The sequence below is a fragment of the Equus asinus genome, chromosome 9, assembly GCF_041296235.1.
Source record: "Equus asinus isolate D_3611 breed Donkey chromosome 9, EquAss-T2T_v2, whole genome shotgun sequence".
NCBI lineage: Eukaryota > Metazoa > Chordata > Mammalia > Perissodactyla > Equidae > Equus > Equus asinus.
In genome coordinates this window covers 68,005,045-68,149,223 of record NC_091798.1, presented here as the reverse complement: position 1 = coordinate 68,149,223, position 144,179 = coordinate 68,005,045, and the positions used below count along the sequence as shown (strand labels likewise).

Here is a 144,179-nt window from a genome sequence, read left to right as displayed (position 1 = left end):
AAAAAGAACAGAGTACCAGTGAACAGTCTAATATACACATAACTGGAGTTCCCAAAGAAGAGAGAGAGGGATGAGAAAGAAAAATATTTGAAAAATAGAGGTTGAAATTTACCAAATTTGCGGAAAAAAAAGTAAATGTACAGATTCAAGGTCAATGAACCCATCACAAGAAATATGAAAACACTAAACCAAAGCACATAGTAATTAAAATGCTTAAAATCAGAAATAAGGGCACATCTTAAATGTATGCACAGGGAGGGAAAAGCTGCATACGCAGTAACAAAGGTAATGATGACAGCAACTTTTTCATTAGTAATAATGCAAACAAAAAGAGTGTAGTGTAACATCTTCAAACTATTGAAAAACAGCAACAACAAAACAAAACAAAAAACTATCAAGCTAGAACTCTATACCATGCTTAAATACTTTTCAAAAGTGAGACAGTCAGACAAAGCTTGCAGAAGAAAACTCCACGCTAATATCTCTCAGGAACTTAGATAAAAAAATCCTCAACAAAATATTAGTAAGTCAAATTTTAAAAATATGTAAATTAATTAATTTTACAGCAAGGAAAATTGGGATTTACTCCGAATATGTGAGACTGGTTCAACATTCAGCAATTAATGTACAATATCAATATAATCCATAATAGCAATAAGCTAAAAGAGAAAATGATCAGTTGACATAATAATATGATCAGTTGACACAAAAAAAGCATTGGACAAAATCCAATGCCATTTATGATAAAAACTCAGCATAATAGGAATAGAGAACCTCTTCTATCTGATAAAAAACATCTCCATTAAATCTCTACAGCCACATCACATTTAATGGCAAAACGATGAATGTTTTCTCTTAAGACTGAGAACAAGGCAAAGATATCCTCTTTTACTACTCTTTTCCAACATAGTACTGGAATTTCTAACCTGAACAATAAGGCAAGAAGAAGAAATAAAAGGCATTCAGATAGGAAAGGAAGATGACATAATTTGCAGTTGTCTATATAGAAAATTCTCGGAAATATATATCTATTCCAAGAATTAATAAGAGAGTTTAGAAAAGTCACAGGATACAAGATCATCACAGAGAAGAAAATTGTATTACTGCATACAATCACGTGGATACAACACAATATCATTTAAAATTTCTTCAAAGAAAATGACCTTGAGGCTATTAGACCTGATTGAAAATGTTCATTACAAACAGATATGCACTATAAGAAAGTTTAAAAGATGCCCTTCAGGTAGAAGGAAAATAACACCAGATGAAAATATGGGTACACACAAAACCATGAAGAGCACCAGAATAGAAACCGCATTGTAAATATCTGACTGTTAAAAAAATTTATATAAATCTCTTTAAAAGATAACTGCCTATTTAAATGAATATAACACTGCATTGTGAGGGTTTACAACATGTATAAGTAAAATATATGAAAGAATACTGGAAAGACAGTAAGTCGAGAAATGGGAGTATTTTAAGGTTTCTATACTTTATATGCTGTGGCATAATACCACATGAGGGTAAATAGTAGTGTTAAGGTTGTATAATAAAAACTGTAAAGTAACCACTAAAATAACAAAACAAATAGCTATGGTTAGCAAGCTGTAGAAAAGGAAAACAAGCTTATATAAAAAAAAGCTCACCTAATAAAAAGGCAGGAAAAGAGGAAAAATGTAACACAACATAGAAGGGACAAATAAAAAACAAATAGCAAGATGATAGATTCAAGACTGCCCAGATTAATAATCACATTAAAAATAAATGGCCAAAACCTTCCAATTAAGAGGCAGAGTGTGTCAGTTTAGGTACAAAAGCAAGACTCATCTATATGTTGTTTACAGGAATCTACTTTAAATATCAAGACACAAATAAGTTTAAAGTAAGAGGATGGAAAATTGATATACAATAAAAAAGCCAGAAAGGGTATATTCATACATACACACAAATACAAAGTAGGTATCATACAAAGTAGATTTTGGAGTAAAGAATATTACAAAGGATAAAGAAGATCATTCCATAGTGAGAAAGGGATGAATTCACCCACAGGATGTACAATTCTAAATATGCAACTAATCATAGGATTTCAGAATACATGAAAAAAAAGTCAGATAGAACTGTAAGAAGTAGTAGACAAATTTGTAATGATACATGAATAAATCAAAACCCCTATCTTATCAATTCATGGAACAAGTAGTCAGAAAGTCAGGAAGGATATACAAGATTACCAACACTATTAACCAACATGACCCACCTGACATTTATTCAACATCCCAAACAACAGCATTTTTTCAAGGGCACAGGGAACATTTATGAAGGTAGGCCACATTCCATGGCATATTAAATGTGTGGGGTGCCACTAGAGCAGTTTTTAGGAGGAATACTACACCAATAAATGCCTTTATTAGAAATAAACTCAGCTTTTACATTAAGAAACTCGGGGCTGGCCCCATGGCTGAGAGGTTCGAGTCTACTTGCTCCACTTCGGCAGTCCAAGTTTGCCAGTTCAGATCCAGGGCACAGACCTACACAGCTCATCAGCCACGCTGCTGAGGCATGCCACATACAAAGTGGAGGAAGGGTGGTACAGATGTTAGCTCCGAGCAAATCTTCCTCACCAAAAAAAAGAAGAAGAAGAAGAAGAAGTAAAGAAAGAAACCAGAAAGTGACAAGAAAATTAAATTGAGAATAGTGGAAGAAAGAAAATATGAAAAATCAGAGTCAATTTTAATGCAGTAGAAAAAGGAAAAATGATAGAGAAAAACCAATGAACTAAAAGGTGGAACTTTGAGAAAATCAACAAATTGATAAAATTTGGGCCAACTAGCTGGGCAAATACTGGTTGTGGGCCAAATTTGGCCCTCAGTCTGTTTTTGTACGGCCTGTGTGCTCTGAGTTTTTTTTTGAAGGGTTGTTAAAAAACAAAAACAAGGATTTTCCTCCCTTTTTAAGGTTGAATGAATAATATTCCATTGGACGGATGTACCACAATTTAACTATTCATCTGTCGATGGACTTTAGATTTTTTCCACCTCTTGGCTGTTGCAGACAATGCTGAAATGGACATAGGAGTGCTAATATCTCTTCGAGATCCTGTTTTCAATTATTTTGGATAAAGACTCAGATGTGGGATTGCTGGATCATGCGATAATTCTACTTTTAATCTTTTGAGGAACTGCTATACTGTTTTCCATAATGGCTGCAGCATTTTATGTTTCCACAAATAGTGCACAAGTGTTTCAATTTCTCCACATCCTGGCCAGCTTTCGTTACTTTCTATTTTTTTGACAATGGCAATTTTAACAGGAGTAAGGTGAGGTCTCATTGTGGTTTTGAGTTGCATTTCCCTGATGATTAGTGATGTGGAGCATCTTTTCTTATATCTGTTGGGAATGTGTATGTCTTCTTTGGAAGAATGCCTATTCAAATTATTTGCCCCTTTTTGAACCATTTTTTTTTTTCTTTATTTCTGCCATATGCTACAACATGGATGAATCTTGAGAATGTTACATTAAGTAAAATAAGCCAGTCACAAAAAGACAAATACTGCATGATTCCAATTACAGGAGGAAGCTAACGTGGTCAAACTCATAGAAGTGGCAAGTAAAATGGTGGTTTGTAGGGGCTGAGAAGAGTGGCAATGAAGAGTTGCTATTCGATGGGCATAGAGTATTAGTCATGAATGATAAAAAAGTACTAGATATCTTCTGTACAACAATGTGCATATACTAATAATACTATACTGTAGACTCAAAAGTTTTTTAAGAGGGAAGATTTCATGCTAGGTGTTTTTTACCACAATAAAGAAAAGCAGCAACAAAGACTTGATGTGGGCCATGGCCTAAAACATTCACTATCTGATTCTTTACAGAAAAACATTTGCCAACACTTGCTCTAGTCAGACTCATCAGGAAAAAGTGAGAGAGGACAAATATTAACACAATGAGGAATGAGGATGTTGACATCACTCTACAGGCACAGATATTAAAAGGACAATAACGGAGTATTGTGAACAATGTAATGCTAATAAATTTGACAATTTACATGAAATGGGCACATTCCTTGAAATAAACCACCAAAGTTCACTCAACAGTACATAGATCACCTGAATAGCACTATGTAATTTAAAGAAATTGAATTTTTAGTTAGAAACTAACCCCAAAAAGAACTGCAGGCTCAAATGGATTCACTGGTAATTTTTAACAAACATTTAAGAAAATAATACCAATTCTGCCCAAGCTCTTTCAGAAGATTGAAGAATTCTCTGAAGCCAACATTATCCTGATATTAAAATCATGCAAACACATTCCAGAAGAAAAGAAAAAAAGCATTACAAAATATCCCTCGTGACTTTAGACACAAAAATCCTAAACAAATGTTCAAATCCAACAATATCTCACAAGGGTAAAACATCATGACCTAGTTGAGTTTATCTCGGTATTTTAGAGGTGGTTTAACATTATAAAAATAAGTTAATGTAACTCATCACATTAATAGACAAAAATATTTTAAAAACCATATTATCATCCCAATAGACCCAGAGAAATCATTTGACAAAGTCCAATAATCATTCCTGATAAAACTCTCAGCAAACTAGGAATAGAAGGAAACTTCGTTAACCTGATAATGTCATTATGAAAAAGTACAGCTGATATTGTACTTAATTATGGAACACTGAATGCTTTCCACCTAAAATCAGGATTAAGACATGAGCATCCACTCTCACTACTTGTATTTAACATTGTCCTAGGAGTTCAAGATAGAGCCAAAAAAAATTAAAAAGCAAGAAAAATAAATAAAAGACCTACATATTGGAAGGGAAAAAGTGAAATTGTCTTTGCGTACAGATGAAATGATCACCTATGCAGAAAATCTGGTAAAGTCTAGAAAAAAGCAACCAGAACTAGTAAGTGAATTTAGCTAGATTTCAAGATAGGAACTTTTATTTCTATATACTAACAAAGAAAAATTTAATATAATTTTAAAGAAATCAATGCCATTAGTAATAGCAACAAAAGTATGAAATATTTAGGGATAGATATGACAAAAGGTATCCAAAACCTGTTCTGTTCACAGAAAATTATGAAACATTGCTGAGGAATTAAAAACCTAAACAAATGGGAAGATATAGCTGGTTTATGAATCTGAAGACTCAATATCTTTAAGACATCAATTCCCCAAAGTTGATATATAGATTCTATAAAATCCCAGTAGTTTTTTTTAAAAAAGAAATTGCCAAGTAAAAATTCATATAGAAATACAAAAGACTGACAAAAGCCAAAACAACTTTAAAAAATAAGAACAAACTGGGAGGACTAATAATATCTGACTTTAAGACTTAGTATGGAGCTACATTATAAAGGTTTACTTACTATGTAATTTATTCTAAAGTTTTATATTGTCATTAAGGGAATCAAATTATAAATGTAGACTCCAGAAATAAACCCATATATATATGACATATATTGACAACTGTCAGAATACGATTTTCAAGAAAGTTGGCAAGGCAATTCAGTGTAAAATGGATGATCTTTCAACAAATCATACTGAAACAATGGAATATCCACATACAAATAATGAACTTAAATTGCTGTTGACACCATATACAAACATTTACTCGAAATAAATCAAAGATGCAAATGTAAATCCATATTATTCTAGAAGTTTGGGTTAGGCAAACCCTTCTTAGATGTGATCCTAAAACCAGAATCCATAAAAAAAAATGATGAATTGTAACTTGTTAAAATTAAAAAATTCTCCTTGAAAGACATTTTTAGATATGATTTTAAAACCAACAGCCATTAAAAAATGATCAATTGTAACGTATCAAAACTTAGAAATTCTTTGCAAGACACTGTTAAATGAAGGAAAAGCCACGGCACAAACTGGGAGAAAAATATTTGCTAAGTATGTATCTGATAATGGATTTATATCTAAAATATATCATGTCAAAATCTAATAAGAACATTCACAACCGAATAAGAAATGAGCAAAAGATTAGAACAGACACTTCGCTAAAGAAGATAAACAGATGAAAAGAACACATGAAAAGATGCTCCACTTCACTAGACCCTAGGAAAATGCATAGCAACATGGCAATGGAGTACAATTGCACACGTTAGAGGGGCTACAATTAAATAGCTGACAATAAAAATGTTGACAAAGATGTGGAGAAACTGGAACTCTCAGATTTTTCTGGTAGAAATGTAAAATATTATTACTACTTTGGAAAACAGTGAGGCAGTTTCTAAAAATGTTAAGCATACATCTACCGTATAACCCAGCCACTCTAATCCTAGGTGTTTAATTAACACCATAGAAAAAAAGGAATGATGTTGGAAAGGCTTGTACAGGAATGTTCTTACTAGCTTTATCTGTAATATAGCTAAAAACTTGAAACAGCCCAAATATTTATCAACAGGAGACTAGATAAACGAATTGTGACATATCCAAACAACGGAACCCTATTCAACAATATAAAGGAACAAACAATACATAAAACAACACGGAAAAGTTCTTGAAATAATTATGTTTAGTGAAAGAAGCCAGAGCCCCCCAAAATATATGAATTTGTACCTTTTGAGTATCTTTTATATTTTTGTCTAATTCCATTTATATAGAATTTCAGAAAATATGAACTAATCTATAGTAACTGAAAGCACATCAGTGGTTGCCTGGGACAGCAGCAGAGAGGCAGAGGGGGCCAAGGGAGAGGAATTATAATGCAACCTAAAGAAGCTTTTGGATGTGATGAATATGTTCACTATCTTGCCTGTGATGGATTCAGAGGTGGCTAAATATGTCAATGCATGAGAAAGCGCATACTTTATGTATGTGCAGTTATTTTATGTCAATTACACATCAATGCAAACATTCAATTAGGGCTCAAGAGCCACCCCTTCCCTAAGTTCCACAGGGAAAACAAAGAGTAAAGGAGGATTTCACAATTTTGCATTCTTACTCCACATCTTACCCTTTTAACCACTGAACTATATCCCTAGGCTCCAGCACAGTCATGGGAAAAAATAATGATGAGTATTTTTTGGCACCCTTTAAGCCATGGGTCCTAGCAAATCACTCTTGAAAGGTAGAAAGCTCAGATCTGAAGCGAACACTTGCTTCCTACAGCCCTTTTCATTTATCATTGTCCACTCACAGGAGGCAGCGAGGGATGGGCAGAGCATTATGTTGACGGCTACAAGTACTTTCTTCTCAAAACACATCCCTATGGTTCTGTGACTGGAGCAAAAATGAAAAGGCAATTGCTGTGACACTTATTTTTCTCTCTCAGGATATCCAGACAAGAAAACAGGTTCTGTCCATCTTGGAGATTGTCTAGACATACTTGTACTACAGTTCACTCTAAAGGCTAGAGAAAAAATAATAATAATAGAAGTTTCATGTTTGTCGTTGTTTCTACTGCTTCCAGGATTTCAGTGAGTCAATTAGGCAGCCTGAAGGCTTCTGAGATTTATTTAAGTGTGGAGTACATGGCATTATCTGTCCTTTGAACCTCTAATGAGGAGGTTTTAGCACATGAGATCTAATTTATAACAAGGACCTACACCCCGGATAATGAAACACAGCCTATTAAGAGCTTACATAAACAAGGGCTACATGCAATGCCAAAACAAATCATTCTGACATGTTTTAAAAATACAAGGGGTTTCTTCAAATATCATCAGGAATAAGTCATTTGGTGTTTCAGGTTCACACATCAGTGCAGTTGCTGTCACTATGAAAAATTGGACTTTTTGTTTACTTAAAATTTGAAATGCCATGATTTGGTACTTGAAAAATGAGGCGGGAAAAATGAAGGTCCTCCTGTTTGTGAAAAATGGAGATTTTATTAGAGCCAAGTAGGGAGGAGGAGAGAATGCTCATCTGCACTGGTAAAACAGTGTTTACACGGGAAGAAGTAGAACAATGGGCAGGTCACGGGGGACAAGGAGCAGAGTCACTCAGGGAGCTGATGACAACAGGAGCCAAGAATAGAGGCTGGACCCAGAGCTGAACCACCTCCTGGGCTCTTTACACACGTAATGAATAAATGCATCGTGAAGACTCATATTTCATAGCAGCATGAGACTCCCCAGTTAGAATGCATCTGTTAATAATAAAAATTTCCCTTCTGGAATGAGAGTTTAATAGTTTTTGTTCATGCTTTAAATAGGAGATCACAGCAATAAATCAGCATTATGATTTTAGTAGGTAGTAACATATGAAATATAATATATTATTTCTGGCATTTAATTTGGTCAAAATTAAGTTAAAATATTCACCCAAAGGGACAGATTGATAAAGTAATAATTATAAGCATACAATCCTAAGAAATTTTGTACTTTGTGCATTCTGGAAGTACTGTTAAATTTAACATACATATTATCTTTGTGGTCGTAATGAGAAAATGTTGAATTATTTTATTCAACTTCAGAAGCCAAGTGTCTGTTTCAAATAAAATTTATCCAAATAAAGTTTACACACTTACTGTATTTTACAACACATTTTCATCTGTTCCCTTGGTGAATTTCATTAGTTATAAACATATGAGAATAATTATTCGGTAATTTTTTTAAAGATAAACACCCACATTTATGGTTTAGATGGGTCATTTTCATTTTAGATTTGGATATTAATTCAATTAAATTATTCCCACCGCCTTCCTCTTATCTACCTATAACACACACATACAAAGACACACACACACTCATACTCAGGAGTGTTAAAATTATCACAGGCAATTCACTTGATAAAAATGCGTTTGAATACAGACGATGTACACATAAATATGCACTGACAAAACACAAATATATAGAAAGATAATTTTAAAAGCTTTTAGAAAGCAAGCTCTATATCTGACATCTTTTATCTGCACCCCATACTTACTGCAATAAATGGCAAAAAGTAGATTCTTAGTAAGTATTCATTGAATTAATGAGAGTAAATTAGTGAAAGAGTGAATAAAATAACTGGGCACCATTAAAGATAATGTTGGCACACAGCCTGGTGTGCCTGGCTCGTAACTCTCATGGATTCCTCCAGGACTGCACACGTAGAACACTCTCTTTTCGGAGAGGAATATGCAACTGATATACCGAGTCACAGCTTAGGCATACCTAACTCCACGCATCCTTGTTAGCTCTAGGTTTCTGAGAAGTACTCTTTACTAGGTTGAGAAATTGTATTTATATGCTGATGTTATTGTGGGGTTTTGTTGACATTAATAGCTATGGAATTTTACTAAATTCTTTGTGGGACGTAAAGTGATGCTTCATGGCGCTTTCCACTAATCCACCTTACCGGGGAACTACATTAACAGTTTTTTTCTTGAGGAACCACTATACTCCCTGATGTAAAGTCTTTGTTCATCGTATATTGTCTGGTCACTATATGTTTATTACATTGCTTATTTGTTTTGCAGATTTTGACTTATGATTATTTTATTTTCTAAGGAGAAAGTCTGATGAAGCAAAATATATGTAGTTTTATAAAACTGTACCAAGACCAATATTTAAAATGGTTAAAGCATACCGCTAAACGAAATATTTTCTCATTTACTAAGGACAAACTACATAAACTTCTAGGAGAAAGTCATGTCGTGGCTTAAATATTTTGTACCAATCAAATTTACATGCTATTACTTGTGGAATGTTAATATAGTTCCATTTGACTAAATAAATTAAATAAATGCCACACAGCTCTAATTACTATAGTTTTAGAATATGTCTTACCATATGGTGGTGTAAGCCCTCCAGCACTGTCTTTTTCTTAAAGATTCCCTTGACTATTCTGGAGTCTTTGTGTGGCCATGTGAAGTTTATAATCTCATAAACAATTACTGCAAAAGAAAAATAAAGGGATTATGTTGAAATTGCATGTTATATATGCTATATTAATGTGAAGAGAATTGCCATCTTTATAATAGGAAGTCTGAGAATTCATGAACATATATTCCTCCATTTATTTAGGTTTCCTTTAATTTTCCCGAGCAAGTCTGTTTTAGTTTTCACGTGGAGGACTTATAACTTTTCTGTTTGATTTATTCAAATATATTTGATGTTTGTCAACACAATTTTGAACAATATTGTCTACTATGCAAACACTAAACACAGACAAGTTGGTTCCATATGCCAACATCAGGCAAAGCTGACTTGAAGACTAGAAGCGTTATTAAAATTAGGGACATTTGTCAGTGATACAAGGGTAAAACCAGAGTATCATATAACAATCCTAAAATTGTGAACACTCAACATATGCAAAAATATTAATGAAATGAGAAAGAGAGAGGAAAAGAGAAAGAGAGAGAAACTTGAGTTTGACTTGAGCAGTTATCCAAAGAGCTAAAACTGGTTTGCATAGTTTTTTTCTTTTCCTTCTTTCCTTCTTTTTCTCTTTCTTCCTTCCTTGCTTCTTTTCTTCCTCCCTCCCTCCCTCCCTCCCTTTCTATCTCTTTCTCTCAGTGTGTCTCTTTCTTTCTATCTTAACTTTTCAAACTCTGAACTGATTTTTGGCTTTTGAGATTTTTTTATTTTCTTGTCCAGTCAACACTTCATTTTAATTTATGTTTTTAATTTTGTTTTTTCTGTGTGTGTGTGTGAGGAAGATTGGCCCTGAGCTAACATCTGTTGCCAATCTCCCTCTATTTCGTATATGGGATGCCACCACAACATGGCTTGATGAGTGGTGTGTAGATCGGTGACTGGGATCTGAGTCAGTGAACACTGAGCCACCAAGGCGGAGCATGGGAACTTAACCACTATGCCCACAGCTGGGCTGGCTTCACATTTTTGTAAATATTTTCATCCAATATTTTAGTTTTAGAAGGAGGGTTTTCTCAGTGTATCTGACATCTATAATGACAGAAGACATAGGTGGAGCTTTTTCACTTCAGTGAAGTGAGAATCTAAAAAGTCAGAGAAGTCTAGGTCGTATGCTTACATGATAACTGTAAGGAAAGCTGGAGAAGTGACTTTCTGGGTTCTCTTCATGAATTTGTCATTATAAGGTGAAAAATTTCTGAACAATAGGAGTGGTAAACAAATAGTGTTCCTTCTAAGCCAGGTATTTTAGATGGATTACAAATTGTGGGATTATCAGAAAAAAATATAGTTTAATATTAACATAAAATTTTGTAACTGTAGCTTTTAATGGGTTCATAGTATGGGTAAACTGGATTATGCTTTGTCATTAAGAAAAGAAACTTCCTTTTAAGAAGTCCATCTCTAAACCAAAATCCATATGTGATCTTTCAGGCAGAACTGTAGGCAATCACGAGGCTTTTCCTGGCAGGCCTCATGAAGGGGAGCTGCTCTCACCTCACCAGACTAGGAGTACACTCAGCATATGCAATTTTCCAAGGGAGCTGCAGCCGCCAAGGACTCAGCGCTCCTAGGCTAGCCATGCTCACGTGCACATCTATATTCCTACCCTGGGAACCTCCTACTGGAGGTCTCTTTTTTGGCTGAGACTTTGCAAAGATCTCTTTTTTGGGGGGCTGACCCCGTGGCTGAGTGGTTAAGTTCTCGCACTCCACTGCAGGCGGCTCAATGTTTCGTTGGTTCGAATCCTGGGCGTGGACATGGCACTGCTCATCAAACCACGTTGAGGCGGCGTCCCACATGCCACAACTAGAAGGACCCACAGTGAAGAATATACAACTATGTACCAGGGGTCTTTGGGGAGAAAAAGGAAAAAAATAAAAATCTTTAAAAAAAAAAAGATCTCTTTTTTGGGGGACTTCAACTGAGGTATTTTCCTTTGCATCTTCACTCATGTCATCCAGTCATTGGACTATATCATTCCTTGGGGGAAGATGGAACACTGGCAAGTTGGCAGCTTTCTCTTTTGCCTCTTGCCTGCACTGTCTCAGTAAGTAAATAAAGGCTTGATTGTCACTTTCAGTTGAGTTCATTGTGCTAAATGACCACCGATGCAACAGGCAGCTCTACAGTTTTGCTTACAAACACTTTCATTGAACTATTGTTAATACATTTCTTAATGATAATGTGACTTATACTGCTTATTTTAACATTACATGCCATCAGTAATATAAATTCTTCAGCAGAATAATGCTACACAAAACATTATTAAATGTTTTGTTTAAATGAACTAATGAATGTTGTATACTTAATATATCATATTCTATGATTATTACTATGCAGAATGTTGCCAAAAGAATGAATTTGGTCACAGGCATAAATAAAAATAAAATAATTTATAACCAAAATATGTTCTAAGACACAAACAGCAATTCTCAAAATTGATAATATATTGATGCATTACACTTGAAACTGCTAAACAAGGTCATTGAACAATCATTGAGAAAAATGGGTGAAACAGTTATCGTTTTTCCCCCATTGTTGAGAAAGTGGCAGGGGTATAATTTAGGGTGTTTATACAATTTTTTATTTGTATCCATCATCTACCAGTCTAGCACTGTAACATTGAGTACTCAATAGAATCTTTTTTTTTTTTTTCCTGAGGAAGTTGGGCCCTGAGCTAAAATTTGTGCCCATCTTCCTCTATTTTATATGTGGGACGCCTGCCACAGCATGGCTTGCAAAGCGGTGCCATGTCTGCACCCAGGATCCAAACCAGTGAACCCTGGGCCAATGAAGGGGAATGCGCACACAGAACTCCTGTGCCACCGGGCTGGCCCCCATTAGAATCTTTAATTAACAAAATATACTCCTTAACAATATATAAAGTACAAAATAGTTTACCATAATATTAAATATGTTCTTAAATATAAATTTAATATTAAATATAAATTTAAGCACATATTTAAGAAGGGCATCATGTTTTGAAAACAAATTCAAAAAGCCAGATTACTAGCAAAGGATTAAATGTCATTGACTCTAATACTGATTTGATGAGATTCATTTCCCAACTAATGAGAAATGTGATTGTGGTAGAGCTAGTAATTAATAACAAATGTCCCATGGTTACATTTTAGGTGTGAGAAATCATAGAACTACTAGAAAACTCTCAAGCTCTTTTTACTCAGATTGAAGAGGAGTTAAATCATTTCAATGATGAACATCTTTCTTTTTCACATACTGTTATGACACGTGACGTGACAAATCTGATGAAAATATTTTGTGTCAAGTGACAGCATTACTGTAAGTTATAATTTTCTTTTAAATATACTTTCTTTGTAGTTGCAGAGTCCTTCTTTAGAATTATTATGTGTATTCTTTTGTTTCAGCAAATAGCCTTACCCTGGGGCTTATGTCATTGGTTTCCTTGTTAACTTATTTTGTATTGCAAATCTCATGTTAGCTGTGAATCCAGGTACATTCTTTCCCCGTAGGTGCTACGGGCTTTGTAAAACACGTTATAATTTAGATTGCTTAACATATTTTGAATGCTTTCAATTTTAAACTTCCAACAGAACAAGAAATATATTTCATTTGTTTACACTCATTTTATGAAAACAAGCCTACAGCCTTTAAATAGCATTCTCAAATTTAGACAATTTGTCATTAGAACTTGTATTATTACTGTCAGTACAACAGGGTTGTGTTTAGAAGAGATAGTTTTCCCAACCGTCAGATGATACCCAAACTAAGGAATCCCCTTTGCTCCAGCTCTAAATAGCTCTACTGCCAGATTAAACCACTAGTGTGATTCATTTGGGCTGTATCAACGATTCTCGTTTATTCCTTTAGCATGTTGGAAACTAAGCATTTGGGAATTTGCCACAACAGCAGCGTGCATCTGCTTGAATTTTTTGTTGTTTCTTTAAACAGAAGCAATTGGAAATCATCAGTTTAAAATAAAATTTTGACCAAATTAGAGAAGAGTCCAAATTAATAATATCATTTCCTTTAATCATTGTCCTCTTTGAGAAGCCTAGTTTGGAGTCTTTAGTTCTATAAACTGCACAGATTGCCATTTTGTCATTAATTATCTTTGTAGAACATTAGTCTATTTCATATAGTATTTAGTCAGTAAGATACTTCAAGGAATGTTTGGAAAGTGTATTAAAACATATCACAGAGGAGGGTAAATTATGTAAAATCAAAAGCAATTTAGTAAATACGATTTTATCAGTTTTGATGAATTATTACATTTTATTAATATTTAATATTTTTAAAGTTATGTGAATGACCTGAAGTTTGAAAGATTCTAACAGAGCAAATTGATAGCTGGGGTTTAAGTAATCTAAAATAATATTTGAAATTTAATGTAGACAAATTATTAGATTTAGTATTTTTTCTAGAGTTCAAATAAACTTATTTTTGTAGAGTTTACTTATATAAGTAGGATATTCAAATACATGTAAATGCAGTTATGGTTTATCTTTCCTTTAAGATTCTCCAAAATAGGGGCTGGGCCGGTGGCATAGTGGTTAAGTTCAAGTGCTCCGCTTTGGCAGCCCAGGGTTCGCCATTTTAGATCTTGGGCGTAGACCTACACACCGCTCATCAAGCCATGCTGTGGTGGCATCCCACATAGAAGAACTAGAAGGCCTGGATATACAACTATGCTGGGGCTTTGGAGAGGGAAAAAAAATGTAACAAGATCTTTTAAAAAGAAAATATTCTCCAAAGTATAAATAAATTAGGAACATCAACTAAGATCCAGAAAGCCATTTATTTGTGCTATTTTATAGAGATTTGACCTAAATTTATCATCTTTGTTTTTTCCAGTCTACCTACTTCAAGAATTTTAAATTATCTAAATTATTTACTGTCTATATTTAACATGTTTAAATTCCTCTTCTGAGTTTTAGAGTTTCTCTGCGCTGAAATTATCTTGCCAAATAAGTGCTTTGCTTCAATGCTGTTTGATCCTTACTTCTTGAGCTCTGAAATTATTTAGCAGAAATCAGCTTGGCCAGAAGATAGTCCCTTTAAGAAAAATAAAATTAGTCATCAATAAGATCTTAGAAAATGTGAATCTGGCCAGAAAAATTTGGTGAACAATGAGAAAATTTAAAATACTAAAAGATTGTCGTGTACTTTTCTCATTTATGTTTGATTTGCTGTCTATATTTTAAGCTTCAATTTTCATGAAGGAGAGGAAGGAAGTCCAATTAGGCTCCCTTAATGTGTCCTTTCCAAACTTAAATATAAACATTATATAAAATATAAGGGATAATAATAATAAATAATAATTAATAAATAATATTTGAATAAAATATATATGTATTAATATGAATTAAACTATATATAATCACTACTGAAAAATGTGAAGAAAATTTTAAGTTCTGAAGGAAGTCAAAACAAAATATAAATTTAGATTATCATAATGTAAATGATAAGTCTATGCCATTTCTGAAATTGATATAGATGAGTAGTTGGCATACAAAGTGGAGACTAAGAAGTAAATTTATTTATTTATTTACTTATTCTCCTTACTATTTCCTTATTCTCATGTTCTCTGCAAAGAATGACAATTCCCCTTAAAAATCAACTTTATTTTAAATTTCATAAATAACTATTCCTTATCCATAGATTTTATTGTGCATAAATAGTGTGAAAGTATAAATATCATTTTGAATAAAAACTTCTTCTTTCCTAGAAAATAAAGAAAACAAATTTACATTTTATAAAAACACGGTTGAAAGATTTTCATCATTCAAAATTTCAAAGTGATTTTAAATGGTCTGTAACATCAGACTTATGAAATCTAATGTTATTTCAATGTTAAAATGTCTAATAGCTCAGAAATATCTTATTAGTGAAGTATACAACTACTTGTAAAGGTAGATCATTATCTTCACTAGTTAAACAAATATTAGCACCATAAAGAAAATGAAGTACCTTGTAAATAATTGGCTTTAAGGTGTTTACTCAGATATTGTTGCTACACAGATGGCTAGTGCCACACTTTTGAATAGATGTACAGGTTAATGAATTGACCTTAAATTGTAAACTACCATTCAAGTGTGAATGAAGAAGTTTGCTTTTGTTTCAAACACCCCTTATATGCCACTTCAGTTTCTCTTGCTCTCACCTATCTCCAGCTTTGGCCACTCTTTTGGTTCAGTAACCACTGTAAGGGCCAACTCTGTAACTGCAGGTAAGCACAGCACAACCGCACCTTGCCTGGGTGCTAGGGTGCGTCCCTCCATGGGGTCACGTCCTAAAGCTTTCTTTTTGACACAGAAGCTTGTGACTTCTTAGGACCTAGTCAGAGCCCATGCTTGTGGAAGAAAATAAGTGCTGTGGAGTTAACACCTTGTGGAAGCAAACATCCCCTGGTTTAGACCAGGAAAGTTCATGGTTGAATGCTTTCTCTTCCTTCTTCCTTCCCTGCCTCGCCACGGACTTCCTTGGGACCAGAAATTCTGTAACCTCTCAGAAGAGTCCCCTGAGAGCACATGATCATTTTTGCTTGGTTCCAAGTGGTAGCAGCTTAGTACCACATAATCTTATTGACTTCCTTCTTCCTTGTTTCATTCCTTCTCTCTTATTTCTGCTTCCCTGATATTCTACCTCATAATAAACTAATAGCCCCTAAGTTTATGCCTCAGTTCTGATTCCTGGTGGAATCAAATCAATTAAGTTTTCAAAGTCAGTTTTCCATTCAAACATTCTCTTTCAAGGAACAATATTCCCAGGGTAGAAAACCTACAGTTCACTGTTTTGCCATGATGTTACATCTTCTAAGCAACATCAATGCTATTAAAACCAATACAACCAGTATCTCAGAATCAATTATCGTTGAAAATTCAGACTTCAACTGCAAACAGATTTCTGTTTCTATATATTTATAAGTCTAAGGAGTGTTCACTTTGGCATCACTTTAACGCTAGACATTTAATTAAACATTTGGAACAAAAACTCATCCCCCTACCTCATCAAATGGAAGAATTAAATATTTTCAAACAACAATTGCATGAAATCTTCAAGAGGAAATTATTTGGAAATCACATTTTTGAAATGGCAGTGACACTAAATAAGTTTAAAGAAGCTTCTTAAGATTAAATTAGTAAGTATACTCAGCATTATAATACATAATGGCATTTAATCTTTAAAACTGTTGATACTTGGGCAAATAAACTTTAAAAAACAGTGTTAGCCATCATTGGTAAATTTTATAATAAATCATTTGCGTATAAAATATTCAGCATATGTTGGGCTTTGCAAACTGGCAACTGCTCAAAGTAAAAATTGCCAAATGTTTTAGGGTTATTTCCTTTAATTAATACCGAAATTGGTATTTGATGTTTGTGTATGCCTAGAAACCTGCAGAAATAAATGCAAACTCATTTCATTTCAAAGAAATGTTCTGTTGTCTCTGTGGAGTTCTGGAATTTAAATGCAAACCTCTGAGGTTAAACAACTATGTTTCTGATTATAGAGCTTTACCATGTCATGTGTGCACACATTTAAAAAAATAATCAATAGAAAGCTCTTTCTTTGTTGTCAAATGAGAAACAGTAAATTAATTTTGCCTTTGAATTATGTGGAATTGAATTATACAAGAAAATCTTGGCAATATTCCTTCTTTTAATTAATGTTTTGTCAGATCATCAATCTTACTTTCTCCCTGTGTGTTAATACTCAATTTGTGTAGTATTTACTTAAGCGCACATCTCTTTCCTAAAGAAGAATTCTTATCTAGTTCGTTAAGATGTCTCTAAGCAGCATAACAAAAGCATTGGGGATAATTTCCTACAATGTTTAACTATAAAATGAAGTGCCCAGTTCTCCATATTGAAATTCAGAGTGCTTTTTAATGAGTTAGGTTAGAAGACTACATATACGTTTTGCAGGTAAATAGAATCTGCAGCACAAGAAAGCCGGTTGTTTGGAAGTATAATAATCTTAATATGATAAAAGTGTATTTAATAGTAGCTTTACACCTCTGAGGCAATATTATTTTTCCTTTAGAAATATAGACTGAGATGATTATTTCTCAATTTAATCACAAAATTGAGAAAAACAATGCGTTTTACCCTCTGGTCGTTGGCTTTGCCCATTTCAGAAGCTTTATGCTGAAGATATTAGAAGGTGCAATTACCTCATGGATCAGTGACTACTAAGCTGATATGCCATTGATTTTCTAACTCGTGAGACGAGGCAGAGCACAGCTGAAGTGGATCAAAATGTCTCAGCCCTGTTAGAAGGTCTTTTTCCCATGTCTCTGCTGCATCTATGCAGGGAGGAATCAATCAGGGAGGAAAGATTTGGGTAATATTTAGTCTACACTAAGCAGAGAGAAGAAATTTCATTTTAAGAGTGAATTTTTATCTAAAATTGTATTATAATTCTTTTTACTGAATTACCTAGGTTGTTAGTAAATGATTTTGACCAAGACTTAGGTATAGGCTGGCTGCAAATAAAAATGAATGAACTGAGCAGAAAATAGATTCTTGATCTCTTAGTGAAAAATCAGAAATTCAATGATTTAAGCATCACAAATTTCAAACTGACATAGTATTTGAATAGCCCCATTGTGCATGCTAATCCTTAGAAGAGATTTAATCCATCACTTTTAAGTGCTAACACACACACACGAAGAATGGTAAAATGCAGATAACTCGAAAGAGAAATAAATTTATATTGATCTTTAAATAGATCACAATAAAGGTAGGAATTATGGTCAATGTTGTGGAAGGAATCACTAATACGGGCTCAATCCAGAACTGAACAGACTCTCCAAGTTTCATTTTTAGACAAACTGAAGTAGCTTTCAGATCTGTGCTTTTTTGGCTTTGAGAGTTTGTTGGTAAATCATTCAGTTTTTTAAATCTGTCACATACACAAAAACCTTTTTGGAAGCGTCCAGTAGTAGTAAGTTTAATGACTGACTATATCATTGACACATATTTATTATTCCTATATTAATATTATTGATAGAATACCACAAAAATAGTTAAAACCAAAGGCAAAGTTTGTCTGAGGAAGAAAGAAAGAAAAAAAGGAAGGAAGAAATAAAGGAGGAAGGAAGGAAAGGAGGGAAGAAAGAAAGACATCATCATAAATGTGTATTCATTTTTATCTTATGAAAATAGTTTTTTGGGAGATTTCTCTTAACAAGGACCGTACCTATTGAAAAACCCTTCATAATGCCCCACACAGCACAACCAACCTTTTCAGCACTTCTGACAGAGGGAACAGCGTTAAGTTACAGCCATCCCTTTTAAACAGAAGAAAAGGGTAACATTTGATTCCATATTTGAGAAGTAGTATGTCACAGCGGGAAAGAGAAAAAACTAGAGCCAGACCACGCGGGTTTGAATCCCAGTTCAACCACTTGCTAATCCTATGACCTTTGCAAGTTACTCAATCTTTTTGTGTATCTTTTGTGCCCCTGTAAAATAAGGATAATATTAATTTTCTATATAGTCCTTGCAGTGTGAGTTGTAGTGCTCCCAGAACAATGTCTGGTATGCAGCAGGCGCTATATAAGTATTAGCAAATAGTATTTTCATTATTTTTAATGAAATAACAATAACACAAACAGAAACTCTGTGAACCAGGTATTGCCTGCTTGAAAACATTTTTCTTTCCCCAGATTCTGAGACACAAAGAAATTTTCTTTGTTGTTATCATCTTATGTTGTCTTCATCCTCATATGCACTGCTTCCTCCTCTCCAGCTCTCCTCCAAATTTACCTGTAATCCGTCTCTTGGTTTGGGCCATTTCTGAATTTACCTTCCTCAGTTACAAACTCGTGACCTTCAAAGGGCCTCAGGGGCCCTTATGATATGATGCCGTAGTTTGTGTCCACCAGTCCCTCTGGCATTGTCTGCTTAAGCTGGTAGCCTCACATATGATGGCCTTTGCTAAAGTCAGAGTTTACTAACTGCCTGAATGCAGCCAGCAAAGAATTCCCTCTAACTGTGCAAGCATCTTGATAGACTGATATTGCTCAGAATCACCTTAGAGGAATGCTTCTAGATTCCACACTCTGGACTGGAAAACATCCCTCGTCCACCCCCTACCCCCTCCAAGAGAGGTACCTGACACAGAGTAAGGACTTAATAAACACTTTTAAACAAATTAGGAGGGATAAAGTTGAGATTATGTTTTATATCCTATCTTTGAATTAGTAATATATTTAGATGAGACTATTTTAGGGTGACTTCAATTCAAAATTATAAAGATCAATAAAAGTTTAAGTAACAAAATGCATACGCTTTAATATCTGGAAAACTTGGCTCTCTAAATAATAATTTCTTCAAGGATTTTAAATAACCAAATATGCTGGGTTAATATTAAGCCTGATATTATTTTTCTGGTTTAGAAAAGTAATGATTTCTGTGTTTCTCCACACATGATTGAAGCTAAAGCTTAATTGACAAATTTGATTTAACATTTTCTTTCCAGTTTTTGAGACTCTCGGGAAGTATTTTTGTGTCAGAGTTGAATGATCAGTGAATTATCCTCTGTTTTATCAGTTTTAAGAGAGAGAGCTGGCAATGGTGCTTAAAACATATTGGAATACAAAAATAACTGTACATGTTGGAGAACAAAATATTATGAGACAAAACAGCAAAGTCTTTATTTGTATATGTAACTGGTCACTAATTCCTGCCATCTTGTCTTGCATATGTTTGAGAATCTATGGCTTTCTCCCACTACATTTATTTTCTTGTTACACCTCCTTGTCTGTGAGAGAACTGCAATTTCAACCAAATACAAATATGGCTGAAAACTAGATTTTCATGCTAGTGTATTATGAGAAGGTAAAATAAATGTGCTACAAAGACACTGTTAGAATAGGGAATTTTCACTAATCTATGTCTTGCCCAGAAAAGTGCCAACAACTACTTTTTTTAGAAGCTGATATAAAATTGACCTTTCATAAGTGAAATGAGCAAAAAATCAATAAAACTTGCATCCACTGCATTTTTAGTTTAAAATTGCCTATTCCTTTCATTTTCATTTATTCTCTAAAAATGTAATAGGTTATTCACACACTTTCTAAGATAGCCTTTATAATGTAATGCTAATTCACTGAAGTCATTCAATATGGCATAGCAGTGCAATTATAATAATGGCAATAATTTGTACATCTATACTCCATTGTGCTTGAGAGGCTAAGATGTACTCATCTGTCCAGACTTTTCCATGGAGTGAGCATGACGGTTCACTGAAATTCTTCAGGGGCACATCTGCTCTAGCGTGGTGGCTAAGTCGGCACGTGCAGAGGAGTCATGTAATGAGATACATGAAGCCCACTTTCCTCTCTCTGCTGGAAAATCTATAGGGGAAATATGCACTTATATCAAAATATGTGACACACAGGAATACAATTAGCTTTACATGAAACTCTAGCCCTGAAAATAGAGTGCATTATTTGAAAATAGCAAAACAAAGAAACAACAGAAAATTTTTATTTCCCTACACATTTAATGAGTGTTTGGGGATTATTTTGAAGTCGTAATACCAAAAGTAAATTAACTGCTCTCACCTGATAAAATGTTCTATTAAGAGTGGTTTAAGGATGTGTACATTTGTTTCTCAGTGGAATGAGGATTAGAATTCTGAAACTCTGTTAAGTATATACTACTGTTGACCAAATAAGTAAATATATCTTAGATCATGTGAGTTGGGTTTCTTATTATTGGGGAAAGAAGGAATAATGAAAGGAGGAGGGCTAGAATGAGTGATGTAATACTGCATTTAATGGAAGTATCAATGTGAACTTATGGTTTTAAAATAGATATACAGGCAGATAGATTCAGAAACAAATACAGATACCTGCGTATACATGGGTTAATATACATACATATGTTTCCAAGCTCCATTTGTTGAGAGGGCCTATAAGTTACACCTTTGTAACAATGGGAACTCTCAGAACATACATGTTGCATTCTTGATACTATTCCCCAATAAAAGGCACCTGGATCTTTGGAGAAATGGTTTATTCCAAGACGAGAGCAGAGGAAACATAAGAGATCTTGGAGCCTTTTGTGAAGCTAGAAAATGCTCAGAAAATGATAGGAGCAGGTCAAAAGGGCAGAGGAACCATTGCAAAAGAGCTCCCAATAGCCAAAGTTGGAAAACTGGAAGGAACAAAATAACAAAGGTATTGAAAAAAACCCCATAGAATAAAATATAAATTCATGAGTCCATACTGATATAAACAAATTATTAAATGAAGAAAGAAAGAAATGGGGAGAAGAAAAACAGTTCTTCATTATAAAGAATTCCGATTAATAAATGTAAAAGAAATGAAAGAAAAAGAAAATAATCATTAGAACACCATGATGATAATTGTTGCAGGCAAGACTCACTGATGGATACTAAAATAGTGGGTAGAAGTGAAACAGGGTATTTGCATGGTTTCAAAATACCTCTCACAATACATTTATTAATGAAAAAGGGGGAAAGTAGTAACTTTACAGTCAAATATCTGGCAGATACCACCTTATTCAAGTGATCAAGGTTAAAATCACCAGTAAAAAGATGTATTAACATCACACACTCCCAGAAATGATGCAATAGTAGAGGGACATCACTTCTGTGGCAGCCTCACCAATGAATACATAATCTTAATCTAATCATAAGAAAATGTTAGACAACTCCCTCATACCCCCACCTCCAAGCCCCTCATGACCATGGTTCACTCTCTGTTTCTGCAAGTTCACTGTTTTTAGATTGCACGTATAAGTGATGTCATACAGTATTTGTCCTTCTCTGTTAGAAGATGAATAAGTTCTGGAGAATGAATGCATGCATTTTGGTTACAGTCAATAATACTGTACTATATACCTCAAAGTTGCTCAGAGACTAGATCTTAAATGCCCTCACCATAAAGAAAATGATAATTATGTGACGTGATAGAAGGGTTAGCAAATGATATTGTGGTAATCATATTGCAAGACATAACTGTATTGAATCAACACGTTGTACACCTTGAACTTACGCAATGTTATATGTCAACTGTATCTCAATAAAAAAGAAATATATTAGACAAACACGAGTTAACGGATAGTCTGAAAAAGAATTGACCAATACTCGTCAGAAGTGTCAAGGCCACTAAAGAAAGGAACGAAAGACTGAGAAACGGTCACAGATTGAAGGAGACTGACGATAGCAACTAAGTGAAATAGGAGCTCATGGGGTGGGATCCTGGAACAGCAACATCAAAAAGATATTAATGATATATCAGGAGAAACCCTAATTAAGTCTTTAATTTAGATAATAAAGTTGTATGAATGTTAATTTCTTAGTTTGGATAATTGTACTATTGTTATCCACACCCTGGCATAAGAATAATCTGGTAAAATGAAGACAGGAACACTCTGCACTATTTGTGCAATTTTTCTGTAAGTATAAAATTGCATTAAGATAAAAAAAGAGATAAAAATAGTGGAGGTTCATGTCAACTCCAATAAGTGTTACTTCAATATTTAATCTCTTATTAAGATTGCAATAACCTAAAAGGGCAATCTGAGACCTCATTTGCAGATATTAAATTTCATTTAGGCAAGAGCTCAATTTTGGGGTGTCATGGGGTAACTCTATAATAAAAGGTAAGCCAGAAGGAACGAGGGAGAAGAGATTGAAAGAGGGAAAGTATTTTTTTTTTTACATCTTACTACTGAAGGAAGGGAACTCTGAATATATCATGTATAATTGTATATTATTTGTAGGTTTAAGGATTGAAGCAGGCTATAATAAATAATGCTATCTTTGTTGCTGTAAGAAACAATTTGAAAACTTGCTATCTCTCTTGAATATGTAATTTCATTTTTACTAATTAAATGGATTCCTTATAAATTGTGATTGAGCTTTTCATAGCAAATCTTAAGCATCCTTGATAACCTTCTTGAAATTAAAGTAAGTTATTTATATATCGTTCTTCATATGATAATTCCTTTCTAAACATTAAATTATTTATATATACATCGCTAAAGAGCAAAAATAAAAACATTAAGGGAGAAATGTTAAAACATCTCTGCAGGGTCATAGGAAAGGTGGTGTTCTAGTTCCAAAAGAGAATAAAACTTCCCTTTGCCCTTTAGCTTCTTCTGCTTTCTCCTTACCATGTTATTTTTCAATAGTGGGTTATGTGATGACATATATTTCATCACTGTATTCCCATTATTTTGAAATATTGATAATTAATAATAATTATTACCACAAAGCAGATGATTTTTTTGTGGCAGGTCTAATGCAATCTGTCTATGAACTGTGGAATTACAACCAAATTATTTTCTTCAGCAATGCATTTTTAGATATGAAGGCATGGAGATTTCATTATGGAGAAATGAATGTGAGATATTTCATCTCCTTAACTATAACATTCAATTACTGCAGGTCTCTACTAAAAGCCTTTATTCACAATGAAAGAAAAAGTGGGTCAATATAATATTCAAATAAGATTAATGGATATGTGATTTTAAAGTACTTTGAAAATATAAATTGCTCTTCAAATATCAAATATTAGAACATATATTATACTTTTCTACATGTAGAATTTTATAACAAAAATGTGCTAATATTTTGATAGAATAGGAAAAAATTGTTTCAATGTGAAAAGGTCGTATAGTGAAGGTAGTAAGAGAGAGTGAGCACTAGATAAACAAAATGATAATTTGCACACAAAAGAGTCCTCATTTAACATTAAATTTACATGATGACAGACTAGCCCTAATTTAACATTAAATTTTACGATGTTTAAGAAAATTCTGAAAATTATTTGGCCAAAGCTGCAGATTTTAGACCTATTTGCAGTGTAATAAAACATCTAGCTTTACAAATCAGTATACAGAGGTAGCATGATGTGGCACACAGTTCAGGGAAATTCACTCAATATCCTTGCAGCCCTATGTCCCAGGTGTCTTCTGCTGTAGAAGTCGGAATGGTGTTGCCACTATTTCTCAATCTGCATTTCAGTTAGGAATGGTGGTGTGATATAGACCTGACACCAGTGCAAATAAGCTGGTGTTCTTGTCTCTTTCTCTCTTCCTGCTACCTGGGAAGTGGGTATGATGCCTAGATATTCAGCAGCTACGTTGTGAACATGAGGACAAAGGCCTTACCTACAGAGAATACAACAGAATTAAAAGCATCATTGAGCTGCCACAAATCCTGGAATGTGATGTTACTGATGTTGGAGAAAAAAAAAAAAAGCCTTGATTGTTTAAGTCAATGGAATATGTTTTCCCATTCCTTGCATGTGATTGCAATTCTACGTGACACACGTGGCCTTGGGGGAGAGAGAGCCCGTGTCTGATTCATCCTTGCTTCACAGTCCCTGGCCCAGAGGAGATATGCAGACATTGCTAAAGACAGGATGCTGGCAATAGAGAGACAATGGGATTTCATAGCATAAAGACAGAGCATCAACAGAAAAACAGGGAATGTGCAAGAGAAAACTCATTTAGGCAGCAGGTATTAAGCAAGCTCGTTAAGAAGTGAAATTGCAGCAAATAGTTCTCCGGATTCCAGGGCAAGACACTAATCACTATGGAACAGGGTACCATAGTACAGGGCCCTTGCAGAAGGAACAGAATACTAGGCATTTTACCCATTTAGAATTTAAGCACAGGAAAAAATCAGACATTCATTCATTGCTTCACTCACTCAACATTTATTTGGCACTATATTATTAGCACCACACTACAGGAAGGGCCAGCAGCGTAAGGCCAGTGAACCTGTTTCAGTAAGCAAAGTTTTATTGGAACACAACCATGTTCATTCATTTACTTATTGCCTATGGCTGCTTTGATGCTACAACAGCAGAGCTGAGAAGTTGTGAGGGAGATCGTGTGGCCCATAAAGCCGAAAATACGTACTATCTGTCCCTTTACAAACACAGTTTGTCAGCACTGAGCTAGAGGTCAGGACTGAAAAAAAAAATGAAGGAATGATTCCATCCCTCAAGAAGCTTAGGTACAGAGATATGGGCAGAAACACCAACAAACAATTTCTCTGTAGTTATTAATGTTAGGATAGATATATGCAAGAGTGCTATGAAGTCACAGGCAAAAAGTAACAAAGGATGCCTGGAGGACAAGTCTCCTGACCTAAGGGGAGAATAATAATACCAAAAAAAGGTAGAAAGTGGGTTTCTTGGGGAGAGAGAACATGAGCAAACAGGCATAAAAAAGATAAAGTGAATGGAAATGATACGCATTTTGTATTTGAGGGTGGAAATTGTGAATCATGAAATATGAGCAGATGAAGATGGAGGCAGAAACAGGGCCTGTGCCCAACAGAGCCCTACATACTCATGGCTCGAAACTTGGAATTTATCCTGAAGTTCATTCGCAGACCAGTCAAGGATTTGACAAAAATTCTGGCTGCAAAGTGAGTGAATTTGATTGTTTGTTTGTTTTTTGGATGGAGGGTTGGAGTCAAGATAAGAAATAGAGAAAGGAACTGCAGAAATGGGATAGTTTATGGCTGAATTTTGTTGCTTATACATCTTCCCATTCACATTCTTATTCATCTTTGTATTCCCAACATCCAACACTGCATTGTGTACAGTAGGGGCACAATGATTTTGTTTAATTGAATTAATAAAGAAACAACATTAGATATTATGTAAAATAGGAAGCACTGAGAAAAATGGTTTTAAATAGCTTTGTTTAGTAGAAAGAAAGCAGCATGAACTGAGGCAATAGTGTGGGGCTACGGCTGTCAGAAAGAAAGATATAAAGTTCAACTTTTAAGCCTCATTCTTAGTAATAGAGGCCAACGTATAACTCATTGGTGGTACTTTTCTACCTGAGTCTGAAAACACAATGTAAGGATTGTTTTGATACCCCTGCAAAAAAAAATTTATTGTTACCAAAATCCATAATAGGAAATATTGACACAACATGAAGTGAGATCTTTTTCCCCAAGTCACACATGTAGAAGTGGAAACCTGGAATGTGAACTCTTCTTTATTACTCTAGGTATCCAAATCATGCTTCTTACTATTTAGTGAAGCAAATTGAATTGTAAGGAAGAATCAGTTAAACTAACATCATATCCTCAGAAGATTTACGCTTGCCGTAAAAAAGATATAATGAAAATAGAAAGAAAAAAAGCAGCTTTTCCCAGCATCATTTATTGAGGAGACTGCTTTACTCATTGTGTGTTCTTGGCATCTTTGTCGAAGATCAATTGACCATAAACACGTGGTTTTATTTCTAGGCTCTCTTTTCTGTTCCACCGGTCTATATGTCTATTTTTATGCCATTTATTTTTATTATTATAGCTTTTTAGTATGTTTTGAAATCAGGTAGTATGATGCCTCCAACTTGGTATTTTTTTGCTCAAGATTGCTTTGGCTGTTTGGGATCTTTTGTGGCTCCATATGAATTTTAGGATTTTTGTTTTATTTCTGTGAAAAAAAGCCATTGAAATTTGGATAGGGATTGCACTTAATCTGTAGATCACTTTGGGTAATACAGACATTTTAACAATATTAATTCTTCCAATCCATGAACATGGGATATTTTTCCACTTATTTGTATCTTCTCCAATTACCTTTTAAAAAGTTTTATAGTGTTCAGTGTACAGATCTTTCAACTTCTTGGTTAAATTCCTTCCTAAGAGTTTTACGTATTTTTTGATGTTACTATAAATGGGATTATTTTCTTAATTTCTTTTTTGGGGAATTCGCTGTTAGTGTATAGAAATGCAACTGCTTTTTGTATGTTGATTTTGTATTCTGAATTTGTGGATTAATTTTAACAGATATTTTTACTTTTTCCTTTCCTATTTGGGTAGCTTTTATTTCTTTTTCCCTTGCCTAATTGCTATGGCTAGGACTTCCAGTACTAAGTTGAATAGACGTGGTAAGAGTGGGCATCCTTTTCTTATTCATTTTCTTAGAGGAAGGACATTTAACTTTTCACCATTGAGTATGATGTTAGCTGTGGGCTTGTCATATATGGCCTTTATTATGTTGAGGTACATCTTTTCTATACCTTATTTGTTGAGAGCTTTTATCATGAAAGAAATTGAATTCATGAAAGAATTGAATTTTATCAAATGCTTTTTCTACATATATTGAGATGATCATATGATTTTTATCCTTCATTTTGGTAATATGGTGTATCACATTTATTGATTTGCATATGTTGAAACATCCTTGCATCCCAGGGATAAATCCTACTTGACCATGGTATATGATACCTTTAATGTGCTGTTGAATTCTGTTTGCTAGTATTTTTTGAGAATTTTTGCATCTATGCTCATTAGGGATATTGGCCTATAATTTTCTTTTCTTATAGTGTCCCTATCTGGTTTTGGTATGAGGATAGCCCTGACCTCACAAAATGAATTCGGAAATACTCCTTCCTTCTTAATTTTTTTGGTAGAGTTCGAGAAAGATTAATATTAATTCTCCTTTAAATGTTTGGTAGAATTCACCAGTGAAGCCAACTGTTCTGGGCTTTTATCTGTTGAGAGGTTTTTGATTACCAATTCAATCTCCTTACTCATTACAGATCTCTCAGATTTTCTATATCTTCATGATATAGACTGGTAAGTTGTATATTTTTAGAAATGTATCCATTTCTTCTAGAATATCCAATTTGTTGGCATAATTTGTCCACTGTAGTCTCTTGTCATTCTCTGTATTTCTGTGGTATAAGTCGTAATGTCTCTTTTTTATTTCTAATTTTATTTATTTGAGTCTTCTTTCCTTTTTCCTTAGTCTAGCTAAAAGTTTCTCAATTTTGCTTATCTTTTTGAAAAGCCAATTCTTGTTTAACTGCTCTTTTCTACTGTTTTTCTAGGTTCTATTTCATTTACTTCTGCTCTGATCTGTATTATTTCCTTCCTTCTACTAACTTGGGCTTAATTTGTTCTTCTTTTTCCCAGTTTCTGGGGATGTGAAATTAGGTTGCTTATTTGGGGTCTTTCTTTTCCTTAATGTAGGCATTTATCACTGTAAACTTCCCTCTTAGAACTGCTTTTGCTGCATCCCATAAGTTTTGGTATGTTTGTTTCTATTTTCATTTGTCTCAAGATATTTTCAGATTTCCCTTTTGAGTTCTTCTTCACCCCATTACTTGTTTAGAAGTGTGTTGTTTAATTTCCACATATTTATGAATTTTCCAATCTTCCTTCTGTTACTGATTTTCCACATGCATAAGGATAAAATTGGACCTGTATTTCACTCTCTACATAAAAGTCAACTCAAAATGGATTAAAGACTTAAGCATAAGACCTGAAGCCATAAAACTATTAGAAGAAAACTTACATAAAAAGCTTCTTGGCATTGATCTGGGCAATGATTTTTTGGATATGACCCCAAAAAGCACAGGCAACGAAAGCAAAAATAGACAGATGAGATTGTATGAAACTAAAAAGCTTTTCTACAGCGGAGGAAACAATCAATGGCTTGAATAGAAAACATTAGGAGTGGGACAAGATGTTTGCAAACCATTCATCTGATAAGTGATTAATACCCAAAATATGTAAGCAATCGAATAACTGAATAGCAAGAAAACAAATAACCTAATTATAAATGGACAAAGAACCTAAATAGACATTTCTCAAAAGGAGACATACAAAGGGCCAATAGCTATATGAAAAGGTGCTCAATATCAGCCATCATCAGGAAAATGCAAATCAAAACCACAATATCACCTACCTGTTAGAATGGTTGTTATCAAAAAGACAAAAGGTAGCAAGTGTTGGCTAAGAGATAGGTAAAAGAGAACCCTTGTATACTGCTGGTGGGAATGTAAGTTAGTACAGATATTATGGAAAACAGTGTGGGAACTCCTTAAAAAATTAGAAATAGAACTACCATATGACCCAGCAATCCCACTTCTGGTTATATATTTGAAGGAAACAAAATCAGTATCTCAAAAAAATATCTGTACTCTCATGTTCATTGCAGAGTTATTCACAATAGCCAAGATATGGAAACAACCTAAGTGTCTCTGGATGTATGAATGGATAAAGTTGATGTGATATATATATATATATATAGGAATATTATTCAGCCATGAGCAAGAAGGAAATTCTGCCATTTATGACAACGTGGATGAACCTGGAGGACATTATGCTAAATAAAATAAGCCAGACAGAGAAAGACAAATACTTTATGCTCTCATTTCCATGTAGAATTAAAAAAAAATTGAGTTCATAGAAGTAGATAGTAGAACAGTGGTTAACCAGTAGCTGGGAGCCTGGGGGAAATGGAGATATATTAGTAAAAGATGTACAAATTTGTAGTTATGGGGGATGAATAAGTCTAGATGTCTAATCTGCAGCCATGATGACTTTACTTAAGAATACTGTACCAAACACTGGAAATATTCGAAGAGAGTAGATTTCAAGTCCACTCATCACACACACAAAAAATGGTAATTATGTGATGAGGATACGTTAATTAGCTTAACTGTAGTAATCATTTAACTTTGTATATGTATATGAGATTACTATGTTGCACACCTTATATACATATACACCGTTTTCAGTAAAAAAGAACAAAGAAAACAAGGAGCTCTTCTAATTGAAAAAATAATGCATTGTACTTGGAAATTTTAAATGTATTTGCCCAAAGTCCTGATTCCACACTACTAAAAAATGAATGAACAAATGATAAGCCTGATCTTGAACACTTGTCATAAGCTAGCAAACCTGCTTTTAGATACTAAAGTTTTTCTATGCCATAGATTTTCAAATAAATGCAAATTTTATAAGAATCAAATACTGGAGTGATGAAAGAGGAGGTTCTAAGAGAAAAGAGTGTCTTTTGTATTTAGAGACAGCTTAGTACTACCTGTAATATGTAGGAGGAAAAAATTCAACAATGAAAGAATTTGAAAGCAAAAGTTACAAATGCAAATAAATATGTCAAAGTCTCAGGAAAATGACACTATAAAATCACTACCCAACTGTAGACTAAGAGAAAGGTTACTTATTCATATTTCCAAATGCCAATTTCCTTAGGCGAGAAATGCCATTGACAGCTTGTCTATTCTTCTACCAATTTATAAGTCTTTTGATCAAAATGGCATATTCATTTTGGTTACCTGGGTTGGTACTTTAATATAGTAGCTAAAGTAATAGAAAATTAAGTTGGGTTAGACAAAGAATTGAGGATGCCTGTACAAAACATTTTTCAATAATAATCTTGGTTGAAAGAACTGTGTAAAGTTACTCAAATGTCAGAATTGATTATTGGTTTAGCATGAAAGAGATACAGACAACTGATCCAAAATGCACAATATATTTGAGGTGTGGAATTTCTACACATGGATCTCTTTAAGGCAATGATGTTTTGTTAGGCCTGATAAAAATCACAGGAGTCTGAGCATCACAAAGAACACTTTTACAAATATTATTTGTCATTCTACTCTTACAAAACAGGGTTACTATGTTAATAGCACAGAATTAATTAGAGACACAGAATCTTAGATGATGGATGTTTTATACCTGTGTTTGTGAACGTTTAGTGAAAGTACAATTATTCTCATAATTTAAGATTTTTACATTTGTTTTCTTTTGGAGAACTATATGATTCATTTTAGGTGTTCTAAGGAAGGACCATTTTAACTGAAAATGCTCTCTTTAAGAAAAAAAGGAAGCAACAATATAAATTGAATCAGTTTTAGATTCTGACTACATATTGGGAAATAAAAAATATTTTGTGGTCCCCTGGAACTGCCCTAGCGCATGTACAACTCCAGTCCTTTGAATTGAGTGGTTTTATTATTATTATTATTTGCTCTAAGTTTTTGTAGTTTTTCTTATTACTTTTCTTTGTGTAGATGTCCCTACACTCCTCTTAAAAATATTAAAAGCCTAAAATTAAATGGGGAGAAAAAATGAGAGAGAATATCCAGGGGAAGGGGAAAGGAGAACCAAGACAACATTTACCCCTAGTTGGGGCTTCCCCAGACCTCAGTTTATATTCCTAACTCTGGACCCTTACTCTCTCCAACTCATCCTATATGCCACTGTCAGTCTACTGTTTCATAAGCTCTTCTTTAGCCAAAGGGGTCTTGCCTAGTAATTATTTTCCAAGGACTATCCAAATAAATACAAAAATAGATAAATTGTGGGATAATCCTTTTAACATTATATACATAAGCTAGAAGGAAGGAAGAACAGGATGGGAAGAAGGATGCAAGGGAAGGAGGGATGGAGGAAAGAAGTGGAGAGAAAGAGAAGGAATGAAGGAAAGAGAAAGGAGATGAAGAAAAGGTAAAAAAAAAGCCATTGATAGTTGCTAACATTGGGAAACTTGACCAACGTTGGCGTAATATATAACGCTACTTGGCAATTGAGTAGTGTTTTCAAAAGAAAAATTGTTATTTCAAAAATGTTATATGTGAAAATTCCCACAATATGATTCACACAGACACACACACACACACATACACACACACACAATGTGATCCCACTGTTATTATAAATAGATAAAAATAAAACGCTATTAGGAAGCAGTACCTATTAATGTGAACATAGGCTATTTATTTCTGATGTGACTATGAATGATTTTTATCTTACCACTTGTATTACTCATATTTTTCACAATTTTTGCAATTAATATGCATATTAGTCATTTTCACAATAAAAATTCAAATGCAATAAAAGAACTTTTTAAAATTTGACACTCTTCTACAGATCTAAACTTATCCTCCATTCTGTCCAGAGCTCTATTCTTCCTACAACGTAATTTAGACGGAAAGTAATCCGGCAATACACCATGATTATTCCTTCATCTACATCTTTGAAGAAGTGAAATCCATAGAATTCCCTTTTTCTTGCAAATTTTACCCACTTATCTTTTCCATCCTTCTTTATGATAACTTCATTGACTACTACAGCTTTCTCCATTTCTCTCTCCCCTGTCAGTATCAGTATTAGACTCCATAGAATGTCTACTTTACTTACTTTAAGCCAAGAAAGAGATAGGAGTATTTATTTCAGTTTCCCTCCAGTGCTAGAAAATGTGTGAACACCTTGTGGTCACTTAAATGTCTCACTAACTTGCTATTTCATTTCCCTTTCTTTCTTGAGAAATGAATCATCCAGGTCCTCCTAAACTCAAGGCTTAAATACCAATAATCACGTATCAAGGGGCTTAGGGTTGTAATTATTAACAAACTGTCATACTGTATTTTCTTCAATCTTCATGCTCCCTTTTATGAAAGTAATTTGCTCTTATAACCAGGTACAAGCAGTAATTTAAGACCAAGATCTTAAATGGATCACCACTGCAGTCACAGAATACCCAGGGCAAATTTGCCCTTTGGGATATTGAAAAAAAGTAAACTTTATAAATTTCACCAAAGTCTATATTTTTCAGACCACCTGCTGTTGATAAGCCTGTCAGGTGATTGTGTCACAAGTTTGATGACCACTATTTTGTTTAAATATCTTAGTGGTGGGTCTTATATTCTCAAAGGTAAGTCTGCCAGTCTAACTGCTTGCTTCATTTTACCTCTGTCTTCACAATAGACTCATAGAGATGCCTGAAATTATTTAGTTTATCTATATGCAAATATACGTGGCCAATCTTCCTGGTCTGTTACAACAGAGAAAGTAATCGCAATGATGCAGTGATTTTACTCACTCAAAACTTTGGCTTATAACAAATAGGCATTGTTTTTTTATCTAAAAAATTCTGAATACTTCTTGAATCTGAGTCTGATGAAAATTTATAAACACCGAGGGTGAACCAGCAGTCAGTTTATATAAAATGAATAACATATAAGTGCATTATGTCAGTCAAAAACCAAATATGTTACTTTTTAATCAACATCAACTGCATTTAATATTAGCTAAAAATATTTGTATCTTAATTGTTTGTCCTTGTTCTGGCACTGAAAACCTCACAAAGTATTATCAATACAGAAAGAGAAGACAAAGTGTGCTTATACTGTATTCAAGTACCACTGTGTTATGTTTTACTTGAAAGAGGGATTAAGGTAAGAATGAGTCTGATGCTAAACTAAGTAGTCTCAGCAATTATAGGTGGTTAGTCTTGCTGTGATAACTGTTAGTTTTTCACGTTCCTACTTCTAGATAAAAAGTCGAGGCTGAGGAGATGCTATCTATCCTGGGACTGCATCTTCCAGTCCTACCTGGTTCCTACCTCCTTTGAATGTAGGTAGGACTATGTGGCTATTTCTTTTGAAAAGCATGGGAGTGGAAGTGACGTAGAGCACCAAAGCACGATTTCAGTTAAAAGGAGGTCCTAATGAATGATAAGAGAATACAGTGCAAGGATACTGGATCGTTGATTCACCGTGTGGAGAAAGCTGCCTGCCAAACAAGGAAACCCGTATTGGACTACTGCGAGAGGGAAACATAAGCCTCCGGTATACAAATCTCCTGAAATGTTCCGGTTTGCTTTATGCAGCAGCTAGCATATTAAAAAAAAAATCACATACTTACTTAAACCACTGCAATTTCCATAAAGTTCAATAAAGCACAAAATTAATTTAGAAAATTCTGAAAAATTATTGAATAAACTGCACAGAGTATAGATAAACTGAGAAAAGAAGTATGTCCATCTTAAATTCAGAAATAAATAGTGAAACAATAGAGGCATTCACATAACCATCAAGCATCGTAATTCATATTATCTGTATATTACATAACATTATTCTGGAAATACAAACTATTCAGTAATAGAAAATAGAATTATAGAATTCAATCATTATAAGGAGACAGACATATCATTCTATCTTTGATACAATTGAATAACAATAAAAAAAAGAGAAATGATCACATTACAAAGATAATAGGATATACTGAATATTCAGTAAGTTGACCAGACACAACAAATATTAAAAAGTTAACAGCATTACTATTAAAGCAAAAATAAATAAAAACAGAAATTAAATCAATATTGTTTCATGGAATGTTATTAATAGTGAATGTAGACAACCTACATGAAAATAATCATAAAATTACACAACTTTTTGCAAAGTATCCTGAAAGTCACAAGTTCACACTGAAGACAAATCATAAGATTTGAGACAAATGAATGAAAATGTCCAATAGTGTGTATGGGATAATATATATGGTTGCTATATTTTATTTTAATTAATAGACAATTTATTAATTTAATTAATGAGAGAATACTATTTATTGCATGACTATAATAATTCTTTTATAAATTATGGGATATTATAATATGATTTGGAATAAATTTTTTTGCATATATTTGTATGTAAGATTTGCTCATGGAATTATTTCCTATGTCAGGAATCTGTGTCAGGTTTTAGTCATTAAATATCCTTTATAAAATAAAGAGTGTATGTAATTTAAAGTAATATAATAAAATGTTATTTAAGTTTAAAGTAATTCACTAATTTATATGTGTCTGGATGTTCTTCGAGATCGTTTTTCTTCTTTTATTTCTTTTCCTTAAATAATTGGCTATTGACAAGTTAAAATGTTTTCATTTACATTTTACAAGTATTTCACAAGCTATTAGATTTGTATGAGTATAGTATTCTCTCATACTGTGTTAATCTGTATACTGATTGTTATTTCTTTTTATACCTGGTGGTTTGTTCTGATAATGGGATAACCACAAATGTATGCCACAATTTGCTTATCCAATCATCAATTGATGATCATTGTTTCCATATTTTGGCTATTGTGAATAATACTGCTGTAAATATTCCTGTACAAGTTTCAGTGTGAACATATGTTTTCATTTCTCTTGGGTATTAATCTTGGAGTGGAATTGCTGTGTGATATGTTATTTCTATGTTTAACTTTTGGAGAAACCACCAAAATGTTTTCCACAGAGGCTGTTCCATTTTACATTCCCACCAGGAATGTACTGGGATTGCTATTTCTCCACATCCTTGCCCATGCTTGTCATGTTCTGCTTTTTGTTTAAAGCCACCACAGAGGGTGAAAAGTGATATCTCATTGTGGTTTTGATGTGCATTTCCATAATGACCTATGATCTTAAACATTTTTTTCCTGTGCTTATTGGCCATTTGTAGATCTTTTTTAGAAAATATCTGTCCAGGTCTTACACACATTTTTCAGTAGGGTTGTCTTTCTGTTGACGAGTTGTAAGAGTTTTTTATATATTCTGAATACTAAACTTTTGTCAGATACACAATTTGAAAATAGTTTCTCCCATTCTGTCAGTTATCTTTTCACTTTCTTCATAATGTCCTTTGATGTACAAAAATTTTACTTTTTATGAAATTCAATTTATATATTTTTTTCTTTGGTTTCTTATGGTTTTGGTGTCAAATCTAACAATCCATTGCCAAAATCTAGGTCATAAAGATTTATCCCTATCTTTTCTTCTAATAGTTTTATAATTTTAGCTGTTATATTCACAATGTTGATTAATTTTGAGTTAATTTTTTTAATATGGGGTGAGATAGAGATCCAATTTTTTCTTTTGCATGTGATTACTCAGTTGTCCCAGCACCAATTTTTTGGAAGAGACAATTCCTTCCCCAATGGATAGTCTTCACTCTCTTGTTGAAAATCAATTGACCATAGATGTCTGAATTTGTTTTTTGACTCTCGCTTTTATTCTACTAGTCTTTATGTATGCTTACACCAATACCACACTGCTTTGATTTCAGTAGCTTTTCAGTAAACTTTGAAATCAAGAAGCGTAAGTCATTTGTTTTTCATGTCAATATTGCTTTCTTTACCCAAGACCTCTTGCAGTTTCTTATGAATGTTGTTTTTAATCTTTATTTCCTTTTCAGTTTTTCATTGATAGTGTCTAGAAAAACAATTGACCCTGCAACTTTGCTGAATTTGATTATTAGCTCTAGCAGTTTGCGTGTATGCTTGGGTGTGTGTTGGTTGTAGGGGGAGGTAGTTTAGCATGCTCTGTATATAAACTCATGTTATCTGAGAGTAAAAATAGCTGTCTTTCTCTCTTTCCAATGTGGACCCTGTTTATTTCTTTTACTTGACTATTTTTTCTCGGTAGACTTCCAATATGATGTGGAATAGCAGTAGTGAAAGTGGTCATCTTCTTCTTGTTCCTGATCTTAGGAAGGAAAGTTTTCAGTCTTTCACAATTGAGAGTGACATTAGCTGTGACTTTTTGATAAATGCTCTGTATCATGTTAAGGAAGCTCCCTCTATTCCTAGTTTGTTGAATGCTTTTTATAATGAAACTGTGTTGAATTTGCTTGAATCCTTTTTCTCCATCTGTTGAGATGGTCATATGATTTTCCCCTTTGTTCTTTTAATGTGGTGTGCTGCATTGATTGTTTTCTTATATTGAACTACCCTTGCGTTCCTGAGATAAATTGTACTTGTTCAGGATGTACCATTCTTTCAATGTACTGTTGAATTTGATTTGCTATTATTTTGTTGAAGACTGTTGTATCTATATTAATATATATTGATTATAGTTTTTTTCTTGTGGTATCTTGTGTATCAGAGTAGTACGGGCCTTGTAGAATGTGTTTGGAGTCTTACCTCCTCTTCTCTTTTGGAAGAGTTTGAGTAGCATTGGTGTTAATTCATTTTTATGGTTTGGTAGACTTCACCACTCAGTGAAGCCATCTGGTCCCGGGCTTGCCTTTGTTGGGAGATTTTTGATTACTTAATTTGTTTACTTGTTATAGATGTCTTTAGATTTTTTCATTTGAGTCAGATTTGGTAATTTACGTGTTTCTAGGAATTTTTATATTTCATCTAGATTATCTAATTTCTTTGACATACAATTTGTCATAGTTTTTTCAAGATCAATACTAATGAACTTGTATTTATTTCTGATTTAGTTACTGTGTATTCTCTCTTTTTTGCTTCAGTCTAAGGGTTTATCAATTTTGTTTATCTTTTCCAAAAACCAACATTTGGTTTTATTAATTCTTTCTATTGTTTTTCTATTCTCTATTTTATTTATCTCTACTCTAACCTTTATTATCTCCTTCCTTCTACTTGCTTTGGGTTTAGTTTGCCACTTTTTTTCTAGTTCCTTAAGGTATAAAATTAAGTTATTGATTTGAGATATTTCTTTCTTTTTAATGTAGGCATTTACAGCTACACTTTTCTCTCTGAGCACTGCTTTCATTGCATCCCAAAAGTTTTGGTGTGTTGTGGTTTTGTTGTCATTCATCTCCAAGTACTTTCTAATTTCTCTAGTGATTTCTTCTCTGACTCATTGATTTTAAGACTATCTTGTTTAATTTCCACATATTTTCCAATTTTCCTTCTATTGTTGATTTCTTTCATTCCATTGTGATCATAAAACATACTTTATATGCCTTCAATCTTTTAAAATATAATGAGAATTTTACATGGCCTAACATATGATCTATTCTGAAAAATGTTGCATGCACCCTTGAGATGAATATATTTTTTTCTCTTATTGTATGAAGTGTTCTGTATATCTGTTAAGTATAGTTGGTTTATAGTGTTGATGAGGTCCCTATTTCCTTTTGATGTTCTGTCTTGATCTTCTTTTCTTTATTGAAAGTGTGGTATTGAAATCTACAACTATTATTGAAGAATTGTCTATTTCTTCCTTCAGTTCTGTCAATGCTTCATTCAGTGTCCATAACGAGGTTTTATTGGAACACAGTCATACTTATTTAGTGTACTCTCTATGGTTACATTTGTACTGCAATGGTCGACTTGAGTAGTTGAGACATGAAACAAATGGCTCTCGAAGTTAAAATATTCACTCTCCGGGCCTTTACTAAACAGGTTTATTGAAAAAGAATGGCAGAACCCCCACAAAGACAAGAATTGACGTAAGATTTTTCACACAATTGAAAAATTGAAAATTCCTGTTGAATTATATATTTGGAGTTGTTCATGAAAAAGTCCAGACATTTAACATAAGAAAGTGCTCTTTGGCTTTATTAGAGATCATTTCAAGCGCAAGAATATAAAGTCATGTTATCATCAATGAGAGAAAGTTGGTAAAAAAAGGAGGAAACCTATTATGACCGAGAATTGATCCCATGATTGCATAAATGCTTACAATCAAAAATCAGAGTTTATGGCAACTATTTTAACAAAGTAAAGTAGCCTTAAAAACCGTCAAAAGTTGTAAAAATTGCTAAATCCAAACACTCTTTCTTGACAATGTGTGTTAATACACTAAAGCCACAAGAGAACTTTCTTAACTGATAATAGCAATTTTCTAAATTCTATCCATTCATCATATTTAGTAGTGAAACAGATAGAAATTGAGATTTATTGAATTACTTATAAATATTGAATAGAAAAATATTTATAAAAATCATAGATAGTAAAATAATACAGGGTAAACCAAAAAGAGGTTTAAAAGTTGAAATAAAAAGATACCAAATTTTTATTATTCAGTGATTAAATAAATAAACCAAAAATCCAAAAAATTTCAAGCAAACTAAACAATATGACTCCTACACAGGATTCAATAGCATTACATATGCTAGAAACATAAAGTAGCAAAGTTAATTTTAAAAATCCCATTTTAAATACCAATATAAATTGAAAATTACTTAGGAAACGTGTACAATATTCATTGAGAAAATTATAAAACTTTCATTAAGGACGTAAAAGAAGGCATTGAGAAATGAAAACATAAGCCATATTCAAAGATGGAGAATTATAAATAATAGGGAGATATAAATTAATCCTAAATTTGTCTATAAATTATATGCAAGTCCTATCAAAAATCATGGTTTTCATGAAAATCTTGATTTGGCAGAGTGACCTGAAGTTCATTGAATGACTACGAGAGACACACCATGTGGAATGGACAGGTATGCAGGAATGAGACAGAATCTATTTCAGTGCTACGGAGGAAGACTTCCTTTGGCCAACGAACAAATGATAGGGCACAATTCTCTAAAAAAACCTAAATTACTCTGATAGGAGAGATTCTTTTCTAGATGATATGGTGTTTGTTAAACTCCACTTTGGTTGATATGTTTGTGGTATAAATATTAGTAAAGAGCAAGTGGTTTGACTGGTATGACTTGGGTCCTGGGAAATTCAAAAGAAGGGTCCATGACATGGTTGCTCAGTTCTTCTGAGAACATCTGAAAATGACTCAACCACACCCCAAAAGAACAGCAGAATGCCTATAGACTAATTCCTAACTATTTGGTAAATTAAATTTCAGATTCCTAGAAAATTGTAAATCCAAAATTCTTTATGTACTATTTCAATTTTTAAAGAGCCAAACATTAGACCAGGTGAAGAAGACAAATCTTGGTAAGAGGTTTTGCTGGTGAAATTGCAGACTTATACACATGTGCTTATCAAGTATGATTCCATCTTCTCCTAAGATTTCATCTCCACCTTTCCCACGACAGGCAAAGCTTGTTATGATTACGGTTAGACCCAAGTTTCCTCTGTGCCTTTGCTTTTGTTCTCATCCTGAGTTGTTGCTATATTGACAACTATATAGACAATCAAAATTAACTAAATAGATTCTCTGGATTATCAAATAGATATAGAACATTACAAATAGAAATGCATGAATGGATGTCTGGTTATTAGGTATAGACAATATCAGTTTTTATCTTGGGATTTACCTGCTCCCTAGTAAGCAGTAGTCACTGACAATTCTACATATATGCTTCTTTTTCAAGTGTTCTCAACTTCCTTAGCTCTAGGGGGAGAGGGGGTCAAAACATTATATGTTCTCCAATTTGTATTTTAATCAAAAAGATGGAGTAAAATTTACGATTTATTCTTAGCCATTATTTATTTGCCAACACTTCCCTTCATTGCAAAATATAATACAATTTCGTCTTTAAAAAGAAACATATGCAAGAGATAACATCAGGGTGGGGCGATGTCTTTAGGGTGATAAGAATTTCATGCCTAGGTTTATTCTATTCTTTAATTATGCTCACTCAGGGAACAAAGTTATGTAATGCTTGATGTTAATTTCAGACCAAAAGTTAGTATTGGACATTTCAACTATAAGCAATCACTATAAGGATGAATTGACATATTTAAATTTACAATGGAATAAATCAAATTTGTAATATCTGTCTAAAATCATTTTAGCAATATAATTTAAGAAGAAAATTACTTACAATTTGAGCTTTAGATAAAAACTAGGTATTTTGAGTGATAGAATAATCTTATCTAATTATTTGATTATGATAACTTTATCGTTGATTATACCTCTTATCTATGTCAGTAAGAAAAGCAAGAATATAATCCTCCAAATCAACATTTTTGTGACTTCTCTAACATACACTTTTAAATCACATATTTTTCTCAGTAATATGTATGCAAACCTCCATCTTTCTTCATACCTGCTCTCATTTCAGCTACTTAAATTGCTAATTACTTGGAATCAAGTAAAAGAAATAATCTTCCCTTTTTTCCTTTCAGAATTTCCTCAGGATAAAGATATTTCTAAAGCCCCTTGATGTATTTTTTTTAATGATTTCTAAGTTTAATTTTCAACAGACTATAATGTTATAATTCAAGATAAAAATATTGCTAATAAATTGATTATTCTTCATAATCTTAGTACTTGGTAATTTCCTTACATATAAATAGCCAAAATTAATTAAATTAATTAATGTTTTGTTCAACCATTTTAACATTCCTAAAATGTCTACTAACTAATTTAATAGGAATATTTATGTTTCATATGTTACTTTCTGCCCTCAAGAAAAAAATAAAATATTTATGTACTTTTTATTTATTATGTCAGCAACCTAATCATGCATAGTATACCATCCTCAACCTTCCTATGAAAATAACTATAAAAATATTTTTTATAAAAAGAAAAAACTGTCTTTGCAAGTGAAAACCAAAACCCATGTGTGGAGACTTCTCACTAATTGCACCATCGAGGCAGAAGCCCTTTCTTAAGCCGTCTAGCACTCTCCTCCCTCTGACACAAAATTGAAAAACTATCTTAAAGGAACATTTTACATCATATTACCTGTCAGTATTTAGATATAAGATTTTAAAGACTGTGTCTCGGTTATTGGAACTATGGTTTAAGTGAAAAAATTATTCCTACTTCTGCCCCCCTGCACATGATCAGCTCCCCTGGCTCTCCAACCATTCTGAGGATGTAACACTAAGTCCCATACATGACAATGGGAGAGAGAGATACTCTGAAGTTCTTTTATACTGACCCCTAATACTGGCAAGACGGATAATTTTTTGAACAGCATGTGGTTGAGAAAAGAACTTCCAACTCCATCAGATTCTCTAGGCAAGTGTTTGTAGCAGAACAATATACAATTTCTGGGGGCAAGCTCATTAGAATAATTGTTGGGGGCTGGCTCTGTGGCTGAATGGTTAAGTTCATGCACTCTGCTTCGGAGGCCTGGATTCACCCCCAGTTCAGATCCCGGGTGTGGGCCTCGGCACTACTCATCAAGCCATGCTGTGGCAGCATCCAACACAGAAGAACTAGAACAACTTATAAGTAGGATATACAACTATGTACTGGGGCTTTGGATATTACATATTTAACAATGAAATGTACAAGCATAGGTTCAGAAGAAGCAATTTATGAGTACTCATATTTACACATAGGTGGTGGAAGGGGTTGAAGAGATGTCAATAGGATACTTAGATCAATGCACACAATTCTGAGAGTGACATCAGCATCATGGCAGCATGAAGTTTCCTGGTAATCTCTCCCCTTCAACATACAATGAAAAAACATTCATACTCCAACAGAGGACATCCAAACACAGCAAAAATAACGTTGGAGAGACACACACAGCCATAGGACAGAGGACAGAGAGGCTGTAGCCACTCTTGGAGGAGGTGGAATAGGGTAAGAGAAAACTTTGCTTCCTCCCCTAAGGACTGTGGTCCAGGGCTGCAGGCGGCCTCTGAGAGGGAAGGGATGGGGGAAGGAAAATCATTCACAGGAATGTCAAGGACTCCTGAGGGCTCTTGCAGACAAGAGGGAAGCCCTCTACTTAGGTGAAAGCTTTCATGGGGGGTGACCTTATCAAGCCAACACCCCAGGAGAGCAGATAGCAAGACCAGAGGAAGAAAACTGCGAGAGCATGCAGGAGAAAGGGCCCATCCTCCTACCCACTCAGCATGCCTCCAACACCTGGGATCTTGGCTGAAGGCAGATGTCTCAGAATACGTGGCACTTGACACTCACTCAGTGGCAATAGGTGGTAACTGTGACCAAACAACACCAGGATGTGTAAAAACAGAGCCACCCCCTCTAGCAATATCAAGAATTATATCAAATCTCCAAACCAGAGAGAAATGACAAGTACCCAGAATTCAGTCCAGAGGACACAGACATCTCTAATCTAAATGACAATGAATTCAAAATAGATATCATAAAAAAACTCAGTGAGGTAAAAGAGAATGTAGAGAAACAATTCAATGAGTTCAGGAGCTGCTTCACAAAAGAGATGGAAACTATAAAGAAGAATCCATCAGAATATTAGAGATGAAAGACACAATGGAAGAAATAAAATAAAATACAGAATCCCTGAACGCTTGAGTGGACATCATAGAGGATTGTATCAGCATAATCAAAGATAGACATGTTGAAATGCTCCAGACAGAGCAGGAGAGAGAAATAAGACAAAAAGAAATGAAGAAAGTCTCTGAGAAATATCCAACTCAATTAGGAAATGCAAAGTAAGAATGATAGGTATTCATGAAGGAGAAGAGAAGGAAAATGGAGCAGAGACTGTTCAAAGAAATAATAGCAGAGAACTTCCCAAACCTAGGGAAAGAAAAGGAAATCCATGTGGAAGAAGCTTCCAGATCTCCTAGATTTGTCAGTGTAAAAAGACCTACTACAAGGCATATAGTAGTAAAACTGGCAAAACTGAATGACAAAGAAAGAATACTAAAGGAAGAAAGTGGAAGGAAATAAACTACAAAGGAACCCCTATCAGGCTTTCAGCAGATTTCTCTGCAGAAACCCTACATGCTAGGAGAGAACGGAATGACATATTCAAATCTTTGAAAGACAAAAATTTTCAGCCAAGAATACTCTATCCAGCAAAAATATCCTTCAGATATGATGGAGAAATAAATACTTTCCAAGACAAACAAAAGCTAAGGTATGGAGTGAGGAGATAAATAGGTAGACAGAATCAGAAAGGATAGAAAATGCTCAAGTATAGCATTAAAGATAAAGGGAAGGAAAACACCAAAAACATAGATAATCTTGTCATTTTAACCACAAACTCACAACACAAGATAGAATAAGATATGAGAAAAACAACGTAGGAGGGGAGGAGGAAAGAGATTGAATTGGTTTAAAATAATGAAAACGATGGCAAAATGGCAGCATTAAGCCTTCATATATTGATAATCACCCCAAATGTAAATAGCTTAAATTCTCCACTAGAAAGACTCAGAGTGGCGAGACGGAATGAAAAACAAGACCCAACAATATGCTGCCCCCAGGAAACATATCTCAGCTCCAATGACAAATGCAGGCTCAGAGTGAAGGGATGGAAGAATATGATACTCCAAGCTAATGGCAAACAAAAGGAAGCAGGGGTTACATTACTTAGCAAAGTAGACTTCAAGATAAGATAGGTAAATAGACAAAGAGGGGCAGTTTATAATGATCAATGGAACACTCCATCAAGAAGAAATAACACTTATACATATCTATGCACCCAACAGAGGAGCACCAAAGTTCATAAATCAACTATTAGCAAACCTAAAAGAAGAAATTAATAATAACATGATAATAGTGGGGGATCTCAACACCCCACTCACATCAATGTATAGGTGATCCAGACGAAAAATCAAAAAGGAAACTGAAATTAAATGAAAAGCTACTCAGTTGGACTTAATAGACATATAAAGAACATTCCATCCAAAAACAGTAGTGTAGACATTCTTCTCAAGTGCACATGGAACATTTACAAGGACAGACCATATGCTGAGAAACAAGGCAAGCCTCAATAAATTTAAGAAAATTGAAATAATAAGCATCTTTTCTGATCATAATGCTATAAAGCTAGAAATTAATTACAAGAAAAAGCTGAGAAAGGGACAAAGATGTGGAGACTAAACATCATGCTATTGAACAAGCAATGGATCATTAAAGAAATTAACAGAGAAATAAAAAATATCTGGAAACAAATGAAAATGAAAACATACTCTACCAACTTATACGGGATGCAGCAAAAGCAGTATTAAGAAGGAAATTCACTATAATACAGGCTCACCTTAACAAACCAGAAAAATCTCAAATAAGCAATCTCCAATTATACCTAATTGAAATAGAAAAAGAAAAACAGAGCCCAAAATCAGAAGAAGGAGAGAGATAATGAAAATCAGAGCAGAAATAAATGCTAATGAAACAAAAAAGGCAATAGAAAGGATCAATGAAACAAAGAATTGGTTCTTTGGGAAGATAGGCAAAATTGACAAACTCCCTGCCAGACCTACAAAGAAAAAAGGAGAGAGAGCTCAAATACACAAAATTAGAAATGAAAGAGGATAAATAACAATGGATACCACAGAAATACAAGGGATTATAAGAGAATACTATGAAAGCTATATGCCAACAACATAGATAACCTAAAGGAAATGGATAAATTCTTAGACTCTCACAACCTCCCAAAGCTGAATCAAGAAGAAACAGATTATCTGAATAGACCAATCACAAAGAAAGAGATTGATGATAACAGTAATCAAAAGCATCTTAAGAAGAAAAGCCCAGGACCAGACAGCTTCCCTGGAGAATTCTGCCAAACTTTCAGAGAGGATTTAATATCTATCCTTCTCAAGCTCCTCCAAAAATTAGGGAAGATGGAACACTTCCTAACGGATTCTACAAGGCCAACAACACTCTAATACCAAAGCCTGACAAAGACAACACAAAAAAGGAAAACTATAGGCCAATATTGATGATGAACATTGATGCAAAAATCCTCAACAAAATTTTGGCAACCCGAATTCAGCGATAAATCAAAAGCATCATAAATCATGATCAAGTGGGATTTATACCAGGAACACAGGAATGGTTCATCATCTGCAGATCAATCAATTTGATACACCACATCAAAAAATTGAGGAATAAAAACTACATGATCATCTCAATAGATGCAGAGAAAGAATTTGACAAGATCCAAAGCCATTTATGACAAAAACTCTTAACAAAATGGGGATAGAAGGAAATTACCTCAATAATAATGGCCATATATGACAAACCTACAGCCAACATCATACTCAATGGGGAAAAACTGAACCCCATCCTTCTGAGAACAGGAACAAGACAAGGATGACCACTATCACTACTCTTATTCAACATAGCACTGGGGGTTTTGGCCAGAGCAATTAGGCAAGAGAAAGGAATAAAAGGAATCCAAACAGGCAGTGAAGAAGTGAAACTCTTGCTGTTTGCAGATAACATGACCTTATATATAGAACACCCTAAAGAATCCATTGGAAAACTATTAGAAATAATTAACCACAGTAAAGTTGCCAGGTACAAAATCAACTTACAAAAATCAGTTGCAGTTGTATACTAAATTAACACACTTAGAGAAAGAGAACTCAAGAATACAATTCCAGTTACAATTGCAACAAAAAGAATAAAACACCTAGGAATAAATTTAACTAAGGAGGTGAAGGACTTATACAATGAAAACTATAAGACAATATGAAAGAAATAGATAATGACACAAAGAGATGGAAAGAGATTCCATGCACATGGGTTGGAAGGATAAACATAGTTAAAATGTCCATACTACCCAAAGCAATTTACAGATTCAGCGCAATCCCAATCAAAATCCCAATGACATTCTTCACAGAAACAGAACAAAGAATCCTAAAATTCATATGGGGCAACCAAAGACCCTGAACTGCAAAACCAATACTGAGAAAAATGAACAAAGCTAGAGGCATCACAATCCCTGACTTCAAAACATACTACAAAGCTACAGTAATCAAAACAGCATGGTGCTGGTACAAAACAGGAGCACAGATCAATGGAACAGAATTGAAAGCCCAGAAATAAAACCACACATCTATGGACAGCTAATCTTCGACAAAGGAGCTGAGGGCATACAATGGAGAAAAGAAAGTCTTTTCAACAAATGGTGCTGGGAAAACTGGAAAGCCACATGTAAAAGAATGAAATTGATCATTCTTTTCCACCATTCCCCAAAATAAACTCAAAATGGATCAAAGACCTAAAGGTAAGACCTGAAACCGTAAGGCTTCTAGAAGAAAATGTAGGCAGTACACTCTTTGACATCAGTATTAAAAGGATCTTTTTGGACACCATGTCTTCTCAGACAAGGGAAACATAGAAAGAATAAACAAATGGGACTTCATCAGACTAAAGAGCTTCTTCAAGGCAAAAGACAACAAGATTGAAACAAAAAAAACAACGCACTAACTGGGAAAAAATATTTTCAAGTCATACATCTGACAAAGGGTTAATATTCATAATATATAAAGAACTCACATAACTCAACAACAAAAAATCAAACAACCCAATCAAAAAATGGGCAGGAGACACGAACAGACATTTCTCCAAAGAAAATATACCGATGGCCAATAGGCACATGAAACGATGTTCATCATCACTGAACATCAGGGAAATGCAAATCAAAAGTATACTAAGATATCACCTTACACACATTAGAATGGCAAAAATAACCAAAACAAATACTAACAAATGTTGGAGAGGTTGTGGAGAAAAAGGAACCCTCATACACTGCTGGTGGGAATGCAAATTGGTGCAGCCACTATGGAAAACAATATGGAGATTCCTCAAAAAATCAAAAATAGAACTACCATATGATCCAGCTATCCCCCTACTGGGTATCTATCCAAAGAGCCTGAAGTCAGCAATCCCAAGAGTCCTGTGCACCCCAATGTTCATTGCAGCATTATTTACAATAGCCAAGATCTGGAAGCAACGTAAGTGCCCATCAACAGACGAGTGGATAAAGATGTGGTATATATACAATGGAATATATATACAATGGAATACTACTCAGCCATAAAAAAGAACAAAATCGTCCCATTTGCAACAACATGGATGAACCTTGAGAGAATTATGTTAAGCAAAATAAGCCAGATAGAGAAGGATAATCTCTGTTATGACTCCACTCATATGAGGAATTTAAAAATATAGACAAAGAGAACAGATTAGTGGTTACCAGGGGAAGGGTAGGGTGGGGGGGGTGGGCACAAAGGGTGAAGGGGTGCACCTACAACACGACTGACAAACAATAATGTACAATTGAAATTTCACAAGATTGTAACCTATCATTAACTCAATAAAAATTAAATTAAAAAAAAAAAAAAGACTCCAGGGGGCTGGCCCCGTGGCCGAGTGGTTGGGTTCGCGCGCTCCGCTGCAGGCGGCCCAGTGTTTCGTTGGTTCGAATCCTGGGCACGGACATGGCACTCATCAAACCACGCTGAGGCAGTGTCCCACATGCCACAACTAGAAGGACCCACAACAAAGAATATACAACTATGTACTGGGGGGCTTTGGGGAGAAAAAGGAAAAATAAAATCTTAAAAAAAAAAAAAAAAAAAAAGACTCCATTAACCAGGGGAAGCATTTCCAGCTAGACATAACATCCATTCCCAAAAACCACTCAGGCAAAGTTGACATAACCTCTTTATAAAATACTAGCTCAAACATTTTAATCTTTATAATTTTATCAACCTTAGTGGCTTAACTGTTGCCCCAAATGAGTGTTGGTCAGATTTCTCATTGTAATTTCTGCCTTCTGGCTTTTTTCTTTTCCTTTTCATAGGTTCATAATCGAAAATGTTCCAAAACAACAACAAAAAAGCAATACTGGGAAAAAAGAACAAAGCTGGAGGCATCACAATCCCTGACTTTAAAATGTACTACAAAGCCATAGTGATCAAACAGCATGGTACTGGTACAAAAACAGGCACACAGATCAATGGAACAGAACTGAAATCTCAGAAATAAAACTGGATTTCTATGGACAGCTAATCCAAAGATGCCAAGAACATACAAGGGAGAAAAGATAGTCTCTTCAGTAAATAATGTTGGGAAAACTGGACAGTCACATGCAAAAGAATGAAAGTAGACCATTATCTCAAGCCATACACAAAAATAAACTCAAAATGGACCAAAGACTTGAAGATATGTTCTGAAACCATAAAACTCCTTGAAGATAATATTGGTAGTACATCCTTTGACATGGAACTTTAAAGGATATTTTCGAATATCATGTCTTCTCTGACAAGGGTAACAAAAGAAAAAATAGACAAGTGAGACTTCATCAGACTAAAGAGCTTCTGCAAGGCAAAAGAAACTAGGGTCAAAACAAAGAGACAATCCATCAATTGGGAGGAAATATTTGCGAATCATATATCTTACAAGGCATTAATCTCCATAATACATAAGGAACAAACACAACTGAACAATAAAGAAAAAAAACAGCCTGATCAAAAAATGGGCAGAGGATACAAACAGACATTTTTCCAAAGAAGATATACAGGTGGCCAAGAAATATGTGAAAAGATGTTCAACATCACTAATCAGGGAAATGCAAATTAAAACTACACTAAGATACCACCTTATGCCTGTTAAAATGATTATAATTACTAAGACTAAAAATAACAAATGTGAGAGAGGTTGTAGAGAAAAGGGAAACCTCATACACTGCTGGTGGGAATGCAAACTGGTGCAGCCACTATGGAAAGCAGTATGGAGATTCCTCAAAAAACTAAAAATAGAACTACCATATGACCGAGCTACCCCACTACTGGGTATCTACCCAAACTCCTTGAAATCAACAATCCAAAGTAACATATGTACCCCTACGTTCATTGCAGCGCTATTCACAATAGCCAAGACATAGAAACAACCCAAGTGCCCATCAGCTGATGAGTGAATAAACAAGATGTGGTATATGTATATAATGGAATGCTACTTAGCACTCTATTATTTCACCTCCTCTCTCTCTCAATCAATATTCCAAATTATAATCCTATAGATTTTATACTCCTCTAATCTGTTTAACGTTTTCAGGGAATTTCTTATTCCAGAATCTTCTATGCCATTGTTTGCAATAATGTTGACACACTAGGAAAATAAGAGTTACAGAAATAATTACTTCAGATTATCCTTCCCCTAATAACTTCATTTAAAAAAATATTGCATAACCAATGGATTCTTTTCTACCCTAGTCACTAAGGAAAAGAGAAAGTCATTGAGGACTGAGACAAGTAAAAAAGTCCATATCAAAACCATCCATTCTGGAAGAACAGATATTTTTTTTATTTTGATCACATATGTAACATCTACTCTTAGAGACTTGACATATAGCAAGTGATCAAAATGTTTACTGTCATGATTAATTTGATACTGTTTGTTTTTGCTACTACATCTCCCAAACTTCAGAACAGGTGAGAAGAGACATATTAATAAGAATGAAATTTACTATAGACTTCTAAAGAAGACAGTGTTCGTTAATTTAAGGGTGAGTAAGGAAAAACTACCTGAGGAGTACCTAGCTGTCTCTTACAGGCTCTGGTGGAGAAAGAATTAAAGCCTGTTAATGTTAAGTGTAGATTTTTCAGACAATCAAGGCATGATTGGGTTTATCTAGTTAAGATTTGCTTGTTCCAGAATAAAATAAGGATTTTCTACAAAGCAGCTACTCATCAAAAGAGCAAAGCCTACATCACAGAAAGGTAATGGAGTCACAAAACTCTGTAAGTTGTTTTTGTGCACTGGTTGTTGTCTTTTGCTTTTACCCTTGACATCATTTTTTACAAAAGATGAGTGCTCATAAATTCATTGATCAATTAAACACACTTATTTCCTCCATTTCAACAGAAACTTAGCGCTCCCCCAGAGGGACTATTTCACAGCTGTGCTACCTGCTTTAATGAATAAATTATGAAGTCTACAAAGAAATTCATACAGTGTAACAGTAAAACAAAATATTTGAATTTTAAATCTTTATGGTTCCCAATGCCATATTTTTTGAAAGATAGGGCATTCACATATTAGCATCAGTGTAAAACATGATTCATTACAGAATTGTGGTTAAATCACTGATACAGCAAACCACACATATCTGACCTTCTCCAGGGAGACACTTGATTACACGTACACTAAGGAGGTGCACAGTGAATAAAATGTTCCCTTGTGATTAGAGTTAAGGAACTTTTCTTGATACTTGAGTAGAAAACAAGGACTATTTAGGTGAATAATTGAAAGCAGGACAGAGTCTCCAAATAATTCTGATATTTGAATCAACAGTGGTAATCAAATGTAAATTCTGAGATTAAAAATCGGTTGATATCAATTTGAAATATGTATATATATCGAAAAAAGATATATTTGTGATGTTGTTATAAGTGAGAATGTCAAAGAGAGGAGATGTAAGTGTACAAAGAGATCAGGCAAGATTTACTTGAAGAGTAGAGAATAATCAGGAAAAGGGCAGGGCTCATGAAATACATAAGTCAGCTGAGCTAGTGTTTCTTCAAACAGGATATTACACTATAGAATTGGGGAAGGTAAGAATATAATTTTTTTTAAACTACCCAATTGAGCATGAAAGAAGAAATACACAAGTCAATAAAGCAAACAACAGCATAAATTTCCTAAATATGTCATCAGCTAGAGACCAAGAATGCATTCCCTTTAAGAAATAATGAAGAAAATGCATCAATAAAATAGATGAATAGTGATAGGAAACATAAGCTGGAGGGAGAACACATAAAGAAGACCATCTTTCATGTGAGTGTGAGAAAAATTATTAAAATTCCAGGGTACAATTGAGATAAGTTAGTGCAACATATTTTTCTAAAAAAGCATTTTGCAGAAACTAGTTTATTAAAAGAAAAGCCACAATGTTAAATCAACAGTAGAGAATGTATAATCAATTAAGTGAGAATTGGTCCAGAAAGCCAATATAAGATAGAGACAAGATGAAACTAAGACAGCCATCCTGGACTTTTCCTCTGTAATGAGAGAGATTCATTGATTACTAAGAAAATAGGGACGTCTTGAGAAGAAACTAAAAAGTGAAAGACAATTGACAAGGACATAGAAAGTCAAAGATGTTCTTATTTGTCCATGAATGGCTCAGCTGAAGGCTTCCTGACATCTCTGGGAGCGGGGGGTGGAATTAATGCCTTGACCTCCTTAGTAATTCTCTTTTATATAAAGTAGGACAGATTGCTCGTAGGAGCAAATGTAGACTGATCTCCTCAGCTTTTCTAGGAGGATGTCCAAAAAGACTGCGGCATCAGCCCTGAGTACGCAGGGGCCAGGTGCAGAGTTTGATCATCTGTGGTAGTGAAGTCGTCTTAAATTCCATCTACTCACGCTCTTCTTAGTCCTGATCCCAGAGTGTCAGTTTTCTGCATAGATTCTTATTTACTGTAGTGACTCCACGTTGCAGTAACTAGAATGATGTTATTCCGTCAACTCTCTGAAAAATTCACAAGCTCATCGTATTAAGAGTTATCCAGTTAAGGAAAATATCTGATAATCTTAGTGAAAAAGAGCCATGGCGGGTCTAGACATGAGATAGAAAAGGATCTAGAGGACAAGATGCGTTTTTCTAAGAGACAAAATTCTATTTTCCTTTTTCCCAGTTCTTCCAAAATTGGAGGAAATTAAAAAAAAAAAGAGTTCCTATATTACCCCATTTCTCCCCATGACAAGTCAATTAGATCAATGGTATGATCTCCGTTTTATACATATGAAAACTGGGACTAAGACAGGCTAAAGCAATTTATCCGGTAGTTGCCAGTAAATGGTAGAACTGGGGTTGAAACCCAGGTGGTTCTGTTAGTACTTGATGGGACTAAGACATTGTTAAACTTATGGAGACATAGACAAGCCTGGTATTTAAAAGCAATGACTTTGAAGGCAGATTTGATGGTTTGTAACCCAGAACAGCCTCTTCCAGCTGTGTAACTTGGCAAATTTCTAAACCTCTGTCTGTATCTTATTTTCTCATCTGTATAATAGGCATAATATTTGTGCTACCTTAAGGAGTTTTTGTGAGGATTACAACAGTTATTGTGTATAAAAGTTGAGAAGAATATTTGCCACATAGCAAGTTCTGCATGTATTTGTTAAGTAACTTTTCATCTTCTCAGCTGTGGGAGGGATATTTGCATATGCTGAAAAACAATACTGAGAATGCTTGCTCTAAACACTTCACTGGACTGCACTGTCTGTACTAAATTCTCTTTGATTTTTTTTCTTTTTTTGTCTAGCTGCCATATGCTTCCAAATGCAAATACAGAGGAAGCCTTTTGGAATTTGACACAAGAGTTTCAGGCACAATTTAAAGCAGGTACCATTTTTTTCTGGAAACCTCAGACAGTATAAATAAGCAATAGTAAGTTAAGAAATGTTTTATAGCATGACAGCATTGCTCATCCTCTTTTGGCTATTCCTGTTTTTTGTAAGTTCTGTAATTGATGGATTGTGCATGGATAATGGAACACAATGCTAACAAAAGGGATATCCATCGTCCAGGTGTCTTTGATGCTGAAATACCCCCTGAGAGTGCTAAGAAAAGTTTGTGAATCATGTTTGAGCTTCAAATAGTGTCTCATTCATCAGATGTCCCGATGTCCCTTCCTGTTCCATATTTCCCAGGGACTTCATCATTCAGGATTACTCTACCATTCTACTTTTCTTCTTCATATAGAAAAGCATCCCATATGATATTACCCTCATTAGATTATCGTATGCAGTTGAGATAATAAAAGTAAAGCTTGATCAAATGCTTATGAATGTATAGTCGAATTATATAAATAATATTGTCAAGTTGCATTCCTGGTTTTAATTATGATCCTCCACAATGATGAAGAAACCTCTTAAGTTTCTGAATCTAGGTAACTGCCAGTAGTCTCCTACTTATATCCCATTAACCCCCTCCATCCACGATCTTTCAAACACTTTTAAGGAAAAAAAAATGAGGGACTTCAGGTAAGGTTTGCCATGATCATTATTCAACACATGATTGCTGTCATCAAGGCCCATGTCTATTTCGGAGGAGTGGTTACCTTACAATATTGAGTATGCAGAACATCCTAGTTCATTAGTTCTGGCCAAGAGAGAGACTTGGTTCATTAGTCAGAGGAATTAACTCATCCATCATACACAGTAACACAAGAACTGGACTTCAACTGCCATTCTTTCTTGTACGAATGATCATTTCCCCTCTAATGTTCTCTATCTTATATTGATAAGCAATTATTTTTTTATACCCTCTTGCAGTTGATTCAGGAAGAACTTTGTTCTTGTTACAACAAAATTGGCTTTTAAAGAAGAAATGACTGTTATGAAAATATGAAAAACTCAATGCCTTAGTTAATATTTTACATATAATTCTACTCTACTTTTTGTTACAGACCAAATATTTTGCACTGACACTTCACCCAACTTTCTAAAAGGAGAGATATTATTCCGTGTGAATGCAAACAATCTCCTTAAGCCTCACTTTATTCTACTGTAAAAGATGATTAAAAATAGTTTATATTTCATAGAATTAGTTGTGAAAAGTGCATATAAACCTTTAGTATAGTATCTGCATAAAGTAAATGTTCAAAACATTAAATATGACTAAAATATTAATAACTTTCTATTTAAAATAATACCTTATATACTTATATATGTATAAATATATATATATACTTATTGTAGAAAAATCAAAAATGCATAAAATGGCAATGAAAAATATAAACCTATAATTTCTTTAGAGATAAACACAGTTAACATTTTTTTATATTTCTCTCTTGGATGTATTTTGTGGGAAAATATATCTGTGTTTAGCTACTTATACTCTTACTGACACAAATACATGTCTTTGGGTGCATTTATCTAACTACAGTTTTAACTATATATGTATTTAGATACATAGTTATTTCATTAAATTAAGATCAGAGTATTAAGAAAAATAAGTTAAGGAGCCGGCCCGGTGGTGCAGCGGTTAAGTTCGCACGTTCTGCTTCTCGGCAGCCTGGGGTTCACCAGTTCCAATCCCAGGTGTGGACATGGCACCGCTTGGCAGGCCATGCTGTGGTAGGTGTCCCACATATAAAGTAGAGGAAGATGGGCACGGCTGTTAGCTCAGGGCCAGGCTTCCTCAGAAAAGAGAGGAGGACTGGCAGTAGTTAGCTCAGGGCTAATCTTCCTCAAAAAAAAAAAAGAAAAAAAGAAAAAGAAGTTAAATATATATTTGATCAAACATTTTATCATGAAAATTTACCTTGTACCTAAATATATTGAAAAGTGTAACAAATATCTGCATATTAGTCCTGTGATATGGATTATCAGAATTTATTAATTCAATATCTTATTACTACTCATGTAGTTTATTTCCATTATTAATTGTTAGAAATAATCCTGTACTGGAATCATTTGTACAGAAGTTACTTGTAATGTGACTTTTCTTCATTAAATTCTTTTCCTGAATGTATGTGGAAACTAAAAGGTTGTTTTAAATTCATTTTTCTGGAGAGAGGAGGTATTAGCGGTCATAACAATAGATTTTTTCAGAGTAAAACTGGCCTTTGAGAGGTCATTTATTGCAAAACTATGATTTTACAGTTAAGGTGATTGGTTATCACCTATCTAAGAGGTGTGCCCAGGGTTTCACTGATAGCAAGTGTGTGACGCAGGCAAAGGCTGGCCTGCTCACTCCCAGGACACCCCTGATCTTGACCCTGCACAACATTCTCCAAGAATATTTCAATGCTTTTTAAGCGAATCCATATGGCCTTTCCACTTTTCTGAATTTGATCTTAGCTGAAATCATCTTTTTTTCCAACTTTTAGTTCAGGTAGATACACTTTTCTACTTCTTCAGTTGCCCGTAAAATTGATATTTTCTATTTCAAATGGGCATGCCTTAGGGATCTGCTTTCCAATCCTCTTGGAGGACTTGGTCCAAGGTGATTTATTTTCTTTCTATGGGAATTTCCTCCCATAAAGATGGGTGTCACTCTCCGGAAGTAGAGACTGTCCAGTTGTCACCAATGGAAGCAGACAGACTTATTTCATCATTTTATAACTGCTATTTTCCCTTTGTTATGAGCTTCAGGGTAATGGTCAATGGCCATATCTGACTGTTTCTTCCCCCTAGGTCTAGTAGTTGGCTTAAACATCGAAGAAAAACAATTAATATTTGTTAAATAAAATGCAATTAATTTTTTAGGGCACTTTTGTTTATTACAAAATTCAAAGTAAAATAAAACACAAATCAAGTGTTTTTATTTTCTAACATTTAAAAAATCAGACTAAAATAAAGAAACTGAAGATGAAATTAAAAACAAAAACAATGTATACTGCTGTTGCTTGCCAATTTTCAATTTCTACCCCCAATTTATTCCCAAAATATCCTTTTGCAGGTACACAAGTCAGAAAGTTAAACAAGGGTGTGTATACTGTCTATGCATCTGAAGACAACCTTTGACTTTAATGCTTAAGAAGTTGGCAAATTTTGTTTATGCAAGCTTGTTCAATAAGAAGGTACCTCAAAAAATATCTTGAGCCAACTTTCTACAAAGCATATTTATTAAGTAATATCAATATTTTTCAAGGTTTGGTATTTTAATATATCCAATTCTAGGGTTTTTGTTTTTCATTTTCCCCCCTCCCCACCTTCTTCTTGTCATTGGCTCCTGTAACTTTTGAAGCATAGGGATTGTTTTCATGTAGTCTTAATAATTTCACTGAGGGAAGTATTGGAATAGAATTTGAATAGACATTTCATTTTAATCCATTCTGTGAAACACTACTTTTATTTCCAATGGCAATCAACATAGCTGTGCTTTTTCCTTTTGGATTATGAAATAATTTATTTTCTGGATTGCAGTTTTAGAGGCTATGGGAGTGAAGATATATCATGACATCATGAATAGCCTTCGGGGAGACAACAGTCATTACACCCTCCAATATATCACAAAAAGAACAGACTGTCTTCAGCTACAGCTACCGTACAGAGTTAAGCAAACTTCATATTAAATCTATTTATTTTTCAGTGATTTAGTTAGGATTTTTTTAAACAGAATAACTTTCTTTCCACCTTTATGTTTTCCCTAGGTTCTGAATACATCCAGAATGTTTAAAAACATAAACCAAAAGATGCTATTTATCTCATATTTAAAGATAACATTTACTCTGAGTTGAAAAAATAAATGTCTTTATTTAATATGGACAAAAATGACAGGTACATTTACAGAAAGCTGATGGAAATATTGGACAAGTTTATAAAACTGACGTAGGAAATATAACCATTAAGGCTTAAAATAAACTGTTCTAATTCAAAATGGACTGTGGCTTAAAGCATTATAGTTTTCCCTCTTTTAAAATTGATCGAAGGTCATCTGAGGCAATTTAATTTCCCTGAGAATTTAAAGTTCTGGATGTGGTATTTGTCAAGGAGCTCGAGAGTTTTCTAGAGTTTTTCTCTCTATCAAATCAAAAGGGCATTACTGCTATTCTTTGTTTGAGGAGAGCATACTTTCTTGGATTTTCATGTTTTCAAGGCTATCTTGTTGATTCTGTTGTCGTAAAGTACTCTGATACATCGGCACTGCAATCCATAAATTAATAAATAATAATGCTTGTCTAACCACAGGAACCAAGGCTCCTCTGCAGCATTTGTTTCCTAGAGAACGTTCAGCACCATCCTACTGTTATTTCAGATGCTGTTTTAATTAAGAGGCAAATACTAAGAGGCAGGCACTTTTCCAGGGTGATGGCAAGGCCCCCTATCTATGGGCATTTTATTCCGGAATTTTAAAATGATTACCATTTGAACCTGTATAGTAAGAAATAAAGAGCTGATGTGCTTATCAGAAAGAGCTGACTGCTCTCAGCATTGCAGCTGTGACAGTAATAAGACAGACTAAATACATTCCCCTTCACAGCCAGAACTTGATACACAAAGTTTTGCATTGCATTCTATCAACAAAAAAGAAGAGACCAGGCTCGTGTTTAGGTATAAAATGTTACCATCAATCCAAAGTCTTAATTGACATGGTTGGTTGCATTACTATTGAAATAATTGCACTGAACGTCCTTAACAGTAGGCAGACTCTGATAATTTTCTTTACAAAATTCTGGTAGGAGCAGAGATATCCTTGGGTGTTAGCCATTGCGAATTTAAGTTGTTGTGTAAATGTACCTGATTGATGTTGGCAAAAATACCTTAAAAATTACAGGGCATCATTTCTCATCAAAATAAATCCCAAATAAAACAATATGTTATAAAAATGTAAATGTAGAAATACAGTATTTTCCATCTTTAGGATAGGCCAATATCACATGTAATGCAAGAGATTTGACTAATCTGTTCATAATCAAATGTCAATCACAACACAAGAAAATATTTGCCTTGGATAGGTATGCCAAAGGAGAAAATAGTTATATTTCAATTAAAGTGATGCAATCAAACTAAATCTTTCTCAATTTTAAAGTAAAAAAGGCCTTATCTTAAAGATTTAGGCAAAGTAACCAAGTAGTAGAAGTACCTTCATCAGTCAAAACAGTGAAATACTCATGGCTTGCCACTGATTAAAGGAACAGTTAGTCTACAATTGTTTTATGCCTAAGGAATGGCTTAGTTGATGTCTACATACTTGTTCCAATTCGGTACTTATTTATAATCATTTTCTTCCACCTGCTCTTAGAATAGATTGCCATTCAGCTCATCGCTAAATTTTATGAATTCTTTAATCATAATATTATTTGGGTTAGAACTAGGAAATTTGATGGAGCATTATAGCCAACTGTTAGATAACGAGCATGTGAACCATGGATCTAAATCGACATTTATATATAATATCAGGAAATAAAGAATCTGAGACTGATTAATTTGCACATACAGCTTAAAAGTCACAAAATAAAATGAAATTGTGGTCATTTGGACATATAAAATACAAAATCTTAAAACTTCAAATGTCATTATAGTGGAAATTCATTTGAGGCAAACAGGCTTCAAACAAATGCTTTCAATAAAATGAAAATCTTGGAGGCTGGCCCCATGGCTTAGTGGTTAAATTTAGCGTGCTCCTCTTCAGCAGCCTGGGTTTGGTTCCTGGGCGTGGACCTACGCCACTTGTCAGTGGCTATGCGTTGGTGGTGCCCCACATACAAAATAGAGGACGACTGGCACAGATGTTAGCTAAGGGTGAATTTTCCTAAAGCGAAAACAAGAATATTAGCAACAGATGTTAGCTCAGGGCAAATCTTCCTCAGGAAAAAAAAAAAGAAAATCTTATTTAACTTTAATTTATGTTTATAGTTACCATTCAAGAAGGAAATATTTTACAAGATTCAAAAATGAGAAGTTAAATTTAGCTCCGAGGCACAATTGTAAATATTTTGTTAATTTCTTATGTACACCACCAGTGTTATTCTGGGGAATCTTTCCATGCCAGTCCTTTAGGAGCTATAAAGTATTGTACTTTGTACATGATAAATATTTTATAGAAATTATGCCCTGTTGATAAAATTGATGGAAATGATAAAAATGATGAGTTATTGTTACCAATACTCCAGCATTAATAATAATTCTGCAACAAATAGCCTTGAATATTATCTTGCACACTTGCAGATATATACAGACAATAAATTCTGAGAAGTGAGATTGTTGGGTTAAGCGGGTAAATAGATGCCTTTTTAATTTTGGTATATTTTTTCAAAATATGCTACAAAGACATTGTAGCATTTTACACTCACTCTCAAAATTGATGAGAAAGTCTGTATCCTTAAAATCTTGCCAACAAGTATATTATAAAATTTGTGTTTCTTCTAACCTGTTAGATGAAAAATGACAACTCAGTGTAGTTTAATTTGCAGTTTTCTGACTATAAGTGAATGTGAGCATACTTTATATGTTTTAGAATCATTTATCTTTCTCTGTGGAATGTCCATGTATATCCTCTCTTCTTTTTTTCTATAGGATTTTGAGTTTTTCTTCTTCATTTCTTGGAGTCCAGTATATTAAGACATTAGCCCTTGTGGCCATGATGAGCTGCCAATATTTTTCCCAATCTACCATTCATCTTTTTGTTTGCTTATAGTATTTTGCTTGTTAGATTTTTAATGTAGTAAACTTTATCAGTCTTTAATCTATGACTGCCAGATTTTGTTGCATTTTAAAAATGCTTATACTGTTCCAAATTTTTTTGTTTTTTACCCCCAAAATATGTACCCATATTTACTTTTGGTTCTTTTATTATTTCATATTTTTAATTTAAGATTTGATCCATTTGGAGTTTATGCTGATGTACAATGTGATGAAATATGAAACAAAATTTATCTTTTCCATATGACTAACCAGATGTCTAAATATCATTTATTTAAAAAGTCTAATTTTATCCCATAGACTTGAGACAGACCTTTATTGCATACTGAAACACTGGGTATAATTGGGTCTGTTTCTGGATTTTGTATTCTGTTCAGTTTGTTCTGTCTGTTCATGTGCCAGATTCAAATTTCAATTATTGAAGATTTATAATATGTTTAGGGAGGGCTATTCCATTCTCTTTACTCATTTTTTTCCATAGTTTTTCTGAATATTCTTAATTCTTCATTTTATAGTTTATATATTAGCTGTCTGTCTACTTCATATTGTTGTGATTAGACTATGAGTTAAATTCCACTTCAATCGCAGCGTTTATTCTTTCCAGTAAGTTATCTCACTTCTCTGTGCCTCAATTTGCATATAAATAAATAGTTAAGGCAATAATGCTATCTATCTCTTGGGATTAATTGCAGGATTACACTAATATAAAATCATAGAGGCATGTCTAAAACATTGAAAGAGTATATAAATTGTTATTATCATAGATATTATTAACTGTAGTAATATTAAAATTATGAATTAATATAGGTAAAATTGACATCTTAATTATGCTATGTCTTCTTATCCAAAACTATAGTTTATGTTTCCATTTGTAGAAAGCCACTTTTGATCAAGAGTTTTTTTAATGTTTTCTCCATCTGTACACATTAAATTTATTCCTAGCCATTTTTGTTTTTTGATGCTATCAAAATTACATTGATAAGATTATTTCAGGTTTTGCAATAAGTGATAATGCATACATTCTTACTGCAGTATAATATTCCTGTGAATTGGTAGACTATACTTTATTTACCTAATGTGGTCTTGATGGGCATTTGGGTTGTGTCCAGGGTTCTATTATTACTAACTACTCTGATATGGACTTTCCTTTACTTATATTGCACATATACAAGAGTTTCTGTACAGTGTTTATCTAGGAGTGAATTTGGTGGATTTGGTGGAAAGCACCTTTTCACATGTATGATATAATTCCACGTGGTTTTCCAAATGGTTGCATCAATGAATAGTCTCACCTCAGTAGTATTTACTAATTCACCTTGCTCCATATTGTTGAAGTTGGCTAAACTGATGTTGTTTAACTTTAAGTTTTTAAATTTTAATGAAATGGTATTGTACTGTGTTTTCACTTGCAGTTCTAGATTGCTAAAACGATTTTTAGACATCATTTAATATTTCACTGTCCATTCTTGTTACCTATTCTTTGGAATGACTATCAATTTCCTTGCCCACTTCGTTATTAGGAAGCTTGACTTTCTTACAGAATTTTAAGAATTCTCTATATAATCAAGATATCAATCCTTAGTTACATATATTATAAATGATTTTCTCAACTTTTTCTTGCTTTTTCACTTTTCCATTTGATCCATATGATCCATTTTTTATGGATATAACCTCAATTTCAACATGAAGTAATTTACAATATTTTACTATGTGGCCCTCCATGTTTATATCTTCAGAAATCTATACATATTCTAAGGTAAGAAACATATTCATTCATACACACAACAACAATAAAATCTGCATAAATTATTCCTTTCATGCTTGGTGTGATTGAGACTTTTACTCAAGTTAAGCACATTCTATTTGACAATATAAGTAAAGATTTGGGAAGAAATACGCACCTACAACAGTCCTGGAATTTTATTTTATTAAATCTCTCTCCTTAACCACTCAGCACACAGTCAGCAAGACTATGGCTACTGTTTATGTGAGGAGATCAGCAATCTCTCTCAGGATGCATGTTCCCACCTTCATGAGATCCCACCTCCACTATCGACCAATGTTTCATTGGAATTTCTGGGAGTGATGTTGGAAAATATTCATTTTGCCTCCAGAAGTTCTGAAATTGATTTAAATTGTACATTAATTAAATTACTTCTAAAGTCTCTCTGTACTCAAGATTGACTATTCAGTCCCTATAATATTATTCTTTGCAAATATGTCCAGCCTCATAGCTCTGGTTCTGCATTTATACGTATGTACGTGTGTATATGTATCTAGCTATCTATAAATGTATTATATATAACATAATATGTTGTATTAAAATATGTTTTATATTTTATAAATAATATATTTAATTACATTTAATGTATGATATATGCATTATTAGAAGATATATGTATTAAAAGATATATATATATTTAAAATTCATGTAAGTGATATCTTACAGTGGATATTCTTTTGCGTTTGGTTGCATTCTCAATGTGTGCTCTTTTGTCTGTATTGAAACATAGAGCAATAACAAATCATTGATTTTCATTGCCATAGAGAATTTCATTATGTGAACATACTACAATATTATATTATGGCTATAATTCATTGATTTGATGGATAGGGAAGTTGAGCATCTTTTCATAGATAAGTGGGCATTGGAAACTGTCTTGTGTGAAGTTCAAGGCTTCTATCTCTTTTTCCGTGGGTTGTCTGCCATTTTCTTATTTATTTGTAGGAATTCTTTGTAGATTCTAGTACAGTTCCATTGTTGGTGCGTTACCATTATGTTCTTGGAAATTTTAGGTTGCCCTCTTGATGTTTCAAATTTTTAAAAAAATAGATAAGGTTTCTTAACTTTAATGTAGTCCAATTAATTTTCTTATAGTTGAAAATTCTGTATCCTTTCAAGAACTCTTCATCTCTCAAAAGCTCATGAAAACAGAAATATATTTTTTAACATTTTCCTCTAAAAGATTTATAGATTTATTTTTCCTACTTAGATTTTTCAATCCATATCAAATTGATATTTTCTCTCTAAGGTAAGAGTGGGATCCATCAGCATTCATTCACCTCTTTCCTCAAATTGATGTCCATTTGACTCAGCACCATTTAATAAAGAGATCATGCTTCCTTTCTGCATTGCAGCGACACCTTTGCCATAAACTGAAAGATCATATATGCATAATGTGTGCATGAGTATATTCCAATGTTCCATTTGTCTTGATTTCTTAAACCAAATTTGGCAAATGTTAAAGTGGAAATAAAGGTTATCTACCTTTCTTCTTTGCAGTTCTGTCTTCTAGAATTCTTGAATTTTTGCTTCCCTGTTCCTCGTTGATTCAGGAGTTTCTAGATGCTTCATACACACAAACACACACACACACAGCAAGCACACGCATACTTTGTTTACTTAAATAATATATCATTAATTACATGTAATATAATATATGTAATTTTAATGTTCCATTCTGCTATGTAAATTGTATAATAAAGGCAAAGGGTACAAAGACTTGGCAAGCAAACTTCCCAGAATTCAAGATATTTCTGTGCAGCTATCCCAGGTCCAGAGTTCCCTAGGGGCTTGGCTGAGGCATTTGTTGTCACTTACAACCTTTTCCTCTGCTCAGATATGATTGTTTCACTCTTCCATAGGTATTATCTCAGAGTCTGATTCCTAGGGAACATGACCTGTGAAATATGTAAGATACACGCGCACACACACATTTGCATTTGTACTTTATCTGATTTTTCCTAAGCAGCTCTATTGTACCTAGAACTTGGTATCTCTATTTCTTGCTTTTTATAGAGTCCAAAAAGATAATAAGATGTCCATGATAATCAGAAATCAAACCACTGGCCCCACATTCACTTTTTTTAGAAAACAAGTCAATCCTTAGCCTCTGGAGATCAAACAAGATCTCCAAAAAGATCTTGTTTGAAGGGCTCAGTGTTTGGGGATGGAGTGGTGATGGCCCTGGGCACCAGGTCCTGTATGAATTACCTTTGTTTCCTACCCAACATACTCAATGAAATGTAAGATGTGAGCTTTGCCTAACACAGTCACTGAGAATTCAAAGCTGAAACTGCACTAGTGCTATTAGCACAGCCCAAACCCAGCTGCCTTCAGTTTTAGACTCGTCAATATTGTTCTGTTCAACAACACCTAAAAAGACATAAGACAGGATACCATCTCGGCCAAGCTTGTGATTCCAGGTGTAGCTGTAGGTATGTTGTTCCACATTCATGTTCCAGGAAAGTCTCTTCTGCTTGGCTAAGTTGGCCTCCGTGGACCACGTATTTTCTGAAGTCAGAGTAAGTGGTGTATGTTCATTCTGCAACGAGAACCATGAATCTTTGAGGTCTCCATGGTCCAAACGTCTGCTGGGAATCATGCCCTCTATGTAGTTACTGAGATAAATTGTCTCTTTATCTTTTCTGCAATGTTAGATTTTGCTTAAGTGAGATCTTCAGTTCTTTTAAGTTCAGCACTTAAGGTCTGAACACATGCAATTATCTGAAACAGCTGCTAGCCTATGGCCAAATATGCCATAAAATGTACTGATTTGCCAATTTGAAAATGCTGTTTAGCTGGCATTTAATGCCTAATGCTACATGTCCAGATTCTAACAGTAAAAACCAAAGAGTACAATCATACAAGTCAGGCTCATGACTACAAAATACTGCCTGAAGTCTACAGTTTAAAGGGTCAAGCCATGTATTGTCCATTGCAAGAGAATCTTTATATTTTGCACCTCCAAATAGATACCCTTTATAATATTGTTCTGATTTTAATTTACCCCCTAAATTTTCAGGAGTAGAGTCTGCCCCTATAAAAGTATGAAAGAAGGAGCAGAACGTATGCTACCTACTTGCTGGCTTATTCAGAAGAGGAAGAGGAAACAGACAAAAGCTATCTTGATATACCCATTTCCTCCCCTTGAAACGTCACAATTAGATATGTCACTCTAGATGCCTTGTACTGTATCTGTCTGGATTCAATTTGGTTTCAAAGCTATTCTAATCTCATAAAAATAGATTTATATTCCCTGGAAAATTTTGTGGAAGAATCAAATTGTCCCTGTTGAACGTTTGGATGAAATTGTGTGTAAAATTACTCGGAATTAGTAACTTTGTATGTTTGTATAAAATGTGCAAAAAGGATAATACCTGAAAAATGAAAGTAATTCCTCCATTGGGCACTGTTCTATATGTTAATGTGTTCATCTTCTCTTGCCTCAGTGACCCTTTTTCTCTTAATGCGTTGTTTACTGAGAGGCAGATAATTTCCCTCTCATTTCTCCTTTCCATGTACTATTATCGAAGAGAACAAATTTATCTTTAGATTGAGACTGAAAAAAATTTTAGACAAAAACCGAAGAATTTACTGTCAATAAACTCTAACTAAAGAAATTTCCAATGTATGAACCAATGAAAATGGTAAACATAAGGATTAATCTTAAAAAATAAAAAGGTTTTCATTATGAACAACCTCATATATATTCTAAAATGGAAAAATATTATAACAAACTCTCATATATCTATCATTCAGTTTCAGCAAGTATCAAAGCATAGCTAATCTTGTTTGATCTATTGTCTTACCTAATAGAAATCCACTATTACATTAATTTGAAGTGAATCCTAGCATCTATGTAATTTAACCCAAAAACACTTTAAAATGCAAGAATTCTTTAAAATAAAACATCATTATACTATTTAAAAATAGAGCACAAATTATCAGTAAATACTCAGTATGTGTCCAGGTTTCTCTGATTAAGTCATACTTTTTAGCAATTGATTTGTTTGAGTAGAGTCAAAGAAGGTTCGTGCATTGGAACTGGTTGATATATCTATTACACTTCTTTTAAATTATGGGTTTAAACTATAAGTTCTCTCTCTCCCTTTGTGTTACAATTTCCCTGTTGAATAAATGGGTTCACATGTTTCTCAGAATGTCTGAGAGTTGGATTTGGCTAATTACATCCCCATGCTGTCATTTAAGGCATCTCCAACTTGTACTGAATAAGATTCATTTCTGGGAAGGTTAACTCCTCCCTCCCCTCTGGGTTACATCATCTGGCAGTCACTCATGAATCAGAGATCCCCACTCTAAATTGTGATATTTTGTTCAATTCAGAAGCAGAGTGGTTTATTGTTTATTGTTTGTCTACTCCACTAGAATGTAAGTTCTATGAGAAGGGAAATTTTTATTTTGCCTTTCTCTGAATATACCCCTACCGATTAGGACAGAGCTTGCCATATTGTGGACTAAAAAGCCCAAAAACTGATCATGAGAATGTACGAATGAATGAATAAACTTTGTTATATGGGAAAATTTCAACCTAAAGCCATTTACATAGACCTCTTTAGTGATGGGAGTATCAGAATTCTGCTTTTATTATTTCCTGTGTAAATTAATAAATGCAGCAAAAACATCAAAGGCTATTTCTAATTAAATATTATTATTTTGAGACAAAGGATGTGGTTAATATTACCATTGAAGGTTTTCTAGTACTTGGGTTTTTTAAAAGAAATAAGAAGCTGTACAGTTATTTTTAAAACTTCAAAATTAGAAAGAGTAATATGATCTATGCCAGACATTTTGCATGAAATACCGTTGCAAATTCATGCCTGATTTAGTGAGTGAAGAATGCCATTTTCTCCAGCATCACTGTGATTCGTGGACCATGGAAAAATAACAAAAATAGCCTTGGAGAGCAACAGAAAAGAATTTTATCTTTATCATAAGTTTGATAGGGATATTTAAGTCTCAGACATGTGGTAATGTTTAGAGGGAAAAAAATCATTTAAGGTTTTATGATTTCCATAAGCAGAAATGCTTGGAATATTTTTAGGGAAAATGAATTTCTGCCAATCTGTCAGAGTTTTAAACTCTGGTAACAGAGATTGGTTTCCTTTACATTACATGAAATACATTTCCTGAAAATTATTAGTATTTTGATAATTCCTTTTGACGCCATTGAAAAAGGGAGCAAGGCAAGAATGACAACTAGTACTTGTCAAGAAAACTGAAGCAGAGAACCCAAGACAAGATATTTGTGAAATAATGCCACACTGTTTTTAAGAACAGAAATTAAAAGCTTCTTGAACCATAGCTGTATAATTATTCACTGTATCAATTTTGATAATTTTGAAACTAATCACTGAATAAGTGATGAATGTACCATCAATTGTAAACAACCTAAAAAACCCATCAACCACGCTGCAGTCAATTAAACTGTTGTGCAGAAAAGCAGCAAGAAAGACTTTCCACTGCTTCATTCTCAGACTATTCATGAGTGTAATAGACCGTGCTATTTCAATGCAAAATGCAGTCGGCTCTTTATTATCCTCACTAATGGTGCAGATAATCCAAAGTGTTAGATAATCCCCAAACCATTTATTGTGGCATAGAAATAGACCTTTTAAGGTTAAAAAAATCCTTTTTAAAATTGGGGTTGATTTATCCACTGAGAGTTAGACACATCTGAGACCTTTGTGCCCTTGCAGCCAGCAGACAGACATGAAGGCTCTCCTAGGCCTCTAGTAATGCTCCAAATTTTAGTCCATATTTTTATTCGGTGAGGAATTATTTTGCCACACTTTCAAAGCTCTATTTATTTATTTACGCAATTTTTACTTAAACCAGTTTCCACATAAGAGGCAGGTATGTGTTTTCATAACCTTTATTGCACTAAATAATACTCAAACTTTTGAATTGTGGTTTGAGAAAAAATGTTACATTTATTCTTGCACTACCATTCTTCCAGACTATTCTTCTCAATGTTATATAACATTTTCTCTTTGTCTAATTGGCACCTAATAAATGTGCATTACTTTATTTAAAAATTGAACAGCAGAATATGTATTCAATGTAAGAATCCCTCTGTAACAGAACCATGAAGATTAAGGGAGATACTACAAATTCTTTCATAAGGATAGTTAACAGAGAAAACTAGAGCCCAATTTGCTGATGGTCAAGAAGGGACTAAAAGTAGTAGCTAAAAGGTTTTTTTTCTCTTGTTAAATATGCTGTATTATTCTTAAAGAGGAATGCTAGAACATTCTGCATAATGTTAAATAATCCCATAGAATTTTACTTGAGTTTGAATTTGATTCTAGGGTCCTCCTTCTCCTGTGTGTTCTCTCATCCCAAGAATAGTACATTCTAGCTGAAAATTTGCTTGACATTTTTTAACATTAGTTTGTTTTCTGAACAGAAAGTCATGGACTATAGGAGAAGGCGGTTTCAGAAGTGTTCTTGATAGCTGAGGTATATAAGCTGGGGGTTTCAAACTAATCGTGGGAAATCACAGTGATAACTTTAGTCATTGACTGGAGAGTTTTTATTTTTCATTTTGCTTCCTTGTGACAACAGAGAAATATGCATTGAAAATTACATTTTCCATTAAATTATATCTAAAATGTTATACCCAGTTGAGTGCTTATTCTACAGTAAGAGAGAACAATTAGAAATTTGTGTTTATAAGTACTCGATTTAATATTTATTGCAAGCCAAAGCTTAAAAAAGGAAGTTCCATCTGGGACACTATTAAAATGAGGCTTAGTATAATCAAAATGATCACATGCTCAAGAAAAGTTACATTCATGTTTAAGAAATTCACTAATATTAGCTAATAATGAGGTTTAAATCATGAAAGATGTGCACAAGAAATAAAGTTTACTATATACTAAGAATTTTATTAATGCTTAATTTTATAAAACCATAAACATAATTTTTAAATTGTAAAGAAACCATATTTTAAACTACTTACTGAACAACTTTTTAGAAATTGGCTACTATCCTCATCACACTAGCAAATATCTTTTTCTGTCCTCCTTTGACAAAAGTTCTCCTGCCTCCAAAATATGGTAGGAAAATGGGAATATATCCCTTCAAAACATTCCCTACTGCCACCTTATGGTCAAGCATGTGGCATCATTCATTTTTAGACATTAGATTAAACAATATGAAGTCATCAATATTTGACCATTTTTGACCCAAAGAAGCTTGAAAGTCTAGTGTAGGTGAAAATGTGGTAAAAATCCTTTTAGCAGTGTACAATTAGAAAGTAAGATTATTTCTTCCTAAGGGTAAAAGTCACCAATAATAATGGATAGCATTTATTGAGAGTTTACCATATAGCAGGAATTTTTTATGTTAATTTATCCTTCTTCATTCTCATCATTATCCTACTGGGAAAACATTATTACTGTCTCTATTTTACTGATCAAAAAATTGACTTCAGAAAGTTTAAGTAACCTGACCTAGACTACAGAGCTCTCAGTGGGACATAGGATAAGGTCTTTTATTTCATGCCCTTTTTTCTATTATGGTATAGAGACATTTTCTGTATTGCTCCCATAAATTAAAAGCCATGTTTCATAGTGATGTTACCTATATTTTATTTCTTATATGAAATGGAGAAAAAACATTCCCCCAGGACATGGAAGTTTCCAGCATTTTTCCCCTCCCATGGAAGAGCCAGAACTTAACATTTCCATGAAGAACCATTCTCATTGTTATGTAAGCACTGCTTCCCTTCTGTTTGAGGTGCCAAAAGAAACTAGTTGAAATGAGCAGGCACCTAAGACTAGGCTATTGTAAGACAGAAGAAAGGACTGAAAAAAGGTAACTTGATTTTTTTGTAGAGAGAGTTAGGGTATCTCTAGAAAAGATGGAAGGCTGAGACTCTCAGAAATAAAGACAGGGGGTTTATTTAAAGGAGAGGGCCACAGAAGAGTAGGAGAAGAGAAATTGGGGGTGGGGGGTGTTCATAAGGGACATCCTTCACATGCTTAGAAAACATTCCGGCCAAGCTCTAAAGGCCTAGCTATTAGGGAAGTGCCTTTGTATAGTAGAATAGAGCTCTGGGACACAAAACCAGTTAGATTTTCATAGTAGAGTAGTGCTTCAAATTTTCTCTGGATCCTTTGTCATTCCCATTCAGGGAAAGTGGCTGAGGTAGTATTCTAAATACCGATAGGGTCAATCTTAGTTGATTATCTTTTAACACACGTCTAATCGCTACTGTATTTCAGACTACCTGGAGGCAAAGAAGATCTACTGTTGATAATATTTAGTTGGAGGATGTGTAAAGATAATCCCTCCTGAGAAGACAGCTAGAGGAAAAGGAAACTGAGTAGAAGGAGGATTTACATAAAGCTAATTGCTCCCAGTGATTCTAGTCACTTCTACTTTCTCTTATATTGCTAATTCTCTTAACAGCCAAACTCTCAGGTAGGGTTGTGTCAATTCAAATTTGCATTTTCTTCCTGCTCACCTCCCACTTACTGAACCACCTTTTCGAATTTGGCTACTATACCTACTACATCTCCTAAAAATGTTCTTGCAAGGTAACCGTAATTTTGTTGTTACTACATCCAATGGACTCTTCAATTGTTATCTTTCTCAAATTCTCAACAGCATTGACAACTCTTAGAATATTCTCACACCCATGTTTGATAATAACTAAGTTTTCCTGCTTCACTTGACATTTTTCTCGCAGTTCCTTCTTTCTATCCTTCATGGTTTTTCTCTCACTCCTTTCTTTTCTCTTCTGATGTAGACTTTCCTTGGTAAATTTCTTCTAAGCCCATGATTTCAGTACATTTTGACTATACATTTCCCTCTAAATGTATTAATCATCTTCACTTGGATGCCCCATGACTACCTTAAACTTAATCTATCTAAAAGAAAGCTCATTATCTTGTCTAACAAATCTTCTCCTCCCAATGTATTTCCCAAGCACACTGATGGTTATCCCATCCACCTAAACAAAAAAAAATACACAAAATTCTGGCAGTCATCTTTGACTTCCATCTCTCCTTCTTTCCCTTCGATAAACAAGTTCTATACATTTCTTTTGCTAAATAGTTCTCTGGTTTTCAACAACTCTACTAGTTCAGGTAATTGTCATCCTTCATTTGAATTATTCAACAGTCTCCCTCCAACTCAGTCTCCCCAATTCAGTTTCTACACTGTTCACAGAGTGATGCCTCCAAAAACATACATTTGATTGGATTGCTCTTTATTTAAAAAGTCTTTCACAGGCACCCCATTAGTTATCTGCTGACATCCAGATATGGCATGATCTGCCTTCTATTTACCTTTCTGTCTCATCTCTCACTGATCCGTTCTTGCACATTTAACACCTACAGTTATTGAAACATGCCACTATTTCACCCTGGTGAAAGGCACATGCTGTTTCCTTTCTCTAAAATGCCCCTTTCTCTGAACCCATTCACCTAGTACTTATAATATAGGTCTCTACTTAGGTATCATTTATTCTAGAATAGTCCAAAACCCTAGTCTAGTTCAGACCAAGTCTAGCCTTGGTTGGAGGATCCTCCCACATTATCCCATATTATCTATGCTTCCTTTACACCCATCACACCATATTTTAGCTGTCTCATCTTGTTTTACTTCTGTTTGATCCTAAGGAGGTGTCCATAGAGCAGGGAATTTTTCTTAATCATTTTCTTACCTGATCTTAGAAAAGTGCCAAAACATGGTGAGTGCTCAATAAACATGTGCTGAATGAGTAGTGGACTGATATTAATATTTTCTAAAGATTTAGGAAAGCAGCATCAGGTAATTTACTTTCTGAGAAAAAGGAAGTATTTAGCTTTCATTAAAAATGATCAAATGCTTTAGTTTTCCTTTAAAGTGAGTACAATAAAATTCCATGCTGCTAAAAGGGGAGGATTACGTCTAGCTCTCTCTGTGGTCTCCATAACATCAAACCCATCAGTGACTATAGACTTAGTCAAATAAACAATTGTGAAATAAATAAGTGAATGAATGAATCACATAAACTAGATAAGTAAAATCAAGGACATGTGTCACTTTCCCCTGTATGTCTAAAAAGTACCCCACTAAGGCTAATATATTATGAAGTTGGCAATTTGCTTCACTGAATGATTTCCAGGGAACTGAATGAAGGAAGCACCAATCATTACAAGATAAATTTAAGGGTGGAACTTCAAAGTGCAAAGCTGTGAAAAAGACTGTAAGATTTATGGTTAAGACAATAGTTTATATTGGTGTCTTTGAACTCCAATTAAGTCTATAAAAACGTATAGAGAAAAGAATAGCTAGTCTATACAAAATGTTTTTTTTTGCTGGATGTGTAAGCAGAAATACAGATGAATTTTTAAAAAAGACAGCAGTAAACTCTGAGTTGGATCAGAAGCAGTTAAAAGTACTTAAAGACATGTATACATTCATCATACATGGGGCCGCCAAATCTGCATGTAACTGGTAGTAAAGTTGTAATTCAAACCAGCAAAAGTCAAGAAATTCAAATTCAAAGATAAAACATAATTTACACTATTGAGTTTTCACTTCCTTTGCCTGGCTCCATCTGAAATTCCATTCGAGAATCTTAAGTCAAATCTCTGTTGGAAGCAAGTAAGCCTGAGGAAACCTAAGATTCGCCAGCACAGCTCAGGCAAAGGGCGTTCCACAAGACTGCAAATGTGTGCACCAAGACTTTGCAGTAACATAGAGTGCAGCATTGTGTACTCGGGGAAAAATGTAGTTAAAATTGTATTATGCAACTACAGTATATCTCCTCCAAGTGGAAGCTATATTCGTCATGGCTTGCTCACTGTAGATGTTATGTCCTTTAGCAATATATTTAGCAATACATTTGTGATCATTACAAATAAGTAAAAAAGATGTGGACAGCCATCACAATGTAATCATTGGAAAAATTGTTAAACTCTTCTTTGGGATGGAAAACACGGCGAATTTATTTAATAAAACAGTCATTATTCCAGTAAGACAAAGGTTTAATGAAATTATAGATGTCTTTTTCCTCCTCACTTAATCATTTTAGGAATCTGAGTAAAACCTAAATGCTTTCTGAAGTTATTGATTCCTCTTGTAAAAATCTATGTGAACTGTATCATAGAGTCATTAGCAGGTAATGTTATGCCTCACAAACTACGTACTGACAGAATTTACTGGTGAGGTAGGAGAATCAGGACTCATTGCCCATTCTCTCAACTAATTGCTGCTACTGTGTGCATTGTAGTGCATGCAGTTTCTGCAAAACAGATTTTAATGAGGCCATTAGTCTTTTTCTTATATTATCCCCCTAATTCCCTTCTATATTCTTTAAAACCCTAATCAGCAAAATCATTTACAATACCACTTTATAAAGTGAAACATCTGCAATGTGGTATCAATGGACTTAGCCTTATACCTTGAATATGTGTATATTGTACCACTCAAAGGGAGTCAACTCTATATATTTGTTCAGTAAATAATAATAATGGTCTTAATAAGGTACTATGCATATTTGATGAGTTTTTAATGTAAAGCATATTTCCTAATATAGCAGATATACAAAAAGCCGTCTTTCAATTCTAGTAGTTATCTCCTCTAGAATCCGTTAAGAGCAGGAGCTTCCAAATGAATGCTAATGAATTATACATCAATGAATTCTTTCAGGAGAATCTCACACATCCAAAAGAGTTAATATTGAATGTAAAATAGACATGCAAATTAACTGTGGTAAGGCATTAATAGTATATAAATGCTGGCCAAAATGGTTAAGCATCCCCAATGAAATGGAATAACTGCAATTCAACAGATTTAAATTCTAGGCCCAAGGGTAACAAAAATATAGATCAAAATAGAATGGTCCTAACTAAAATTTTCAGAGGAATCATTATTTCTGTGGAATGACAGTACACAAGTAGTACTTCTAGGGCCTAATGCTGTTATCAAGAAAATAACAAAAGTCTACAGCCAATTAAACTCACATAAGTACTTTATATTTTAAATAACACACAATGCTTACAATCTTAGGTATTAAGCTTTCATTTCAATAACATTGAAACTTCCATTTGGTTTAAAAAATTCCAGAGGAAAATTTCTATGAATATTTAAGCGTTTATAGATATTTTGACTCTAAATTCCTCCTCTACACACTGAAATTCTGAATGGTTCAAGCTGAATATCCAATGGACCCAAATAGTGTATGTGATGGTGTGCATATGTGAATCTGACGAAGTAATATAATTGTATTCTGCAACAATTGCTCCCATAATTAATAAACAATGGTTGAATACTAAATCTATGTTGAGAGTCCAGATCTTTTTCTGAACTTTAGTATTGGATTCTGTCCATCTAGATACTTCACATGTCTTTAACTTAACATATAAATAGCCTTCTTTTTCTCTATTCTACCCTTTTCCTTGTCCCATACACAATTTTTCACACAGATGTGAGAATGGATAGTAAATTATACATCTAATTAGGCAAAAGTTTTGCCACAGCTTGTGTAATAAAACTTACATTCCCTTAGTCTACAAGACTACATTGGATTTGTCCCTGAACGCTGTCGAGTCTCATTTCCCATAACTCAGCCACAAGTTCTTTCATGCCTCAGTTTATTTGCAGGTGGTCTTCCTCCTTGCCTTGAATACCAGCCCCTTTCCTAACATTCCCTCATAAATAATTATGCATTTTCAAAGTACATGAAGGTCACCTTTTACATAGTATCTTGCCTGACACTCTGCTTTCAGGTAGAGTATGATTTTTCACATAATTTTGAATTACGTATTTACATATCTCTCATCTTTGAGAAGATAAGTAAAACTGACAAACTTCTAGCCAGAGTTACAAAGAACAAAAGAGAAATAATGGATACCACAGAAATACAACGGATTATAAGAGAAGACTACGAAAATCTATATGCCAACAAAATGGGCAATCTAGAGGAAATGGATAAATTCTTAGACTCTTACAACCTCCCAAAGCTGAATCAAGAAGAAATAGAGAATCCGAGTAGACCAATCACAAGGAAAGAGATTCAAACAGTCATCAAAAGCATCCCAAAGAATAAAAGCTCTGGACCAGACAGCTTCCCTGGAGAATTGTGCCAAACTTTCAGAGAAGATTTAATACCTATCCTTCTCAAGCTATTCCAAAAAATTAGGGAAGATGGAACACTTCCTAAAACATTCTACTAGGCCAACATCACTGTGATACCAAAGCCTGACAAGGACAACACAAAAAAGGAAAACTACAGGCCAATGTTGCTGATGAACATAGATGCAAAAATCCTCAACAAAATATTGTCAACCCAAATACAGCAATACGTTGAAAGGATCATACATCGTGGTCAAGTGGGATTTATACCAGGGACACAGAGATGGTTCAACATCAGCAAATCAATGAATGTGATACACCATATTAACAAAATGAAGAATAAAAACCACATGATCATCTCAATAGATGTAGAGAAAGCATTTGACAAGATCCAACAGCCATTTATGATAAAAACTCTTAACAAAATGGGGATAGAAGGAAATTGCCTCAATAATTAAGGCTATATATGACAAACCTACAGCCAACATCATACTCAATGGGGAAAAACTGAACACCATCCTTCTGAGAACAGGAACAAGACAAGGATGACCACTCTTATTCAACACAGTACTGGGGGTTTTGGCCAGAGAAATTAGACAAGAGAAAGGAATAAAAGGAATCCAAATAGGCAGTGAAGAAGTGAAACTTTTGCTGTTTGCAAATGACATGATCTTATATATAGAAAATCCTAAAGAATCCATCAGAAAACTATTAGAAATAATTAACAACTATGGTACAGTTTCCAGGTACAAAATCAATGTACAAAAATCAGTTGCATTTAAAGATTTTATTTTTTCCTTTTTCTCCCCAAAGCCCCCCGGTACATAGTTGTGTATTCTTCGTTGTGGGTTCTTCTAGTTGTGGCATGTGGGATGCTGCCTCAGCGTGGTCTGATGAGCAGTGCCATGTCCGCGCTCAGGATTCGAACCAACGAAACACCGGGCCGCCTGCTGCGGAGTGCGCGAACTTAACCACTCGGCCACGGGGCCAGCCCTTAGGTACTCTAATAACTAGCTTCCAGAAAGAGAACTCAGGAATACAATCTCATTTACAATCACAACTAAAATAATAAAATACCTAGGAATAAATTTAACCAAGGAGGTGAAGGACTTATACAATAAAAACTATAAGACGTTACTGAAAGAAATAGATAATGACATAAAGAGATGGAAAGGGATTCCATACGCATGGATTGAAAGAACAAAGATAGTTAAAATGTCCATACTACCCAAAGAAATCTACTGATTCAATGCAATCCCAATCAAAATCCCAATAACATTCTTCACAGAAACAGAACAAAGAATCCTAAAATTCATATGGGGCAACCAAAGAGCCCGAGTTTTAAATGCAATGCTGAGTTAAAAGAACAAAGCTAGAGGCATCACAATCCCTGACTTCAAAATGTACTACAAAGCCATAGCAATCAAAATATCATGGTACTGGTACAAAAACAAGCACACAGACCAATGGAACAGAACTCAAAGCCCAGAAATAAAACCACACTATATGCACAGCTAATCTTCGACAAAGGTGCCAAGAACATACAATGGAGAACAGTCTCTTCAACAAATGGTGTTGGGAAAACTGGAGAGCCACATGCAAAAGAATGAAAGTAGATCAATATCTCACACAATACACAAAAATAAAATGGATCAAAGACTTGGAGATAAGTCTTGAAACCATAATACTCCTGGAAGATAATTTAGGCAGCACATTCTTTGACATCGACCTTAAAAGGATCTTTTGAATACCAGATCTTCTCAGACGAGGGAAACAAAAGAAAAAATAAACAAGTAGGAGTTCATCAGACTACAGATTTTCTGCAAGGCAAAATAAACTAGGATCAAAAGAAACTAGGGTCAAAAGACAACCCACGAAATGGGAGAAAATTTTTGCAGATCATATATCCGATAAGCGGTTAATCTCCGTAATATATAAGGAACTCACACAACTGAACAACAAAAAAACAAATAGCCCTATCAAAAAAAGGGGCAGAGAAGGGGCTGGCCCCGTGGCCAGGTGATTGGGTTCACGCACTCTGCTGCAGGCAACCCAGTGTTTCGTTGGTTCGAATCCTGGGCGAGGACATGGCACTGCTCGTCAAGCCACGCTGAGGCAGCGTCCCACATGCTACAACTAGAAGGACCCACAACGAAGAATATACTATGTACCGGGGGGCTTTGGGGAGAATAAGGAAAAAAAAAAAGGGGCAGAGGATACAAACAGACATTTTTCCAAAGAAGATATACAGATGGCCAATAAACGTGTGGAAAGATGTTCAACATCACTAATTAGCAGAGAAATGTGAATCAAAACTCCACTAAGATACCATTTTATGGCTGTTAAAATTGCTATAATCACTAAGACTAAAAATAACAAATGTTGGAGAGAATATGGAGAGAAGGGAACCCTCATACACTGCTGGTGGGAATGCAAACTGATGCAACCACTATGGAAAGCAGTATGGAGATTCCTCAAAAAACTAAAAATAGAACTACCATATGACCCAGCTATCCCACTACTGGGTATCTACCCAAACAACTTGAAATCAACAATCCAAAGTAACATATGCACTCCTATGTTCACTGCAGCACTGTTCACAATAGCCAAGACATGGAAACAACCCAAGTACCCATCGACTGATGATTTGATAAAGAAGATGTGGTATACACACACACACACACACACACACACACACACATACACACACACAATGGAATACTACTCAGCCATAAAAAAGACAGAACCATCCCATTTGCAACAACAAGGATGGACCTGGAAGGAATTATGCTTAGCAAAATAAGCCAGACTGAGAAAGACAAACACCAGATGATTTGACTCATATGTAGAATATAAGCAAGCACATGGACAAAGAAAACAGTTCAGTGGTTACCCAGGGAAGGGGGCTGGGGGGTGGGCACAGGGGGTGAGTGGGAACATCTATGTGGTGACAGACAACAAATAATGTACAACTGAAATTTCACAGTGATATAAACTATTATGAACTCAACTAAAAGAATTAAAAGAAAATAAATCATGTGATAAAACAAAACAAAAAATATTTACGTATCTCTCATATTAGCCTGTCAGTTACTTGATACAGAGGACTTTGCCCATTATTGTATGAGCACTGTCTATTACATTGTCAAGTATATGATAACTATTTAAAAATATTTTATGCAAAGTAATTAGTGGCCATTTTATAATCTCCTCCACATACGCTTTATACCAAGACCTGGAGGAACAACTCCAGATTTTGGGGTGTAGGAGGTTCTGGCTAATTCTTCAAGTCAGTCACCTTCTGTGTCATAATGATACATTGATTTTGATATTAGTAAACCTAATACTATCAACATATTACATTTTCTGGCTGTAGAAATAGATTGAGGAATGGATATTGACCTAATGCAGGTCAAGAAGCATAAAAATATTTTGGGGTTTTCTCTTGCATTTATGAAGAACTTCAGGAAAAAATTCTGTTTTCATCTGGACACTGTCATATGGAGATGCTGTTTCCTTACCTATTCTATCCCATCTAGGATTTGTTACACTGAAGCAGCTTAGATTTATATTTAGCTTATTACTTACATTAATTTCAACCAAAGTCAGCTGGATAGTCAATGGGCTGAGTTCACAATTTAAAAACAATTTCAAATACGTAAGTCTTGTTTAATGTTTTTATAATCAATCCAAAGTTTTCAGTGATCTACCTTTTAGTTTCTGCACCATCCTTTCCAAATTCTTCCTTTCAACATCCCCCAAAGTAGCTCTGTCTAGATCCCTTTCTGCTCCATCTTAATTGCTCTATATTTTGTTTTCATGTAGCTATTGTGATTATCACAAGAACTTCCATTTCCAAGGCAACTCAGAGTAGTGAAAAGACTTCTGTCTCAGTTGGTTTTCCTCAATTTTAATCGGTCAAATTCAGACCATATCACAAAAATATTATTAAAATGTCATAAGAATGTGAACATTCTTCATCTCTTTCTTGCTATTTTGTCTGCTCCTCCACAAGATGTTTTAGGCTTGCCTGAATTTCTCAAAAATTAACTCATATCATTCAACTAAATTAGCTAACCTAAGCTTTTATTAAATTAAATCAATAAAGAAATCTCATTCTGACACAGAGTCTCCATTCAGCTGACATAAGGCCAGCTTACTGTGAAGCTGGGTTTGAAGTTAACATACAGAAGAGGACAAAAAAAATTAGAATCTGTGTGAAATGAAGCTGGAAACTTGATCGAACCTTCCTGATCGCCATATTTATTCTGGAATTCCTCTGCAATGTAAGTCAGTGAAACTCCTCTGTCTTTTAAGCTGCCTTGAGTTTGTTTTTTTGTTACTGGCAATCAGAGTTGTTCCAACAAACACAGCATTTAATATTTTCAAAAGTATTCCTTGATTTATATATGTCTTATTAGTAATATAATATGTGTCTACTTATCCATATCTATCATTTGTTTTAGGAAAGGGTGAAAAAATTATCTTAATAAAAAGAGGACATAACACAATATTTTTAAAAAAAGATTATTAAATTCCTTTTTGTTGCTGAATAATGTTCCATTTTATGGCCAGACCATATTTTATTTATCTATTCATCAGTTAGTGGACAATTGAGTTGTTTCAACTTTTTTTGCTTTTATGAATAATCTACAGTGGATATGTGTGTGCAAGTTTTGCATGAATATGTTTTCAGTTAATTGGGGTATACACCAAGGAGTAAAATTGCTGGGTGAGGTGGTAACTGCGTGTTACCAAACTGTTTTCTACAATAGCCACACTGCTTTATATTCCCACCAGCCAAGTAGGAGGCATCCAGTTTCTCCACATCTTCTCCAACATTTATTTTTCATTGTTTTAATTATAGCCTTCCTAATGGGTGTGAAACATGCAAAATATGGATAAACTTTGAAAAATTATGCTACGTGAAAGAAGCCAGACACAAAAGGCCATGTTTTGTATGATTCTATTTATCTGAAATGTCCGGAGTAGACAGATCCATAGAGACAGGAAGTAGATTAGTGGGAAGATGGAGTGAGGAGTGACTGCTAGTAGTTATGGGATTTCTTTTTGGGTTACAAAAATATTCTGGAATTGAATAGTGGTGATAGTTGCACAACCTTGTGAATATACTAAAAGTTACTGAATTCTATGCTTTAAAATGGTGAATTTAAGCTCTGTGAAGTTTTATATTATGTGAATTATATCTCAATAAAAATTAGAAAGAATCAAGCATACAAGGTGACAAAAAAAAGTAAAAGAAAGACTCCTTCTTCATTCCCAGAGTTTCCTGTAAGGAAAGAAGAGAGAGATAAGAAAGGAATATAGCAAGATTCGTGCCATGGCCATAATATTTCTGAGTTTTAAAGCTCATAATGAAGAGTTATTTGCTCCACTCTGTTGGAAAGCCTGGTGGACGTCCAGCAGAATGGTGGCCCTTCATCAACAGGGTGGACCCAGAATGCATGCAAACATGAACAGCAAGATCAGGTAGAGCTAGGGCCTGTTTTGCCACCCAAGCTAGCCTTCATTTCTGTGCATTATGACACTAAGTTGAGAGAAGTCCTCCTTGGGCTCTGATACAGAAGGATCATGGTGACTCCACAGAAGGGGCTTGGGGGACTCTCTCAGGGACTGGATGCAGAACATGATTGAGACTTTGAGGTATCCACAGTGCTACTAAGATGTAAAAGGGAACCAGATTGACCAGAGTGGCATAGGCCCTGACCAAATCGGAGAGAGCCCAGACTGCATAATATACATATCCATCTCAATGCTGAATTTATCCTAATAGTCAAGCTAAACGCTTAAACAGCGTGAAAAGTTATGACATGAATGCCATCAGAATAAAGAATGAGTATTTAATCAAGAGACTTTGTCATGACTAGAGCAGCCAGTAGCAAGAGGACACTCACAGACATGAAAACTAAGGCATTTGGGCACAAAAAAACCTTATTTAAATATTCACATTTTGAGGATAGATTGACATTAATAAACTAAGCTAAATCTTGTCATTCTCTATCTCCCATCCTCATCACTAGGCAATGGACTTGGGGATTGAGAAAGGAGATTGGCAAGCCTCCCTTACCCCTTAGATATCAACGAGGGGAAGAACGGTGAGTGGGATGAGGTCTGAAAGTCTGAGAATGTTTCCAAAAGAGAACAAATTACTTTAACTGTTGGTTCAGCTTACGATTCTGGACCAAACCTATTCTCCTTTGGCATCTGTCATCCACTAGGATGGAGGTGATTGTATGTCTGTCTTTCTAATTTCCTGTGCAGTGAGGTCGCATGGATACCTTGAAATCAGCCACCATCCTTTATGAACATAGAAACTATTTTGGGTAAGAGAAAGAGTTTACAGAGAATATTGCAAAAACTGAACACTTAACCAAAACATATTAAGAATCTAAAGAGATAAGAGATTGGCCTGAAAATATCTTAGTGCAAACTCTTATTTTTGTTTTCTCCTTGCTTCAGCTCATAAGGAAAACTGGAACAATTTTATCAAATAAGCTATATTTTCACTATCCATCTAAGTGCATTCTGAGTCATTTTTTTCAGCTATACATCAAAGAAATAAATGTCACATTCAAGGAGTATAAATAAAATGTGTAAGCAAACAACTACTGCTAGCAAAAAGAAATAACAAAATGTTGTTTTCTACTTTCTGAGCCAGAGAATGATGTAAAAATCCTGGAGGGAGGAATTCTGTTGCAACCATAAACAAATGATGGTCTTGACACTGGTGTGTCTGTGGAAATGAGGATTTTTTTCATTTGATTATGAAGTTATAAACACCTGATAAATATATGTTCTATATGGAATGAATAATTTTTTTGTAAAGTAGAAATATTATATTTTGTAATCTTTTATTTTCTGATGCGCAAAACTCACTTCCACAGTCAAATGCTAGAGTGCATTTATTCTGTAAACATGTGGTAATCAGATAATTTTCAATTATTTTCTATAATTTTATATTAAAGTTTATATCTAGACAAAATCTTTTCTATTAATTAATTTTTCCTCTGATTGTTAAATTATTTTGTTTTGATATAAATATAATCAAAATGGACTGTCATGGTAGATGAATGGATAAAGATGTGGCATATATATATAATGGTATATTATTCAGCCATGAGAAAGAGGGAAATTTTTTCATTTGCGACAGTATGGATGAACCTCGAGGACAGTATGCTAAGCAAAATAAGCCAGACAGACAAAGACAAATACTATGGAGACAGTAAAAAATTATACAATGAATTTTTGTAAATTTGATTAAGTTCTTAGATTTCATATTAGTTATAAACTAGATATTAAGATCAGAGATATACAGTACCAAATAATTACAGACTAATAAACTGAAAGGAAAATATCAAAAGTAAATTGGCCATGTGTTTGTTGAACTACCTACCTATTGCGTTTTTAAAAAGTTGTGTTACTTAGTGTCATATAAAAAATTGTAATTGACTTAAAGACTGCTTTTATAGATACGTATTTTTTTTTCTTTTTGCTCCAAAGTAATTCCCTGGAATGATATTTCTGTGTACGCATTCAACAACAATATCACCTCCAACGACAAAATTATAAAGAATATATAATAGCAAAGCTTTTCTTTCATATACACCCCAAACACCTATCTTTATAGAAGCATTAAGTATTTCTTTAATATCCTACATATGTTTTTGACACTGTAATAATAAGCTAAATTGTCTTCCCTCCCTATTCTATAATATTTCACGCTCTCAAAATATGAGTGTTTATTGCACTAAATATTAATATCCTCAGTTTCATCTTATCTCTCAAGAGAACCATTTGCTCTTCTATCTCCAGCTCTTTATTCTTCAGAACACACTGACTTATATTACCTCTTCTCACTTCATTTTCAGGCTTCTCATTTTGTGCGGCAGAAAATTTCAGCAAATACTCTCATACTTCTGCCTATGGGTCACTAAATTATAAGGTGGAGAAAATTGCCTTTAAAACTAAATCACGTGGCAACCATGCCTTTGTTTTGTTTTGTTTTTATTGAGGTCACATTGGTTTATAACATTATATAAATTTTAGGTGAACATCATTATGTTTTGACTTCTGTGTAGACTACATCACTTTCACCACCAAAAGTCTAGTTTCTATCCATCACAGTACAAATGTCCCCCTTTACCCCTTTTGCTCTTCCCCTCCGTTTCCCTCCCTCCTGTTCCACCAATCTGTTCTCTGTATTATGTGTTTGTTTGGTGGTAGTGTTGTTGTTTTATCCTCCACGTATGAGTGAAATCATATGGCATTCGTCTTTCTCCATGTGACGTATTTTGCTTAGCATATGCGTCATCTCTTCAGCAGTGTTTTAATCACTTTATGTCTTATATTTTCACATATTATTGATCTTTCTAAATCTAAAACAATATATAAAGCAGTACAATGTTTTCTTATATGATAGATAGCTTTACACATTTTTATCTGCTTGAGATACTCAACTGAAAAAGTCCATTTCTAATACTTGACCATAATTAAGTAAAAAAAATTAAGTAAAAAAAAATTAAGGGGGCTGGCTTCATGGCAGAGTGGTTAAGTTCGCGTGCTCCACTGCAGGCGGCACAGTGTTTCGTTGTTTCGAGTCCTGGGCGTGGACATGGCACTGCTCATCAAGCCAGGCTGGGGCAGCGTCCCACATGCCACAACTAGAAGGACCCACAACGAAGAACATACAACTATGTACCTGGCGGCTTTGGGGAGAAAAAGGAAAAAAATAAAATCTTGAAAAAAAAAGAAAAAATAATTAAGACCAGAAAAATTTAATGGTCAGGGAATTCAGAGGATCATTTGGTTAATTTTGCTATGAACCAAAAATTGTTGTGAAATCCATGACGAAAGAAATGTAAAAAAAAAAAAAATTAACATAAAAAGCAAAAAAAGAGGAATCAGAAATGTCAGTCTAATAGATGTAGTCTAATGAATAAATTATAATAATTCATAAAAGTGTAATTGTCATACAAAATTTTACTAATTAATTCATTCAAAAGTTCTATTGCTATGAATAATACAGACTATATCGCTGCCCCAGAAATATTAACTTAAAAATATGAGAGTACTATGCTTTAAAAGGCATTTGCACCAAACAGTTTTATGAATCACATGGATCATACTTTCCGGAAACAAACAATCTTGGTTTTATTTATATTATTTAAAGTTAAAGATGGAAACAACTAATAACATCTTATCTGAACTTCCTACTTCACTCTTGCCTCTCTTGGATATAATAACTAAACCGTAGGCTGTATGATTTTTCAATTTTGTCTGGTGGCCTTTGTTACTTTGAGATTTCTATTTTTTAACAGTGATTAAGAAATTTAGTATTTAGATTTGTTATTTAATGTCATTAAGTTTTAAAATTTTCTCATTCATAGTTTATACTTTCATTTTATCTATTTTGTAGAGTGTGGTATAATGTACATGCCACAAAATATACAGATCTGAAGTGCATAGTTACATGAATTTTGACAATTCCATATAGCCACGTGATATGTACTGTTGTCAAGATACTGAATATTTCCAACACTCCAGAAAAATTTCCTAAGTCTCTTCCCAGTAAATATCTGCTACATGTTCTAGCACAGAGACAAACACTGTTATGATTAATTTTGCCTATTCTAGAACTTCACGTAAATGGAATTCGTAAGCATGTTATCTATTTGCGTCTGGCTCCTTTCACTTAGCATAATATTCTGAGGTTCAGCTATGTTGTTGTTTGTACCTGTTATATCATTCCCTTTTAAAAAAATCACTGAGGAGTGTTCCATTGTATTTTTGTAACATGACTATAAATTTTCCTATTGATGGACATTCCTTGTTTCCATTTTTAATACTATGATTAAACTGCTTTGACATTCTTATTCAAATATTTTGGTGTACACATGTTCCAATTTCTCTTAGAGAAATACATAGAAGTAAAGATCTGGATCACAGAGTGAGTATAAGGTTAATAGTAACAGATATTGCTAGAAAGATGTCCATAGTAGTTGTATAGTCTTACATGCCCACTGGCAAAATATGTCCCAGTTGTTCCACATTCCTTTATATATATATTTTTTGTTTGTTTGTTTTTTGCTGTCAATCTTTCTAATTTTAGTATTCTAGTTTTTGTGTATCAGAATCTCAGGACGATTTTAATTTCATTTCCCTAATAACTAAAAATATATGTGTTTTCTCATTGGCTTATTGGTCATTCACATATCTACATTTTTGAAATGCAGGTATAATTCTTTTGGCCATTTTTTATTGGTTTGTAATACTGTTTAAGCTTTTATACGTTTATTGATTTTTGTTCTACTTTTTCTGTCAATTGCTCAATGCTGTTGAAGTCTTAAACTATAACTCTGGATTTGTCAGAAGTTTTCTTCAGTTCTATTTACCTCTTATTATCATTATCATTATATGTTTAAGGTGTACAGCATTATAATCCGATGTCTGTATACACTACCAAATGCTCACCACCACAGTCTAGTTATCATCCATCATCATACCACTGACCCCCTTCACCTATTTTGCCCACCCCCCAGACGTTTTCTACTCTAGTAACCGGTAATCTGTTTCTGTATCTATGAGTTTGTTTATGTTTTCTTTTCTTTGATATTTTGTTATTCTTTTTAGATTCAACATATGAGTATTTGTCTTTCTCTGTCTGACTTATTTCACTTAGTGTAATGCATTCAAGGTCCATCCATGTTGTTGCAAATGGCAATATTTCATTCTTTTTTACGGCTGAGTACTATTGCATTGTCCGTGTGTGTATATATATATATATATATATACATGTGTGTGTGCACACACACACACTTTACATTTTCTTTATCCATCCATCCATCAATAGATACTTAGGTTGTTTCCACATCTTGGCTGTTGTAAATAATGCTGCAGTGAACATAGGGGTACATATATCTTTTTGAATTAGTATTTTCATATTTTTCCAATAAATATGCAGAAATGGAATAGCTGGGTCATATGACAGTTTTATTCTTATTTTTTTTATTGAGTTATTGATAGGTTACAATCTTGTGAAATTTCAATTGTACATTAATGTTTGTCAGTCATGTTGTAGGTGCACCACTTCACCCTTTGTGCCCACCCCCCACCCCACCTTTCCCCTGGTATCCACTAAACTGTTCTTGGTCCATAGTTTTAAATTCCTCATATGAGTGGAGTCATACACAGATTATCTTTCTCTCGCTGGCTTATTTCACTTAACATAATTCTCTCAAGGTCCATCCATGTTATTGCAAATGGAATGATTTTGTTCTGTTTTGCAGCTGAGTAGTATTCCATTGTATATATGTACCACATCTTCTTTATCCATTCGTCTGTTGGTGGGCACTTAGGTTGCTTCCACGTCTTGGCTATTGTAAACAGTGCTGCAATAAACATTGGGGTGCACAGGACTCTTGGGATTGCTGACTTCAGGCTCTTTAGATAAATACCCAGTAGTGGGATGACTGGATCGTATGGTAGTTCTATTTTTAGTTTTTTGAGGAATCTCCATACTGTTTTCCATAGTGGCTGCACCAGTTTGCATTCCCACCAGCAGTGTATGAGGGTTCCTTTTTCTCCGCAACCTCTCCAACATTTGTTGCTATTAGTTTTAGATATTTTTGTCATTCTAACGGGTGTAAGGTGATATCTTAGTGTAGTTTTGATTTGCATTTCCCTGATGATCAGCGATGATGAGCATTTTTTCATATGCCTATTGGCATTCAGTATATCTTCTTTGGAGAAATGTCTGTTCATGTCTCCAGCCTATTTTTTGATTGGGTTGTTTAATGTTTTGTGGTTGAGTTGTGAGAGTTCTTTATATATTAAGGATATTAAGCCTTTGTCAGATATATGACTTGCAAATATTTTTTCCCAGTTAGTGGGTTTTTTTTTGTTTCAATCCTGTTTTCATTTGCCTTGAAGAAGCTCTTTAATCTGATGAAGTCCCATTTGTTTATTCTTTCTATTGTTTCCCTCCTCTGAGAAGGCATGGTGTCCGAAAAGATCCTTTTAATACTGATGTCAAAGAGTGTACTGCCTACGTTTTCTTCCAGAAGCCTTATGGTTTCAGGTCTCACCTTTAGGTCTTTAATCCATTTTGAGTTTATTTTGGTGAATGGTGAAAAAGAATGGTCAATTTTCATTCTTTTACATGTGGCTTTCCAGTTTTCCCAGCACCATTTGTTGAAAAGACTTTCTTTTCTCCATTGTATGCCCTCAGCTCCTTTGTCAAAGATAAGCTGTCCATAGATGTGTGGTTTTATTTCTGGGCTTTCAATTCTGTTCCATTGATCTGTGCACCTGTTTTTGTACCAGTAGCATGCTGTTTTGATTACTGTAGCTTTGTAGTATGTTTTGAAGTCAGGGATTGTGATGCCTCCCGTTTTGTTCTTTTTTCTCAGGATTGCTTTAGCAATTCGGGGTCTTTTGTTGCCCCATATGAATTTTAGGATTCTTTGTTCTAATTCTGTAAAGAATGTCATTGGGATTCTGATTGGGATGGCGTTGAATCTGTAGATTGCTTTAGGTAGAATGGACATTTTAACTATGTTTATTCTTCCAATCCATGTACATGGAATGTCTTTCCATCTCCTTATGTCGTCAACCAATTCTCTCAGAAAGGCGTTGTAATTTTCATTATATAGGTCCTTCACTTCCTTAGTTAAATTTACCCCAAGTTATTTTATTCTTTTTGTTGCGATTTTGAATGGTATTGTATTCTTGAGTTCTTTTTCTGTTGGTTCATTACTGGAGTATAGAAATGCTACTGATTTATGCAAATTGATTTTATACCCTGCAACTTTGCTGTAGTTGTTGATTACTTCTAACAGTTTTCCAATGGATTCTTTTTGGGTTTTCTATATATAAGATCATGTTGTCTGCAAACACCTAGAGTTTCACTTCTTCCCTCCCTATTTGGATTCCTTTTATTCCTTTTTCTTGCCTGATTGCTCTGGCCAGGACCTCCAGTACTATGTTAAATAGGAGTGGTGATAGAGGGCATCCTTGTCTCATTCCTGTTTTCAGGGGGATGGGGTTCAGTTTTTGCCCATTGAGTATGATTTTGGCTGTGGGTTTGTCATATATGGCCTTTATTATGTTGAGGTAGTTTCCTTCTATGCCCATTTTGTTCAGAGTTTTTATCATAAATGGCTGTTGGATCTTGTCAAATGCCTTCTCTGCATCTATTGAGATGATCATGTGGTTTTTATTCCTCAGTTTGTTGATGTGGTGTATCACGTTGATTGATTTGCGGATGTTGAACCATCCCTGTGTCCCTGGTATGAATCCCACCTGATCCTGATGTATGATTCTTTTGATGAATTGCTGAATTCTGGTTGCCAAAATTTTGTTTAGAATTTTTGCATCTATGTTCATCAGTGATATTGGCCTGTAGTTCTCTTATTTCGTGGTGTCCTTGTCAGGTTTTGGTATCAGCGTGATGTTGGCCTCATAGAATGTGTTAGGAAGTGTTCCATCTTCCATAATTTTTTGGAATAGCTTGAAAAGGATAGGTATTAAATCCTCTCTGAAAGCTTGGTAGAATTCCCCAGGAAAGCCATCTGGTCCTGGGGTTTTATTCTTTGGGATGTTTTTGATTGCTGTTTCAATCTCTTTCCTTGTGATTGGTCTGTTCAAATTGTCTGCCTCTTCTTGAGTGAGCTTTGGGAGATTGTAGGAGTCCAAGAATTTACCCATTTTCTCTAGGTTATCCGTTCTGTTGGCATATAGTTTTTTGTAGTATTCTCTTATAATCTTTTGTATTTCTGCAGAGTATGTTGTTATTTCTCCTCGCTCATTTCTGATTTTGTTCATTTGAGCTTTCTCCCTTTTTTTCTTTGTAAGTCTGGCTAGTGGTTTGTCAATTTTATTCATCTTCTCAAAAAACCAGCTTCTTGTCTCATTTATCCTTTCTACTGCCTTTTTTGTTTCAATAGTATTTATTTCTGCTCTGATTTTTATTATTTCTGTCCTTCTGCTGACTCTGGGCTTCATTTGTTCTTTTTTCTCTAGTTCAGTTAGGTGTGCTTTAAGATTGCTTATTTGGGATTTTTCTTGTTTGTTAAGATGTGCCTGTATTGCGATGAATTTTCCTCTTAATACAGCTTTTGCTGTATCCCATATGAGTTGGTATGGCATGCTATCATTTTCATTTGTTTCCAGGTATTTTTTTATTTCTTCTTTAATTTCTTCAATGATCCATTGCTTGTTCAGTAGTGTGTTGTTTAGTCTCCACATCTTTGTGCCTTTCTCAGCTTTTTTCTTGTAATTAATTTCTAGCCTTATAGCACTATGATCTGAGAAGATGCTTATTATTATTTCATTTTTTTAAATTTGTAGAGGCTTGCCTTGTTTCCCAACATATGGTCTATCCTAGAGAATGTTCCATGTGCACTTGAGAAGAATGTGTATTCAGCTCCTTCAGGGTGAAGTGATCTATATATGTCTATTAAGTCCAATTGTTTTAGTTTTTCATTCAGCTCCACTATTTCCTTGTTGATTTTCTGTCTGGATGATCTGTCCATTGATGTGAGTGGGGTGTTGAGGTCCCCTACTATTATTGTGTTGTTTTTAACATCTTCCTTTAGATCTGTCAATAGTTGCTTTATGAATCTTGGTGCTCCTGTGTTGGGTGCACAGATATTTATAAGCGTTATTTCTTCTTGATGAAGTGTCCCTTTGATCATTATATATTGTCCCTCTGTGTCTCTCTTTACATGTCTTATTTTGAAATCCACTTGGTCTGATATGAGAATTGCAACACCTGCCTTTTTTTCCTTGCTATTTGCTTGAAGTATTGTCCTCCATCCCTTCACCCTGAGTCTGTGTTTGTCCTTGGGGCTGAGCTGTGTTTCCTGGAGGCAACAAATTGTTGGATCTTGTTCTTTAATCCATTTTGCCACTCTGTGTCTTTTTATTGGGGAGTTCAATCCGTTCACATTGAGAGTGATTATTGATGCATGTGGACTTAATGCTGTCAATCTGTCGCTCATTATCTTGTTTTCCTGTGTTTCTTTTCCTGTGTGCTTTAGACTACCCATTTAATACTGCAATTTCTTATGCTGGGTTTCTTAGATTTTTCCTTATCTATGATTTGTGACTCTGTTCTGTACTTTATTTTAGTGTCTACCTTGAAGTTTGTATTTAGAATCTCGTGTATAATATAGTCTATTCTCTGGTGGTCTCTTACTTACTCGACCAATACTGATTTAGACCCTTTGCTCTTCCCCTCCTAAATAATTATTTTCATTTTTTATTCCAACTCGTCTTATTAATTTGTAGTTAAGTGCTAAGATCGTCCTTGTTTTGGTAGTTTCCTTATTTTTACCCTAATGCTATAGTTGAATATTTGCTATCCTGTTCTTGTTCTATCCATCAGTCTCCCTAGTCTGTGGATTGTGTCCCCTTTCTCCCTTTTTTCTTTTTTCAAGTATGAGAGCCTTCTTGAGGATTTCTTGTAATGGAGGGCTTTTAGTTACAAATCCCTTAACTTTTGTTTGTCTGGAAAAGATTTAATTTCTCCCTCGTATCTGAAGGAAATTCTTGCTAGATAGAGTATTCTTGGCTGAAGGTTTTTATCCTTTAAAGCTTTGAATATATCATTCCATTCTCTCCTAGCTTGTAGGGTTTCTGTAGAGAAATCTGCTGACAGTCTGATAGGGGCTCCTTTATAGGTTATTCTCCCTTTTTTTCTTACTTCCCTGAGTATTCTTTCCTTATCATTCTTATTTGCCAAGTTTACTATTATGTGCCTTGCGGTGGGTCTTTTTACATTGACAAATCTAGGAGATCTAAAACCCTCCTCTACACACGTTTCTCTGTTGATCCCTAGATTTGGGAAGTTCTCTTCAATAATTTCGTTAAGCACACTTTCTGCTCCATTTTCCTTTTCCATATTCTCAGGAATTCCTATGATCCTTATGTTCTTACTCCTCATTGAATCCATTATCTCTCTGAGATTTTCCTCATTTTTTTTAATTCTTAGTTCTCTTTCTTCCTCTGTCTGGCACCATTCAGCCTGTCTGTCCTCGATTATGCTGATTTGCTCCTCTATGTGGTCTACACGGGCATTCAGGGAATCCGTATTCTGTTTTATCTGGTCCATTGTGTTTTTCATCTCAAGTAATTCTGTTTGATTCTTCTTTATGATTTCAATCTCTTTTGTGAAGTAACTCCAGAACTCGGCTTGTTTCTCTATCTTTCTCTCTACCTCATTGAGTTTTTTGATTACAGCTGCTCTGAATTCATTATCACTTAGGTTACCTAATTCCAAGTCCTCAGGACTTAATTCTGTGTTTTTATTGTTTTCCTTCTGGTCTGGGGCTTTTATAAATTGCTGGATGGTAGAGGAGCGGTTTTTTCTCATGGTGGTAGAATTCAGTTGCAGTTACAGCCTGTCACCACTAGATGGGGGTCGAGAGTGGCGTGTTAGCTCTCCGCCTTGGGGCAAGATGGCTGCGCCCACTGGCTTTGTTGGGGGGGAGGGGCTGTTACTCACACGCGCCGGTCTGGGTTCAGATCAGTTCTGTTCTCTGGTCTCCCAAGGCCCTTGATTTATAGGGTCCCCATGGTGGAAGCTTTCCCCCCGTCACTGGGTTTCCACTGAACAAGCAGCAGAAGTCTTGGATGATCCCCCGGTGGCACGGCCCCTCCCCCGCTCCTTCCCGACCCGCGCCGCAGCGATCGCAGACTCTAGGGGAGGGAGCGATGTTCTCTTCTACCGTTCCAGCACCTCCGAGGCCATCTGCAAGGTTTATGATCTCCACTTTCTTGGTATTGTAGGTATCTAACGAGCTGGCATTATGTTTATTCTCTGAAATTCAGTTCTTCCAGTCTTTTATTGTATTTTGGAGGGGAGAGAATCCCGGGTCAGCTCACCCCGCCATTTTGCTCCGCCCACTCCTATTCTTATTTTTTTGAGGACTCTCCATAATATTTTCCATAGTGGCTGCACAAATTTATACTTTAATCCCACCAACAGTGTATGAGGGTTTCCTTTTCTCCCCATCCTCACCAATATTTTTTACTTCTTGTCTTTTTATGTGAGGCAATATCTCATTGTGGTTTTGATTTGCATTTCCCCAATAATTGGTGATGTTGAACATCTTTTCATATGCCTGTTGCTCATCTGTATATTCCTTGGAAAAATGTCTATTCAGAATCTCTGTCCATTTTTTTAATTGAGTTTTTTGTTGTTGTTGGGTTGTATGAATTCTTTATATATTTTGGATATTATCCCCTTATTGAATGTATGGTTTGCAAATATCTTCTCCCATTCGGTAGGTTGCCTTTTCATTTTTATGATGCTTTCCTTCACTGTGTAGAGACTTTTTAGTTTGATGTAGTCCCATTTGTTTAATTTTGCTTTTGTTTCCCTTGCTTTTGGTGTCAGATCCACACATACGTCTCTACAAGTGACATCAAGGATCTTACTGCCTTTATTCTTTTCCAGAAATTTTATGGTTTTGGGTCTTACATTCAAGTCTTTAATCCATTGGAGTTAATTTTTATGTATGGTGTAAGACAGTGCTCTAGTTTCATTCTTTTGCATATGGCTGTCCAGTTTTCCCAACATCATTTATTGAAAGGACTGTCCTTTCTCCATTGTATGTTCTTGGGTCCTTTGTTGTAGATGAATTATCCATATATGTGTGAATTTATTTCTGGGTTGTCTATACTGTTCCATTGATCTGTGTGTTTGTTTTTGTCCCAATACCATACTGTTTTGATTGCTATAGCTTTGTAGTAAGTTAGAAATCAGAGATCATGATACCTCCAGCTTTGTTCTTTTTTCTTCAGATTCCTTTGGCTATTAAGGATCTTTTGTGGTTCCATAAAATTTTAGAAATATTTATTCTAGCTCTGTAAAGTATGCTATTGGAATTTTGATAGGGATTGCATTGAATCTGTAGATTTCTTTGGATAGTATGGACATTTTAACAACATTAATTCTTCCAATTCATGAGCATGAAATATCTATTCTTTTATTTGTGTCTTTTACAATTTCTTTCATCAGTGTTTTACAGTTTTCAGTGCACAGGTCTTTCACTTCCTAAATTTATTCCTAGGTATTTTATTCTTTTTTGAATGCAATTGTAAGTGGGATTGTTTCCTTAATTTCTCCTTCTGATAGTTTTTTATTAGTGAATAAAAAATGCCATAAATGTCCATATATTGATTTTGTATCATGCAACTTTAGTGAATTCATTTATTAGTTGTAACTTTTTTGGTGGAGCCTTGAGGTTTTTCTATATATTGCCTCGTCGTATGCAAATAGTCACAATTTTACTTCTTTTTTTCCAATTTGGATATCTTTTATTTCTTTTTCTTACTTAATTGCTCTGGTTAGGACTTACAACATTATGTTGAATAAAAGTGGTGAGGGTGGGCATCTTTGTCTTCTTCCTGATCTTAGAGGAAAAGCTTTCAGCTTTTCACCATTGAGAGTCATGCTAGCTGTGGGCTTGTCAAATATGGCCTTTATTATGGTGAAGTATGTTCCCTTTATATGCACTTTGTTTTGCTTTTATCATAAACGGATATTGAATTTTGTCAAATGCTTTTTCTGCACCCATTGAGATGATCATATGATTTTTAGTCTTCATTTTGTTAATGTGATATATCATGTTGGTTGATTTGTAGATGTTGAACTATGCTTGCATTCCCAGAATAAATCCTACTTTATCATTGTGTATGATCCTTTTAATATATTGTTGGGTTCAGTTTGCTAATATTTTGTTGAGGATTTTTGCACCTATGTTCATCAAGGATATTGGGCTGTAATTTCCTTTTTTCTGTGATGTCCTTGTCTGGTTTTGTTATTAGGGTGATGCTGGCTTCATAGAAATTGTTTAGAAGCTTTCCTTCCTCTTCAATTGTTTGAAAGAGTTTGAGAAGGATAGTATTAAATCTTTTTTGAATGTTCGATAGGATTCCCCAGTGAAGCTGTCTGGTCTTGGACTTTTGTTTGTTGGGAGGTTTTTAATTACTCTTTCAATCTCCTTACATAATCATTCCATTCAAATTTTCTTTCTCTTCATGATTCAGTCTTGGAATATTGTAAATTTCTAGGAATTTATCCATTTCTTCTAGGTTGTCCAGTTTGTTGGCATATAATTGTTCATCGTATTCTCTTACGATCCTTTCTGTTTCTGTGTAATGAATTGTAACTTCTCCTCCTTTATTTCTGATTTTATTTATTTGAACCCTCTCTCTTTGTTTTCTTGGTGAATCTAGAAAAAGGTTTGTGGATTTTTTTTATCTTTTCAAAGAATAACCTCTTAGTTTCATTCATCTTTTCTATTGCTTTTTTAGTCTCTATATCATTTATTTCTGCTCTGATCTTTTCTGTTATTTCTTTTCTTCTGCTAATTTTGGGCTTTCCAGTTCCTTCAGGTGTAATGTTAGATTGATTATTTGAGGTTTTTCTTGTCTTTTGAGGTAAGCCTGTATTGCTATGAGCTTCCTTCTTTAAACCACTTTTGCTGTATCCCATAGATTTTGGCATGTCATATTTTTGTTTTCATTTGCCTCTAGGTATTTTTCATTTCTCTTTGGATTTCTTCAAGGATCCATTGGTTGCTCAGCAGCATGTTGTTTGCTTTTCATGTTTTTGTGTTTTATTCCCATTTTCTTCTTATTATTGATTTCTAGTTTTATATCACTGTGGTCACAAAAGATGCTTGACATGATTTCAATCTTGAATTTATTGAAGCTTATTTTGTGACCTAATATGTAATCTGTTCTGCAGAATGTTCCATATGCACTTGAGAAGAATGTGCATTCTGCTACTTTTGGATGGAATGTTTTGTATATATCTATTAAGTCCATTTGGTCTAAAGTGTCATTTAAAGCTGATGTTTCCTTATTGATTTTCTGTTTGGATAATCTATTATTGATGTAAATGGGGTGTTAAAGTCCCCTACTGTTATTGTATTGCTTTCAGTTTACCCCTTTAGGTTTGTTAATATTTATTTTAAATATTTTGGTGCCCTATGTTGGCTGCATATTTATAAATGTTGCATCATCTTGCTGGATTGACTCCTTTTCATTATCTAATGCCCTTCTATCTTTTATTACAGTCTTTGTTTAAAGTCTATTTTGTCTGAAATGACTATAGTTACTCCAGTTTTCTTTTAATTCCCAATGGTGTGGAATATCTTTTTCTATCCCTTCACTGCCAATCTATGTGAGTCTTTACTTCTGAAGTGAGTCTGTTATAGACAACACATAGATAGATCTTATTGTTTTTATCCATTCAGCTACTCTATGTCTTTCAATTGGCAAATTTAGTCCATTTACATTTAAAGTAATTATTGATAATTATGTACTTATTGACATTTTGTTGATTGTTTTCTGGCTGTTTTTGTAGTTCTTCTCTGTTCCATCTTTATTTTTTTTCTCATGGTTTGATGGCTTTATTTAGTGAACTTTCCTTTCTCATTTTTCTTTTGTGTTTACTATAAGGTTTTTCCTTGTGGTTACTCATAGCATTTTATGTAAATAGCAGTAGGTTTTAAGCTGATAGCAGCTTAAATCTGAGCACATTCCAGAGCTTTACTTTTTTACTGCCCCCCTCATGTTTTATATTTTTGATTGCACATTTTACATACTTTTATTTTATGCATCCCTTAACTATTTTTTAGTTGATTTTACTACTTTTATCTTTTAACTTCCATGCTTGTTTTATAAGTGATTGATCTACTACCTTTATTATATATATATTTAAATATATATACATATATATATATACATATGAGAAAGAGAGAGAACGAGACTTCTTCTTTTTTCTTAGCAGTTTTAGTTTCATATCAAAATGGAGGGAAAGGTACAGAAATTTCCCATATAACCCCTCCAACACATGTATATCCTCCACCATTATTGACGTGCCCCCACCAAGGTGACATATTTGCTAAAATTGATGAACTGACACATCATAATCACTCAAAGTCCATAGTTTACTATGATATTATTATGGTTCAATCTTGATGTTGTACATTCTACATTCCATGTGTTTGGACAAGTGTATGATGACACGTCCATTATTATGATATCATACAGAGTATTTTTAATGCCCTAAAAATCCTGTTTTTCACCTATTTATTCCTCCCACACACCTCCAACCTCTGGCAACCACTAATCTTTTTACTGTCTCTATAGTTTTGCCTTTTACCAAATGTCATATAGTTGGAATCATACAGTATGTAGTCTTTTCAGATTTGATTCTTTCACTTAGTAATATGTATTTAAGTTTCCTTCATCTCTTTTCATGGCTTGACTGCTTAGTTCTTCTTACCATTGAATAATATTTCATTGTCTGGCTGTACCACAGTATATTTATCTATTCATCTACCAAAATACATCTTAATTTCTTCCCAGTTTTGGTAATTATGAATAGAACTGCTATAAACAACCATATATATGTTTCCGTCTGTCATAAAGTTTCAACTTCTTTGGGTAAAAACCAAGTAGTGGAATTGCTGGATTGTATAGTAAGAGTATGTTTAGTTTTGTAAGAAACCATCAAACTGTCTTTTAATGTGGCTATCATTTTGTATTCCCACCAACAATGAATGAGAGTTCCTGTTGCTCCACATTATCAACAGTATTTGGTGTGGACAGTATTTCAGATTTTGGCCATTCTAATAGGTGTGTAGTGATATCCCATTGTTTTAACTTGTACTTTCCTGATGATGTAAGATGTGGAAAATCTTTTCATACGCCTATTTACCATTTGTGTATAACTTCTTTAATGAGATATCTGTTAAAGTCTTTGGCTTATTTTTTTAAATCAGATTGTGCATTTGCTTCTTGTTTAGTTTTAAGAGTTCATTATTTATTTTGTATAACAGTCCTTTATCGGATGTGTCTTTTGCAATACTTTCTCCTAGTTTGTGGTTTGTCTTCTCCTTGTCTTGACATTGTCTTTTGCCGTGCAGAAGTTTTTAATTTTAATGAAGACTCATTTATCAACTACTTTTTGCTTAGGATTGTATCTAAACAGCTATGGTCATACTCAAGATCATCTAGGTTTTCTACTCTATCTTCTAGGAGTTTCATAGTTTGGCTTTTTAAATTTGGATCTGTGATTCATTTTGAGTCAATTTTTCTGAGGATATAGGATCTGTGTCTAGATTCATTTTTTTGCATGTGAATGTCCAGTTGTTCCAGTAGCATTTTTAAAAGAGACTATTTTTGATCCATTTTATTGCTTTTGCTCCTTTGTTAAAGATCAGTTGACTATATTTATGGGAGGCCTGTATCTGGACTCTTTATTCTGTTCCATTAATCTATATGTGTATTTTTTCACTGATACCACACTGTCTTGAGTGCTCTAGCTTTATAGTAAGTCTTGAAGTTGGATACCATCAGTAACCCAACTTTGTTCTTCTCCTCCAATGTTGAGTTGGTTATATTGAGGTTTTGCCTCTCTATAAAAACTTTAGAATCACTTTATTGATATCACAAAGTAACTTGCTGAGATTTTGACTAGAAGTGCATTGAACCTATTGATCAAGTTGGGAAGAACTGACATTTGACAATATTGAGTTTTTCTATACAAAAATATGAAATATCTGTCCATTTATTCAGTGCTTCTTTGATTTCATTCACCAGAGTTTTCCAGTTTTCCTCATATAGATCTTGTACATATTTTGTTAGATTTATAATTTATATATTTTGGGGGATGTGGTAATGTAAATGGTATTGTGTTTTTAATTTCAAATTCTACTTGTTAATTGATGATATATAGAAAAATAATTGACTTTGCATATTAACCTTGTACTCTGAAACCTTACTATTCCACTTATTAGTTCCTGGAGCTTTTCTGTTGATTCTTATGGATTTTCCACATAGATGATCATGTCATTTATAAACAAAGGCAGCTTTATGTGTCCTTCTTAATCTGTATACCTTTGATCTCCTTTTCTTTTCCTGTTGCATTAGCCAGAACTTCCAGTACCTTATTGAAAAGCAGTGGTAAGAGAGATGAGAGTCAAGAATGTCTTGTACCTGATGTTAGTAGGAAAGCTTCAAGTTTCTATTATTAAAAATAATGTTGGCTGTAGGTTTTTTGTAGATATTCTTTATCAAGTTGAAGAAGTTTCTCTCTACTTATAGTTTATTAAGAGTTTTTATAATGAATGGGTGTTGGATCTTGCCAAATGTTTTTTCTGCATCTATTAATATGAAAATGTGATTTTTTTTCAGTCTGTTGATGTGATGAATTAAATTAATTGATATTTGAATGTTGAATCAGGTTTGCATATATGGGGTAAATGCCACTTAATCACGGTGTATAATTATTTTTATACAGAGTTGGATTCAATTTGTTAGTAGTTGTTGAGGATTTTGTACATATAATTCCATGTATCTTTTATAAATGTTCAGGAACAAATTCTTTTCTGTTTATAAAATAAAACAGCTACAATTTATAGATAGAAATATGGAGAGAAAATAAAGTTTTTGTCTACTTCTAGAAGTTTTGCCTTTAAGAATTCTATTGCCATGCTGTTTGGTATACATTGGGTTTATAATATTTTATGCAAATTTTGTTTTCATAAAACAATATAATGTATATGATATGTTATATATAATATATTACCTATTATTCTCCATTGCATTATGTAATAAAAGGTAATATATTATAATGTATAATATGTAATAGAATAATTATTATCATAGACAGTTTATCTATTAACTGCTTAATATTTGCCAACTGCCATATTGTGAATTTCTTTGTCAGATTAATTCATTCAATCCCCTGAAGTTTACAATGAAGAGGGAGTTATGGTACTTATTTTTTATAGACTAAAAAATGGAGGTTAAAGGGGATAATAATTGGTCAAGGATACACTATTTTTAGTGCCAGAACTAGAGTTTAAACTACTCAACTACTATGACAAGACTTTAGCAAGTTAAACTGAGTTTTATGTCATTCTCAAATACCTCCTTTTGCTCCTTTTCTTCTTAAATTCTTTTTTATGTTAAGTAAATTAATGTTTCTATTTTGGCTCATTTTATGTTTGCATTTGTTATCTCTATGCCCTCATTTTCATTTCAAGCTTCTTTCTTGGGAAGGAGGGGTTACAGATGTGGTTCTTTGCAGAGGCTATATTTGGACATTTGGACAGGGAATTGTAACATATTTACATATGTATTTTATTAACCAATATGCTATCTAGGTTAAATAACTCAATCTTATTTATTTTACATTCCCTTTCTGAAATTTACACATAAGCCCATATACAAGACATGATTTACTACAAGACATTCAACAAAATAAAATGGATGATCATGATGATGATGATAACGTAGTTTTCTAAAATAAGTAGAATTAGAGTATGTATTATGAAAGGTGATGTTAACTAGAGGTAGGCGTGACTAATTGTTGAATCTTAGGGGAAATGCCCAAACTCATCATAGCTTGGTTTTTTCATTCAAAGCATATGAAAAATCATGATTTGCTCATAATTATAAATCATTATAACTTTAATAAATGGAACAGGCTTCCCAATAAAATACATTTTATTCCCATGTATGTTCAAGAACATGAGGCCTGATAAAACAAGTGGTATTAAATGTATGGTAGAGACTTACATGGATTTTAAACACATTGAACTCCCTTCAGATTCATCTTTTATTTTTATTATTACCTTTAGACTTGGTGGCATTATTTACAAATTTGATTATCAGCAGTATTAAGAATATTAATGCACGGAAAGGAGGAAAGAGAAAAATGTGTTGTATACTTTCCTATTACTGCAATGCTATCTCTTTTCATTCTTCATAAGATAAACATTATATTCCACTGAGAACTAAGGAAAAATATCAAAACAAAATAAACTCCCTGGACAGTATTTTATGTAGAAAGATAATTTTACTCTAGGTAATACTTTTGTAAAACAATTTACATTATCTATCTTGACTTGTTACATTACAAAGATGTTTGCTTATAATTCTATATCTAACACTTAGAGAATAATAAGAATATACAATACACTTTGAGGTCTGTCAAGATGCTATTTATTTTCCATTTTAAGTTGTTTAAATTAAAAATAATTAATTTTAATAAAAAATTAGACAATGAAAATAAGCCATGAATGAATATATAATCACAGACAAATAAACAAAACCAAAATATTCAATTCATTCTTTCAAGATTTATGACTTTCAACATTTGTGGTAAAGCCTTCCAGCTATAATATGTAAATAAAATAGATAGATAACATGCATATACATACATTCACACATATGTATATATACACACATGCATACACATATAAATATAAACGCATATACATATAGATCTACTACCCTTCTTGTGTTTAAAAAATGTAACTGTTTATTCTGAATATTTCTTTAGGGCAATATTTATAAATCTCTGCCATTTTTCACTTTAGATGGAGAGGAAAAATGTACCCCAAATCCTAACATCAAAGATAAACATCACCAATGTTTTGGTACATAATCTTACTAATATCCTCTCTCTGTCTTTCTTTCTCTAGTGGTACATGCCCCTGCTCATACTATTTAGCAATATATTTTTCATTTATTGATTAAATATGAAGCTAAATTCATCTGAATTTGAAGCTAAATACATATTCATACGTATGGAGCTAAATATGTATGAATTTTAAAGTGAATCATACTTTTTTAAGGTAAGGATGTAAAATAATATTAAACTAACCTTAAATGATAGTCCAATAGGCTGCTTCTACTTTTGACTATTAGACAGTGCTCAAAAGGCACCCTTGTATGTATATGAGTGCAAATCTGTTCAAAAATCACTGAAAAAAAGTTTTAAGAATTGGAATGCTCCAATTATCTGCAATTTAGATACTTATATCCACTTGCAATAAGGCTGAAACTATTTTTCATGAGTAATATATGACAATGCTTATAATATCCTTGAAATTATTGTTTATTTTAATCTTTTTGTCTCTTAGAAGCTATTCAATTTTAGTTGCAATTTTAAAAATCAAAAGTAAAGGTATCAATGATAGATATTTTCTCTACTACATTTTCAAATACGTATTGACTCTGTTTTCTACATGGGTTGCATTATAAGACTATATGAGAGTTATTTAAGAAATACCACATAAGTGGACACAGATTGCTTCTAATTTACTGCCATTGTAAATCTGTAGTGATAATTATCTTTGTATTTTTTTATGTAATTTTAAACTTTTCCATTATGGACAAATTCCTAAAGATAATATTGTCTGGTTGAATGGTGCATACTTTTTAAATGCCTCTGACATAAATAAGTATATGGACTTACATATACACACGAACACAAGCATATTCTATCTATATTGCTATGATCCTATTGTTTGTCTTCCATAAATTATAACAGTTCCATAAAGTTTTAAATTCACTTTCATTTATCAATCACACACGTAATTACATTTTTAACTATATCTTCATCAAACATTTATCCTAAAATGACCACTACTTATAACTTTCCGATACATAGTAACATTTACTATTATTACATGAGTTCTTATAAAGAAAGTTATTATTTATAAGATGTGAATTTTGACATCAATCTTTTAAATGAAGTTTAAATATTTATATTCTCTATGTTTTTATTCCTGGATCTAATCTATCCAGAATGAGAAAGACATTCAGGAAATTCCAATTATATTTTGATTCTGTCTACTTCTTCACTGTAATTAGTGATATATGTTTTGTATAACTTGAGACTGAAAATAAATACTTTCCATTGTGGATTGAACATTTCTTCAATAAAACAACACCACTCATTTCAAGTGATGCTATTGCATTCTATTGTATGTTCTATATTGATATTAAAATATCTGCTTATTTTATGCTTACATTTTCCTTGCTTATCTTTGCTTATATTGAGTGATTTCTTCTTGATAAATAGCATATGAAAGAATTGAGTAGGGTTTCCAATCTTAAAGAGCTCATTAATCTTTATGTCATTATAGATTGGCTGATTATTATTTCTATAAGCTGACTTCTTCTGTTTCTTTACTTATTTGTTTTCTTACTTTTGCTACATGTATTTTTAATTTTTTTATTAATCTTGCAAGTTTAGAGAACATTTTTATTTATGATGTAATTTGTATTTAAGTATTTTCATAAAAATAATTAGTATGATTTTTAAAAAATTCTAGTTCTCTGTTTTGATTACTTTGTAGGGGTTTGAATATGTTCTTTAGCAAGTCATACCCCATGCATCCCATTTAGAAAAAGTACACATGATTTTTTAAAAAGTAATCTGAGGCTGTATTTCTACTACATTCATGCATAAAAGACCTATTAGTTAGAATAGAGCTATTAATAGGTGACCTATATAACTATTATATTTAGGTGACCTCAAAACTCTGTGGATATTACTCTATTTCACTTTGATGTCTAATATTTATTAGGATAAATCTACATTTTGAGTAATATATTTACTTTGTAATTTAGCCCTTTTGTTTCTAACAGTTTGTGTTAAATTAAATTAATTTACCAAGTTTCTCTAAGCGATGGTCACATTTTTTTATTTTTCCTCATAATAGTAGCAGCTTACTTACTGAACTTTTCTATGTGTTTAGCACTAAGGACTTTTCCTCTATTAAATCATTTAATCTTTCAGGGCCAGCCCAGTGGCACAGTGGTTAAGTTTGCACGTTCCACTTCGACAGCCCAGGGTTGCTGGTTTGGATCCGGGTGTGGAGATGGCACTGGTTGGCAAAATCCATGCTGTGGTAGGTATCCCACATATAAAGAGGAGGAAGATGGGCATGGATGCTAGCTCAGGGTCAGTCTTCCTCAGCAAAAAGAGGAGGATTAGCAGTAGATGTTAGCTCAGGGCTAATCTGCCTCACAAATAAATAAATAAATAAATAATTTTTTTAAAAAGCTACATCACCCATGGATTGAATTATTGGATATGTAGGAGATGAGCACCAAACAAGATGAACTCAAAGAGGCCTACACCAAGACACATTATAAATAAAATGTCAAGAATTAAGGACAAAGAGAGAATCCTAAAAGCTGCAAGAGAAAAGCAACATGTTACATATAAAGAAAACTACATAATACTATCAGCTGACTTCTCATCAGAAATTGTACAGTCTAGAAAGGAGGGGCACAATATATTTAAAGTGCTTAACAGAAGAAATCTACAGCCAGGAATGCTCTACCTGGCAAGGTTATCATTCAGAATGGAAGGAGAAAAAAACTAGTTTTCCAGACAAGCAAAACTAAAGGACTTTATCACCAAGAAACCAGTCTTACAAGAAATGCTAAAGAGACGTATTTAAATGGAAAGAAAAGATGACAAATAAGGAGAAAATTATCAAAAAAAATTAAAATCACCAGTAAAGGCAAATATACAGTAAAGGTAGCAGATCAATCGCCTGTAAAACTAATATGGTCAAAAGACAGAAGTACTAAAACTATATGTTTCCATGATAAGAGGTTAGTGGACACACACACAAGAAGATAGGTTAAATACGATATCAAAAACATAAAATGTGGGAGGATGGGAGTAAAGAGTGGAGCTTTTAGAAAGAGGAGAAACTTAAAAGGCCGTCAACTTAATATAGATTGCCATTTATGTAGGTTATTATATACGAACTTCACGCTCATCACAAACCAGAAACCCATAATAAATACACAAAAAATTAAGTGAAAGGAACCCAAACATAATACTAAAGAAAGCCATTTAACTACAAGGGAAGAGAGCAAGAGAAGAAAAGAACAGAGAACTATTAAAACACCCAGAAAAAAAGTAACAAAATGGCAATAAGTACATACGTATCAGTAGCTACTTTAAAAGTCAATGGACTGGGGCCGGTCCCATGGCCAAGTGGTTAGGTGCGTGAACTCCACTTTGGTGGCCCAGGATTTTGCTGGTTCAGATCCTGGGCACGGATATGGCACCACTCACCAAGCCATGATGAGGTGACATCCCACATACCATAACTAGAAGGACCCACAACTAAAAATATGCAACTATGTACCGGTGGGCTTTGGGGAGAAAAAGAAAAAAAAATGTCAATGGATGAAATGCTCCAATCAAAAGACATGGCTGATCAGATAAAAATACAAGACCTGTATATATACTGCATATAAAAGACATACTTCAGACCTAAAAACACTCACAAACAGAAAGTGAAGGGATAGAAAAAGATACTCCATGCAAATGACAATGAAAAGAAAGCTGGGATAGCAATATTTATATCAGACAAAATAGACTTAAAAAAAAAACTGAAACAAGAGACAAAGAAGAGCACTACATAATAATAAAGGGAACAATCCAACAAGAAAATATAACACTAGTAAATCTCTATGCACCCAACATAGGAGCACCTGAATATATAAAGCAATTATTAACAGACATAAAAGGAGAAATACACAGTAACACAATAATAGTAGGGGACTTTAACATTCCACTTACACCAATGGATAGATCATCCAAACAGAAGATCAATAAGGAGACATTGGGCTTAAAGGACACATTAGTCCAGATGGACTTAGCAGATACATACAGAACATTCCATCCAAATCGCACAGAATACAGAATCTTTTTAAATGTAGATGCAGCATTCTCCAGGATAGATCACATATTAGGCCACAAAACAAACCTCAATAAATTTAAAAAGATTTAAATAACACCAGGCATCATTTCTGACAACAATGGTATGAAACTAGAATTCAACTACAGGAAGAAAAGCCACAAATATGTGGAGATTAAACAAAATGCTACTGAGCAATTATTGGGTCAATAAAAAAAATCAAAGGATAAATAAAAAAATACCTGGAGACAAATGAAATCCAAAATACAACATGCTAAAATATATGGGATACAGCAAAAGTGGTTCAAGAGGGAAGTTTATAGCAATACAGGCCTACCTCAACAAATGAGAAGAACCTCAAACAATCTAAGAGTGTGCCTAAAGGAACAAAAAAAAGAAGAGCAAACAAAGCCAAAAATCAGTAGAGGATGGAAATAATGAAAATCAAAGCCGAAATAAACGAAATAGAGACTAAAAAAAAATAGAAAAAATCAATGAAATTAAGAGGTGGTTCTTTGAAAAGATAAACAAAATTGAAAAACCTTTAGCTAGACTCAGCAAGAAAAAAGAGAGAAGGCTCTAATAAATAAAATCAGAAATGAAAGAGGAGAAATTAAAACGGACACTTCAGAAATACAAAAGATTATAAGAGAATACTACAAAAAGTTATATGCCAACAAATTCGATAATCTAGAAGAAATGGATAAATTCCTAGAATCAAACAACGTTCCAAAACAGAATCAAGGAGAAATAGAGAAGTTGAATTGACCAATCACCAGCAAGCAGATCAAAATAGCAATCAAAAACCTCTGCAAAAATAAAAGTCCATGACCAGATGGCTTCCCTGGAGAATTCCACCAAACATTCAAAGAAGACTTAGTACCTATCCTTCTCAAACTTTTCTAAAATTTGAAGAGGAAGGGACGCTTACTATCTCATTCTATGAGGTTAACATTACCCTGATACCAAAACTAGATAAGGACAACACAGAAACAGAAAATTACAGGCCAATATCACTGACGAACATTAATGCAAAAATCCCCCCCAAAATACTAGCAAATCGAATACAATACATTAAAAAGATCATAAACCATGATCAAGTGGGATTTATTCCAGGGATGCAGAGATGGTTAAACATTTGCAAATCAATTAATGTGATATACTACATTAACAAAATGAAGAATAAAAATCACATGATTATCTCAATAGATGCAGAGAAGCATTTGACAAGATGCAACATCCAGTTATGACAAAAACTCTGAATAAAATAGGTTTAGATGGAAAGTATCTCAAGATAATAATGGCCATCCATATATGAACTAACCCACAGTTAATATCATACTAAACTGAGAAAAGCTGAAATCTCTCCCTGTAAGAACAAGAACCAGATAGGGATGTCCACTTTTGCTACTGTTTTTTAACATAGGATTGGAAATCCTAGCCAGAGCAATCAGGCAAGAAAAATAAATAAAATGGATCCAAATTGGAAAGGAAGAAGTGGAACTTTCATTATTTGCAGATGACAAGATTTTATATATAGAAAACCCTAAAGAATTCACCAAAAACCTTTTAGAAATAGTAAATGAATATAGTAAGGTTGCAGGATACAAAATAAACATACAAAAATCAGTTGCATTTGTATATACTAAAAACGAACTAGCAGAAAGAGAAATTAAGAATATAATCCCATTTACAATTGCAAAAAAAAAAGAATAAAATACCCAGGAATAAATTTATCCAAAGAGCTGAAAGACCTGTATACTCAAAACTATAAAACACTGTTGATAGTAATTGAAGAAGACACAAAGAAATGGAAAGATATTCCATGCTCTTGGATTGGAAGAATTAACATGGTTAAAACGTCCATACTTCCTAAAGCAATCTACAGATTCAACGCACTCATTATCTAAGTTCCAGTGATGTTTTTCACAGAAATAGAACAGAGAATCCTAAAATTTATATGGAACAACAAAAGACCTCGATTAGACAAAGCAATCCTGAGAAAAAAGAACAAAGCTGGATGTATCACACCTGCTGATTTCAAAATATACTGCAAAGCTATAGTAATCAAAAGAGCATAATACTGGCACAAATAGACACACAGATCAATGGAACAGAATCCAGATACCAGAAATAAACTCACACATCTATGGACAGCTAATTTTTGACAGAGAGCAAGAACATACAATGGAGAAAGGAAAGTCTCTTCAATAAATGATGTGGGGAAAACTGGACATCCACATGCGAAAGCATAAAAGTAGACCGTTATCTTACACCATATGCAAAAATAAACACAAAATGGATTAAGAATTTGAATGTATGACCTGAAACCATAAAACTCTAGAAGAAAATGTAGGCAGTACATCTTTTGACATCAGTCTTAGGAATATCTTCTGAATATCATGTCTCTTCTTCAACATCGATCTTAGCAGCATATTTTCAAATACTGTGTCTGACCAGGCAAAGGAAACAAAAGAAAAAATAAACAAATGGGACTACATCAGACTAAAAATCTTCTGCACAATAAAGGAAACCATCGACAAAACAAAAAGACAGCCTAACAATTGGGAGAAGATATTTTCAAACCATATATATGAAAAGGCATTAATATCTAATATATATGAAGAACTCGTACATCTCAATAACAAAAATACAAACAGCCCAATTAAAAAATTGGAAAAAGATCTGAACAGACATTTCTCCATAAAATATATACAGATGGCCAACACTCACATCGAAACATGTTCAACATCACTATTTATTGGGGAAATGGAAATCAAAACTACAATAAGATATCACCTCACTCCGATCAGAATGGCTAGAATTAACAAGACAGAAAACAAAAAGTATTGGAGAGGATGTGGAGAAAAGAGAACTGTCATACACTGCGGGTGGGAGTGCAAACTTGTGAAGCTACTATGGAAAACAGCTTGGAGTGTCCTCAAAAAATTAAGAATAGACCTACCATATGATCCAGCTATTCCACTGCTGAGTATTTATCCAAAGAACATGAATACATGAATGCATAAAGATATATGCACTCCTGTGTTCATTGCAGCATTGCTCACAGTAACCAAGACTTGGAAACCTAAGGGCCCATTAAGGGATGAATGGATAAAGAAGATGTGGTATAGATACACAAGGGAATACCACTCACCTATAAAAAAAGATGAAATCTTGCTATTTGTGACAACATGGATGGACCTTGAGGGTATTATGCCAAGTGAAATGTTAGAAAGAAAAACTCAAGTATCATATGATCTCACTCATAAATAGGGGATAAAAACAACAACAATAAACAAACAGATTGATACAGAGATTAGATTGGTGGTTACCGGAGGAGAGGGGGGAGAATGAAAGGGATGACTGGGCACACGGGTAAGGTGATGGAGGGTAATTAGTCTTTGGGTGATGAACATGATGTAGTCTACACCGAAATCAAAATATAATGATGTACACCTGAAATTTACATAACGTTATAAAATAATGCTACCTCAATAAAAAAGTAATTAAAAAAATAAAGTTAAAAGCAGTACTAAATCTCAGGGTCACTCAACTATGCTTTCTTCTCTCTGGGATTTTGGTCCCTAAAAATCTGCCTTGGTAGATCATTTTCCAAGTTTTGTCCTCAAGTTTGCCAACTGCTGCTTTAGCACACTTGGAAATATAAGCACAAGAGAAAAGCCAAGTAACTTGTGCAAAAGGAAGACAATGAAAGCAAAACAGCATTAGAAAATATTAAAATCTATTCTAAATCCACAGTAATTAAAACAGTGAAGTGTCTGCACAGAATAGACATATAGCTAAATGAAACAATATGGAGAATACAGAAATAGACATAAACATATTTAGTAATGTAATTTATGAAAAATATCTAGTTCTTTGGAAACTTTCTTTTTAAAGCAGAGAAGTACCAGAATTAATATGGCAACATTTAAAAATATTCTTGCAATGAGGAACATTTCAGAAAAAATTTTAAATGAAGCCAAAAAAGTAATAAGATTAAATTTGACTGAACTTTTAATTTTTAAAACAACCGTTAATGAACAAGGCCATTTATTCTACATAGGACCTAACAGCTTTAATAAATTAGACAAAAGTTGCACACAAACAACTCAAAAAATATTTAAAAACAAAAACAGACTTCAAATATGAAAGAAATCTGATAAATAAATTCAGTATTGAAATGACAATCTGGAGGGAATAATTGCAATACCTCCTAGAAAAAAACAGGCTAATTCCTTCAACTTTGTTGTTATATAAATCCATTAGAAAAAAATAACTGAAAGAAAAAATGCGAAAAAGACATTAATAGGCAGGACACAGAAAAATTACAAAATTAAACAAAATAAAAATAAATATCCCTCAAATATGTGAAAATGCTTTATCTCACTTATAATCTGAAAAATATATGAAATAAAGTTCCAAAATACTTTTACCTATCAGAGTAAAATAAAATTTGCATACATTTCATAAAACCAAGTGTTTGCTAAGATATGAGAAAGCAGATACTGGTACTTTTGTTGGTGTTAGTGTCAACTGGGGCAAACATCTTGGAAGCAGATTTGGACATAAATATAATGTTTACATTAGCAATCCATCAATCTAAGAAGATACACTACTTTGCCATGAAATAAATCGAAGGATATTTATGGTTGCATTGTCTTCAATATCATCAATCTGTGAATAAAAATAAACTTATCTAAATAGGTCTAATTAATCATAGTACAGTTTTAAATTGGAATACTGTAGAGCCTTTAAAGCAAATGATTCACATCTATCTGTCCTGATATGGAAATATCACTAAAGTATGCTGTTAATGGAAAGCAGGTGGTACAATAATACATATAGTATTTTGCTTTAAAATAACACACATACACATTTCTGGTTGAAAAGATTGATGAGTTGGTAAGGAAAATGTAGCTTTTATTCTATTTTCTTTTTTTGTTTCAGTCTAAATGATTTTATTTCATTTTTTATGATTAGCTTCTATTAATTTTATAATAAACAGAAAACTGATTTGAAACTATATTTAGTTTAAGTGTATTTAATTTTATATTACTAAGTAATTTCAGGGTCAGGATAAGGACTAATGGAATGCTTAAATCAATTTAGTTTCCCCAGTTATAAGCTGAACTTCCATGATTTATTCAGTTAGGCTCCCAAAATATGAGAAGCAGAAGTGTACCAGGGAAAATATTTTTCCTCAGAGAAATCACAAAAGTCATGACATTTGCTAGCAAATATGTAAAGATAAAGAAAGTATACACATAAAAAATTGTTGAAGACTGCTTTTTTCCACAAGGAATATATTCCAACTTTCTGTCAAATATTAGAGGAAAATAAACAGAAATAGAGCTGTAAAGACTTGGGGAATATAAAACTATGTATGTTATTGATTACGAAGAAAATAGAGTGACAATCATTGACAAAGATAATAGCAAGCCATAAAGAAGAGGAGATTATACAATTTGAATCTTGGGATCACGTCCCTTCTCTTTATCCTCTACAGTGAGAAATGCAATCTATATGTAAGAAAATGATTCATAGTTTTAAAATAAAAACTATCTGAATGGCTCCTGGCTCTTGGAAACAATGTGATAAATGATTCAAAGTTGGGAACAAGGAAGTTGAAGTAAAGTAAGAATGCTTATAAAAGTTTAGGTATAGTGTCTGGAATTTAGTTGAAAGAGAGCTAATCTCATACAGGAACACATTTTCAAAAATCTGTCTTGAGTTTACCGTTAATGAATATAAGAGTTTGAGTTTTATTTCTTTCCTCTCAAGTATCTTAAAATGCATGCTTTTCTTCTTCAGAAATAAGCTTCTTGGCATTTTTACCATCAATGATTTTGTTCGAAATAGGCATATCTTTTATCAAGCAGCCCCTTTAAGAACTTGTAACCATTGGAAATTAATTTACTTTCAAATATTGTGAATTAGATATTTTGGTTTCCCGAATACAGTACGGAGATGCATGAGGACTTAGGGAATGACTATTAATTGGCCTTCTTTTGTGAGAATTAACATAGAATTGAAAACAAACATAACTTCTTTTTAGAAATCAGGTTCAGTAGAGGTCACTGCTTTCACGACCAGGTTTAAGGTAGTTGACATTTATAGAGCATTTATTCTACGCCAGGCACTATAAAGTGATGACCCTTTTATATATAACATTTCACTTGTTCCTCCAAATCCCTTCTGAAGTAGGTAATCCTATCCTTGTTCACAGATGGGAAAACAGATGCAGAACAGTAAGTACCTTGCCCAAGGTAATAGTGCTTATACGTGACAGAGTCATATTCAGACCTAGGCCTTTCTGACTCAAAGCCCCAAATCTTCCTACTGAATCAGTAATGCCTTCTCCAGTTAAAGAGTCCCAGATCAGTAGATGAACTTACTAATATTAACCCATTGCTGCTGAGTATTATGTTTATTTTTTAATAAAACTTCTGTATTATGGAAATTTTAAAACATACATGAAAGGGGAAGAAATAGTATTATGAATCCCAAGAGCCCATTGTCACTCAGAGTCAAGTCTGTGCAAATTTACACAGATTTAGCGTTAGATGATATTAAGGAATTACTGTTAATTTTATGAGGTATGATAATTTCTTAGTATCGTCTAATGTCCAATCTGTGCACATTTTCCTAGCTTGTCTGAAAAATATTTTTTTCTTGTTCAAATTTTTATGTTTCTTACATCTTAGGTCTCCATGAATCTGTATTCCCAGTCCCTTCACTTCAAACCACTTACTTATTAAAGAAATTGAGTCACTTTCTTGTAGAATTCTCCACTTTCTTGATTTGATTTCTTGTATTCTTATGGTGCTATTTAACATGCTTCTCCCTCTTTCATATTTCCTGAAAACTGGTGGTCATAGAGTTGACAAATTCAAGTTCAATTCTTTTAAAAAGAATGTTTCTTAAATGGGTTATGTTTTTCCCAGTGCATTATATCAGGAGGCACTTAAGGTATGTCTGTCCTACTTTGAATAATGTTCAGAGATTGTCAGACAGATCCATCTATTAAAAAATTCCTCATTAACCTTTCACCTCATAGTTTTAGTAGCCATTGATTTTATCTGGATGCATTATTTTATTGTTCATTTAGGATATAATTCACATGCCGTAAAAATTCAGCCTTTTAAAGTGTACAGTCCAATGGTTTTTGGTATAGTCGCAGGGCTCTGTGACCATCCCCACTATCTAATTCCAGAACATTTATATTATACAAAAAGAAAATCTATATCCATTGGCAATCATTCCCAATTCCATCTTCCTTCCAGCCCCTAGCAATCCCTAATCTGCTTTCTGTCTTTATGAATTTGTTTATTCTGGATATTTCATAAGAATGGCTCATAAAACATGTGGTCTTTTGTGTTTGACTTCTTCACTTAGCTTAGTATTCACTTGTGTTGGAGCACATTTCAGTACTTCATTCACTTTTATGGCTGGCAAATATTCCATTGCGTGGATATGTCACACTTTTTTAATTCATTGACCAGTTGATGGACATTAGGGTTGTTTCCGATTTTATTTATTATGAATAATGCAGCTGTGGACATTCATATGCAAGTTTTATTTAGTGAACATATACTTTCAATTCCTTTGGGTATATATTTAGTAGTAGAATTGCTGTGCCATATGATATCCCTATGTTTAACTTTTGGAGGAACTGTCAAACTCTTTTCCAGGTGGACATCCATTTTATATTCTCTCCAGTAATGTGTAAGGATTCAAATTTTTCCACATGCTCTCCAACACTTGTTATCATATGTCTTTTTTCATTATAGCCAACCTAGTGGCTGTGAGTGATATATTATTTGTTGATTTACAATTTCTTAATGATGTTAAGCATCTTTTCACGTGTTTACTTGCCATTGGTACATCTTATTTGGAAAAATTCTTATCCAAATCCTTTGTACATTTAAAAAAATCAAGTTATTTGTTATTTTCTTGTTGAACTGTAAGAATTATGTATATATTCAAGATACTAGATGCTCATGAGATGTATGATTTTCAAATATTTCTCCCATTTTTTGAGTTGTCTTTTTACTTTCTTGATAATGTTCTTCATAGGAAAAAAGTTTTTAATTTTTATGAAGTCCACTTTATCTATTTCTTCTTTGGTTGCTTGTGTTTTATGTGTCAGTGTCATATCTAAGAAACCATTGCCCACTCCACAGTTCTAAAGATTTGCATCTATGAAGATTTACATTTCGGTTTTCTTATAAGGCTTTTATAGTTTTAGCTCTTACATTTAGCTCTTTGATCCATTTTGAGTTAAAATTTTATATAATGTCAGGTAGAGGTACAAATTATTCATTTTGCATGTGAATATCCAGTTTCAGCACCACTTGTTAAAAAGACTGTACTTTCTCCCATAGAATTTTCTTAGCATCCTTGTCAAAAATCACTTGACCAGGGATATATGGGTTTATTTCTACTCTCAATTTTACTGCATTGATTTACATGTCTATTCTTGTGCCAATAATACATAGTTTAATTACCATAATTTTTCTTATCTAATTTTGTAAAGTCAGTATTTTTTTGTTGTGTGTGGCCTGAAGTCTCTGCTTGGGTAGCTTAACAGTAATCTAATTATTGGACAGAGATTTCCGTAAATGCCTAGTACCAATAAATCCCCCAGAGCTTGCTAAAAGGCTCTACATATATACTGGAGCATGCCTCCAACACTCAGCCAGGGAATTGACAACAATGTCTTAACCTTCACTTCCTACTTGTGCAGAGCCTCATTCTCAGGCCTTTCTTAAGTCTGTGCACAGCCTTGGGCATGCTTGCTCACAGCCCTATGCACGTGTATGGCCTTTCAGATTCCAAGGAATGTGTCAGAGTTTTTCAAAGACATTCTGTATGTCTTATTTCCCAACTTTTCCTTTTAACATTTTGATTAGTCTATTGTTTTCTCCAACTTTATTCACCACCTCAGGAAGCCACAAAGTTAAACAATTACCTTTAATTGTTTTTAATGCCCCTTCTTCCCAAGAAAAAGGCTTTTCACACTGGGAAAGCTTGGAGTTATGTCAAATTCACACATCCTTGCAAGTGAGGTCTTCCAGGGAACCCACCAGAAAAGTCAAATATTATTAATTCTCTCAGAATGAGGCTTTAAAGGAGCTCCAATCTTGTTCTGCTCCCACCAGTGGCTTCCAGGTGCTGGTTTTCACTGTGAATGCCTGTTAGTTTCCTAGGCTATCATGGAAATGGAGAGCAAGCATAGGGAGTATTGAAAGTTAAAGCACCACAAAGTTCACTCTTCTTACAGAGATTAAGCTGTTTTTCTTAAATAAATGCTCCCTGGTTTGCTCTAAGTCTTTGGTGAATTTCTAGCATTATGTAATAATTTATTGTGACAATGTTTGCCAGTTTTCTTATTGCTTTTATGAAGAAGAGATTTTGGAAATCCTTACTCTGCCAGTTTTGCTGACATTGCTGAGGGCCATTCTTGACAGTACCTAGAAAGTTATAGACATTTAAAAAAAGTTTAACTCTTTCTCCACCTTTAGTTTCCACTTAAATTGTTTTCATTCACAATTTAAAACAAATTTTATCCGTAGATAGAAATTCATCTCCAGTTAAAGAGAGGAGTATAGAAATACCTTTCCCATTCTTCTTCCATAAACACCAATGAGAACAGATGAAAAAAAGAGAGAAAGGGAAAAACACAATTTGTGACGGAGCAAAGACATTGCCATAGCCACATACTGTGTCTATACCAAAGTGAGTCAGCAACTTAAGAGTTAACATATGTGACCTATGCCTCTAAAAGGATTCTAATTTTCTTGACATTTTCACCAACATAAATTTCTCTCACTGATCCTTTGATTAGGAGGATGAGCCTAGGGCTATGGACCAGGTTCCCCAGGTGCAGAGAGGCTCAATTCAAACTGCAAGGTAATAGAGGAGTTGGAACTGAAGGGGACTCTATGCTTATTATATTATACTTAACGTCTCTATTATCTCTCCCTAGTCTTTTGCCTTTTGTGAAAAGTGTGGCGATTGAGTGAACGGGCTCCATTACTATATAAACGGCTGTGACACATATGATATTGCTCATTGCTGTGAGTAAAATAGACTTGCAAAATCATAAAAACTGAGGGGAAGGCGTATCCCTAAAGCAATAATAGACTTGGCAAGTACGTGTTTGAAAGAACATGAGAAAGCAGAGGTTGTGGGTCATCCCAGCCTACTTCCTCCTCCTTCCAAACCAACACTATTTGATGAAGTATATAGAACTCTTTCAAAGATACCAATCAAAACAAAGGCATCTTGTGGACTGCGGGGGATGAGCAGAGTGAGAAGAATCAGGAAGGAATTGGGGGAAAATTATCCGTAGAAACACAACAAGACTGTAATGAAAAAGTTACAGATAATTTCATAGATATTTTAGATAAAATGTTCCTCTTAAAAAGTCTAAGGAATAGTCAAGGGCATTTAAAGATGACAATATAAGAGAAATAAATACAGCTGGTGGAACAAAAAGTGTGCAAATATTTTGACTAGTATGATATTAAATTCACTGCTAACCACTGTGGCCATTGTGGTATAAGTCCAAAAATTAAGATTCAATATTTAGTGCTATCTTGACATCTTTGAGCATCACAGAGCCTCAAAGTCTCAGCCACAAGTTACCCACTTTCACCAAATATGCCCTCTATCCATCGGCAAAAGGCTCTCCACTCAGCTAGTTCCACTATCAGCCAGATCATCCTCAACCTAATGTGTTTCACTTTCCCACTAGTTCATGAAATTATTCAAACAAGCCAGTCACATCTTCCTGCAGGAACCAGGTGTCACCCACCCTCTTGTTACTACAAAGCCAGCCTCCCACAACCCCTGCTTGTTTACTCTGTTCCTCAGTGTAACCCCTGTGTAGCCCGCATGTCTCCTGGTCTTCCCCCAGCCTACGAGTAAAAGTGACTAATAAACTGCTGTTAACCTTGTCCATGCAGGGTCAGATGTTCTATGTTCAACCCTCTCATCCCATTTAGGGCAGGAATCCCTCCCTATGCAACAGAGTGAAGAGGTGGTCATCCAAACAACCCCGAGCATTGCCCAGAAGACATATATTTTGAGAAAATATTAACTATTCTAGTGTCTTAGGTGATTGCGTAGTATAATTTTATTTTTTTTATATACATACAAATCCTCCCCTATTGTCGCTTACAACTGAAGTACTTGTTTTCTTTTAGATAGTGAATGGAAGGGAGAAGAACACAATTTCTACAAATTCCCATGCTCTCATCTCCTTGCACTGTACCCACATTCTCTGCCTGTGCCCGTGTTACTGTGGATGAATGGTGATGAGTCCCAGGAAAGGCCAAACTTTGCACTTGCACACTAGATTCCATCTCTTCTTGACTAATCAAAGGCACCACTCCTTCTGTTATTGCCTTTATCTACTGCATCTTCGGAGTTTCTCTATTCTTATCTTTCAATAAGCAAGCAAACATGTGATCATTCCTACCGTGTTTAAAAACACCGACAAACTAAAAGCATCTTTTGATCCTAATTCCCCGACTAGCTTACATCCAACTTCTTACCTCCTCTTTATAACATTACTACTCAAAAGAATTTTTTACACACATTTTCTCTGTCTTTTCTTCTTCAGTTTTCCCTTGTACTTACTCCATCCAGGCTTTTGCCTCCACTAACACAGCTGTAATGATGACCATCAATGATCTGTGTCCTAACAAATTCAAAGGTCACTTGTCAGATTTAATGTTACTTAGCAGCATTGACCCCAGTAGATCCCTCCTTCCCCGTTGCAGCACTTTCTTTTTTTTGTCAGCCAGGAGATCACATACTCCTGGTTCTCCTCTTGCTTTGTGAGTATTCTTTCTCAGTCTCTACTGATGGCTATTCCATGTCTAGAACTATCAGTGTTGACAGGCTCCAAAACTACTCTTCAGATGTACTTTTTTTTCTATTTTGTTGACCTCATCAGTACTAGAACATTAATGTCTTTCATTCTCTGGTTATTTCCAAATTTATATTTTAAGCCAGCATCTATCACTAGGCTTCAGACTTGAATATCTGATTACTCAACACAGCCATGTGTATATAAAATAAACACCTCGTACTTAAGAGATCCAAAATTAAACTTAGATTTCCTTCCTTTCAACTTTATCTTCATGGACTCTCCTTTATCTCAGAAAATGGTAACCTAATATTTCTAATTACTTAGGCAATAAATAAATAAATAAGAAAAAAAGTGAAAAATTGGGACTATGCTCAATTTTTTTCTTTCAAAAAAATCCCACTGTCTTTACCAACAAGAGTCATTCTGTATTTTTCTGTCTGAGTTATTTTCAAAACTTTTAAATCAGACTCCATACTTTTCATGCTTCTTCCCTGACTCCCTGTAATTCTATTCTCCCTTTTTTGTGAGTTAGAAGAGATTTAGTCTATTCTAAATTGTTTTAAAATTTAAATCAGATTATCATTCCTCTCCGTAAAACCCTCAAATAATTTCCTATCATCTCAGGTAAGGACTTGAAGTCCTTATAATTTTATTCAAGGCCTTATTATTTGCTTTCAGCTTTTATAATTGTTTAAAAGTATAAATATATAAGGACAAATCTAACGAAGTTGGTACTGATACAGGACTATAAAATGACCAAAACAATAGCATACAGAACCTAGCAACAAACTCATACATACATACAAACTTACTTTGCAATGGAAATAGGTAAGTTGTGGTATTTTAATCAAAACAAAACAAGATAATTTTAGTAAAATTAGTAACCCAAGATGAAAACTAAATCCATAATTTTATATTATGTTACATGTACCAGATTGTTAAAAAAAAAGTTAGAGAAAGTAAAATGTAGGTGAGGATATATAAGATATATGATATATGATATATATGTAATTCTTATCTCCTGTTTGGGGGAGTAAAAATTTTAAAAGACTGTTTTAAAAAATTTGACATTACTCAGTAAAGTGAACATCATCATATATTATTATGTTATGTTTACCCTTAATGATTCATATACATGGCCCAGAAAATATATGTGAGAAAGTTTATAACAGCCTTCTTCTAAAATATTTGGAAAAAATTGGAATGTCCATCATGAGGTAAACATATTTTAAAAATATGTGAAATATTTACACAATAGATAAAGTACATTTGTTAGCATACCTTCATCTCAAAAACATAACTTTGAGCAAAAGAAACATCATAAATGAATATATCTGGAATGAATTTATTTACATAGTTGAAAATTTTTATATAGTGCTTAGGAATGAAAATATATAATAATCCTATAGAGAAATTTAATGAATTTAACATAATATTCAGGATAATGATTACCTTGCAATAGGGGAATACAAAAGAAGCTCTCAGAGAGCTTCTTAGATTCTAGGAAATTCCACTTATTGGCCTGAGTAGAAGGAGTTATTGCTTGTCATTCCTCTATTGTTTTCCACGCAAGCTCTTTTGCTTATTCTTTGCTTCACAAAGAAGCAAGAATCTCTTTTAAAATTATAGATATTGAAGACAAATGAAATTCATTATGTGCATAATTGGTTATAATGGAAAGCAAAACAAAATAGAAACATACAGACACAAACACACAAGGAATTAAAAAAGAAACATTGGTTGAAATAAATACTTGAGACACGTCATACTGAAGTATCATTTACCAGAAAAAAGAACATGATTATAAACATCATGAGATTAAGGTTCTAGACCTTAATGAAGAAAGAAGATTTATGAACATATGAACAGGCAAAAAAAGGTCACTCAAAACAGGAAAAATTCTGGTTTACTTCATATTTCTCTACAGCAATATTCAAAGGTTATAATGTAAACTGTAAAGTAAAACCTACAATGTTTTGATAAACAGTGTAAACCAAGAATTTTATTGCCAAGAACTCTAACTTAAGAAACTATAGCATAAATACATGAGATAAATATATAAATGGTTGCATGAATAGATGTAAGGATGGAAAGAAAACAACAATTAAATTCAGCCATTCAAGATATGATTAAAAGCAAAGGGGGAAGAGGAAACCATACTGAAAGGATTTTTGTGTCATTGAACCAATTCAAATAACTAAGATTAAACAACTATAGGAATTCTTTGATTATATACATATATTTCATTCCTAGTCAATAAAGTAAAAAAATACTTGGGAGGTGAGAAATTAATAATAGAAGGGTAAATCTGCTAATTTCTTTTCTTTTATGTTGTTGTATAATTTAATACTGTTGAAAGGTGTTTAAAATTACAAGATTTACAACTTTTTCTAACTTTACGTAACTCCAGATTTTCACTATAGCTTTCCCTGCTTTAGAGCAGTGTTTCTCAACTCTGCCTTCACTTTAGAATCACGTTTAAAACTCCTGATAATCCAGCTGCGTCCTCTTAGACCAATTAAATCAGAACCTATGGAAGTGAGACTCAGGCATCAGTAATTATAACGCGCTCTCTGGTGAGCCAATGAGCAGCCACACAGTTTGGATGTGTTTTCTACATTTAAATAGAGTTTATAGTAACTATATCCTTGTGTAAAACAAGATTTATCTGAAATTCATTAATTTCTGCACTTTGTCTTCAGCTTCATTTTTTTTGTTTAAACTCAATGGCATTTTAATCATTTTTTTCTAAAGCAGTAGTTTTTTTGTTTTTCTGTATCTATATGTTTCTCTGCTTCTATCTATCTACCATCTATCATCTACCTATCTATCTATCTACCATCTACCTATCTCTATCTTTGCATCTCTTTATGTGCAGTAGAGAGATATTCTTTACAACATAAGTGAATTTTGTCAGAGACTATCTTCAAGTATTAGAATTTTGGTGTGAAGTTTTAACTTTGTGTGCTTTTTTCTATGGCTTGACATTTTATAACACATGCTTCATTTTTACAAAAAGTTAATCTATTTTAAGCTTTATTTTTGATGTATTAAATCATTTTTGTTTCATTTGTTTGTTCAATAATTCATCATAGATAAATTTATAGTTATAGTTATCCTTTGAAAGATTAAATATTCACTTACTAATGATTGAAAATATCATTTAATAAAAGTATCTGACAGTAAAATATCTGTTTGTCTATAATTTGGTGCCTGGTTTTTATGTGCCTGGAACTAGAACAAGGCAATGGCTGTCTGCAATTTAATTTTAACATTTCACAGCTTGCATTGGTGAAAATATATGTATCTATGATGTGATAGTTAAATGGGTATATATCAAGGCTAAAAGAAGGAAATGAATATCCATAATTAAATTTTTATATGTTATAGCTTGCAGGGTGAAATAAATATCTGTCACTGACATGAATGTTAAATGATTATGTGTCAGCATCTAGAGTACAGAAATTAATATCCTCAATTAAATGTCTATATGTTACGTAAGATTTTGACACAGAAATTTCTTACAACTTGAAATTTCTTTAAGAGTTTTTCTATCTTAGAAAAGATAAGATCTGTATATGTGCCCTTTTTGAAAATATGGTGAGTGTGGAGCACTGAGGGAATTTAATTTACAGAATGTTTGCAATTTTTAAACAGTAAATGAGCCATAAGTCACGTCACAACTCCTTTATGATTTTAATTTCCTAGTACACTGAAAAGTTGAATCTCTTTTTCCCTCTCATTTTTAGCCCTCTTTATGAATCATCTTTGATCACTTTCATTCCATTAAAAGTTAATAGGTAAAAAAATAACTACATATAACTATAAAATTAAGAAGGATTCTATGCAACACAATTAATCAAGTTATAATGAGAAAATACTATTTTGGTATTTTAGTTTACTACATACAAGTTTTTCTGCATAGCGTTAATGGAGTAGGAAATAATTTAAAAATTTCTAAAAATATCGTGCTTCCACAGAGAAATATTATGCAAGTCTTTGAACTATCTTTTAGGACTGCAGAGAACTCCATCTCCTGGAGAACTCTTACCAGTGGACATTTCGAAGAGCATTGTCGTAGGGTTGGTCACAATGCTGAAATTCATTTAGAGACACTCTTTAGTAAATAGTCTTTCGAAATGATGTTCGTTTTGGAAATGATGTGGAAATAGCAAATGGTGAATTCAGCAATCATAGGTTATTTAAGATTCTTCTGGAAATTCTTTAAGGGTAATGTTTATTAACTATGAAAAACAAGTCAATTGTTACGACACTATTGGTTTGATAAGACTAAGCAGGTATGACAAGCTAATACTGGAAATAATGTGATTTCATTATCTGCTGATTCTATATAGGAAATACAACTACTTAACCTCATATCAATTATAAATTGTCATTTTTTTCTCATGTGGCTTTCACATTAGAAATACATATCCATACATCTATATTTCCATATACAGATACACACACACACACACACACGTGCTCATGGTATCAACTTGCTACAAATTTTGTTTTGTTAACTTAGAGGAGAATCAGCATTTGCAAATTCTAGTTGCCACTCACCAAATCACTTTTCCCTCAAGATGACTCCATTTTGATGACAAATCAAGCTGTTACACTGCTCTTTCATCAGACAGTGTCTGCACATGTATCCTGGCAACGACAGGCTGCAGTTGCGCTGACTCCTTGAAGCACAGGATGAGAAGGAAATTGTTAAGGTTAAGAAATAAGTTTTAAGAAAAAACTGCCAGAAATAATAAAATATTTCTGAGTTGTTTTTGAGCCAATGGCATTCCCATCAGCTGAACCAATAAACTCTTGATTTTACAGACATTTGCATTTACTACCTAAATAAGAATGTCAGGTTACAAAAAAGAAGTGGGTTTTTTTCTAGACAATGTAATAAAGACCCAGACCCAAAATATGGACAATTTAAATTCATTAACTTAATATTTCTTTTATTTTAGCTTGGGGAGTTTTTCCATTTTCATTATTCCTATAGCAAAGCATATCTGAACACATGGAAAGTATGTTAACAGTCTGAACACGTCAGCTGGTTTGTATATGCTGAGCATGCTAAAAATACTGTTCATATCAATCTTAATTATCCGCAGCATCCACTGGACAGACTGACCTCTCAACTGCATCAATGATGATCAAAAACTATCCAGGCCCACTTACCATAAAAGCCGTACACTTTCTCTGACTTACTCCTCACAAGCTGAGAGGGGTGAGTAAGGGCCAGGGAAAGGCCATCAATGGACCATGTTCTATCTTCCATTAATTTAAAAGACCAAAAAGTATTCCCCAATGTTCAGCTAGACAAATTTTTTATGTGGTCACTCCAGTCTGTGAACATGCAAACATACAGTGATCACATGAAAACTGTGAATATCAATTAACATTTAGAAAACTTAACTTTCAGTCTCCGGAAAAGAAGAAAAAAGAATAAAACACCTGAAGAAATTGGAAAAAGAGCGAGATAAAAATCAAAGAAATAAGAGAGGAAATAAAGATAGAAATCAATAAAATAAAAAACAAAAACAATAGCAAAAATTGAAGGGCAAGAAAATGTAGTTGAAAGGAAGATGTGCTGTTTTGGTGTGACTGATGAACAGAAGTACAGAATGAAGGAGGATAAAATTATTGATAAAATAGGGGTTTAAAACACAATGTTATGAAATTTGTGTCAACAAATTTGGTTAATTGAAATGAATACATTTATTACAAAAGAAATGCCAAAACTAGAGAAAGAATAAATAGAAACTTGCAACTTGTATGGACTTACATGCCACTAAATTTTTTTAGTAATTAAGAGCTTGTCTCCCAATCTACTACTATTCTGCACGCTAACATGGACATATTTCCTATTTCTTATACTGCTGATCTTTATAATCATTAATTTCTAGAAAATTTGAATTTCTAAAGTATGTGAGATAGTAACCATTTTATCTATTGTGAACTTTACACAGTATATAAAATGTTGTTATATTCTGAAACCTGTAATTAGTCATAGATAATGATATACTGCTCTTTGAAGTTTTCAGGCAGAAGTTTAAGTAAATGTTGTATCTGAGAAGAATGTATATACTATATATTTATATATGAATAATTATTTGTTTCTATGTATTTGTGTATGTAATATACATATATACAATGTATACCATGTGCATACATAGAAACAATTATGTAAAATAAATATGAGTAAATAAATGGAAAATTAATATATAATAAATTATATAAATAATTTTAGAGTAAGTATTAAGATATAGTAATTGTGGCAGCCTTGATGGTATAATTAATGGATGAGCCAGCTGTTGCACTTTGAAATCCCTCACCACATTTTTGCAGGCACACATACTCCATGGGGAGCTCCCAGCCAAGACTCAATACAACAGGGATGCTAAGGCAAATGTGCTTCTGGTAAAAACCAATCTTCTCTCATGACCATCTTTGGCTTGAAGGCTCCCCAAGGCTGTGCCAAACATGCCTTACACTGAGCGGGAGTCTAGGATGTTTCCATCCAACTTTTTTCCCTCTCTTGCACTCAAGGTCAGACTTGCATTGCCCTCTCAGCCTGTCCAGCCCCCTTACTTTCTCTCCCATAGCCAGTTCCTCTAACACAATCCTTACATATTGAATCGTGTCTTGGTGTTTGCTTCTCAGGGGAACTGGGCTAAAACACATTGTATGGCCTATCATGTACCACTAATTTCTGTTAATTATTTTCAGAGCACAATCAGGAATGCTTCCAAGGAAACTCATAAGAAAAGGATCAGTAAATGTGTTTCAACAGGTTTTTAAGGCATGTCAAAAAGTTACTTGTGAATACAAAGAAGATTGTGCACTGAAGGAATTTTTATAACAGCCTCTAACATTAGTCTAAAGTTTATTTTTATAACTATTTGGTTTCAATGTGTATGCATTGTTTATGTAAGCTATTCATTAATAGTGATAATATACTCTTAATTTTAAACACCATAAAATTAATTAAACATCTAATAAAACATTAAAATCACCAGTGTTCTCTAAATTGCAAGACCTTCCTGATTATTATATAACATTCTTTTGAATGTTTGGAGATTATAATTGCCTTTGAAAATCTGATGAAATTTATAGACCTTCCTCTCAGAATAATGCACATATGTGTAATTTCTTCCCAACATTTGTGTGTGTGAGCATTTGTGTGTGTGTGTGAGCGTGTGTGTGTAGGGTTATAAGCCCTTTGCCTAAGAGACGTGGAAGCATATTGCTTTGTAAATTGATTTTATTTTTTACTGAGCACATTATAATGATTAGTATATTATTCTTAAACAGCATCATTAAATTATATAAAGTATGCAATCAATTTTGTTTATTTAACCAATCTTCTATCATATTATTTTAAAATGCTTTCAATATTATTGTAGTTAAATATTTGAGTATATTAACAATTATTTCCATAGGATAAGTTTCTAGCAATAGAATTTCTTAACAGAAAATACACTCTTTAAAAATATATATATATATATAGGCACCTGCCTGGTGGCATAGTGGTTCAGTTTGCACACTCTGCTTTGGTGGCGCAGGGTTTGCAGGTTCGGATCCTGGGCACAGACCTAGCACCGCTGGTCAAGCCACACTGTGATGGCATCCCATATAAAATAGAAGATTGGAACATGTGTTAGCTCAGTGAGAATGTTCGCACACAAAATTTACGTATGTATATTAAATTGTCCTAAAAAAAGGTTAAAATAAAGTACTTGTTTATTTGAACCTCAATGTCACTAATTATAATTGATTTAATCTTTAATAAATTGAAGGTGAAATGTTATTTTAGTGTTTAGATACATATTTCATTGATTTCTGGAGAGGTCCACTTATCTCTCTCTTTTTCCTATATAATGTTTGTTGTTTTTGTTGTTTTCTTTTGTGAACTGCCTCTCTACGGCATTTGCCTGTTTTCTCTATTAATAAGTTGAATTGCATGAATGAATAATCTATTCTTACTTTTCTGGAATGAACTCACTTGTCTTTAATGTACTGCTGAATTATATTTGTTAATATTTTATGAAGTCAAACATCCATAAGTTAAATTTATTTTTTACTTTCTTTTTGCTTGAGGAAGATTTGCCCTGAGTTAACGTCCATGCCAATCTTCCTCGATTCTGTATGTGGGTTGCCACCACAGCATGGCCACCAATGAGTGGTGTAGGTCTGTGTCTGGGAACCAAACCCAAGTCACTGAAGCAGAGCATGCCAAACGTAAGCACTCAAACACAGTGTTGGCCCCCTAAATTTTACTGTTTTAATGTTTATTTTTGTCAGACTTTGATATTAGTGATATGCTGGCTATATAAAAATCATTTATGCCTAGACTGGATTAAATTTTAACTTGAATTCACCCTGCAATTTTCTCAGCCTGGACTTTTATGAAAATTATCATGTTGCTTATTCCGTCCATTTCATCCTTTCTTACTTACCTCTTACATTTTCTATTTTTCATGCATTCTTAAAAAAACTCTAATTTTCTAAAAGTATTTCCTTCATCCAGATTTTAGTAGATATTACTATAGATGTTTGAAGTAGTCTGTTGTGATTTTTATTTCTAATGTCAATTTAATTTTCAACTATGGGTTCCAATTGCATTAATCAAAAAGTTCTATATATTGGTAAACAATTTCCAAGCAACAAAAAATTGTATAAATCTTAGACTACTGAGTGAATTAAAAAGGTGACATTTGATTTAAAAATGTATTTCACCTCACTGCTTTTAAATATTTGATGATAAAAAGGATTATTTTATGATATAGTGTAACTTCATGTGCAAATTTAAAATGAGCAACAGAACAGGAGCACAGATTTCCATTTAGTTCTGCTTCTCTTTTGTCACATCAGATAAGCTATTTTGTCATAATTTACTCCCTTGTAATCTAAAAGAAGTAAAGAATACAGCCTCTAAGTAGTTTTAGAGTTATGTAATTCCCCAAATTAAATATCTCTAATTTTATAATGAAGAGTAAAAGTAGAGGCATGCTCCAAACAGGATGTGTGTCGTCTGTACTGATACAGTAGTCAGTGGCTTCATGTAACATAAATTCTTTGGGGAAAGCATACAAAAGGAACAAAGGTGGGGCCTACCATTCAGTAAGATTCACACCTACGGAAAGGAAAAAATGGGAAAACTAGTAAAGAAGAGAAATATATTTATACATTTGATTTGATGCAGTGTTAGCTATATTGGTAGAGTGTAAAGTTCACCTTAAAACATATTTTTAGCAAAGATGAACTACTTTTAACCAAGCCATGAGTCCAAGTAGTAGAGATAATCAATTTATGTTAATTGTTTAAAAATTATGATGAAAGCCCCACAATATTTTTTAGATTCATTTAATGATCAATTAATCCTCTGCTACATTTTATAAACTCAACCTGGATAAGACATATGGATGTTGAGAGGAAAGGGGAATAACTGAGGTATGTGGGAGTAGATTGCTGCTCTTTCCTTCTAAAATATAGAAACAATAGAAGTAATGAAATTTTGCATTTAGACTGCTTTTCTTCCTCAAAGCTTCAAGCAAGCAGAAAGATTAAATTAATTGTCTTTTTTTTTTTTTTTTACTTATTTAACCAAGATCAAACCTGTAGCAAAAATAAAAGAGCTATTCTTATTGCTTCTCTGATAAATTCTAATCATGGCCAGTCAGTAGTTTACTGTTTTCTTCAGCATGTAACAAGTTCTATTTTCTTTCTAAACTGCATATGTACCTTTTGCATTGTTCTCTGCTCACTAAGGACAGGTATTTGACTGCTGTCTTGGTGCATAGCTGATGTTTGTGTATCTCTGTGCGTGTGGAGGTCAGAGATATGTGTAAGATCAAGTGCTGGCCAAAGAACTACCGACACTCACCTTTGAGCACCTTCAGTGTATTATTAATAGGGACATTTAACAGAGACCTGAGCTCTTATTAATCAAAATAGCATTCTTATCCAAAAGCTCTTGGGGAGAAGTTATCAATAAAGATTTTTATTGCAACATGAAATTGTGCCAGACCATTAATATAAAACAAATATAGATAGCACATACAGATTGAAATTACAAGTGGATGGGATGTCATTATGAGAAAATGGGTTGAAAAATGCTAAATCTCACTAATCCAATTCCTGACAGCCCATCATTTACAACAGTGACTCTACCTACAAGAGTGCTCTGTGGTAAATTAGAGATGGATGAACAACTATAAATTCTAAACAGTTTTGAATTGTCATACCTAATTGTCTACTCTAGCTTACTGTCTTAGCCAGGAATGTCTATCTGGGGTCTTCCTCTATAGATAAAATTTCTCTTGATATGAAATATTTACATGAATATATCTAAATCATAACTACTTGGTGTTTTCTAATTTAGTGTTGCTTTATTCACTATAAACTTTACTCCTAAATTACTTTTCAGAACATTTATTCTACGATTATCACTCTCTCTTACCTAATTTTATTTCACAAAAATGAGGATTCTTTGTGTTGCATGTAACAGAAGCCCACCCAACTTGCTTAAGTTGAAAAAATTTAGTGTGTCTCAAAGAACTTAAGACAAGGATAAAATTCATACAGTAGTCCCCCCTTATCCTCTGGGGATATGTTCTAAGACCCCCCAGTGGATGCCTGAACCCTATGTATAAAATGTTTTATCATATACATACGTACATACAAACATGCATATGATAAAGTTTAATTTATAAATTAGGCACAGTGAGAGATTAAAAATAATAATAATTAAATCGAACAATTATAATAATACACTATATTAAAAGTTACCATAGGTCTTAGCAACTTCAGCAAACGATTTTGCTTCTTTCTTTAAGTTGAGAACTTTCACCTTTTCACTTAAAGGTAGCACTTTATGGCCTCTCTTTGGCATATCTGAATCATCCGTATCACTATTCTTGTGCTTTGGGGCCATTATTAAGTAAAATAAAGGTTACTTGAACACGAGCACTTTGACACCACGTCAGTCGATCTGATAACTGAGAGGGCCTGGGTAGTGTATACAGCGTGGATATGCTGGACAAGGGGTGACTCATCTCACAGGTAGGACAGAGCAAAAGGGCCAGAGATTTCTTCACACTGCTCAGAATGGTGTGTCATTTAAAATTTTTCAATTGTTTATTTCTGGAATTTTCCATTTAATATTTTCTGACTGTGGTTGACTATAGGTAACTAAAACTGTAGAAAGCAAAACCACAGATAAGAGGGGGCTACTGTATTAGAATCTACTGCAAACTAGGTATCACATGCCATCAAGACAGCATTTCTTCCATTTTTTTCTCTATGCATTTCCAGTGCATTCTTCACTCTTGCTGCAGGAAGTGTCTTCTACTTCTCAGTACAGCTGGCAGAATAGACACTGAGGTACATTATGTTGTTCTATTGGCACTAAAGACAGACTTCTCTTGATTCATCTTTCTATGTGTCTGGATCTCTCTCTGTCTCTTGCTCTCTCTGTCTCTCTCTCCCCTTCTCTCCAGTTTTTCATCTTCCCTTCTCTCTCGCTCTCTCCCATCCTCCCTCCCTCTCTCCCTTCTCTCTGTGTCTCTCATTCTTTCTTTCTCTCCATTTCATGTTTCAAATCCCTTAGAAATGGAAATAGAATTAGCCAGATTGTGACATGTGTCTACCTGTCTTTCTGCCTTTCTTTCTGGAGCAATTCCAGAAAGAAAATATAGTTTCACTTTAAACGACTGCTTCTTTGGGTAGAAGGTCAATCAATAACATTTCTCAGCAAAGGTGAGTGACGTTGAGTGAAAGACCAGTCTGCAGACAAAGCAACCAGCCCATCAGTTAAATATATACCACTAATGCTCTGTGAAATTTATACCTTTTTTAATATTTTCCCCAGATTTCCCACTTCGTTTTGAAATTACATTAATTTACATATAAATTATACTAGTATATCAATGTAAAGTATGTTAATTACATTGTGTTATATTAATTTTCAGTTATATATTATATTAATTTTCAAATTTTATATCAATTTCTAAAAATATATCTCGTGGTAAATATTAAATATTTTATTGTTTCATACACATCTTTTATTGTTTTGATTTTGTTTTCAAGCTCTCCAGTTAAATCTTCCTTTTCTTTTCCAATTTTTGGTTTTTGTTCCTGTATACTTTCTTCATTGATGCCCAAATTGGTAACCCAGTGCTTCTTTTAAAATCCCAAATGCACTGTACATCAACTTTGCTGAAGCTGCACTTTTGAGATGAGTCTTTACGGCATTTTTTGTTTTGATTTAAGAGGAAATAATTTAACAAGGTCATTCATGCAAAATTTTGCACACCAAACTAAGTATCTAATTATGCTTTCTTCTAGCAGATTGTGGTTCGCTCCAGATGTATGCTCTTAAATAGCTCCTTAATGTCCTGCAACTCCAAGCAATGGCACTCTGAAACTTTTGTTTTTTTTCCTTGGAAAATTGGTTTATCAACTTTAGTCAAAGAATAAACACGTATATATCATGACACAATCTACTAAGTCAATCATGTTTATGCTTGATTCTGAGAGAAGTCAAGCTTGTGTCATTCTTAAGTTTAAGTGGCATAGGAACTCGCATAGAGTATGAGACTAAATGTTTCTGCCAACACAGATATAAAATACAGGAATATTTTCAAAACATCACTTCTGGAGGTCATAAAACAGGATATTAAAAAAAAGTCATACCAGTTTAAAATGCTTGGTTTTGGAATAATACAAATCAAGCTCCAACAAAGATTTTATTCTTCCTAAATAGGTTATTTTAATCTGATATGATCATGTGTGTGTGTGTATATGTATGTATACACACAAATATATATACATGTATATATGATTGCCTATGTAATCATTTCTTTCTAGTGCATTATTGATTGTTTCATGGGTTTTGCATATTGCATGCTTTGATATTAATCCACCGTAAAATACAAGTGATTTCTTTTTATTGAAGTACATGCCAACACAAAATTCTCTACTGTGGCAATTTTTTGGAAGTGCATATAAATATTCCAGGTACAAAAATCTTAGCAGTGAAATCAGTTAACCACAAATCGATCTTGCAATTATGAATGCCGCATGTAAAACTCAATACATTTTTAACACTCAAATTAAGACACACTAATTACACAGTGACTGCTAAATAAATGGCATATAATTTAGAGATATGCCAGAGTGCTGCTCAGCTTTAGATGCTTCTAATCATGGGGGAAACTTGCTCACCGCTGGTAAAATGTTAACTTTGATGAACAAACTGGTGATTATCTAAGAGAAGATCTTTGAATGGAAATGTTGAGTTCATATTATTTCAGGTATCTGTTTTTCTTCATTGACCTATTTTTAAGATTGTTTTTAAACTGTTTATTTCAGTTTCCTGTTAATTTATTCAGTGTTTCATAACAGCGGGGGATTCCAAATTCGAAAAAGATTTTTGTAAAAGAATCAAACAGATTATTCACAGAAACAGTATTTTGAATACTGATTATGTTACAGAGTATAGTAAACAAATACCAATTTTATCTTATGTTGCTGCTAAAACTTATGTGTTTTCAATGTAATTCAGTGGAAACAATATGATGATAATAGCAGAAATAAAGAGAAAATTTGAATGAGAGTTTAAAAAGTTACCATGAATTCTGGTTGTTGAAGGATAAAGTATTTTCATTAAAGGAGAATAACAGAAGTAGATGGAAGTTTGTGGAGATTCATGTGGGAAATTCTAAGCAATTTCAAAGTCTATCAAGTTGAATGTCACATGTTTTTCTTTAAGACTAAATTCACTTAAAATATATGACTTTTGGGGCTGGCCCCGTGGCTGAATGGTTAAGTTCTCACGCTCTGCTGCAGGCGGCCCAGTGTTTCGTTGGTTCGAATCCTGGGCGCGGACATGGCACTGCTCATCAGACCACGCTGAGGCAGCGTCTCACATGCCACAACTAGAAGGACTCACAACGAAGAATATACAACTATGTACTGGGGGGCTTTGGGGAGAAAAAGGAAAAGAATAAAATCTAAATTGCTATTAAAAAAATATTACTTTTATTTTCCTTGATATATGTTTGCCATTAGCTTTCCTTTATGTTATTGTCGTTAAGGGAGGTCATTCTTTAACTCATAAATGGAATAAAGGTAAAAGGAGAAAAGAAGGAGAGATCTTATTGGAATAACCAGAGAAGAGTTGAAAGGATAGGAAATAAGAGAATAAAAATAATGTGCATCCAAATATGAAAAACTGCCTTAACAAAATAAGCTGAACTGTAAGTGAATTTAAGCAAAGAAAATTGAGTGGATTATAAGTGTAATTTTTTTGGAATAGAAATAAAAGAAGTGGTTAAGTAATTGGTTAAGAAAGACAAATGAATTAAAGAGTAGACAAGCCATTTACTCACCAGAACTATTGAATTTCTCTCGTTAGAAATGGGTATGAAGGAGCCAACCATACCCAAAGGCAGGGCCGTGGGGATTCATCTATTGATGAAAATGGGTGTTGATCATGTCAGGTATTCATTCATCATTGATTGCAGAGTCCTATAATTATTAGTTTCTCTCTAATATTTCCCCAGCAATCTGTAGTGGAATTTCTGGGGGAGTGTAGAGGGGCCTTCAAGAACAAGCATTTTGATGTAGGTTTTTTTCAGTTGCAAAGTACAGAAAGCCTCCCAAAATAATTCCAATAATAAGGTAATTTATTGAACAAATGCAGAGAAATCTCAATACACTCAGTAACAAGAAGAATAGTTAGCCTTCAGATTTTGGGATAACTTACCAGGCAGTTACAGCCAAGGTGAGGTCATCCGGTGTATTACCATTTACTTTTACAGAAAGCATAGATGGGACAGTTTCACTAAAGAGAGAAGTATGGGAGTTTAGTCAATATTTATAATGCCCACTAGTCAATATAAATACATAACATTAACAGTACTCAAGTACTAAACAAGAAAGAATAGACTTAATTACTATCTTTTAACTTTTGTGAATGAGAATTCAGCCTTCAGTCTGTTACAGTCTGTTCTCTCCACTTACCACATCAGAAGAAATTACACCACCTAAGATTACTAACAATTTTGTAACTGATAAACCCTATGCCTTATTTTACATTTTCACCTTGTTTGGTGGTAGAGTAGGATTTGGCAATAGTGAACTACCACTATTATTCAAAACTCTTAACTCTTTTTGTTTTCTTCAGCACCACTCTTAATAAGTTCTATTTATTCTTTCTTTCTTTATGTTGTTTTCTTTGTTCTCTTTCCACCTCATGAGGTCCATCGTATATTTGATTCAAGTTCCATTTAAGGTTGTGTTCTTCTCTAACTCGAAATGTTTCCTTGGGGGGCTGGCCCTGTGGCCGAGTGGTTAAGTTCGCGCGCACCGCTGCAGGCGGCCCAGTGTTTCGTTGGTTTGAATCCTGGGTGCGGACATGGCGCTGCTCATCAAACCAAGCTGAGGCAGCATCCCACATGCCACAACTAGAAGGACTCACAATGAAGAATATACAACTATGTACCGGGGGGCTTTGGGGAGAAAAAGGAAAAAAATAAAATCTTTAAAAAAAATCTTAAAAAAATAAATGTTTCCTTGTGTAATCTGACATACCTACATGATTTCAAACATAATCAGATATTATTGGAATGGTATGCAACTTTTGATGTGTATGTATGATTGTGTATGCTCATTGAGTTAAAGGTCTATAGATTTCACCAGATTTTTTTTAGGTCTATGAAATTTAGAACCACATCCCTATATTACACTTTTCTTCAAAGTCCTAAACTCATAATTCTTGCTATTTAGCATAACACTTGAGCAACCTGAAAACACTATACAATCTCATTCTTAGCAAGTACAAATCTGAATTTATCACCTATCTTCAAAAATATATTCTCTACTTCCTGTTTCTTTAGACTTGTTAATTCAATTACCTTCCACTCTACTCCTGTAGTATAACTTTTAGTGTTAAATCTGGATTTCTCCTTCTTTCTCATTCCCTAACATCTTTAACACTGAATGTGAACCCCACATCTATCCATCCCCAATTTTTCTTAGTTAAGAACCTCTTCAGTTGCCTTTTAAACTATTGAAATGAAATTCTCCCTAGTCATCCCATTCCAGATTGTCTTCCATACTGACAGCTGGTTATATCAGTTCACTTATTAAAAACAAAGCAAAACAGAAAACCCTCTTGGAAACCTTTAATCTTTAGGAAAAATATGACAGACTCCTCATAGTTTCTTCTCCAGCTGCTTGTGTCTTAGATCCTATGGTCAGTATCACTGTAATTCTCACCATTCTCATTGTAAGGCCTTTCATTTTGTTCTCATAGTGGAGTTACCTATGTTTTTACTTTCGCAAATTTCTGCTTGTCCCTTAAAACCCTACTCAATTCTTATATCTTCAATGGAATTTCCCCCAGTCCCAAAATAATGCTGGCTCATCCGCCCTCTAGGTTCATGTAGCATATATCTAGTATTTCTCTTATAGCACTTAACAAGCTGTTTTATACTTGCATTAATTTTCAGGTTAAACTTCCTCACCATTTCTCAATTCCTCATGATAAGCTCCTTGAGAACATTGCTTCCCCACAATCCCTAAAGGTGTTAGAATACCAAATCATACTATACTGGTCAGATAAATATTGACCAGTATATTGACTGGTCAGATAAATACCAAGTCAGACATGAAGAAGGAGGAGAAGCATAGCATCTATAGCTCTCTTAGTTTTAACATAAAATTCTCAATTTGAATTGTCCTAGAGCCATCTTGCTCTAAATGATGCTTATATTCCATATTAGTTTACTCCATGAAAGAAAAAAACCTTCTATCATCCATTTAAAACTAAAACTCAATTAATAAAGTATGAGGAACATTTAATTAATAAGGTAAAAGTCTTAATCATCATATAATCTGAGAAATTTATAGCTATCAATATGTGTATTATATACAATAAAAATTAATTCAGGTAATGTATGAGTTTAGGTATTTACACGAGGTAGATCCTTTTCTGACAATTACATTAAATTCATTGGTATGACCAGTGTGCCCTTTAATGTCTGTACTCTCACTAGAGTGCTATAATCCATGCAGAGAACGTATTGTTAAATCCCAAACATCTAAATCTGCCACGATTAGAGGAGAGGATATATTATGAAATAAGTGTGGACAACTGGAGAAAAATTCATTTTAATTGATTCTCTGTCTCAAAAACTTTTGTATGTAAACCTTGGAGAAAAATGTGATCTGCAAAAGGCAGTGTCAATAGAATGAGAAGACAAGCCACAGACAGTGAGAAAGTCTTTTCAAAAGACACATCTGATAACAGACTGATATCCAAAATAAACACATAACTCTTAAAAGTCAACAGTAACAAGACAAACAACCAGGGGAATGTCAGCATTATGGCAGTGAAATGTACCTCCTTTTTGTCCCCCCTTTTAAGAAATAAAAAGCAGCATCCGTCTATAAACAGAAGTACCTCTGTGGGAGCTGTAAAATCTAGCACCATATGCCAAAGGACCTGGGAGAAGTCTTCCTCACCTGTGCATCAGGTATTGGGCAGATGGACCTTGGTATGAGTTGTGGAGTCATAAGAAGCCAATGCACTAGCCCCATCTCCTCTTGGTCATGGTTGGGGAAAACCCAGAATGTGCTGGTTTGGACAGATACCCACAAAGAAGAGAGATTTTGTGGAAATACAGTCTTCTCAAGGAGAAATTCTGGCACTCCATTGGTGAAAAAAAAATCCAAGTTTAGAGGCATTGGAGAGGGTAAGGGGAACTTTGCCAGCACTGCCCCGCCTCTAAGGCAACATAGCACGGAGCTGAACTAGCCAGCATTTCTCTTCCTCAGCACCCAGAGTATTGAAGCAGGGCATTCATGACTGGAGGGAGGGAGGAGTCAGGAAAGAGGCATAAAAGAATATCAAAGGGCATTAACGGCCCTTTTGACAGTTCCTTTTGACAACTCAGGACTCCAGCATGAAGTCTGCCCAAGCTGCTGAGAGAATCTCACACAAGGGAATATAACCACCCCTGCCCACAGGCACTCTCAACACTTTAGTGCTAAACCCAAACCTCCAACCACTCTGTGACTGGCTCCTTGTGAATGGCTCCTGAGTGTGGCAGCAGGATAGAGCTCTGGTAAACAGGGCATATGCTCAGAAAGTCAAGGGCAGAGTTTTTGGGCAAGTGAGAAAAAACAAACTGGAGCTGCAGCTCCATCTTTTGGAAAACAAAAGAGGTTTTCAATAGCCAGCCTGGTGAGTTGTAATAACCACCAGGTTATTACATATAAGCTTGAGAATTTAGCCACAAGAGGGAAGAAGTGGGGAGCAGGTGTATTCATACAAGGTTTGAGAAAATTCAGGATATAAGCAAGACCAATGAAAATATCAACCACTGGAAGACAACAAGTACAGATGTGGGGAGGTTTCTGCTGCCTCAGATGTAAAAACAGCAACACAAAAATACAAGAGACATGGAGAATGAAGGAAATGTTACCACCAAAGGATAACAATAATCCTCTAACAACTGAATTAAAGACTCAAAATGGTGCAATCTAGCTGATAAGGTATTCAAACTAGCTGTTTTGAGGAAACTCAACAAGCTATGAGAAAATACAGAAAGACAATTCAATAAAATAAGAAAAAAAATACAGGAACAAAATGATACATTTAGCAAAGAGATAGAAATCATGAAAAAAGAACCTAACAGAAATTCTGGAGCCGAAGATCTCAATGGATAAAATGAAAAATGCAACAGAGAAAAGTGCCATCAGAATAGACCAAACAGAAGATAGAATCAGTGAGTTAGAGGATGGAACTCTGGAATAACCCAGTCACAAGAGAACAAAGAAAATGGAATGAAAAAAGAGGGAAGAAAGCCTACATGATCTATAAGGACAGAATCAAACATACAAATATTAGAATAATTGGAGTTCCAGAGGGAGAAGAAAGAGAGAAGTATGTTGGTGCCATACTATTCCAATTACTAATTATACAGGCAGAAAGTTTTGGACTTGAACCAAACACTAGACCAAATAGACATAACAGAAATTTACAAAAAATTCTATCCAACAGCAGCAGAATACATATTATTCTCAAATGCACACAAAACATTCTCTAGGACAAATCATATGGCAGGCCACAAAGCAAGTCGTAGCAAATTTAAGAAGATTCAAATCATACCAAGTATCTTTTCCAACCACAATGGTATAAAATTAGAAATCAATAACAGAAAGGTAGCTGGAAAATTCACAAATATGTGGAGACTAAACAACATGCTCCTGAACAACTAATGGATCAAAAAAGAAATCAAAGGGAGATCAAGAAATATGTTGAAATAAACAAAAATGGAAGCACTACATATCAAAATATATGGGATGCTGCAAAAGAGTTCTAAGAGGGAATTTTATACAATTAATGCCTATGTTAAGAAACAAAAACAAGGTCTGGCCACATGGCCGAGTGGTTAAGTCCATGTGCTCTGCTTTGGTGGCCCAGGCTTTCAGTAGTTCAGATCCTCGGTGCAGACATGGCACCATTGATCAAGCCATACTTGGGTGGCATCCCACATAGCACAACCAGAGGCACTCACAACTAGAATATACAACTGTGTGCCAGTGGGCTTTGGGGAGAAGAAGAAGAAGAAGAAGAAAAAAACGATTGGCAACAGATGTTAGCTCAGGTGCCAATCTTTAAGAAAAATAAAGAAATAAAAAACAACTCAGATAAAAAATTCTCACTTTATACCCCAACAAACTAGAAAAAGAAGGATGATTTAAGCTGGAAGTTAGCAGAAGAAAGGAAATAACAAAGATCAGAGCAGAAGTAAAAGAAATAGAAATCAGAAAACAATAGGAAGGATCAGCAAAACTAAGAGCTGGTATTTTGAAAAGATAAACAAAATTGACAAACCTTTTTCTAGACTAAGAAAAAAGAGAGAAGACTCAAATAAAATAATGAAAGAGGAGACATTAAAACTGATACTACAGAAATCCATAGCATCAAAAGAGACTATCAGCGATTATATGCCAAAAAATTGGATAACCAAGAAGAAATGGATAAATTCCTAAAAACGTACAACCTACCAGGACTGAATCATGAAGAAATGGAAAATCTGAACAATACAATAATGAGTAAGGAGATTGAATCAGTAATCAAAAACCTCCCAACAGAAAAAAGACCAGGACAAGTGGTTTCATTGGTGAATTCTATCAACATTTACTGAAGAATTAACCCCAATCCTTTTCAAACTCTTCCAAAAAACTGAAGAGGAGAGAACACTCCCAAACTCATTTCATGGGAGTAGAATTATCTTGATAGTGAAGCCAGATAAGGATACTACATGGCAAGAAAACTACAGATTAACATCCCTGATTAATACAGATGCAAAAATTTTCAGCAAAATATTAACAAACTGAAATCAACAGCATATTAAAAGGATCATACCATGACCAAGTGAAATTTATCCCTAGGATGTAAGGATGGTTCAACATATGCAAGGTATTTGACAAAATACAATATCCTTTCAAGATAAAAAGCCCCCACAAATTGGATATAAAAGGAACATACCTCAACATAATATGGCCATCTATGCCAAACTCAAACTAACATCATACTCAGTGGTGAAAGACTGAGAGCTCTTCCTCAAAGAGCAGCAACAAGACAAGGGTGCCCATGCTCATCATTTTTATTCAACAGAGTGCTGGAAATTGTAGTTAGAGCAATAAACCAAAATAAAAGACATGCAAACTGGAGAGGTGAAATAGAATTGTTGCTATTTGCAGATGATAGGATCTTATACAGAGAAGATCCTAAAGATGCAACCAAAAAGCTGTTGGAACTAATAAATGTATTCAGCAAAGTTGCAGGATACAAAATCAACATACAGAAATCGGTTGTGTTTCTATACACTAACAAACAATCTGAAAAAAGAAAGAAACAAAACTATCCCACTTACAATAGCATCAAAAATAATAAAATACTCAGGAATAAATTTAACTGAGGGAGTGAAAGACCTGTACAATAAAAACTACAAGACTTTGATGAAAGAAATTGAAGAAGACACACACAAATGGAAAGATATCCTATGTTCATTATTGGAAGAATTAACACAGTTAATATGTCCATACTACCTAAAGCCATCCATAGATTCAGTGCAATCCCTATCAAAATTCCAATGGCATTTCTTCACAGAAATAGAAAAAGCAATCCTAAAATTTGTATGGAATCACAAAAGACCCTGAATAGCCAAAGCAATCCTGAGAAAGAAAATAATTCTGGAGGTATCACACTTCCTGATTTCAAACTATGTTACAAAGCTATAATAATTAGAACAGTATGGCACCAGCATAAAAATAGACACATAGGCCGACGGAACAGAAGTCCCAGAAATAAACCCCTGCATAAGTGATCAACTAATATTTGGCAAAGGAGCCAAGGACACTCAGTGGGGAAAGGATGGTCTCTTCAACAAAATGTGTTGGGAAAACTGGATAACGACAAGCACAAAAATGAAATTGAAAGCCTATCTTCGTACCCTACTTGCAAAAACTAACTCAAAATGGATTAAAGCCTTAAACATAATTCCTGATATGAAAAAACTCCTAGAAAAAAAGCATAGGGAAGATGATCCATAAGGATAGGTTTGGCAACGATTTTTAGGATAAAACACCAAAAGCAACAACAAAAGAAAAAATCAACAAGTGGGACTACATCAAACTGAAACATTCCACACTGCAAAAGAAACTACCAGCAAAATGAAAAGGCAACCTACTGAATGGGAGAAATTATTTGCAAACCATGTATCAGATAAGGGGTTAATATCCAAAATATATAAAGAACTCATACAATGCAATAATGAAAAAACAAACAGTATGATTTAAAAAAAGGGCACAGGAATCGAATATATATTTTTTCCAAAGAAGACATCTAAATGATCAGGTACTTTGAAAGATGCTTAACATCACTAATCATCAGGGAAATGCAAATCAAGGCCACAATGAGATATCACCTCACATTTGTTAGAATGGCTAACAACTAGAAGACAATCAATAAGTGTTGCTGATGACGTGGAAATAAGGGAACATTTGTGTACTGTTGCTGGAAACAAATTGGTTCAGCTGCTATGGGAAATAACATGGAGGTTCCTCAAATTAGAAAATAGAACTACCATATGATCTAAGAATCCCACTTCCGGGTATATAGTCAAAGGAAATGAAAACAGGATATCGAAACAATATCTGCATTCCCAAGTTTAGCATTAGTCACAATAGTCAAGATATGGAAACAATCTAAGTATCCACCAACAGATGAATGGATAGTGAGGATGTGGAATATTATATATGCAATGGAATATTATTCAGCCATGAGAAAAAAATACTATGTTAATAAAATGCTATTTTATTATTGACCTTTATAATTAAATAAAAAAGTTTTTTAGAATGGTAAAAACTTTTTTAAAGGATGCATGTTTTCCAAACTACTGCAAAATTGAATCAATAAAAGCAAATAAGTTTTGTATTAAAATAAAATAAAATCAATCCATAGAAATAAAGTTTCAGAAATAGAAAGAATTAAATCAAATAAGTATGAGCAACCATATCATCTTGTCTGGTATGGCCAAATAATTTGAAATTCCATATTATATTTCAAGGCTTTCAAATTGAATATTTAAAAAGGTAAAAATTATAAAATAATTTTATTATATAATAAAATGAAAAATTAAAATCCAATTTTAGAAAGCTATGTCAAGAAAATTTGAAAATAAAGAAACCAAATTTGACAGTAATAGCAATAGAAAGCAGGATTTTGTTGGAAAAATATGTGAAAAAATGAAAAGTATGGTAAAAAAAGTATCAAATTATATACAACAAAAAAAAAAAAGAAATTTAGAAGAAATTGACTGCATAAGAATGGAGCCTTTTCCCATACTCTGTCGGAGCAAAATTAAATAAATACACAAATCCGAAGGATCTGATTCAGATTGTTTCAATAGACTCATGTGAAAGACTTATCCTACAACGTGAAAAATTTTGTTTTCATTTGAATACTTTTGGTGAATTTATACTTTTATTATAATTTAGGTCACAGAAAATCTCAATGAATGGCAAAAATTAAATATTTATGAAACACTCTCAAACCTAAATGTTAATAACTAGAAAATAGTCATCAAAGGATCCACCGTAAAATCACTAACTTTGAAATTAATAAGTAAAAGAATTATTTCTGTGAATTTGCTTTGAATGACTCCCCCTAGTTTGGATTTATTGCTTTAATCACCATAATTTCCAAAGTGTTGTGTTGGACGACTTCCTAGATACAAGAAGAATTTTGTAATTTTGTAAAAGATACCACTCAACATAATGTGAAAAATATTTGCATTACTGCAGAAAAATTAAAGCTATACAAACCTAAATATAGTTCTAGTCCATATATTTCAACATATCAGACTGGTGGAACCCAGAGCTAAACGAAACTGTTTTTGTGTAAACCTTTGTTCCCTTCTTCCTAGCCCTGTTACCTAGGCCAATTACTCTACCTCTCTGAGCTCCTATTTCCTCTTCTGTCACATAAGGACATTAATGATATTTGCCTTTTAAGGTTATTTTAAATATTGAATGAGATAAAATATATAAAATACTTAGAGTGTTTTTTGGTCCATATCATTATTTTATTTGGTCGATTGCTGCCAACTCAATTAACAGCAAATTTAGTAGTATTATAAACTTGCTCTCTATCTGGGCAATTAGAATCTTGTTTGAAAATGCAGTATTCCAATAACTTTGAGGCTGTATCACTCAAATGATGGTCCATTAAACACTGCCAATTCCTAAGATAGTCAGAATTACTCTGGTTCATTTTATGTCTGAACCAGAATTTTTTTTCCTCTTTCATTAATTCTGGGAGCTACTCAGTATGCTTCCCATAACATGATTTTTTAAAAGAAATTTTTAATGATTTACATAAATTTAGAGTCAGATTTTACGATTGGTATCAAAGGATACTAATTAGCACCAAAGTTGGGTTTTGGAAAGATTGATTCAAGAAAAGTGGGGCATTCAGAGTTGGCTACTGAGAAATAACAAAAGATGGAATGGGAAGCTTTCAGCCATTGGCACATTATGGTAAAATGGGTCATTAAATCATATAGGAAGATTAACAGTGAAATTCACAAGGATTAGATACTTGTTCCGCCACAAATTTAACACACATGCTGTCAATTAGGCTGATAACACTGATATTATTCATTAGGTTGGATGGTTTGGCTGATCCAAAGAAGCAAGATCTTTGGGAATGGTCTCTTTGTAGTTCATTAATTCATGGAGATCTCTTAATATTTCATTAATTATGGTGTTCCCAGGAATGAAATCAATAGGATATTCACTGACATTGTAAGTGATTTATAGAAGCAAAAAACAACAGAAAGAACATGTAACAATGAAAATATACAAACTGCAGGTAGGAATAACTAGAAGTCTGAATGACAGCACTAAGCCAGACACAGTCTTCCCTATTCTTTAGTCAATTCAGAGTCTCAGAGTTTTTAAATGAACAGTTTTCTTGATTCCTTTAAGGAAGGAACCTATAAAAATTCACCAGCATATAACTGTGAAAATTCACCTCCATTCAATGACCAAATTACATATGATCACTTACCAAAATAACTCTATAGACAAAGGACTGTGAATGCTGCAGGCTCTGTGAGGTCATTGCATACCAGTTCTGAGCTAATTCACATACTTGAGGACCTGGAGAAGTTATCATGTTGTTTCCTATAAAAGAAAGAGTTGTTGAAAAATAAGTTTATAATACAAAAGTTGAATTGCATTTAATTATTATTGGTATCATCTTGAAATGTTTCAGAATAATATTAAGCATACAAGTTAATTTAAAATAAGTCTCAAGGTACCCTTGACTTTTCCATTATATGTCATTTTAGTTAAGCTAGCTGCAGCATAGAAAATATGATGAAAAACTGCAAATTGAGCATTTCTATATTTCTTCTGGAAACTGAAAGATAACGTTAGGTTGAAGGCAGATGTGTAACCAATAGCATCAAGAGCCACAACAAGTGTCTCAATAAGATATTTTTTGGTAAATCTATTCCACATATATTTATTAAGAACTTAGTAAGTGCCAGGCATGTTCTAGGTGTTTAGAATATTTCAGGGAACAAAATAAGCAACAGAAAAGCCCCCTGCCTTCAAGAAAGAGATCTTTTAGTAGAAAGATGTGGGCAATAAGTTATATATTGTACTGCATCGAAAGTATTAAATGCTATGGAGAAAAAAAATGATATAGTAAAAGGAGAAAGAGAGTTCCAATGATTGAACATTTGCAGTGTTAAGTAGAGATCATTGAGGATGCGACATCCGAGCAAAAACTTAAAGAATATGAGGGATCAAGCTCTGCAAATATTTGTGGCAAGAACATTCCAGGTAGAGGGAACAAGAGCAAATATCTCGGGGCAAAGGACAGCCAAGAGGGCAGTAGAGAGCAAGGGGACATTGATTGGAATGAGATAGGAACAGAGGGATATACTCAGATGGAAGTAAACGTGACATTTATGGTAAAATAGCCTTCATATCAGTCTTCTCTCGCTTAATCTTAGATGAATGCTTAATCTTAGTTTATAAAAAGATGTGCCTATAGAAACCATAGCTAAATAAAACCATATATATATATGTGCGTGTGTGTGCTTGTAACTCCCATCGCTATTCTATGTCAGAAGAAAGGTAGAATTTAACTATTTGTTTATCAAAAAAGCAGCATAGGGAGCCGGCCCGTGGCTGCTACGGTGGCCCAGGGTTTTGCCGCTTCGCATCCTGGGCACTGACATGGCATTGCTCGTCAGGCCACACTGGGGAGGCATCCCACATGCCACAACTGGAAGGACCTGCAACTAAGATATACAACTATGTGCCGGGGGGGATTTGTGGAGAAAAGCAGAAAATAAAGAAAGTAGCATATATTCATCACCTCATATTGGCATGTTAAGTAGCAAAGATCAACGTATTTATAGAAGTATCATGATTTAAAAAATACCCTAGTCTGTTTTCTGTGACAAGTTTATAACAAATTGGTGAGAATATCATTCTGTTGAAAGTTAAGGTTTTCGAAGAAGGAGGTACAAATGACATTTCTAGGTGTTAGCTTGTTACTTCGGGTACAGTGACATTGACCTCAAGCAATTCTCTTAAACACAGGTATACATCTCTTAAGTAGGTATAAATCTCCTATGAATTCCATGGTGAGCATGGTAGGAGGGGAACTGCCTCTCCTCTGCCCATTCATTTTTTGTGTGGTAGAGAAGCAATAAAGATTTATCCATATGGAATCAGATCTTGAATAAATATTTCTGTTCCTCTTACTTTGTACCCATGTTATCCATCTCATTAGGTGCTACTTAGGAATTGTGTCAAGACAGCAAAAAAGCCTTTTCTCCAGGGTAAGTAGCCACTCCCCCCTCCCCAATCTGAAAGCTGTAGATGTTAAACCCTTAGAACCTGTGAACGCTTTCTTATTTGGAAAAGGATTCTTTTGCAGATGTGGTTTATTAGAGGATCGTGAGATGAGATAATTCTGGATTATCCAGGGGAGGCCTAAATCCAATGACGTGTCCTCACAGCAGAAAGACAAAGGGAGATTTGAAGCAGACGGAGGAGGAGAATACACAAAAGAGGAGGAGGCAATGTAGCCATGGAGGGAGAGACTGGAGTGATGCAGCCACAAGCCAAGGAGAGCCTGAAGCCACCAGAAGCGGGAGAGGCAGGGAATGGAATCTCTGCAGTCATCAGAGGAATGGCCACCCTGTTGACACCCTGATTTCAGACTTCTGACGTCCAGAACAGTTGGACAATAAATCAATACTGTTTAATCCACTAAATTTATTACAGCAGCCCAAAGAAATTAATACAGAGGTTATAGGACAAACACTGTATAGCTTTTCAGATTGTCAAATTTGCTTGAAATCTGGGGAAAAATATAGCTAACATGGACTATTAGGAGTCAAATATAATTTTTTTCATAATTTTAGAATAAATGAAGACTTCAGAAAAAATTTACACCTTTTGCCAGTGCCCACATATTCCTGTAGGCACATTTTTTTTTCTTCCATTTCAAGGTTCCTTTGGCAGAAACATTTGAGAAGTGGGATATTAAAAGATTAGAAACACCTGATGAAAAGATAGAAGGAAAGCATTTTACTTGGTTGTATTTATTTAAGCAATTTTTATAAGACGAAATTATTGAAAGAGAATGGATACTCCTCAGAATACAAAGGAAAGTGGGTTGAAACAGAATACGATTTGATAAATAGTCCCTGAGCCTAGACACTCTGCTAAACTCACTCATATATTATATATAATATTATTTAGCCTTCCTAATAATCTTAAATGTAAGCAAATGCTGATGTAAGCCCAAATATTAAATACAATGTTTCTGTTATCTGGATTAGTAGTTTTGATTGAGCAGTTCCAGTAAAATAAAAAAAGCTCACTAGTACCACCAAGTTTGGAGTTCCTCTACTAAAATTGTGCTCAAAAGTCTATTATAAGGTATGAACATTTTAATTGGGTTTAGTGGGTAGGAAAGTATCCGAAACAGGATGAATCTAGAGGGACTCGTTAAGCTCGGGACAAAAAAGTGGGCCAAAGCTGAGAAGAATTATGATAAAATAAAAGCAAACCTTCCCTGATTCAAGCTTCCGCACCTATCATCCTTGATTCCATTGGGGTAAATAGCCTCGGATAATAGACAAGAAGCAATGCTGCTGCTTCTTTCGCACCATTTCCTCCAGAGAATGCCACGGGCACCTATTTTCTGATATTTGCTATGAGGTACGCAAGTTACTCAGAGTGTTAACAGGATCAAAAAATGTTTGAGAAACAATAAACATTCTATGAATATTCTACTTCCCTCCGGGAGAGTCACAGTGAATATCACCAATTTATAAGCCCTGAAACATCCCGATTTTATAAAAAAACAACTTTTTACTGTTTCCATTTTGCCAAA

The 144,179-nt window shown here is 33.9% G+C and overlaps 1 long non-coding RNA gene across 1 annotated transcript; it reads right to left on the bottom strand.

Annotated features, from left to right (window-relative positions):
• Positions 1 to 56,491: 56,491 nt before the first annotated feature.
• Positions 56,492 to 120,818, bottom strand: LOC139046298 (uncharacterized). The gene is made up of 3 exons (XR_011506141.1): positions 120,731 to 120,818; positions 64,019 to 64,163; positions 56,492 to 58,948 (listed from the first exon to the last, which is right to left on the bottom strand). It is a non-coding gene; the product is annotated as an uncharacterized lncRNA (long non-coding RNA).
• Between the last annotated feature and the right edge of the window lie 23,361 nt (positions 120,819 to 144,179).